General features: G+C 44.3%; 1 protein-coding gene across 2 annotated transcripts; it reads right to left on the bottom strand.

The window, feature by feature from the left end:
* Positions 1-75,115: 75,115 nt before the first annotated feature.
* LOC106605073 (zinc finger protein 516) lies at positions 75,116-141,720 on the bottom strand. 2 transcript variants are annotated; one of them, XM_014200347.2, is made up of 7 exons: positions 140,991-141,720; positions 125,740-125,835; positions 95,599-97,976; positions 84,673-86,022; positions 81,267-81,371; positions 80,082-80,149; positions 75,116-78,593 (listed from the first exon to the last, which is right to left on the bottom strand). In XM_014200347.2, exons 3-7 carry the CDS (start codon positions 97,406-97,408, stop codon positions 78,534-78,536), a joined length of 3,393 nt encoding a protein of 1,130 aa, XP_014055822.2. In that variant the 5' UTR covers positions 97,409-97,976; positions 125,740-125,835; positions 140,991-141,720; the 3' UTR covers positions 75,116-78,533. The 2 variants fall into 2 exon arrangements, with proteins under 2 accessions (XP_014055822.2, XP_014055824.2); XM_014200349.2 differs by lacking the exon at positions 125,740-125,835.
* Between the last annotated feature and the right edge of the window lie 2,459 nt (positions 141,721-144,179).

The following is a 144,179-nucleotide window of genomic DNA, read 5'->3' as shown; positions in this document are numbered from 1 at the left end:
CCAGTACTTTTCCTTCAGGCCCCGCATTGTCCGTTCCACCCCAGGATGACCCGAGGAGGGTAGAGTGTGGGACCATCGGATCAGGCGATCGCGAACACCAAGCGGAACGAACCTCAGACCCGCGGGACATTGAGGTGGAGTAGGTTCTGACTGACCCGCCCGCTCAAACAGAAAAGGTTATCCAAAAATGATAACGCACGGGGCGCAGCCCGGCAATAAAAATATAGAATGCACCACGCTGAAAACACAAAACAGCGTACACAAATTCACTGCCCGTCGACATACAAATAATCCCGCACGAATACAGAACACAAAGGAACAAACTAAATACCCCCCCCCACACTACTGACAGACAAGAAACAGGTGCGGACCTAGACAGACAAAAACCAAAGAACACAGAAACATAGATCGGTGGCAGCTAGTAGACCGGCGACGACGACCGCCGAGCGCCGCCCGACCGAGTAGGGGCGCCATCTTCTGTGGATACTGTGACAGCATTCCTCCTCCTCCAAACACGGCGAGTTGAGTTGATGTCAAAGAGCTCCATTTTGGTCTCATCTGACCACAACACTTTCACCAATATGTCCTCTGAGTCATTCAGATGTTCATTGGCAAACTTCAGATGGGCATGTATATGTATTCTTGAGCAGGGGGACCTTGCGGGCGCTGCAGGATTTCAGTCCTTCACGGCGTAGTGTGTTGCCAATTGTTTTCTTGGTGACTATGGTCCCAGCTGCCTTGAGATCATTGACAAGATCCTCCCGTGTAGTTCTGGGCTGATTCCTCACCGTTCTCATGATCATTGCAACTCCACGAGGTGAGATCTTGCATGGAGCCCCAGGCCGAGGGATATTGACAGTTCTTTTGTGTTTCTTCCATTTACGAATAATCGCACCAAATGTTGTCACCTTCTCACCAAGCTGCTTGGTGATGGTCTTGTAGTCGATTCCAGCCTTGTGTAGGTCTACAATCTTGTCCCTGACATCATTGGAGAGCTCTTTGGTCTTGACCATGGTGGAGAGTTTGTAATCTGATTGATTGATTGGTTCTGTGGACAGGTGTCTTTTTTACAGGTAACAAGCTGCGGTTAGGAGCACTCCCTTTAAGAGTGTGCTCCTAATCTCAGCTCGTTACCTGTATAAAAGACACCTGTGAGCCAGAAATCTTTCTGATTGAGAGGGGGTCAAATACTTATTTCCCTCATTAAAATGCAAATCAATTTATAACATTTCTGACATGCGTTTTTCTGGATATTTATGTTGTTATTCTGTCTCTCACTGTTCAAATAAACCTACCATTAAAATTATAGACTGATCCTTTCTTTGTCAGTGGGCAAACGTACAAACTCAGCAGGGGATCAAATACTTTTTTTCCCCCACTGTAGTTTTTTCATGATTAGTTTCAGTTGTAGTTTACTTAACCTTGCTGACGACACACACGCACGCTTACACGCGTCATGCACACGCACACGTACACACGCGCGCACATACACAGTGCCCCCAAACTGACCTATTTGTGAGCGTGTGTGACCTGCGATTGCCCATCAGTGCACATTTGTAAGGCGATGAAGCGTGCAGGAGATGCCTGTCAAAGAAGTTAGGAGATTACACACCCCACAGTAGAAAAAGGGGGGGGCTGGGGGGAATAGGGGAACGGGAGGGGGAGTGGAGACTGTTCATTTCTGATTGTTTATTTCACTTTTGTTGATTTCATTCATTCTAATAACATGTTTCCCATACCGATAAAGCCCTTTGAAGTGAATTGAATTGAGAGAGCAGGAGCGAGAGAGCGAGAGAGAGAGAGAGAGAGAGAGAGAGAGAGAGAGAGAGAGAGAGAGAGAGAACTGTAGGGAGGGAGGAAAGGAGAGCGGGACATTGGTAGAGCTCTGCCATGGAAGGTAAACCTCACCAGAGAGTGTGATTTAACGTTGTATGCCTGCTTACTAAACTCAGAGATGTAAAAAGGGACCTCTATTAAACAATGCATGTTTTTATTCCTCCTTCACTCTCACTTCTCCCTCATTTCACACAAGCTGCTGGAGATGCCTTAATTGTGCAGCCTTTCACTTGCTCTTGATAAGTCTTTGATATTTCGTGCTTCACTAATTGTAGTCGCTGCAGTACATCTATCTTTTTTCAATTTCCTGATAATTAGCCTCTAACTCTTTCATCTGTCTTTTCAAGTGCACTAAATCTCGTTCTTTAATGAAAGTTACACTGCACCCAACAAGGTTGAAGGGTGGGGAAAAAACATGCTGCAGCTATCGCCGTGGGCTTCCTGGCCGTGTCCTTGGGTTTTTGAACGTGAAAATATTCAACCACAAGAACACAGGAGCCGTTTAATAAGAGCATGCTTCAGAACGACTCCTGGTTAATAGATGGGGAAAATGCGAGGCGAGTTAGTGATGAAGCTTGAACCTGCAGCTATGTACTAAAAAGATCAAAACCTCATATGTCTTCCAGCTACTGTACTGCAACTGTAACAACCCCAACAGACTGCAGTCATAGCAGATGTGGGTTAGATTTAAACATTACGGAGAACGATGATTATTGAGAACTACGACAGCATCATCTATATGTGGAGGCTTATTCTTTACCTCTGCTGACATTGAGATATTTTGCACAAACTAGGTATTCTGAAGGTAGAACAAGCCCTGGTAAAAGATAATTGGGTAACACTTCCAATGAGTTAACTCCTATGCTGTACATGCATAGATAATAAGCTATTATATCTAGTATGGTATTCTTTGTTACCGATAATTGTTGTTGAGAAGCCCTATGAGATGTAACACTATGAGATGTTACTGTACAATGGTGTCATGTTATAGATGTGCATTTTTTTTCACTATACTTCCTCTGAGGGAGAAGGGGGGGGACACACGTTACCCAGAAGGAAAAAAACAACATGAAAAAACACAGACAGTGAGAGGAGAAAAGGGAGAAAAGCGGGAGTCACATCTTAATGACCTCATTGCTCTTGCAGTGATGTGAGTTATTTCACACTAGGACATTTTCAAGTGAATGGGAGTGGGTGAGGTAGGGGGTAGTGGAACTGCTAACTGGGGTTTAAAGCGGTGAGATTGGGGGGGGGCATGGTTAACGGGGTCATTTAGATTGGATGGGAGATCGATACGGAGAGGTGGAGAGGAGCTGTGATGTGTGATTGTTCTGCAGATTACGTAGGGAGAGAGAGAGAGAGAGAGAGAGAGAGATAAACAGACAGACAGACAGCCGAGGGTGGAGCATAGTGGCACATACCCCAGAGTTCAAGCAAATTCCAAGTAAGTATTTAAGATTTTTAAACTCTGCCACGTTTCGGCATCATAGCCTTTGCTGTGGATTACAATGTATTTCATGTTTGTATTCCTGTGAAAGTGGAAGCAAAGCAAAGTACACTACATGACCAACAGTATGTGGACACCTGCTCGTCGAACATTTCATTCCAAAATCATGGGCGTTAATATGGAGTTGATCCCCCTTTGCTGCTACATCAGACTCCACTCATTTGGGAAGGCTTTGCACTAGATGTTGGAACATTGCTGCGGGGGACTTGCTTCCATTCAGCCACAAGAGCAGTAGTACCCAGAGGAGGACGGAAAATAGCTGTCCTCCGGCTACACCATGGTCCTACCCTAGAGAGTGCTGTTGAGGCTACTGTAGACCTTTATTGCATTGCAAGACAGTGTGCTTATGATATGTATATATATGTAGTATAGTTGAATCTAAAAAGGATAACTTTTTGAACGTTTCACTATGAAATTAACTGAGTAAGATGGTTCTCCCTTCGTCCTCTGCGGAGCCTCCACTTGTGGATGATAGTGTGTGTGTGTGTGTGTGTGTGTGTGTGTGTGTGTGTGTGTGTGTGTGTGTGTGTGTGTGTGTGTGTGTGTGTGTGTGTGTGTGTGTGTGTGTGTGTGTGTGAACTTGGGGGTGTATTTGGGGCTGTTTTTGAGGCAGTTTCTAAGTCCAGGATGACTTCAGCTTTCTATTAGACACACCAGGCCTGCCAGTCAAGCTGCTCACGTAACGTGACTAAAATCATGTCATGGCAAAAATTTATACTTAGAAAATAGCATTGCTTAACCATTTTGAATCAAGTTATAGAACATGTAGTTAGTATCCTAGTTAAGCTGAGTAAGTCAATGGCAGTCGCTAGAATCTCAACTGAAGCAGTTACAAAACAAAGTAACTACCAGTAGGAACAGGGCTATTATTCTCAGTATCAATCTTCGGAACAGACTGTACAGTAGAATATACTGTACTTCCCATTAGTTGTTTTTGTCCCTCAGCCCCTCATCTCTCTCTGGTGGAGCGGCTGGGGCAGTACATTTAGAAGGGGGAGTGAGCAGAGGGATTTGATTCTCATCCTTGCTCTCCCCCTCTCTCTCTCTCTGTGTGTGTGTGTGTGTGTGTGTGTGTGTGTGTGTGTGTGGGGGGGGTGGGGGGGGGGTGCGTGTGGGTGCGTGTGCAGGCCCAGTCTTAGCCGATATGCCGCTCTAGTAGGGCCCCACAAAAAATGCTGCCCTCCACCTGTCCCTGTGTGTTTGTTATTGTGCGTGTGCGTGTGTGTATTTATGCATGTTTGGGTGTGTGCACGCCTGTCTGCAAATGTCTGTGCTTGTGCACTCGTACATGCTTGTGTGTGTGTGACATACTGTATTTAGTTTTTCGTTGTCCTTATGGCTGTGCTGGGATGTGGGAGGCATATCAGATAGCGGGCCTTTTGGGCTGTGGCCAGCGCCACTTGTTCATCACGTCTCCGGGGCATCTGGGAAGGCAGGCTGGGGAGGACAGGTGTTACTCCTCTGAGCAAATCAAACGCCAATCAGCTGCTCAGATCTAAAGCCAATCGGAGTCCTCAGTGATCCAAAATTGCTTATTGCTACTCATAAGCCAATCACAGAGTCTGTAGTTGTCTGCATTTCTTTCAGTCATCCATTTTTTTGCGAACCGTGGTGTTTTGTTTTGTTACTTTGTTGTCACATATTTTGTTTTTACACTGAACAAAAATATGAACCCAACATGCAACAAAGTTACAGTTCATGTAAGAAAATCTGTCAAATTTTTAAAATTAATTAGGCCCTAACCTATGGATTTCACATGACTGGGAATACAGATACAGTGGCTTGCGAAAGTATTCACCACCCTTGGCATTTTTTCTATTTTATTGCCTTACAACCTGGAATTAAAAAATATTTTTTGGGGGGGTTTGTATCATTTGATTTACACAACATGCCTACCACTTTGAAGATGCTAATTTTTTAATTTATTGTGACACAAACAAGAAATAACACAAAAAAACCTGAAAACTTGAGCGATAACTATTCACCCCCCCAAAGTCAATACTTTGTAGAGCCACCTTTTGCAGAAATTACAGCTGCAAGTCTCTTGGGGTATGTCTCTATAAGCTTGACAAATCTAGCCACTGAGGTTTTTGCCCATTCTTCATTTTCCTTGATGGCCAAAAAGCTCCAATTTAGTCTCATCTGACCAGAGTACCTTCCATATGTTTGGAGAGTCTCCCACTTGGCTCTTGGCGAACACCAAACGTGTTTGCTTATTTTGTCTTTAAGCAATGGCTTTTTTCTGGCCACTCTTCCGTAAAGCCCAGCTCTGTGAAGTGCACGGCTGTGGAGTGTACGGCCTATGGACAGATACTCCAATCACCACTGTGGAGCTTTGCAGCTCCTTCAGGGTTATCTTTGGTCTCTTTGTGGCCTTTGATTAATGCCCTCCTTGCCTGGTCCGTGAGTTTTGGTGGGCGGCCCTCTCTTGGCAGGTTTGTTGTGGTGCCATATTCTTTCCATTTTTTAATAATGGATTTAATGGTGCTCTGTGGGATGTTCAAAGTTTTGGATATTTTTTTATAACCCAACCCTGATCTGTACTTCTCCATAACTTTGTCGCTGACTTGTTGGGAGAGCTCCTTGGTCTTCATGGTGCCGCTTGCTTGGTGGTGCCCCTTGCTTAGTGGTGTTGCAGACTTTGGGGCATTTCAGAACAGGCGTATATATACTGAGATCATGTGACAGATCATGTGACAGTTAGATTGCACACAGGTGGACTTTATTTAACTAATTACGTGACTTCTGAAGGTAATTGGTTGCACCAGATCTAATTTAGGGACTTCATAGCAAAGGGGGTGAATACATATGCACGCACAACTTTTCAGATTTTTTTTTCATTTCACTTCACCAATTTGGACTATTTTCTGTATGTCCATTACATGAAATCCAAATAAAAATCCATTTAAATTACAGGTTTTAATGCAACAAAATAGGAAAAACGGTAAGGGGGATGAATACTTATGCATGGCACTATGCATGGATCAGAAATCAGAAATGTGACCACCATTTGCCTCATGCAGCGCGACACATCTCTTTCACATAGAGTTGATCAGGCTGTTGATTGTGGTCTGTGGAATGGTGTTCCATTCCTCTTCAATGGCTGTGCGAAGTTGCTGGATATTGGCGGGAACTGAAACACGCTGTCGTGCATGTCGATCCAGAGCATCCCAAGCGTGCTCAATGAGTGACATGTCTGATGAGTATCCAGGCCATGGAAGAGCTGGGACATTTTCAGCTTTCAGGAATTGTGTACCCGATCCTTGCGACATGGGTCCGTGCATTATCATGGTGAAATATGAAGTGATGGCGGTGGATGAATGGCACGACAATGGACCTCAGGATCTCTTCACGGTATCTCTGTGCATTCAAATTGCCATCGATAAAAGTTAGTTGTGTTCACTGTCCGTAACTTATGCCTGCCCATACCATAACTCCTCCGCCACCATGGGGCCCTCTGTTCACAACGTTGACATCAGCAAACCGCTCGCCCACTCGACGCCATACATGCTGTCTGCCATCTGCCCGGTACAGTTGAAACCGGGATTCAGCCATGAAGAGCATAATTCTCCAGCATGCCAGTGGCCATATGAGCATTTGCCCTCTGAAGTCGGTTACGACAACAAACTACAGTCAGGTCAAGACCCTGGTGAGGACGATGAGCACACAGATGAGCTTCCCTGAGACGGTTTCTGACAGAAAACCCAGTTTCATCAGCTGTCTGGGTGGCTGGTCTCAGACGATCCCCCAAGTGAAGAAGCCGGATGTGGAGGTCCTGGGCTGGCGTGGTTATACGGTTGTGTTGTGTGACAGAGCTGCACATTTTAGAGTAGCCTTTTATTGTCCCCAGCACAAGGTGCAGCTGTGTAATGATCATGCTGTTTAATCAGTTTCTTGATATGCCACACCTGTCAGGTGGATGGATTATCTTGGCAAAGGAGAAAGGCTCACTAAGAAGGATGTAAACAAATTGTGCACAAAATTTGAGAGAAATAAGCTTTTTGTGCTTCTTTTATTTCAGCTCATGAAACATGGGATCAACACTTTACATGTTACGTTTATATTTTTGTTCCGTGTACATACCTTGTCTTAGGCATACAGTTGATGTCAAAAGTTCTGCTGCCATAATGTTTACATACCAGTCCATTGCCGTCAGATTTTCTCTGTCAGCCTTAGGATTCACACCGGCGACGACACTTGAGGCTTCCTTGACGAAAACCATAAAAATGACCACACTGCTAAGATTAGGCCTAACTGGCAATAGCAGATGATAGTGATGATGGATTTGACAACCAGGAATATATTGTGACTTCCTTGTCGCTCAGTGGCAGTCTTCCCACAGGTGAACAGTACCGGGAAAGCTACGATTAATGAAATGTCAGGATGTTTTCTCCCAGTGACATATTTATAGTATTTTAAAAACTCTTTGACCATTTAGAAACATGACATGGAGCACAACAAAGATATGTGAGGGCAGCCTTCTACAACTACATTGCTCATGTGACAATGTGTGCTGCTTTGCTTTTCACAATACACAATTACTTGCTTTTATTGATTAGACATTGAAGTAATATGTCCTTACTGGTGACATATAACCTGTATGTCAGTTAAGGTGGCATGTAACTACAACAGGTTAAATATCACTAATTTGACATATTCTAATGAGACCGTGTTGTTTTTCAATTAACGCTGTATTAGAGACCAGTCCTCAGCGAAATATTAGACGACACATTGTATAACAGTAGTTTATTTTCACCGTAGTTTATTTACAATATGATTTCAACGGACATGGAAATTAATGGGACATGAATGTCTTATTCTAAGATCAATGGAATGCCACTAATCAGAGGTCGTAGAGTAGTGAATCAGCCACCAACTTTGTCCCTCAGCATCCCCCAGCAGGCAAGGCAAAACTAATCACAGTCACCGACCATTACCCTGCCCACCTGGAAGCAAACAATCATTTATATATACAGTATACTAGATGACTAATAGGGGCCGCTGTGTTGAAGCCACTGTGCCGCCATTTTGGCACTCCCCCACCAAAATATGTTGGAAGCTATAGAAATGCATTTATTAATGTCTACATTCATTTTTGCCACTTGTATTCTATTACAGACACCTTAATGCATACTTTAAATTATATTATGTGAGCTAAATATAAAAAAAGTTAATATATATGAATGTTTTCCTTAAAGTATATATTTTTTGATGACTAACGTTACTTTCCCCACTACATACATGTAATTAAATAGATTTTGTCATTGAAATACTGTAGAATTCCATTCATTCCAATGAAATTGCACTTTTACAGATACAGAGAACAATAGTTTGTAGTTACACATGGCAATACATATTGTAGCATCAGCAATCCAGGGTTTATATACATCATTGGAAGCAACTCATTCAGTCAGAGAATGAAATGTTGCAATTTTGTGCCAAAATGAGACAGGGTTGTATTAACAAAGTAAGTCGCAAAAGTAATTACATTTTTCTTTGTATCATCTTTATATCAGTAGGCCTATATCATACTGTTCTTCATCTTTAAGTATGTCGTGAAATGTGAAGGGTGTTGATTAGGATCGGTGTGTGTTGAAAGTCTGCAGGCATCTCAAAGACGTGAACAGAACAGGGCAGAAATATTGAAACTGGCCACCAGTTATACGTCTAAACTACGGAATTGTGTTATCTATTTCCTCTGTAATTGCAACCTAACTTGCATGTCCATCTTCTTAATAGCATTAACTTCCTTATGGTCTGAGAGTCTGCGTCTCTACCTACCATGGGTCACATGTCTACTTGAACTGTAAAACAAGAAATACTGCCCTTGCGTTGGTCTTTTTCCATATTAAACAGTCTAAGTTGGGCTAATTCATTTTCTCTCTCAAGGGGAGAAAATATCTGCCTCCTCAAAGTTTCACAGTATGTAATTTGGTGTAAAACAGTACCACTTTAGGCGTTCTCCATGAGTTAAATTAAATCGAACCCTGCGGGGTTGTGTTGTAAGGGTATTAAGTAATGTTTATTGATGTTTATTCTCAGAGGAAGCTGCGTAAAAAAAAAAAAAAATGCTTTTCAACTTTGATACATTTTCCCTTGGTCCATGTGAAAGATGAAACTGTTGTGAAGTTGCTGCCTTTCTTAGGATGGAGGGAGTGCCTCTGGTTAACTCCAATGTAACTTGAATGTGATAAATGGACGTTGGGCAATGGAGACGTAATAATTAATGATGGTGGAAGTGGACAACACAGATTGATCAGTCATGCATTCGAATCGGTCTGCACTCTCCCTCTACTTGGATATCATATCTGATCATTTCCATTTTTTTTTAAAGGCATTTGAACCAGGGTTGAAATGTAAAGGCAATCAATTCAGGAGGAACTGAAATTCCAATTCAGTCATTTTAAAAATGACATTTATTTTCAATGAATTCTCAATAAACGGAGAATTAGAAGTTATTTATTTCAAATGCTTTTCCATTGTTGAATTCAAAGCACTTCGTAAATTGACTGCCTTCAATTCGCATTGACCACAACCCTGATTTTAACATTGCAAATAAAGGATTCAAAATGTAATTGAACCAATAATCTTTTGTTGTTTTACAACGGTTGCTTGAATAATAAACCCAAAATATATCTGAAGTCTCGCCTCACCAGTTTTCAGTGTCATTCAGTGTCATTCAGCACCACTATCTACATTCTAGCTTTTCTTTGCTCCCAGTTTCAGTAAAAAAAAGCTATATGTCTGCACTAAACTGCAATACTGCTCCTATTTGAATCACCTTCTCTTAGTGTTTCTCTTTGTTTCCGCTCTAGTGGTTGGTAGACTGACACAGCTCCCTAGTTCCAGGGATGTGTAGTTATAATCCTGACTTGCCCCTCTGCCAACCTGTCACCATCTCTCACCTGTCTGTAGCTAACTCTCACAACTCCCCACACATCACCCAGAGGTGCACACGCACACGTGTGCACGCACAAACACTGCAGCCTTTACTTAATTAGAAGAGCAAAACATCAACCAAAAGAAGTCCTTGTTGCGACGACAACTACAGGACAATTATCTTCCATTTTCCTACTCTTCCATCTCTTTACCTTCTCCATCCTTTCCCCTCTTCATTTAATTTCTCTCGTTCTCGTCCTCCTGTTTCTTTCCTCTGTCTGTGTAGAGGGAATGGACTGGTTGAGAACTATGGCCTCCCTGGTAATAGGAAACACAGTGGCTCTCCCTTTGGGCTTGTTATCAGAGGCGAGTCAACCAGTCAACCACGCTGCACCACCATGACCATAAGGGCTCGCTGCGTTGAGACACTCTCGTTCACAACTCTCTCTCTGTGTCGTGACAGAATGGGCTTTAGGAACAATATGGTTTGTGTCGAATCCCTTTTACCTGGTTATTGTATTGTGTGTACAGTATACCCGTTAATACCAGTTCATTCTGAATTGTAGCTATTCATTTAGTTAAATGCTGCTCAGTACAACTGATATCAATCTATTAATTCTATTTCTATGAATATTGCATTTTAAGGGTTGAGAAATGCAGCACTAGTCTGGGTTGCACAGGGGCCCATGGTTCAGTGAAATTCCACCTAACCTCCAATAGACTAAACTAAACCTTATGATATAGAAACCCCTTGGAAAGGGCTTATGCTAATAGACAGCTGTGGTTGTGTGGGGTAAATCTCCTAATGACCTGGAGTTACATTAATTAGAGCGCCTCGTCAACATCTGTGCAGGTAGTCATGGTGACGGGGCTGCTGTTGCCTGTCGTTGACACCTGACAGCTCAGTGCACCTGTGCCGGATGTCTAAGCACAGAATCGTCTTCACACCTGACACACGTACATACACACAGCCTGGAGACAGACAGACGTGTGTGTCAGAAAACACACAGACACAAACGCATGCATGCACACACACACACACACACACACACACACACACACACACACACACACACACACACACACACACACACACACACACACACACACACACACACACACACACACACACGCACACACACGCACACACACACACACACGGCCTGGAGACAGACAGACGTGTCAAAAAAAAAACACAGAATTGCACGCTCATACACACATACATAGCCTGGAGACAGAGAGAAGTGTGTGTATGTCACACTACACAAACAGCACAAGAAAACACACCGACACATTCTCTAATACAACATACACAGCCACATTCAACAATGCACTTCATCATGCACCACTTAGGGAGAGTTTTCTGGTATATTTCATACCATTTCATAGAGTTCACTGTGAAACAAAGTGCTGAGTGAGCCATACTATTTATACCAGGAGAGTGTTGCATCATTTGCCACACCGCCATTAGACCTAGTCAGTCATCTCAGCTTTGACTGAACTGTGGGATCCATGTTGCCTCTCACACACACATACACACACACATTTCTCCTGTCACACACCCCGGTCGCTCATCAGTGCATTGCATTCTGGGAGAAAGGCCTACTGTTGAGTACACTGCCTCCTCTTCATTGTCTGATGGCTTGAGCAGCATCAGGCTTTTCAGCTCTGTACTGTTGCTAGTCTATTCTTTCTTTCTCTCTCCCTGCCTTAAAAGAATGACAGCCCTATGAAAGGCTGAGCTGTCACGATCCCTCAATAGCAGCCGGCTAATTGCTGACCCTAACAGGACCAATTAGCATTTACAAGCTCTGCGCAGAGGCCCATGGGAGTCCTCCACGCAGACATGTGGACCAGACATGGCTGCAGCTCGCTCTCCGTCTCCCTCTCGCATACAAGCAGCACAAAGACTGTTCATGGCTGCTTTCTTTCTTTCTGTCTTCTGCCTCTTCTTACTTTATTACACTATCCACTCTTCCCTTTCTGTCTGAGGCATGAGTGTCTTTGCTCTGGACCCCAGAGCCCTCCTCTGAGACTCCTTGTGAAGTGTACGGAGGGAGGGAGTCCGTGTTGGGGATGCAAACCTCAGAGAGAGAGAGAGAGAGAGAGAGAGAGAGAGAGAGAGAGAGAGAGAGAGAGAGAGAGAGAGAGAGAGAGAGAGAGAGAGAGAGAGAGCGAGAGGGAGAGGGAGGGAGAGAGAGAGAGGGAGAGGGAGAGAGAGAGAGGGAGAGGAAGGGAGAGAGAGAGAGGGAGGGAGAGAGAGAGAGAGAGAGAGAGCGTGAGAGAGCGAGAGAGAGCGAGAGAGAGAGAGAGAGCGAGAGAGTGAGAGCGAGCGAGAGAGAGAGAGCGAGAGAGAGAGAGCGAGAGAGAGAGCGAGAGAGAGAGAGAGCGAGAGAGCGAGAGAGAGAGAGCGAGAGAGAGAGCGAGAGAGAGAGAGAGAGAGAGAGAGAGAGAGAGAGAGGCTCCAATGATATGCTGGAGCCTGGTATCAACGACAGCAACAAGCGTGAAATCAGCCCGCTTTAAAGTGTCTCCTCAAAGAGCAACGAGGCTAATGCTGGCAACTTAGACTGATATTTTGATAAAGCCCCACATTTAGCTAGGCAAATATATCGGGCTGTCTTTTCTCTTTTGAGTGTGAAATGCGATAACGACACATATCTGGGGCTGATAAGGAAACGCGGGGAGGAGCTGGAGTGGTTGTACCATCACCACACAATAGAGGTCTGTCAAGACATTGGGTCGGTCTTGATTTTTTTTACACGCCATAATTCAAACAGAAAAAAAATCCAAGATGGAAGGTGATTAACGTCCGTTCTTCCTTCTCTTCCTTCATTTATTTGGTTATCTTCATTATTTTGGAGACTTTAAAAGAGGAAATGGCTGGGGAGGAAGGAGAGGAGAGGGGAGGAAGGAGAGGAGAGGGGAGGAAGGAGGTGGAGGCAGGTCTGTGTGGTGGGGATACTAATTACTGTGTCCACTCATAGCGCCTCAAGTAAACCAGGCCAGTGCCTCTTGCCTGATGAGAACATGCATCAAGCAGCTTAATTGAGAGTCAAATGAGGCAGGCGTGCAACAGGACCTGTTAATCAACATTGATGAATGAAAGTATAATTAGGAATGTGGAAATCCCCCAAAAAATGACAGAAAAAGGAAAAAAAACAATTGGTTAACCTAAAGTTCAAGATGCTGTGGTTAACTAAGACGTTGGATAGCGGTGATATAGCGTGTCTCAGAATTTGAATATTTTTTTGAAGCTGGCTTTTTCAAATAGGAAACAATAATGATAATCTACGCTGGTCTTGTATACGACTGTATGTATATGCTGATTTTATCTACTCACAGATAGAGTAGGCATGAGTGTGATTGCATAGGTTCTCCCGGAATCACAGCACGTGCATCACGGGAAAAGTACACACTGCACCTGCTCTGTCTCTCTCTTTATTCAAATCAACTCCGTCTTTAATCATTGACAATTCTTCTCTGTTTTCGTCTTACATGCTGATCAGACTGGACATGTCGCGTGCGCGAGCGTTGCAAAATAAATGTACACATACATGTTATTCAATCATTGGATTGAAAGAGGAACTGAGGTCCACACTCCACAGCTTTTAAAGTTGGTGGCAACCGCCATATTATGTACAAAGAAGAAGAAGACACCTGAAGGAGGAGAGATTACTAGAAAATAAATGTTTACCCTTTTATCTGTGGATTCATTGTCAGAGTAGAGGACCTTGTGCATTTCAGGAAAAAATAACAATCCAATGTTCATATCCCATGAAAAATGACCTAGCAACAGCAAGCTAGCTATCTAAATTGGCATAAATGTTTAATGCTTTTCGACCTGTCCCCAAATTAATATAATTGGTTCAGAATTCGTTTTGATATTTCAACTTGCATGTCCTGATCGCATCTGGTGTGGGGGGACAAAATCAATGACGCACGCTCCTGTGCGGTCCGGTTCAGCATTTTAGCCTGGGCACACTGTCATCATTGTTTTGACGGTTTACTCACTGTAAATGGGTTGTACCAGGCTTTGGAATAGGACCTGGATTGTAATTCTCATTGATAAAAACCCCAGTGTACCATACAAAGTCTTCCTGATAGTGCCACTATATACTACAGTACATGTACCGGAGGAGGCCTCGGATATACCTGGCAACAGCCTCACATTTTCAGCACGACCACGTCAGCAGTTATTTGATGTCGTGAGAGAGGATTCAGTAGAACACCATATCCAAGTCTGAATGTAGTTTCATTGTTCCTCTTACTTATCTTTCATTGCAGCGTGTTCCTTCCCTGGTATTGACATTCAGAACAGGTACAACACAGGCCCATGAGCTATGTTAATAAATAAGTCAAACACAACACAACACCCTTGAAATGCCATAATCCCTTTTGTTTTGATGGAGGTTGCTTTCTCTCTATGTATGCAAGAAGGAAAGCCTCTCTCTTCCTCACACACACACACACACACACACGCACACACACACGCACACGCACACACACACGCGCACACACACACGCACACACACACGACGCACACACACACGCACACACACACACACACACACACACACACACACACACACACACACACACACACACACACACACACACACACACACACACACACACACACACACACACACACACACACACACACACACACACACACCTCTCACTTTCCCCTTTCATAAGCTCTTATCTATTTATAGACTTTGATATGTACACCTATGAAATCTTACCTCAGGCGAGACAATCAGGGCTGTTCTTCTTCAATCCGGTGAAATCAAAAGACAGTGGAGAGAACAAAAAACAGAGGAGCAAAACCGAAAGACAAAAGAGACCCAATGTAAGGAGAAAGAGACGTGGTTTTCTTACACAGCTGATAATTAGAGGGAAAGACAAGGCAGATTAGGTCTGCATTCTAACCAAATGGTTCCTGAAGACAGGAGTGACAGTGGAAGAGATTTGTTTTATTTTTGAACCAAACGCTCACATTGCTTCCCATCGCCTTGCATTAAGGGGAATCCAGCAGAGTTAGCTGCTGGTGGATAGAGAAGGGGCTGCTGGTGATGTGTCATGGGACGGTGCACCCGGATTCTAAGACGCCTCGTAATGAAGTGGACGTTGGGGGAATAATCCGTGGCAGATTGACTCTGATTTGGTGCGGTGCATCTCTAACGCACTGTAGCAGCTCAGGGCATGGGAGGTCAGCTCCATTTTCTCCCACTTCCCCTGACATCATCTAAAATGGCCCGGATGAAATTAGCCTAACCCCCGGAATGACATATCTCTCTGAGTAAGCCGTGTGGACGTGGCGAGCGGCTGAACGTGAAATCCAAATCAACACATTGTTTTTGCCATGTCAGAAGCAGCCACGGAATGACCATCACTCGCTTGCTCGGGGATATTTTTTGTCAAAACGGAAGCTCTGCAAACTGTTTGAAATAATCCAATCCAGCGCATCTTGACTCGTTAGGGTCATTATGTAGGCTTGACCTTGTTCTGCTCCCATGGATTCCACCACTGTAGAGGAGAGGGGAGGAGGAGGACGAGGCTTGTCTGGTGAAACACGTGGAACTACTTCCCCCGTCGATAAGTTGTGTAAAGCGTGAGAGGGTCGTGCGAGGGCTCAGGGACGGGTGGTTAAAGTAGCACGACACCCGTTGACTTCAGCGCCCTTTACGCCCACGGCGCTAAGCAAGGCGAAGCCCGTACAGACACTTTGAGGGACGCAAGAAAGGAAGAACAATATTGTGTGGCCTCAGAATAGTGTGCTGTGGTTGTATGCAATGGAAAATAAAACAGTGGAGAGGGAACATCTATGTTGCCACAAATAATCTGTCCATTATACTATATGTCTACACCTCTAAAGTTATCCAATTATATGTTGAATCCAATTATATGAAATCCATTCACTTGGATGATGTGAAAAACATGAATGTCGTTCTTACATACCTTTGCATTCTAAAGACAACATCGATACTGAACAGCGAAGAATTGCTCAGGCATTAGAGTGCATCCGTGTGCATAAGGGTGTAAGTGTTTGTGCATCAGTGTGCATAAGGGTGTAAGTGTCTGTGCATCAGTGTGCATAAGGGTGTAAGTGTTTGTTTTGATTGACTCTATCCATATTGACACATCATTCAGGATCTCTCTTTGGAATCTGTTCCAACCTGAATCAGTAACCTTCTCTCACCTCCCCTACATCGCTCACTTGAGCTCCCATATCCATACAGGTTCAAGGAAGTAGCAATCCTCTTTGCTGTCGTCTTCTGTTTCACAAACAATAAATATACTTTTTAATGGCCGACTTTATGTTGCTTTTGCACCAGTGCTGTCGGTTGGGCAGTAACACTTAAGATGTAATCACCCGCCACGCCAGCCGGAAGATGGGACAGGTGGACAGGTGCGATAAGGAGGTTTTGTGAGACTCCGTCCGACCTGGATTTGTGTGGATGTCCACTGCAGGACGCTTAATAGCTGATGGCAATACCTGATTGGATGACCATTTTAAATCTCTCCTCCATTTTACCTTGACCTTTATTTCCTCTTCCTCTCTCTTTCGTCATGTGTTTTTACCTCCCCCTCTCATTGGGTTATTAGTGCCTTTGTTTCTTCCCCTTGATCACCTGAATCTCACCCAGATGCATCTAACGGTGTGAAATGTTTATAAAAATACTCCTGCTTAGGAAAAGGTGATGGAGGTGAATTGGTTGACTTGGGTTTCTAATAAAACTCCTCTCTCTACATCTACCTGAAGCTGACCAGAATGTTTATTTGAGGTTGTTTTAGGGTTGACCACAGTATTTTCTCATCCCCCTGTGTGCGACGAGATAGCACCATTACGATAGAGACTGGTCACGGCAGTATGAGGTTGTATTTTATCATGCCAGACGTTCAATAATGTCATGCTGAAGACTACTAGGCCTCTACTCTATGTGGGTTGTTTAAGGGCTGTCCAGCCTGGTATCAGCTTATATGCGTCACATTTTGAGGTTTAAGCAATCGATGGCATCACCATTGTTGATGCCTAAGTCAATACATTGCGTTCAATGTACAAAATCTGTCAGTGTTTTTAATATTGTAGACATCGCCAATGCATTTATCAATAGTGATGTCACATATATACGTTTTATGAAGATATTAAGATTGGTAACTGGTAGGGAAACCTACTATAGTAATGTAAAAGTAAACTTAACTGATTACTTTGTTCTATATGCTTTCAAACTCACTCATTGTTTAACCTTGTGTGAAATGATCGATGCTATCTTGCCCACACTCCAATAGGAGACTCACTTCTATTACACAATACTGTTGGTAGATTGGAGCGAGTTTTGATGGATGTGGGTGGACTTTTTCACATGTGGGTGTGTTATTTTCTGTTGTGTGAAACAAAAGTAGAGGAGTTGATGAGAAACCAGTGTGATTTTGTCAGAAGTCCAAAACGTTTCATTTGCACAACTTTGAAGTGTGAGATCATAGCTGTTGAGAGACAGAAATAGACTGATCTGATAACAAGGTACTAATATCCAATAAAAGGGTCTGGTAACACTTTATAAAAACATCTTAATGAGTAAGCAATAACTGTTATGCACTTAAAATATTATCTATAACAACTTTCATATATAAGAATTCATTAAATACTATTATAAACTGGGTGGTTCGAGCCCTGAGTGCTGATTGGCTGACAGCTGTGGTATATCAGACCGTATACCACGGGTAGGACAAAACATTTATTTTTACTGCTCTAATTACGTTGGTAACCAGTTTATAATAGCAATAAGGCACCTCGGGGGTTTGTGGTATATGACCAATATACCACGGCTAAGGGCTGTATCCAGGCACTCTGCATTGTGTTGTGCGTAAGAACAGCCCTTAGTCATGGTATATTGGCCTTATACCACATCTCCTTGTGCCTTATTGCTTAAATAAACTAGTAATAAATAAGTATGTAATTGTTTGTAAACATTTATAAGTATTTATAATGTTTATTCATGAAAGTTATTATAAAGTGTTACCCAGGGTATTATTATATTATTGTTATTATTATTCCCTAATGTGTGTCCTTACATGTCCTCGCATTGGTAAATAAATAAATGACTGAAAAGCTTTCATTGAACAGAATTCTGTCCATTTGATTGAATAAATTCATATTTCGCCATTATCTCCATCGCTATTTTACCTTATTACAGAACATAACATGATCTCATTATAATCAGAACATATGCAACCACTGTATTTACACCTCAGATAATGAGATCATTTCTCCATAGATTGAGAGATAAAAAAGTAACCTAATTAAGGAATATTGTTGTTTTGCTTGGTTCCACATCTGTGTAACAGTCTCAGGGAGGGAGGGAAGGCTTGTCGTCTGGAGCTGTTGCTGCTGCTGTATGCTGATGTGTGTTGCTCCCTGAGGTAGAGGTTGGTGGTCTGTGCTCTAGGGCCGCAGGCTCTCGGTGACTCACTGTGGGGAGTCAGACACAGCCTCCCAAACTGGGGAACCCACAGGGAGGACACACACATGCGCACGCATGCGCACACACACCACACACCACACACACACACACACACACACACACACACACACACACACACACACACACACACACACACACACGCTTTACCGGCACTTAATCCCCAACAGAGGTCAGGTCTCTTCTCTGCTCCTGGAGAAAATCCATTCTCCCTGGTGGAGGAGGAACACCTGCGCTTGATTTACTACAGAGAGCCAATGTTCTTAAAGAGGCCCCAGGTGAACCCCCCAAAACATGTGGAGAAACTGTTTGTTTACTGTCTTTATGTGTATACATAATATGAATGCTGAGCCGTGTGTGTGTGTGTGTGTGTGTGTGTGTGTGTGTGTGTGTGTGTGTGTGTGTGTGTGTGTGTGTGTGTGTGTGTGTGTGTGTGTGTGTGAGTGAGTGAGTGAGTGAGTGAGTGAGTGAGTGAGTGAGTGCGTGCGAATGTCAATGAAAGACAATTAAATAAATCATGTTTAGTTAGGAGGAATGCTGTGGGTACAGTATGTTTCATGAGATACTAGTTAACATTGCCATGGTCTAGACTATATTGTATATCATCTGTACCTGTTCTGTTAGTCTAAATCCTCCCTTCTCTTTTATGTCAGGCTGCATTACTCTGCTACGGTAAGTCAGAGAAAAGAGCAAATAATGCTCAGTACAAGCTAGTACTAAGCTAGTTCTCCTCTCCAGTTATGGCACCTGTTTAATGATGGATGTACCTGAAGGTATGGCCCCATTTGACAATCCACTGTCAGCACTGGCAATCTGAAATGAGTGAAGGATAGTTCCGATATGTTGTCAGCGCCTGGTGGGCTTCCACTGGCCCTGGAGTCCCTGAAACCAGGTAGGGTGTGTGTGCGAGACCACCCTACCCTGACACATGCCCACACTCCCGCCCCTACACACACACACACACACACACACACACACACAGACTCCCACTTCCATTTACATGTACAAAACATTAAGAACACTTTCCTAATGTTGAGTTGCACCTCCTGTTCCCCTCAGAACAGCCTCAATGAATCAGGGCATGGACTCTACAAGGTGTTGAAAGCGTTCCACAGGGATGCTGGCCCATGTTGACTCCAGTGTTTCCCACAGTTGTGTCAAGTTGGCTGGATGTCCTTTGGGTGGTGGACCATTCTTGATACATACGTTGTTGAGCAGTTCTTGATACAAACTGGTGCGCCACTACCATACCCCGTTCAAAGGCACTTCAATATTTTGTTTAGCCCATTCACCCTCTGAATGGCGCACACAATCCATGTCTCAAATGTCTGAAGGCTTAAAAATCCTTGTTTAACCTGTCTCCTCCCTTCCGCTACACTGATTGAAGTGGATTTAACAGGTGACATCAATAAGGGATCGTAGCTTTCTTGATGTGTTCTTAATGTTTTGTACACTCAGCGTATATTCTCACAAGAACACACACAGGCACAGACAAACATGTGCACATTCTCACAAACACACACACTCCACTTTACACACTGCAGGTGTAAAGTTACAGTGCGCCAATCGCTAATTAACGCCACAGTGCCAGCATCCTCTGCTCTGGCTCCAAATTACACGGCTCAACCACAAAAAGGGCGACGTGCCCGGCAGTCATTTGTCAGACTAATTATTTGTCTTGGGCTTGTAATTGCAGTGCGAACAGGTACTCAGGTAATTGTCTGGTGAGCTGCAATGTTAAGTGATGCTTTCCCTCCATTTGCAGGCAAGATGAAAGGAGAAGAGAGCGAGTGCTGAAGTGCGTGTGGTTCAATTCGGCCTCGCAATCAGTTGTGTTGTAGATTCTCAATGTAGCGCAGTGGGACTGAAACGTTTGGAGGTACGGTGATAAGAGAAGTGCAACTTGATGTTGATATTATCGCCGGTAAAGGCTCTTCATAACGTAATCTCGGCTTCCCGAGATGCTGCGAGTAATCAAGTCTCGGGATTATAAGAGACTTTAAGTTCATTAATCACAAGACACAGTCAAATGAGCGGAAAATGTATTAGATGTAAAGGGAACTAGTTAGTGTCAGGGAAGATTTATGTCTCTGGGAAATATTTATTGTGCTTTAAAGGAGCACTTTTTACTTCCCGCAGTATTTTGCTGCTGTATACAAATATAAACACACAGGCCACTGTCATTTGCAATGACGTCTGGCTCGCTACCACTGTCACCTATCATCATAATTACGGATGCGGCCTCTCTTCTTGTTATTTTTAAACGTGTATCCCATGATTCCTCACTTGGGTTACGCAAGGCCGACTGGACATGATGTCAGGTTGAATATTATAATGAGCAAAAAATAACTCATCGAGAAATAGAAACAGAATTGTGTGTATTTGCCCTGAATCCAATAGCTAGACCCCTGCTGTCTCAAAGAGTTGTCTGATCTCCACGATGGTCACTGTGGATTTCTACACGTCTCTTCCTGAAGATCAAATCAGTCTCACCGCGGGATCGTCTCCGGCCATCTTGGTAATGTTGTGCTGTGCAGAATAGCTAGCCCCTGGCTATTCTTGTTCTTCATGGTGGAAAACACGCAAGCTTTTGAAAAGGATCCATAACTACCCAAGACAGGGAGGGCCAGAGCAGGCTGGCCTTACAGAGAGAGGCCAGTTAGACATGAAAAGGTAGAGGCAGAATATAATCCTTTCACCTCCCTGTACTCCTACCGTGGCCCCTCTTTTTGATGGGCTTGAGCAAAAGAATGTCGGGCATGCCACTAAATCATCAAATACACATTACAGGCATTTCTGTCCTCTCTCTCTCTCTCTCTCTCTCTCTCTCTCTCTCAAGCGTGGAATTGAATTGACTTTCCATCAATATTTTCTTGTCACTTTTTCTCCTGCTATTCTCCTGCCTTACATGAGTGAGGTTCGTCATTCCAGACACCTTTCCACTCAACACACTACAGTGCATGTCATGTAATGTACGCTCCCTTCGTGAGTGAGCGTGCATGCCGGAGGATGAGAATGTTGGAGTAGGCGTGTTTTTCTTTCTCTCTGTCTCCTCGCAGAGACACACGGTGCCATCTGCTTTGCATTGGTTCAGCAAAGATGTATTGTGCTGTGGCACACTAATCCAAAACACACATCACGCCTTCTCCTCCTCATCAGAGACCAGGGCTAAGTGAGGGATTGTGGGATTGGAAAAAGAACACTTGGCTCTACTCTCCTGCTTTTGTCAAACTCTCACTTGACAGAGGAGAGGAAAGCTCGCTGGCACACAGAGGTGAGGAATGCCAATTCCGTACCCTCCTCTGCCTCCACAGAAAAATACTGATTTAGAGTTACAATTATAAACGTGTCATGGACGTCGTGTGTACCGAGAGGCAAACGGAAATGTACAGGGCTTTGGGAAAATAGAAGAAGGAAATCAGAGGTACAAATTGCTTCGCTGTAGTTCTTCTAAAGACAAGGTCATTCATTTTTAAATGTGGCGCGGTGGGTCGTTAAATGCGCACATTAAAACGTCAAACATGTTACTGGATGTAGGGATTTCTTGCTTTCAGTGAAAAGAGGTCAAAGAAGCTCTCAGGAACAGTGTTTTTCATGTCAATTTGGGGAACATGAGCATGTAGCCTAGCCTGTTCACTCTTCTGTCCTGTCCAGCCACACTCTGCTTTCTGGTGACTCCAGGTGCCCCCCTTTGTCACACACATGCCAGGTAAAAGAGAGGTGTCCCTTGGGGGCAGAAGAGAGGGGCCCCTCATGGCCTTTCTACTAGTGGAGGCCACTCCAGAGGGTTGGTAAGGCCCCTCTGATACGACAGTGGGGTGAGAGGGCCTCTGGGATATGGCAGTAGGGTCAGTGTGTTGAGCCTCTCCTGAAACACTCGTCTCCATGTTTCTCCACTGTTAGGGAGGGGTGGTGGAGGTCTCCATCTGCCAACAGGCATTAGTACCGTGTTCGTCATTTGAGCACTAAACAAACACACACAGAAGTGTGCAAACACACACAGAAGCACATAAACATATACACACACACACACAGACACTCACAGGCATGCACACTCTGCAAATCAGGATGTACCCTAGAACTCCAGTGCCAGTGTAGAGTGGGGGCCCTCCAACCCTGGGGTGAGGCCCCTGCCAATTGAGCTGCCATGTCTGGACAAGGAGAGAGCCCCCAAGCCCAGCCAGGGCCGCCCTTACACTTACGTACTCAGCGTGGCAGGTCAAGGAGGCTTCACCCGCGCTTCCATTTCCTCTCTGCCAAACATAGCCTCCTGTCGCCACATAGCCCCTGCCTGCCTCTCAACAACCCACCCCTCTACCCCACACAGTCTGCCAGCCCTAGCCTTCTCACCATACAGGAAGTACACTTCAGTGGTGGATTGTACCATAGAGATCCTATAATACACCATAGAGATCTATATGTCATTCCATAGATTGTTCATACTCTCCTTTACCCCCATTCCCCTACCTTTTACATGGTATTGTGTTGACTTTTCTAGTCTTGTGTCATAATCTGCAAGGATAGCTCATGTGAAGACATCTTCCTGTTCCCATTCAACCTCTAGCTGTGATAAAGCGGTGCAGTTTGGTCAGATTGAGATGGCTTCCGACACTTCTCTCTCGGTGTGGCTTGACAAACTCACAAGGATCTGTATAAGCTTTTCAATCTGCCGTCTGCTTGCAGCTACTGTCTGCCACAGACATACAGGGGGGCCCTATCATACCTACAGTACATCTCACTTGTCATCCATCTCACCTGTACCCTTCCTCCCATACCCACATCTAATTAAAACAACAGCAGAATGGCACCAAAGAGTGGAGGTCCAATGGGAGGAAAATGCTGAGTTTTATTGTCTTGTTGCTGTCCCTTCCTCTTGTTTTCCAATGGTCTCTCTCTCTCGTTCTAAGTTGTTCAAAATACGTACTGTTCTTCTTGTTAATTTTTTAGGGTCCTTGCAATGGATTGTCCACTCCCTCTGTTTAAGTCTTTATCATTACATTGTTCTTTGATCTATTAAAGGAACAGTTCAGCGAAATTACATATTTGTTTCAGGGGTTGGAACCGAAAACCGGAAAATAACAAAACATTTAGAGGAACAGAATCAGAACCGGGAACGAAAGTGATCTATACTGTTCCAGAACAGTAAAGAAAGCATGTGAACTAGCAATAACGTTCTTTTATATTCCAGGCATATTTTTCCAGTCCCACAAAAAACTCAACAAAGCAAATATGCAAAGCCCTCACTCTGTCACTCAGAGTTCCAGTGTCTGCCTGCCTGCCTGCCAGCTGAAGATCTTTGCCAATGTGTGCGTGTAAGCTACCTGCCCCTCCCCCTCCAAAGCATAGTCTACTGTATCCTACTGACATTACAAGCGTGATTCAGAAATTACAGAGAGATATTTTTAATGGATTAACTTTTTCAATGCTAGTTAAGGATGTTATAGTTATGAATGTATTAACTACAAAAAGGTAAGATGTGTTTTTATTTGTATGCACATACAAGTTAGTTAGCTAGCTAGCAAGCTCCGGTCCAACGTTAAACCAACTCTCTGAAGTTCAAAGACATTCAATGTTCCTTCATAGATGCCGCTCCTCCTAAGTATAATTCTGTGGGCACTTCAAACCAAGCCTCCTCCTCCACCCTCTCTCGCTCTCTCCCCACTCGTAAAATTTCAGTAGTATCTTGCGCCCTACACTTGCCTGTCCAATGTACGTAAATAGCTTGCCTGCTCCATAGGAAGTTGCTCTATTGCACTGATTGGTGAAGTAAATTAATGTCAGGCAAAATGTAACAAAAATGCAGATTTCCGAGGTTTAAAAAGGAACAGAAAGGAACGATATAAACCGTTACTTTTTGGGGTTTGAAGCGGCTCAGAACTTTATTTTGCTGGTCGGAAGAGTGGAACGGAACGCAGAAGATTATGGAACGAATCAATAGAAAAATTCATTTGTTTCCAAATACTGATTTGTTTCCTTAACCTTGAAAGGAGTCTATGGACAAGGAGTGACTACTTTCAAGGTTTCAGGATACAAATATCTATGCATGTCATTTAGCTGAACTATCCCTTTAATAGGCTTGCTATAGTTTGACACCATTGAGAAAAAAATATCAATCAACATAGTATGACGTGACTGAACCATACAAATTATACAGTCTTGAAATACAGTTACTTAATAATTTCATAGATTCATATTCATTGAATTGTTTAGTTGACTTGTAACAATAAAGCACAAACAATTTACATGGGGGTGGGGATGGCTATATACGTACAGCGTTGTGTCCCTCAAAGTGTATCAAATTCCAATCTCAGATTGCCTTCTAGGATAATGTGGGAATATTAGAAAGGCCTTGATCTAAAATGGAGCATGGAAATGGAGAGGGGGAGAGAGAGAGAGGGAGAGAGAGAGAGAGAGAGAGAGAGAGAGAGAGAGAGAGAGAGAGAGAGAGAGAGAGAGAGAGAGAGAGAGAGAGAGAGAGAGCCCTGAGGACAGCCAGCCGACTGATCCCTTCGTCAGGCAAACATACCTTTGGGAGGGACCGCAGTCAGCCTCTCCTCTCTCTACTATGGAAATGGCCCATTCCCCACATTAGTCATACTACCTTAGTGTATGCTAAATTCTGCCTCGCCCATCAAACGGCCTGCCTTTTTCCCCCAAGACCCTTCGGATGTGCTGGTGATAAAGACCCAAGAGACCCCCAACCCCCTCGGGCCCTAAAGTGTATAGGCACACCAGTGCTTGACTGGTTGGACACCGCAGGTAAATGGTGAGGTTTTAAAATTCATTTTATGCTGATATGGTGGTTGACAGCTCTGTCTTGAAACTGGGAAATGCCAATAAAGACATGGATTTGTTTGAATATTGTTACAATGAGATGAAGCAACTAAATACCAAAATATCAAAATATTCTATGATTACTTGAAAAGGAACATGATTTGTCTTTCACATACAGTAGGAGGTAGTTTGATTTATTGTACCCATGTAAAAGAGCCAGGATTTCAATCAAGTCAAATTGTCTTTACTTTTCACCGATCAATGCCTATGTATGGATCTTTGTATGGGCTCATCTTTTATTTTTAGATCTCTGTGTATTGTTGTGAATTGTTAGATATTATTGCACTAATGGAGCTAGGAACAAAAGCATTTCGCTACACCCACAATAACATCTGCTAAATATGTGTATGCGACCAATACCATTTGATTTGAAGGACCCTCCAGCCACGTACAGTACTTACAGTACATTGCCCATGTCACACCATCCGCCCCCAGATCTGAGCCGCTATTTCCATTGTTGAGTGTTCAGGTCCTGACTATGTTCGCAAATTTATTCCACGATTAATTGGTCTCTTGCTGTACGCCTGATTAAAACCTGTAAATCGGTTACATGGGAAATAAAATGAGAAAAGGGGCTGGGGATACTGCTGCTAGTGGAATGACTCAATTAGATGTTCCATGTCCAGTGAGGTTACACTGCTTCCATGTTGCATAGATTTTAGTAGAGAACAGATTAGTAGAGAACAGTTTAGTAGAGAACAGTTTAGAGTATCAGTCATAATGGATTTGTAAGTATTTCTGTTACATATTTACAGCTGGTGCACGATATCTAAGGAAGTCTCAAGGTTTTGCTCGCCTGAGATAGAGTATCTCATGATAAGCTGTAGACCACACTATCTACCTGGAGAGTTTTCATCTGTATTTTTCGAAGATGTCTACATACCACCACAGACCGATGCTGGCACTAAACCCGCACTCAATGATCTGTATACCGCCATAAGCAAACAGGAAACCGCTCATCCAGAGGCGGCGCTCCTAGTGGCCGGGGACGTTAATGCAGGGAAACTTAAATCAGTTTTACCTAATTTCTATCAGCTTGTTAAATGTGCAACCAGAGGGAAAAAACTCTAGACCACCTTTACTCCACACACAGAGACGCGTACAAAGCTCTCCCTCGCCCTCCATTTGGCAAATCTGATCATAATTCTATCCTTCTGATTACTGCTAACAAGGAAAAATGAAAGCAGGAAGCACCAGGGACTCGGTCTATAAAAAAAGTGGTCAGATGAAGCAGATGCTAAGCTGCGGGACTGTTTTACTTACACAGATTTGAATATGTTCTGGGATTCTTCCGAAGGCATTGAGCAGTACATCAGTCATGGCTACATCAATAAGTGCATCAATGACGTCTTCCCCACAGTGACTGTACGTACATACCCCAACCAGAAGCCATGGATTACAGGCAACATTCGCACTGAGCTAAATGGTAGAGCTGCTGCTTTCAAGGAGCGGGACTTTAACCCGGAAGCATATAAGAAATCCCGCTATGCCCTCCGACGAACCATCAAACAGGCAAAGCATCAATACAGGACTAAGATCGAATCGTACTACACCGGTTTCGACGCACGTAGGTGTGGCAGGGCTTGCAAACTATTACAGACTACAAAGGGAAGCACAGCCGAGAGCTGCCCAGTGACACAAGCATACCAGATGAGCTAAACTACTTCTATGCTCGCTTCGAGGCAAGTAACACTGAAACATGGATGAGAGCATCAGCTGTTTAGGGCGACTGTGTGATCACACTCTCCGCAGCCGATGTAAGACCTGTAAACAGGTCAAAATTCACAAGGCCGCAGGGCCAGATGGATTACCAGGACGTGTACTCCGAGCATGCGCTGACCAACTGGCAAGTGTCTTCACTGACATTTTCAACCTCTCCCTGTCTGAGTCTGTAATACCAAGCAGACCACCATTGGCCCTGTGCCCAAGAACACTAAGGTAACCTGCCTAAATGACTACCGACCCGTAGCACTCAAGTCGGTAGCCATGAAATGCTTTGATAGGCTGGTCATGGCTCACATCGACACCATTATCCCAGAAACCCTAGACCCACTCCAATTTGCATACCACCCCAACAGATCCACAGATGATGCAATCTCTATTGCACTCAACAATGTCCTTTCACACCTGGACAAAAGGAATACCTATGAGAGAATGCTATTCATTGACTACAGCTCAGCGTTCAACACCATAGTGCCCTCAAAGCTCATCATTAAGCTAAGGACCCTGGGACTAAACACATCCCTCTGCAACTGAATCCTAGACCTCCTGATGGGCTGCCCCCAGGTGGTAAGGGTACAACACATCCGCCACGCTGATCCTCAACACGGGGACCCCTCATGGGTGCATGCTCAGTCCCCTCCTGTACTCCCTGTTCACTCAAGACTGCACGGCCAGGCATGACTCGAACACCATCATTAAGTTTGCTGTTTACACAATAGTGGTAGGCCTGATCACCGACAACGATGAGACAGTCTATAGGGAGGAGGTCAGAGACCTGATCGTGTGGTGCAAGGACAACAACCTCTCCCTCAACGTGATCAAGACAAAGGAGATGATTGTGGACTACAGGAAAAGGAGGACCGACCATGCTCCCATTCTCATCGACGGGGCTGTAGTGGAGCAGGTTGAGAGCTTCAAGTTCCTTGGCATCCATATCACCAACAAACTAAAATGGTCCAAGCACACCAAGACAGTCGTGAAAAGGGCACGACAAAACCTATTCCCCCTCAGGAGATTGAAAAGATTTGGTATGGGTCCTCAGATCCTCAAAAGGTTTTACTGCTGCCCCATCGAGAGCATCCTGACGGGTTGCATCACGGCCTGGTATGGCAACTGCTCGGCCTCCGACCGCGTGGCACTACAGAGGGTAATGCAGACGGCCCAGTACATCACCGGGCCTAGCTTCCAGCCATCCAGGACCTCTATCCAGGCGGTGTCAGAGGAAGGCACTAAAAATTGTCAAAGACTCCAGCCAACCTAGTCATAGACTGTTCTCTCTGCTACTGCATGGCAAGCAGTACCGGAGCTCCAAGTCTAGGTCCAAGAGGCTTCTAAACAGCTTCTACCCCCAAGCCATAAGACTCCTGAACATCTAATCAAATTGCTACCCAGACTTTTTGCATTGCCCCCCCCCCCCTTCTATGCTGCTGCTGCTGCTACTCCCTGTTATTATCTATGCATAGTCACTTTAATAACTCTACCTACATGTACATATTACCTCAATTACCTTGACACTGGTGGCCCCGCACATTGACTCTGTACCGGTACCCTCTGTATATAGCCCTGCTATTGTTATTTACTGCTGCTCTTTCATTATTTGTTATTCTTATCTCTTACTTTTTTTTAGGTATTTTCTTAAAACTGCATTGTATGTTAAGGGCTTGTAAGTAAACATTTCACCGTAAGGTCTACACCTGTTGTATTCGACGCATGTGACAAATAGAAATACAGTAGCATCCTGCTGTGGGGATGTTTTTCAGCAGCAGGGGCTGGGAGACTAGTCAGGATCAAGGGAAAGATGAACGGAGCAAAGTACAGAGAGATCTTTGATGAAAACCTGCTCCAGAGTGCTCAGGACCTCAGACTGGGATAATGGTTTACCTTTCAACAGGACAACGACCCTAAACACACAGCCAAGACAACACAGGAGTGGCTTGGGGACAAGTCTCTGAATGTCCTTGAGTGGCCCAAGCAGAGCTTGGACTTGAGCCCAATCTAACATCTCTGGAGAGACCTGAAAATAGCTGTGCAGCTACGCTCCCCATCCAACCTGACAGAGTTTGAGAGGATCTGCAGAGAAGAATAGAAGAAACTCCCCAAATACAATAGTGCCAAGAAGACTCGAGGCTGTAATCGCTTTCAAAAGTACTGAGTAAAGAGCCTGAATACTTATGGAAATGTTATATTTCAGTAAAACAAATATTGTTTCTAAAAACCTGCTTTTGCTTTGTCATTATGGGGTATTGTGTGTAGATTGATGAGGGAGAAAAACGATTTAATCCATTTTAGAACAAGTCAAGGGGTCTGAATACAGTACGAATTACCTGTATAGTGTACCAAAAGTGGTAATTGGACCAAGTGGAAAGCAGTAACCTTGTAGATGTGGGCCAGATTTGGGCCATAATATTTTTACTGAGTAGCTATGTAGATTTCTATGGTCTGATCACCCAACCTGCTGAGGGTGTTATGACCAGAACATAGTAGGTATGTACATGCTAAAGATGCTAAAGATATTTCACTCTTTTCAAGTATACCCACAGATAAGCGCCCCAGACATTTTCACTACACATGAATTGGATAAGATTGCCTGTTCTCTGCAGGCAGTAGTTATTTGACGTACATTATATCTCGAAAGTGCAGTTTTGCACCAATTCTCCCATATTTTTTTAATTGGCAGTGTACCGGTCGTATTGGACAGAATCAACCAGATAATCGCTATTCTCATCATGCTCTTTAAAACTGGACTCCTGGCTCCAAAACCTGCAACCAAGCAAATGTCATTAAATAAATAATGAATGATATGTATTATCTATCACTCCATCCAACTCAGGATTACCTATGTATTATGCATTATCTGGTCTAATTGATTCATTAGAGAAAACTGAAGTCTTGTTAGCCTCATTTTCCAGACCCGATTTTTGCTTCCGCTGAATACAGAGACAAACTTTTTATCTGCTTTGTGTTTGGGAACTGTGAAAAGGTGTACCTGACACGAGTAGATAGTGTATCGTTTTGTCACGTACAATGTGTTTGTGTAAGAACATCTCCCCCACTCTCGTTCGTTCCCACACTCACGCTCGGGAATATGTAAACATCAATAAAAGAACATCACGGGTTAATCTTCAAGCAAAGGAAACAGGCACATTTTATCTAGAGCGGCATGGGTTGATTTGCTGTAAGTCACAAGTGATATTAGCATTCACATTAGTGCTTCTCTTCTCCCCATGTATGATATCCTTCATTGCGGTTCGAAGCACACAAAACACTTCTCAGCATACTTATCTCACTAGTCATAAATTACAGGATGAATCCCTTCTCCCCAAAACATCATTAAAGGATGGAGTCATTGTGTGGTGTGCTGTTTTGACACCGTAATGATACGTTTTACAATCACCCCTTCTCCTTTTCATTCTGAGGAGTGGACCTGTCCACTCTAGCCCGAGAAATTAGCTTCTCAGAAATGACCACCGCATGCCAGGGGAGACATAAATGAGAGAGTGACATTGAGGAGACCAAATGTCCAGTGGGCAGCCCGGTCACATACACTAGACGTACTTTAGTATGATATGTTCAGTTTGGTGGGTTACAGAAGACACAAGTTTACTTAAGGCAAAAATGAAAGTAGGGTGGTTGATCGGGGTGGATGGGTGGGCGTATAACATGCTCCTGTTGCGTGTTCGAATCTCATCCTGGACAACTTTAGCATTTTAGCTAATTAGCCACTACTTACTACTTTTAAACTAATTTGCACCTACTTAGCATGTTAGCTAATCCTTCCATTAACCCTAACCTTAACCCCTAACCCCTAGCCGAGCTAATATTAGCCACCTAGCTAACATTAGCTACAACAAATTGGAATTCGTAACATATTATATATTTTGCAAATTTGTAATATATTGCACAAATTGCAATTCGTAACATATCATACGAATTGTAATTCGTAACATATCATACGAAATGGATGATCGACATCCAGAAATTAATATATACCATATGAAAGGTAACAAATCATACAAATTGGAGTAGCCTGGGTTTACATTTACTGTGTTTTATGTCTGGTTGAGCGGGTGGAGAAAAAAGGAAAAGGTAGCTAGGAGCTGGAGTGTATATTGATGCAGAGAAGGGGAAAAAGTGTTTGTTCTTAATTGCGAAATGGGGCTGCTGCACAAGCAAGAGGGGTACATCATTACTTACCTGAAAAAGTGCCACAATCACAACTCCTGCTAATAAATACACAGCGAATACAAATAAAGTGAAGGTCTGTGGGAGGTGTGATCTAGTCCAGGTAGATATATCCTCACCACAGCAACCCATCTCTCTCTCATTACCGAGGAAGCCATGCTGAGCTGCTTAGGGGAACATGATGAGCCTTGGGAGAAATATCTACTGGGAGAGAGAGAGAGAGAGAGGGAGAGATTTTAATAAAAATCTACTGACTTGTCTTCAAAGAAGAAAAAAATAATTGAAATAGGTGGTGGGAGATTGAGTGCCTCCATGTTTGAGTTTTCCATTAAGTGAAGAAGAGTGTTGAAAAACTGTGTGGTCCTAGACTGAAACCAAACTGACACACACACACACAGATTGACAGAGGAAATGGCGAGAGAGTGAGATATGAAAGGATGGAAAATTGCATTGAAAACAATGAAATTGTCAGAGAATAATGTGATAACTGAAACTGTGGGAGAGCGAGAAACAGAAAGGGGCAGAGAGAGAGAGAGGAGGAGGAATAGAGAGAGCGAGAGGGAGGAAGAAGAGAGAAAAAGAGAGTTCAAAGTGTGCACAGACTGAGTCCTGTCCTCGTGGTGTCCTTCCTGGAGCCCCGAGTCACGCATTGCTCATCTTGTCACATTGAACTCCAGATGCTCCTACGCTGGAGAACGCACTGACGGTGGCCATTTTTCTTCATTCTCGCTAACAATTTGGTAATGAAATATTGATTTTTAGTTAGATTCATATTGATGCTATTAGGTTTGCATTGATAAATCGCGTTTGCCTGCTTCTCCGTGTGGCAGAGAGAGCCGCGGCAGGGCCGGAAAAGATTACAATCAAAGCCACTGACGTGTTCATTTGATGGATATTTCCCGGCCCTTTCTCTATGTTTCACTGCGTTTCATAACATTGTTATTTTTTATTACAAAGCACCTTGTGAGGATTTTATGTCCATTCTTCCAACGAATAGTCTTTCAGACTCCTGCCCATGGACCATGGATACAGGAGAGCAGAGAATAGATATATTCTCTCCATACAGTAGGCCAATACACATTACAAAATAGCAAGGCCATTTTCAGACCTGTTGAGGTAATAGAGGATGTATGATAGAACAGGACATGTCTCAGGTGTTATGTTGCCAAGTAGCTAGATTCTGCGGGAAATTGGGGGAAATCATATATTGTTCTCATCGCTGAATGACAAAACCTCCTAACATGCATTTTCAGAGAGAGGGAGTCAGTCTAAACTCTCTAAATGCTACAGCTATCATCTTGTAGATTAGGGAGGTTTTAAATGAGTCTCCTGCTGCTGTCGACGCTGCTGCTGCTACACCTTACAGCTGCAATATGTGTCTGCACACAGTCCATCCTAATAAAAGGAAATGATGGCGTTCTCTTTAATGATGTCGAGTTCAAGGATTGCTATTTGTTCCAGAAAATAGCCATCTTTTCATGCTAATATGAGTCTGTTTTTTCATACTGCAATTTCATTTGAGAAACAGACAAAGAAGGTTAAATGTGCTAAATATGGAAAGGAAATCTGGATGTGAAACAGATATATTGATAACATCCTCTCTTGAAGATCGCATCATTTTGATAAAGCGCTGTCCTTATTCTTCCGATTTTTTATCTTTATGGTGATTATGCAAAACAGAGCGTAATCATAATTATCACAGACGCATGGACCATCCTTTTTGTTTCACTTCAATTCAGAAACTCTTCTACCACAACCATCAACTCAACCACTCCCTTTAAAAACGCCCTACACTCATCTCTAGAACGTCTCAACCATGAAAAAGAATTCAACCACTGACAATCCAATTTACAGCATGTTTACTGCGCATGTCACAAAGGGGTTCCTAGTTTACATTTCCCTGCTAATTTACTGCACAGCATGGAGCGAATCCCCAACATGCTCGTTCTCTAAATATTTTGGTCCAAATGTGATTTTGTTTGATAGAATGACAAAAGCTGGTATTATGAGGAGGCCGTTGAGTCCCAGACGTCTGGGGTGCACTGACATTTACTCCAAACATAATTAACCCAGAAAGTTATGGCTGCTATGTTTTCCATAGTTTCGCTTTGAATCCCATAGTGCCCCCTTCTGTCATAGATTATAGGGCCATTCTGGCTCCTTTGAAAAGGCACTGCCCATGACGTAACCATACATACAGATCCAAATGGAGCGGAATAGGAACATACAAGTGGGAGAATCTCAATTCCATTTCCCAGACTCCTCACATCGTCTCTCCTCGCTTCCTTCTCAAAAACCATTGGATAAAAAAAGTTAGAGGTCCCTCCCCTCTGACCTTCTCCTCCAATGAGTTTTGAGAAGGAGGTGAGGAGAGTGGACGCAAGGAGTCAAGGAAATGAAATTGAGATTCTCCCAGGGATGTCTTGCTTACTACGTCAAATACAGTGCATTCGGAAAGTATTTAGACTTTTGTTACGTTACAGCCTTATTCTAAAATTGATGAACTTGTTATTTTCCCTCATCAATCTACACAATATACCCCATAATGTCAAAGCAAAAACAGGTTAAGAAATGTTTGCAAATGTAAACAAAAATACAGAAATATTACATTTACATAAGTATTCAGACCTTTTACTCAGTACTTTGTTGAAGCACCTTTGGCAGTGATTACAGCCTCGAATCATCTTGGGTATGACGCTACAAGCTTGGCACACCTGTATTTGGGGAGTTTCTCCTGTTCGTCTCTGCAGATTCTCTCAAGCTCTGTCAGGTTGCATGGGGAGTGTTGCTACACAGCTTTTTTCACGTCTCTCCAGAGATTTTTGATCGCTTCAAGTCCGGGCTCTGGCTGGGCCACTCAAGGACATTCAGAGACTTGTTCCGAAGCCATTCCTGCATTGTCTTGGCTGTGTGCTTAGGGTCGTTGTCCTGTTGGAAGGTGAACCTTCGACCCAGTCTGAGTTCCTGAGTTCTCAGGAGCAGGTTTTCCTCAAGGATCTCTCTGTGCTCCATTCATCTTTTCCTCGATCCTGACTAGACTCCGTGTCTCTGCTGCTGAACAACATCCCCACAGCATGATGCTGCCACCACCATGCTCCACCGTAGAGATGGTGCCAGGATTCCTCCAGACGTGATGCTTGGCATTCAGGCCAAAGAGTTCAATCTTGTTTTCATCAGACCTGAGAATCTTGTCTCTCATGGTCTGAGAGTCATTTAGGAGCCTTTTGGCAAACTCTAAGCGGGCTATCATGTGCCTTTTACTGAGGAGTGGCTTTCGTCTGACCACTCTAACATAAAGGCCTGCTTGGTGGAGTTCTGCAGAGATGGTTGTCCTTCTGAAAGGTTCTCCCATCTCCACAGAGGAACTCTGGAGCTCTGTCAGAGTAGCCATCAGGTTCTTGGTCACCTCCCTGACCAAGGCCCTTCTCCCCCGATTGCCAAGATCTGTGCCTCGACACAATCCAGTCTCGGTGCTCTTCGGACAATTCCTTTGACCTCATGGCTTGGTCTTTGCTCTGACATGCACTGTCTACTGTGGGACATTATATAGACAGGTGTGTGCTTTTCCAAATCATGTCCAATCAATTGAATTTACCACAGGTGGACTCCAATCATGTTGTAGAAACATCTCAAGGATGATCAACGGAAACAGGATGCACCTGAGCTCAATTTCGAGTCTCATAGCAAATGGTCTGAATTATGTAAATATGGTATTTCTGTTTTATTGTTCAACTAGCAAACATTTCTAAAAAACAGTTGTCACTTTGTTATTATGGGGTATCGTGTGTAAATTGTTGAGGATTTTATTTTATTTAATCCATTTTAGAATAAGGCTGTAACGTTTCAAAATGAAGGAAAAAGGAAGGGGGTGTGAATCCTTTCCAAATGTACTCTATGTGCACAAGTAATTGCTCTCTCGCTTGCTCTGCTGTGTGTGCATCTTACTAGCTATCACAAATGGCAAGGGGCTGAACCCTAGTCAAAATAAAATAAAACCAAATGTTATTTTTCACATGCGCGGAATACAAAAGGTGTAGACCTTACCGTGAAATACTTACTTACAAGCCCTTAACCAACAATGCAGTTCAAGAAATAGAGTTAAGAAAATATTTACTAAATAACTAATGTAAAAAAAAAAAAAGAACACAAGAAAATTACATAACAATAACGAGGCTTTATACAGGGGGTACCGGTACTGAGTCAATGTGCAGGGGTACAGGTAAGTTGAGGTAATTTGTACATATAGGTAGGGGTAAAGTGACTATGAACAGATAATAAACAGTGCGGGGGGGCCAATGTAAATAGTCCTGGTGGCCATTTGATTAATTGTTCAGCAGTCTTATACCATGGGGTTGAAGTTGTTAAGGAGCCTTTTGGACGTAGACTTGGTGCTTTGGTAACGCGTGCCGTGCTGTAGCAGAGAAGACTGGAGTCTTCAACAATTTTTTGGGCCTTCCTCTGACACTGCCTAGTATATAGGTCCTGGTTGACAGGAAGCTTGGCCACAGGAGACTGAAAAGATTTGGCATGTGTCCCCAGATCCTCAAACAGTTCTACAGCTGCACCATCGAGAGCATCCTGACCGGTTGCATCACCGTCTGGTATGGCAACTATTTGGCATCCAACCTTAAGGTCCTACAGAGGGTAATGCGTACGGCCCAATATATCACTGAGGGAAAGGTGTTTTCGTGAAACTCTCGACCCGCTGTTCGGCCCTGCTTTTCCTGTAGTCCACGATCATCTCCTTTGTATTGCTCACATTGAGGGAGAGTTTGTTGTCCTGGCACCACACTGCCAATTCTCTGACCTCCTCCCTATAGGTTTTCTCATTGTTGTCGGTGGTCAGGCCTATCACTGTTGTGTCGTCAGCAAACTTAATGTTGGTGTTGAAGTCGTGCTTGGCCATGCAGTCGAGGGTGAACAGGGAGTACAGGAGGGGACTAATCACGCACCCCTGAGGGGCCCCAGTGTTGACGATCAGCGTGGCAGATGTGTTGTTGCCTACCCTTACCACCTGGGGCTGGCCCATCAGGAAGTCCAGGATCCAGTTGCAGATGGAGGTGTTTAGTCCCAGGGTCCTTAGCTTAGTGATAAGCTTTGTGGGCTCTATGGTGTTGAATGCTGAGCTGTAGTCAATGAACAGCATTCTCACATAGGTGTTCCTTTTGTCCGGGTGGGAAAGGGCAGTGTGGAGTGCGATTGAGATTGGTTACATTTAGGCAGGTTACCTTTGCATTCTTAGGCACAGGGACAGTGGTGGTCTGCTTGAAACATGTAGATATTACGCACTCAGTCACAAAGAGGTTAAAAATGTCAGTGAAGACACTTGCCAGTTGGTCAGCACTCATGATCACATGCTCCCTGGTAATCCGTCTGTCCCTGCGGCCTTGTGAATGTTGATCTGTTTAATCGCCTTACTCACATCGGCTGCGGAGAGCTTGATCACACAGTCTTCTAGAACAGCTGGTGCTCTCATGCATGTTTCAGTGTTATTTGCTTCGAAGCGAGTATAGAATTAGTTTAGCTCATCAGCTCTTGACTGTGCTTCCCCTTGTAGACCGTAATAGTTTGCCATCGGAGGAATCCCGGAACATATTCCAGTCTGTGCTAGTAAAACAGTCCTGTGGCTTAGCATCTGCTTCATCTGAGCACAATTGTATTGATCTAGTCACTGTTGCTTCCTGCTTTAATTTTTGGCTTGTAAGCAGGAATTAGGAGGATATAATTATGGTCAGATTTGCCAAATGGATGGTGAGGGAGAGCTTTGTATGTGTCTCTGTGTGTGGAGTAAAGGTTGTCCATAGTTTTTTTTCCCTCTGGTTGCACCTTTAACATGCTGATAGAAATTTGGTAAAACGGATTTAAGTTAAAGTCCCCGACTACTAGGAGTGCCGCCTCTAGGGGTGGGCGTTTTCTTGTTTGCTTATGGCGGATTACAGCTCATTCAATGCTGTGTTAGTGCCAGCCTCTGACTGTGGTGGTATGTGAACAGCTACAAAAAAATACAGATGAAAACTCTCTAGGTAGGTAGTGTGGTCTACAGTTTATCATAAGATACTCTACCTCAGGCGAGCAATAGCTCGAGACTTCCTTAGATATCGTGCACCAGCTGTTGTTTACAAAAATACATTGTCCGCCGCCCCTTGTCTTACCAGACACCGCTGTTCTATCCTGCCGGTGCAGCGTATAACCAGCCAGCTGTATGTTGATAGTGTCGTCGTTCAGCCTAGTCTCCGTGAAGCATAAGATATTACAGTTTTGAATGTCCCATTTGTAGTTTAATATTCCGTGTAGGTCATCTATTTTATTGTCCAAAGATTGCATGTTTGCTAGTGGAATGGAAGGAAGTGGGGGTTTATTCGATGGCCTACAAAGTCTCAGAAGGCAGCCCGCCCTCCGGCCCCTTTTTCTCCGCCTCCTCTTCATGCAAATCATGGTGATCTGGGCCTGTTCCCGAGAAAGGAGTATATTGTTCGCGTCAATCTTGTCAGACTCGTTAAAGGAAAAAAAAGGATTCTGCCAGTCCGTGGTGAGCAATCGCAGTCCTGATGTACAGAAGTTCTTTTCAGTCATAATAGATGGTAGCAGCAACATTATGTACGAAATAACGCAAATAAATGAACAAAAAACACATTCAGTTGGGGGCACGTAAAATGTCTGCCTTCTTCTCCGGTGCCATTTTACCATGTTATCAGACTTTGGAACCAGTCCTGCTGGACTCTATGGGTTTCTAACTTATAGGATTGTATCCTATAGGATCCTGTAGGATTCCAATACAAGAATCACCCCCCCCAAAAAAAAAAGTTTTGGGAACCACTCATATAGATCAAAATCCTATAGGATAGGTCTTATAGGAGACAATCATATAGGATAGGTTCCAAGAGTTTCTAATAGGATCGTTCTTATCACAATCCTATAGGATTATTTTGACTAGGGACATCTCAAAAACCACATGGAAACTGGAAATATTGTTACATCACTCATTAGAGGACAACCAGCTACATTTTGGAGTGATGCATTTTTATTTGGAGGTCGCCAAAAATGGAAAAAGAAACGCGTTGGACTCCTATGGGATTCCAATACAAGAATCCAAAAGAAAAACAATATCTGATTTTGGAACCAGTCCTATTGGAGTCCTGTAGGGAAGCTAATTGCCTGGAACTGGAATTGCTGGAGGACTGGCCCACGTGAGGGAAAATGTAGGGAAAATGGCACTTCACAGCTTCCAGTAAACATTCACTTTCAAACTAGGGATTTTGTGGCTAATTGAGGTAACACAATCATTCTTCTCATAGATAATACATGTATGAACTAATCATTGACACATCCATCCCAAAGCGGGAGGTTTTAAAAATACTTACTATTTGCCAAAGTTCCGGAGTACGTCTTTAATAGAGGCTGAAAAAAACGATGACTCATTCCACAGTATGTGATGACCCATGTAGAGTAGGCTACAGTGACACCCGTGTACATTTGTTTTATGTTTGTTTATTCCATATTTAAGTTATTGTCTACACTCGAACTTACTCCAGTTGGTGTATAGCACCGGCCTGAGTCATATCTCATACCAGTCCAAACTTCCATCAAGTCCAAGGGATGTGTGTCTGTACTCCCCATTGATTGGTTAAGACCATACCCTCTACTCCCCTCCTATCTGTAGAAATATCCACCAGCTCAAGAGGATTTACTATTGATCTCCACTTCCTCTGGCTTGATACATTCAGCTACACATACACACTGGGGCTTTGCAGTCAAGGTGTGCAGCCCAGATATACTGTAAAATGAAACTGGACAGACACAGAGTTGTTTTCTGAGACACACTTCATAAAAGGTGACCAAAGGTTCAATCTTGGGTGAAAAATAATATATGCAACATTCCACAATCTTGGAACTACACATGGTAAAAAAAGAAATACCGAGCTCACTTGATCGGTTATATGCCAAATGGTCATTGAATCTGTCTTGTAAGGTGACACATATTTTTGTCCTACAATATGCCCTGACATGTCTCTCTGTTGTGTGTCATCCTGAGGTCATTGTCAGGGACCAAGGCCCTCTCAGGAGTTCTGATTGGCAGGGCCTACATTGATCAGCAGTGGCATGGCAGCTGTTTGGCAGGGGAGGGCGGGGCATTGTTAGCATTGTTAACATTGTTAGCCAGGCAGTGGAATCAATATCTGTCCCCCAGGCAGTGCCATGCTCCCCTAACCACGGAGAGAGGGCCACGTAGCTCCAGCATAGCTCACACATAGGGAACCACAGCAGCTAAATGAGAACGGGGCAAGCGAGGAGGAGCACAGAGAGCGAGAGAGAGAGAGAAAGAGGGAGTGGTGAGGCAGAGGGGTCTGAGAAGAAGACAGAGCAGTCAAACATTTCAGGCACGCCATTCCAGAGTAATGAAGCATAACAAGAGAATATACCTGTACAACATTTGATAAAGATGGGCTGACACACCAGTCCAAATAGGTTCTTCTGCATGCCAGCACATGTCTATCCATCACCGCTCTGGGCTACAGACAGGAAGAAAGAGAGGGAGGGAGGGTACACACAGACAGAGAAACAGAGATGAAATTGAGTGACAGGCAGAAAGTGAGTGTGAGGGAGAGTAAGGGCGGGAGAGAGAGAGAGAGAGAGTGAACGACTGGTGTGTATCCATGGCAGCTGGTGAATCCTATCAAGGCTGAGTGGTTTGTGAACGAGGCCCTGGCGGCCCAGGTGTCCTTGTACTCCACCCGTTTGTTTTCACTCCTTCCCTCTCTTCCTCCCTCCTTCCTTCCTTCCTTCCTTCCTTCCTTCCTTCCTTCCTTCCTTCCTTCCTTCCTTCCTTCCTTCCTTCCTTCCTTCCTTCCTTCCTTCCTTCCTTCCTTCCTTCCTTCCTTCCTTCCTTCCTTCCTTCCCTTTTTCTCCCAGGGCGAAAGACAATAATGAAAAGAATGAGTAAATGTTACACATTTTACCTCCTTATCATCCCCTCCTTTCTGTCTCTTTTCATCTGTCACTCCATCATGCCACGACAGAGAAGGACAGATAGAAAGGGGGTGAGAGAGAGAACGAGAGGAGAAGACAACGACAACAAAAAGCATATGGTTGGTCTGCAAATGGTCTGTAAGGCTTATGTATACCCAGAGCTTGGTGCAAGGCCTGCTAGCTAGGACCAGGTATGCTGCTTCTCAGTAGTCTTTTGCGTGATTAATGAAATCTTAACGCCATGCCGGACACAAATATTCATCACCTCGCTGCCCCTATTGTACTGCGTCTGGAGTAGCGGGAGCGTGACAGAGAGAAGAGAGGAAAGAGAGAAAAGGAAAGAGCAAAGGAACAAAACACAACGCGAGGCAATGGGATTACTACCAGGCCCGCTGAAACACACTGCTTTTTTGTTCTCAAACAAAATGGAGGTGATTTGATTTATGGACAGCCAGCATCTGTTTAGTGCAGAGAGACACAGATTCATGTCTGCTATTATCAGCTGTATGTGTTATAAGGGTTGAAATGGGTAGTGGGGCCATTTAGAGCAAGACCCTAATGGAAAAGTACAGGGTGTGAATTACTTTGTGTGCTGTTATTGTATAGGATGTCAGGGTGTGTGTCTCAGATATTGTGTTGTATTGTACTGTATATCACAAATAGACATGACAAGAGCAACTAAAGGATGTTTTTGAAATAGTGTTTGAAAGTGATTGTGTGTGTGTGTGTGTGTGTGTGTGTGTGTGTGTGTGTGTGTGTGTGTGTGTGTGTGTGTGTGTGTGTGTGTGTGTGTGTGTGTGTGTGTGTGTGTGTGTGTGTGTGCGTGTGTATGTTAAGTATATGATGTGTATTTGTGTATGTGTAACAACACCCTAGAGTGCTCGCTGTTTATGATTGGCTGAGAGAGCGATTGTAGGATCATCCAAGAGAGTGAGCGAGAGAGAGACATGCTAGTAGGTGGATACCAGGCCCACCCACTGGGCACAGATGCCAATTCAATGTAATTCTGTTGATTTGACGTGGAAACAACGTTGATTCAACCAGTATGTACCCAGTGGGCAGACACTAGGGAGGAACTGTGTTTGATCTACCATGAACATGTGATGGAGGATATAGGGTGCCTTTTTCCAAATGTTGTTGTTTTACAGCCTGAATATAAAATGTATTAAATTGGGATGCTGTTTCACTGGCCAACACACAATACCTCATAATGTCAAAGTGGAATTTTATTTTGTCAAATTAATACAAATTAAAAGCTTAAGTCAATAAGTTTTCAACCCCTTTGTTATGACAAGCCTAAATTATGTTCAGGAGTAACAATTTGCTAAACAAGTCACATAATAAGTTGCATGGACTCAGTCACTGCAAAGATATACAGGTGTCCTTCCTTACTCAGTTGCCAGAGAGGAAGGAAACTGCTCAGGGATTTCACGACGAGGCCAATGGTGACTTTAAAACAGTTACTGTGCAGAGTTTAATGGCTGTGATAAGAGAAAACTGAGGATGGATGAACAATGTTGTAGTTACTCCACAATATTAACTTAAATGACAGAGTGAAAAGAAGAAAGCCTGTACAGAATAAAAATATTCCAAAACATGCATCCTGTTTGCAGTAAGGCACTATAGCGATACTGCAAAAATTGTGGCAAAACAATTAACTTTTTGTCCTGAATACAAAGTGTTATGTTCGGGGCAAATCCAATCCAATACATTACTGAGTACTACTCTCCATATTTTCAAGCATAGTGGTGGCTGCATCATGTTATGGGTGTGGTTGTATCTGGAGTCAAAAAGAAACGCACACCTGTTTAGATGAGGTGCTAGCTAGCGGAGTACAACACTTAAAAAAGAAAAGGAGAGCCACACACTCAAGGAGCTCAGATGCAATAATTTGATAACCAACGTTTCGACAGACAAGCTTTCTTCATCAGGGTATAATGACAAGCAGTGCGGGTCACTAGTTTATATAGTTTCAAAGGACACACAGGTGTCTGTAATCATGGCCGGGTGTGGCTTGATATCATAGGTTAATTTACAGATTAAGGACTGGGGAGTTTTTCAGGATAAACAATTTATGGAATAGGGCTAAAATTGGAATGGAGCAAAACCGTAGAGGAAAACCTGGTTCAGTCTTTTTTCCACCAGACACTGGGAGATGAATTCACCTTTCAGCAGAACAACAACCTAAAACACAAGGCCAAATCTATACTGGAGTTGCTTACCAAAAATATATATTTAATCAATTTTGAGTTCACAACAAAATGTGGAATAAGTCATGGGGTACGGATGCTTTCTGAATTCACTGTATGATGGGTGAGGTTTAAGGTGTTCTCACTGGTTTGTATTAACATCACATGATCTACATAAATAGCAAGTTGCTTGTTTAATTGTATAAGGTGTGTCTGCTTTCTATGGCTGTGTGTGTGTGTGTGTGTGTGTATGTGTGAGTGTGTGTATGTTTACGATGCACATGTGTGTGTACGTTTATGCACACGTGTGTAAGTTGTGTGTGTGTGTGTGTGTGTGTGTGTGTGTGTGTCTGTGCATGCGTGTGTGTTTGCGCATATGTGTGTCCACTGTAGCATTGACTTTTGCATGCTCCCAGTGATAGATAGTGGTTAGGGAGCACAGTGGCAGGTCTCACACTGTCAATGGCATGGCTGTGGATGGGGAGGAGGGCTGAAAGGTTTCCCACACATCACTGATCCCTGTCAACATACACACTAACACACATGGCATCACCCAGGAATGTCTGAAATGTGTGGAACCCTGCGTGTGTGTGTGTGTGTGTGTGTGTGTGTGTGTGTGCATACGCGTGCATGTGTGTGTGCACATGCATGTTTGTGTGTCTATGCGTGCATTGTGTGCATGTCGGTGTGTGTATGTATGTATGTGTTTGTGTGTATGTTTGTGTTTGTGCGTATCTATGTGAACTCAGATTCATTCCACCTCTGTTTGAGGTTTAAGAAGCCTGTTTTCAGAGAGTATGCTTTTCACAGGCAAATAGACCATTCTTTTGTATGTTCTAGCATCTTGTCTCGTCTATTTTTTCAGCCATATTTAACATCCCTGAATCAAAAGCTTTAGAAAACAATTATACCAGCCCAGTTTTGTTTTGTTAGGATCTTTTCCTCCAGGCAGCAACAGAGAAAAAAGGCGTTCATTGTTCTATTGTTCACATTGTGTCATTCTTTGCCTCCGAACAGCGATTGTTTGCTGCATAGTTAGGAACACAATGGTGTTCACATAAAAAGCAGCCACTTAGCTCACACACTAAATTAGTGCAGCCGAGGAGTCAGACTTTCCAAATTCGCTTATTCACATTTTCCTCTCCTTATTCCCTCATAAAACCGAGGTTGTTGCTGAGGTGGACAGAAACGGTGACAGCTCAAGTGAAAGCAGTATCGTTTTCAGCATGTTATGATAATGTCTCAAATGATAACATCCTTATACTAATCAGAATAATTATGATCATTATGATTGGTATCACCACCATCCTCATCGTTTTCATTATCCTCTCCTTCATCATTGCATATGTCATTGTTATCATAATCTTCCTCCTCCTCTTCCTCCTCCTGCTCCTGCTCCTCCACATCATCGTCATCACCCGCATCATCATCATCATCATCCTCTGATTAAGAGTATTGGTAGGGTAAGTTTGGGTAGGGTAAGTTGATGTTCGGACATGTTAACAAATTATTAGGTTTATAGTTAGGGATTAAGGACCTGTGCGTTGTTGACACTTCAATAATGGTTAGAATTATTTTGGTAAAAGTACGACAGTACCAGCCAATCCAACATCCCGTAAACCATCACTCTCTGCGGCCCATACTACTTTGATAATGACATGGGTAGCATGATGCTCTGCTGTAGCTTTAAATCAGAAAGGTGGCCATGAGGTAGGTGACGTGCGACTGAAAAGTATTGTGTCATCTGCGCACCCACACAAAATATTGAAGTACAGGAGAAATCGATTTTTCCAGGCACCGTTAAAAAATAGTTTTGCTTCGGTGCCTTTGCACTTCCCGTTAGTAAAACATGTCTCTAAACCCTCCTACTGCTGTGACCAAGAATGAAGTACTCTCCAGAGCCAGACAAAATCAATTTCTCACTTTTGCAAATTTCCTCCAACCATCTTTTTCTGTTTGGCTATTTGCTTTTAATGCTGGCATAGACTTATTGGTTCAGGAAGGTCGTAACGCGGAACTGCATAAACTCAACCTCTGACAAACACTCCAAATTCTATTTAACTTTCATTCATTTCACTGTGTCAGCCGTAACTTTTGGAGGCATTGTCACGAAGAGGTACCGGTATGAATTCCTACATTGCTCAGGAATGGCAGCCGGAGATATATTTGAAGAATTCTGCTCACAGATCCATCTCTGTCTGTGGAAAAACAATATTTGTCATTGAGATCAGTCTATCTGAATGACCTGTTAGAGGACAATACGGAACCAGAAGCATAGCAGGCAGGACCGCCCCACAGGGAAATCTGAGGCAGTGACACTACATCCAGCACTATCATCCCACTTGCAGCCTGTATCCCCCCCTAACCGCAACAACACATCAGCTAATTCACCTGATGGGAACATGGAGTGACAGTAAGGGTCTCAAGTGTTCCATATTTCTGCCTATACTAAATATATACTGAATATATATTTAGTAAACATATGCTTTAGCGGATACTTTTATCCAAAAGCACTTACAGCACAGTGAAATATGCATTTGCACTTACAGTAAATGATAACTGTTTTGTGTAAGCATGTGATCCCTGCAGGAATCAAACCCACAGCCTTCACGTTGCTGGCCCCACGTGCTAACTATCTGAGCCACAAAGGACCACAGCATGATACCAGTATATGAGCCTGTGACTCATTTTCTCTGCTTTTCTAATTCTATAGTGTTGGCTCCATGAATGGCATACGATTAGTAACTGAGCCAAACCACGTAATTTGCTCACGCTCTGAATGTGACATTAATATACGGAACGATCAGAATTGTCTCTCTAATCTATAAGCTATAGATTGAAAATACATTGTAACGCATTTGCAGGGGAGGAGCCCATTGTGCTCACAGAACTTCTTTTTTGAATAACATAAAAATCCCCTTGTGAGCAATCAGGCTCCCCAGTATTTGCCAGAGATGGGTTTCACACGGTTGTGAACCCCCCCCTCTCTCTCTCCCTCCCTTCTCTCTCTCTCTCGACAGGGTTGATTTCCATGAGAATCACCGTGGTGATTAATCACTAGCGTTCCTCCATTCACAGATGTCATTCAGCGCCTTTTAAAGCCATCACCCCTCATGATGTTTATGGGAGGAGAAAGACATGGTGCTCCACGGCCCCCCCCCACCCCCAACCCTTTCCGCCCCTCCCTCAGGGACCTCCACACAGTCAAGAACTGAACTGTCCCGGACCATCTAGGATCCATCCACCCTTCCCTTCCCTCGCCGCCAGCTGCCTCTTGTCCCCACAGCACTTACAGAATCTCTCAGAAAACCTTCCCCCACTTCTCAAGACGCTGACCGGAGCCCTCCACTCTATTTTTGGGATGAGGCTGCTGCAGCTTTTGATGTCACAAAAAAAAAAGCTGTTTATTTTTTTTAAATGTTTTCCTCACAGAAATGTTTGGTGAACCTCTTTCTAGATACATTTTTTCAAAAAGGGTAAGCGAGACAGGTCTTTTAAATAGTGCACAGTGACATTTGCCTTTACGTTAGCCGTTTAAATTTGCTGGTGTCAGCTGAGTTATCACCACTGAACAAAAGAAAACAAAAAGAAAGGGAAGAAGCGGGGGGGAAGGTGAAGTTTCCAATATTCTGCAGGTCTATGCTGATAACAGTACAAGCGTCAACTGTGTGAGTGAGGATGGTGGGTATCTGGGTGGAGCGGGTAGCACCAGCAGCTTTAGCTTAAAGGCCCTGGTGAAGTCAACGACATGTTAATAAACACTTATGGAGGAGTTTGGGGGGTGGGGGGTGGGGGTGGGGGGGGGCACGAGGGGCTTGTGTGAGGGGTGAGAAAGGGTGAGGAGGGGGGGTCAGGCTCATGCTAGTCAACCCGCTGTTTCCTCCTGGGCAGGAGAAAGGAGTTAATGACACCCTAGAGCTTCACGTCCTTCCGCTCCTCCCTCTCCTTTATGGGCCTGTGAGCGACACCACACAGCCCTGCTGAGGTGTGGAGGCGACGGAGACAGCCCTCCCATCCTACCAGCCTGCGAGTGGGAGACTCAAACAAAAAAAAAGGGAGAGGAGTGGGGGGAGCCGGGCCACAGATAGCTGTGATTATTATGACTAAATATAATATAAACCGCTAGCGAGGGGGCGAGAGAACGATCCACCCTCCCACCCCCGCAGGGCCCCTATTGAAACCTCAACGCAAGGGCGCTGGATGAGGACAGGTTTAAAGACAGTGCCTTTTCAATGCCAGTGAGAGGAGGGTTGAGGGTGGGGAGTTAATGAAGGGCTTGGTGAAGAGAGTGTTCAGCGGGGCCAGGATGAGGGGAGGTGAGGCTGCCACGCTGTCCATCTCATCCCAGGGAAGAGGTGGGGATTCCAGAGAAGATTCCCGGGGACGAGGAGGGGGGCGGTGGAGGCGGCAGTGCAAGTCAAGGTCAAGGAGGGACTAAGCACCCTTAGAGGGCGACGGTCCAGTGCTCATGCGCCACAGCTCTCCACAGGTCTGGACAGAGGCCAATAACTCTGGGAGAGTCCAACTATGACTCCCAGGCCAATAAATCCCTCGTCTCCCAATCCAAAATTCATTAATGGCTACACAAAGAGAACAAGAGAGGAGAGAGGGGGAGGCAGTGTAGTAGTGTGATGCTTCAGCGTATGCGGATGCCAAGCTGGTGGGGGATTATACTGGTATTTCCATTGTAGTGTGAAATTATAACGCTTTACCTGCTTTAATTTTCCAAATACAAATTAAATCCTCAGTAAGTTGACTGTAAATCGATAGTTTCATTTAGGGGCCAGCATGATTTAACAAAAATGAAAACTAGCTGGTCTGGTCAATGGAAGCGGGTCATAAATCACAGAGCTTTGGGAGGCAAAAAGCCGATTTGACTTGTATATGGAGTGGCCCCTGGCCAGGGGGAGAGCAGGGTAGAAATGAACTCCTGGTTTATTAGAGGCCCTATTGACCAGAATCTGTTCTACCTCGTCCCCTCTGTATCACAACACACACACACACACACACACACACACACACACACACACACACACACACACACACACACACACACACACACACACACACACACACACACACGCACAGACTGCATCACAACGTCACACACCAACATCTTATTGAAAACCAAGAGGTTTTCCAATGGAAAACATTTATTACAAAAAAGTTATTCACCCCAAATGATTAATATTTTTTAAACAATTCAATTTGGGCAAATATATGATTAAAAACAATGCAAACTTTCAAAGAACGGAAGGGAAAACTCGACTAGATTCTCGAAACAACAGAAAAAACAACAAACGCTGTGTAAAAAAAAGCTGTCTGGTCTCTCTGGTAGGGTTTGTATTTGTACATCAGACCGACACACCTACATCAAACATCTAATGTCATGGCTCTTCAGAGACGCAGACGAAAGGGATAGAGATGCAAGCCTCACATTGTCATCAAACAATCAAACAAACAGTCATCCGCTTCTCCAAACGCCTTGGAGCTGAGCAGCTGAGCTGCAACTAGACAGCAAGCCAGATTACAACAAACGTCCCCCTTAATGTAACACTAAGCAGTTAGCACTACATGCTAACACCATGTCACACAAACTGTGACAATACTCTTGTCTAAGTTGAAGTAGGGGTTTGAGTTCAGGGCCCATATTCACAGAGCATCTCAAAGTAGTGCTGATCTAGGATCAGGTTCCCCCTATCCATATAATCCTAATCAATATGATCTAAAATGCAAAACTGATCCTACAACAGCAATACTCTGAGAATCTTTGTGAATATATACCGGCTTCGGGAGCAGAAGAACAATTATTGGAGTAAAGGGCTTATGCCCCAAACACAGGTTAATATGACTGTTGTCATATCTCTGAGACCTAAACACAGACTATATCACATGCCAACCTGATCACTTCCTTCCCCTTAGGCCGGGATTCGATCCTGTTGCTCCTTTTCGGGTAATTCTCCATTTAAAGGCAATGCAACCGTATGGTTCTTCCGTCGTCTGGATTGAATCCTGGCCTCAGTCATGTAAGTCATGTATAAATCACAGACTATCAGCATGATGGAATATACTGTAGGTCTACTCATCTCAAAGCAGAGCATTATGGAAGGTGGCTGTGGATATTATCGCTGATTGTTAATGAATGGTTGTGAACGCCACAGTAAATCCATTACGAAGCTGTTATGTCCTACTTAAATTCTTCTCCAAAGTGTTTCTCATATATCTTTGCATTGGTTCATTACGGCCTTGGACAGGTAAAGCTTTCTGAGTTCTGCCCAGGTTGACCCCCACATGCTGCCTTTGTGTTTCCACTTAAAAATAATGGACATCCCTTGTCCTACACCCATCAATCAGCCACTTCAAATTCTCCAGGAAATAGTTTAGGGGTTACGCATTACAGTTCTAAGGGTTTTCTGACTCGGAATAGATTAGCGGGGCATTAACAATGTTTCATTAACCTTGCGTTAAGTGAAATCCTCCCGTGATTAATGGACATTATTAACAAAAGGGAGATTGTGATTCCTAAAATGAACCTTTTTGTGAAATGTCTGCTGCAATGTTAATAGATTTGTTTATTAATCAAATCTCTTCAACAGATAGATAGAAGAACTCCCCCCTCTTGGCGCTTTGACTGACGGACGGACGGATGGACAGACAGACAGACAGACTTTGCCCTGAGAGAGAGAGAGAGAGAGAGAGAGAGAGAGAGAGAGAGAGCATCTGGGATGGGATATGTATGCTGAGGGAAGACTGAAACCTGTCACGTTGATTTTCAGCAGTCTCATGTTTGTGTGTGTGTGTGTGTGCGTGCGTGTGTGCGTGCATGGAGGTGTACTGGGGACAGAATAGCTGTAGTCAGGCTGTGGGAAACAATCAGTGTACCCATCTCAAACCCATTGCTTAGATACACTGTGGCAGCATTCAAAAACACAAAATAAGAGAGTCTTCATTTACGAAGGTTTATAAAGGATAGTACTGTATATTTATAGTTAATTCTAAAAATGAAGGTTCATTCAAATTATGAAATTAGATTGAATTATAGGAATATAATAAAAATGAGATGTTTTGCATTGGTTTTATTGCTAACTGATGTGTTAAGAAGATAGCACCACTGTTGTAAATCTTTACAGTGGACGTACCGACATAGCAAAAGGAGCTCACGTTCCACAGATTATATTTCTGTCAGTGATAATGTAATGATTCCCAGAGAGAGAGAGAGAGAGAGAGAGAGAGAGAGAGAGAGAGAGAGGGACATCGTAGGGTCACACTTCTCTTCTTGAGTTCCCAGTGGAGATTCTCTGTCCATCACCTTCAGTCCGCCAGGCCCTTCAGAGGCTGGCTGCTCTGCGTGTAAGAGGCAGGCATGGGGTGAGGGTACAGGAGGTGTTGGTATCCAGGTCTCCTGTCCCCCTGTCTCAGATATCTGCAGGGCCACGTGGGACCTCACCTTGCTGAGTGCTGTCTGAAAGGCTGACAAACCAGGTTGCCATCACATTTGGTGTGTGCACGTGTGTGTGTGTGCGTGCGCATGTGTGTGTTTGTGCATGTGTGTGTCATACTCTCTACTCCTCTGGGCCAACATATTGCACACGCTCTCCATCTGAGCTTCAGAAATAAATAAACATACAATGAAATAAAAATGAGCGTCTACCCATCAAACTTGACGGGACAAGCACCTCAATCAGCCTCAATCTGTAAAAGTCCCCACCCCTAACACACACACACACGCACAAACACACACACGCACACACGCACGTGCGCCCGCACACACGCACACACGCGCACACGCGCACACACACACACACACACACACACACACACACACACACACACACACAATCACAGCAGTAAGGACTCGACGCACATACACACACACACACACACACACACACTCACGCATACAAATAAATATGTACACACACAGTTACAGTACCAGTCAAAAGTGTGGACACAGCTAGTCATTCAAGGGTTTTTCTATATTTTTTATATTTTTCTACATTGTAGAATAATAGTGAAGACATCAAAACTATGAAATAACACATATGGAATCATGTAGTAACCAAAAAAAGTGTTAAACATATTTAAATATATTATACATTTGAGATTCTTCAAAGTAGCCACCCTTTGCTTTGATGACAGCTTTGCACACTCTTGGCATTCTTTCAACCAGCTTCATGAGGTAGTCACCTGGAATGCATTTCAATTAACAGGTATGCCTTAATGCTTTTGAGCCAATCAGTTGTGTTGTGACAAGGTCGGGGTGGTATAAAGAAGATAGCCCTATTTGGTGAAATACCAACTCCATATTATGGCAAGATCTGCTTAAATAAGCAAAGGGAAACAACAGTCCATCATTACTTTAAGACATGAAGGTCAGTCAATACGGAACACTTCAAGAGCTTTGAAAGTTTGTTCAAGTGCAGTCGCAAAAACCATCAAGCGCTATGATGAAACTGGCTCTCATGAGGACCGCCACAGGAATGGAAGACCCAGAGTTGCCACTGCTGCAGAGGTTAAGTTCATTAGAGTTAACTGCACCTCAGATTACAGCCCAAATACATGCTTCACAGAGTTCAAGTAACAGACACATCTCGATATCAACTGTTCAGAGGAGACTGCGTGAATCAGGCCTTCATGATCGAATTGCTACAAAGAAACCATTACTGAAGGACACCAATAAGAAGAAGAGACTTGCTTGGGCCAAGAAACATGAGCAATGGACATTAGACTGGTGGAAATCTGTCCTTTGGTCTGATGAGTCCAAATTTGAGATTTTTGGTTCCAACCGCCGTGTCGTTGTGAAATGCAGAGTAGGTGAACAGATGATCTCCGCATGTGTGTTCCCCACCGTGAAGCATGGAGGAGGAGGTGTGATGGTGTGGGGGTGCTTTGCTGGTGACACTGTCAGTGATTTATGTAGAATTCAAGGCACACTTAACCAGCATGGCTACCACAGAATTCTGCAGCGATACGCCATCCCATCAATTTTACACTTAGTGGGACTATCATTTGTTATTCAACAGGACAATGACCCAAAACACCTCCACGCTGTGTAAGGGATATTTTACAAAGAAGGAGAGTGATGGAGTGCTGCATCAGATGACCTGGCCTCCACAATCACCTGACCTCAACCCAATTGAGATGGTTTGGGATGAGTTGGACCGCAGAGTGAAGGAAAAGCTGCCAACAAGTGCTCAGCATATGTGGGAACTCCTTCAAGTCTGTTGGAAAAGTATTCCAGGTGAAGCTGGTTGAGAGAATGCCAAGAGTGTGCAAAGCTGTCATCAAGGTAAAGGGTGGCTACTCTGATTTGTTTAACATTTTTGGGTTACTACATGATTCCATATGTGTTATTTCATAGTTTCGATGTCTCCACTTTTATTTTACAGTGTAAAAAATAGTACAAATAATAAAAACTTTTGACTAGTACTGCACACGCACACACACACACACACACACAGTCCATGTAACTAGTGGAGGGCTCTCAGCTCCCTGTCTCTCTGTCTCTGTACTGCTTGTGGGTACACACTGGGTTCTCTGAGCAGATGACTGACACTGTCAGAATGCCTGGCAGTCAAACAGGCCTGGCCCTGACGCTTTCTGGCAAACGCGATGTGACACAGCGAGCAGTATCTGGTTTCTCCTGCACAGAGTACATTTCATATGGCTCATAGGGGCTTAGAACGACCAGGGGGAGTGTGTGTGTGTGTCCCTGTGTGTGTGTTTATACGTGTGCATTTGTGTTTGTGTATGTGCGCATGCATGCGTGTATGTGTGTGTGAGTGTGCGTGTACGCTTGTGTGTTTCAGTGCATGTGCATGTGTGGAGGGGGGAGGCAATGGATCAGATGTCAGAAGAGAATCTGGGAGATGCTGAGGGAAGACTGAAACCTGTCACATTGATTTTCAGCAGTCTCATGTTTGTGTGTGTGTGTGAGTGCGTGCTTGCGTGTGTGTCAGTCTGGAAAGGAGAGCTGTGTATTTGAGTAGAGTAAGTTAAGGCAGGGACCTGAGCTATGGAGGTGTACTGGGGACAGAATAGCTGTAGTCTGGCTGTGGGAAACAATCAGTGTACCCATCTCAAACCCATTGCTTAGATACACTGTGGCAGCATTCAAAAACACAAAATAAGAGAGTCTTCATTTACGAAGGTTTATAAAGGATAGTACTGTATATTTATAGCCAACATCGGTTAATTCTAAAAACGAAGGTTCATTCAAATTATGAAATTAGATTGAATTATAGGAATATAATAAAAATGAGATGTTTTTGCATTGGTTTTATTGCTAACTGATGTGTTAAGAAGATAGCACCACTGTTGTAAATCTTTACAGTGGACGTACCGACACAGCAAAAGGAGCTCACGTTCCACAGATTATATTTCTGTCAGTGATAATGTAATGATTCCCAAATCCCAAGTCCGTATGCAATTAACCCAACTTAATGGGGAAATTCCAATCATCCCTATCTGCAAATACAAGTGGCTGTCTAAAAAGGAAAAAAGAATCAACTGCAATCAACAGAAGCCGTGCTTAGACAACAAAATAAATTGGACAATGGAAGAAAAACCCATTTAAAAGGAGAATGTGCTTTTTGATACATGTATAATAATAAAACAATGTTATTTATCATGTGATACGAACAGTACATCAGAATTACAAGATACTAGCACTGTACAATATTACCTTAAATGAAAGAATTACATTTTCTTCTGTTTGGGGTTGATAAGAATAACTCAATTAGAGACACTGACAATTCACTTCAATGAATGATGAATAAGACAGTGACATTTGGGGCGGCAGCGTAGCCTAGTGGTTAGAGCGTTGGACTAGTAACCGAAAGGTTGCAAGTTCGGAATCCCTGAGCTGACAAGGTACAAATCTGTCATTCTGCCCATGAACAAGGCAGTTAACCCACTGTTAATAGGCCATCATTGAAAATAAGAATTTGTTCTTAACTGACTTGCCTAGTTAAATAAAGGTAAAAAATTTGAATGTTTATACTCCCCTAACATGACACTATATTATCTCTAGATGAAATGTGCCAGTGTCTAGATGAAGAGTACCCTAAATGCCATGGTAGTATATCCTCCAGTCCATCACTGTGTAAACGGCCAAGCTTGTTAAACAACAGGGGCAAGGATATTACATGTACACATTACATCTATTCACATCAAGTGCTTCTCTTGCTCTTCCTCTATGAAACCTAACCAGCGGTGTGTTCAAAAAGGTGAAACGTTCAGAAAGTTTCAGATAGAATCGGAACGAATAGAACTGACATGTCCCCCTATTCTACATGGCAGACAATCGGTTTTGTTCAACACAATACACGTCCATCCGAAAGTTCTGTCAGAATGTTGCAGATAGAAGTGGAATGAATAGAGCTAACATGGCAGACAATCGGGTTGGTTCTACGTAATACATTTCTATCTGAACGTGCTGTAGTGTTGCACCGTTCTGAACAGACCCCAGTAATCTCCCAGTAGAGGAAACAGAGAAGGTTTTTTCCAGTCCCTCTGTTGTAACTATAGAGCGGTAACAGCAACAGTAGCACATGGCTCAGTCCTACCAGTAGTATACTGTAGGCTACAGGCTACTCGCTTACCATAGTGTGCCATCTTTTGGTCATCTGAGGAACTGCACCTTGTTGAGCTCATCTGTCTCATACCTGGAAAATGAATGGAGCTAAAATGACTGAACACCAGTGAAATGGGTGTCATCGTCTTGGGATATGTGTTGGACTAATGGGAATGGTAAGTTGAAAGAAATAGAAGCATCTTCTGCAACTTGTAGCTTGAATGGCAGTGCTGTGCCAACAGTGCAGCCTGATCACCAGCAATACACTTCGATTTCAGACGTTTGAAAAGATATATTCTCTCGGCTCTCACAAAAAAAAGAAAAACCATCACCCAGCACTGGGGGCGAACTCGTGATGCTCAGCACCAGAACGTGCTGCTTAGAACACTGCGCCACCACATTTTACAGTGCTCTAGCAAGCCGTCAGAATACTTGATGATACTTGATGGTAATAGCGTATCATTTTTTATTATTTTATTTTTAGCCTTCCCCAAACTATAACCTTAACCACTCGGAATGAATGCCTAAATGGTAAACCTTTGAGTTGTTTAGGTTTTAACCCTGCAACCACGTGGAATTAATGCAGCAGAAATAGACGTTCTTTCATAACACGTTGAGTTTCAAAGGGAAACTATGAGATCTTGTTGGCTGATGATGATGAAGGTGGCATATTTTTGAAATACAGTACCACAATTTATTTTGGAGTAGTTTGTAATGTTTCTCTTTTCTGTTTTCTCACAGAATGGATATTTAACAGATAGGCCTTCAATGAACCTTACAGTCATTGACACAGTCCGGGGGAAAAAAACATGTGAATATGACATACACAGTTTTGTTGCCGACCACATACATATAAAATATGCACACTAGCAAAGTATCATTTTCAGTGCAGAGATAGATCTATGTATACAGCGTGTGTGTGTCTGTGTGCACGCGCGTGTGTGTGTGTCTGTGTGCACGCGTGTGTGTGTGTGTGTGTGTATGTGTGAGCATAAGCATCAGATACATATAAAATATGCACACTAGCAAAGTATCATTTTCAGTGCAGAGATAGATCTATGTATACAGCGTGTGTGTGTCTGTGTGCACGTGTGTGTGTGTGTGTGTGTGTGTGTGTGTGTGTGTGTGTGTGTGTGTGTGTGTGTGTGTGTGTGTGTGTGTGTGTGTGTGTGAGCATAAGCGCGTGTGTGTGTGTGTGTGTGTGTGTGTGTGTGTGTGTGAGAGAGAGATTCACACCTTCGTCGGGTCACTCCTCCCTTCCTCTTCCTTGGCTCATTAAAAACAGGCCCATTAGCAACACTCCTTCAGTGCCTAGCTTTAGATATGCGTGTGTATGTCGTCTCCACATCTCTGCCGTTTTGGAGGCCTCTCGGCAGCCTAGGAATACATTAAAAACCAAAGAGCCCCTTCTCCCTGACTGACTCCTGCTGGGAGTACTTAGCATTTCTGGGGTGAAACTTTCCAGCAAGGTTGTCAAATGCTATACAAATTACAATAGACCTAAATTGCTCTTGTTTATTTATATATTTATTTACCTCTGTGGTTTGTTTATCTTAGCCCTGACAAAGCCTACTCCCCTGGCGCAAAGCAGCACACTGTGGGCAATGTCATAGGAATGGGGCAAAGAGAGAGAGTGGGGGGGAGAAAGATAAATCTGTTTAGTTTCAAACGTCTATAGAACCACAACTCCCAATAGACCTGCCTTATAGTTGATGATATGCCATTCAAAATGTATTTTAGCCTTTGATAAGACTCTGTAAATAATGATGTCATATTGTCTCTATTGCCAGGCAATCATTGGTGGGAGTGTATTTGATCTTTCACTAATCACTAACCCAGGGACAGTTCTATTCCTAGTCCCTACACAGCAGGCAACATGGATGTAAATTGGATTTCAGGTTATGAAGACATCTTGTAACCAGATTATAACCAATTGGTATCTGTTAAGCAGATAAAGACAACTCATAGGGAAGACATTGCATTTTGTCAAATCACCGGTGAAGCCAAGCCAGTAAAAAAGCCATATTACAACTTATGTTGCTCTATAACCCATTCGTTCATACGCCACCGTGATATACAGTGCCTTGCAAAAGTATTCATCCCACTTGGCGTTTTTCCTATTTTGTTGCATTACAACCTGTAATTTAAATGTATTTTTATTTGGATTTCATGTAATGGACATACACAAAATAGTCCAAATTGGTGAAGTGAAATGAAAAAAATAACTAGTTTCAAAAAATAAAAATAAAATGGAAAAGTGGTGCGTGCATATGTATTCACCCCCTTTGCTTTGAAGTCCCTGAATAAGATCTGGTGCAACCAATTACCTTCAGAAGTCACATAATTTGTTAAATAAAGTCCACCTGTGTGCAATCTAAGTGTCACATGATCTCACATATGATCTCAGTATATATACACCCTGCCCCAGAGTCTGCAACACCACTAAGCAAGGGGCACCACCAAGCAAGCAGCACCATGAAGACCAAGGAGCTCTCCAAACAGGTCAGGGACAAAGTTGTGGAGAAGTACAGATCAGGGTTGGGTTATACATTTTTTTTGTTGACATTTTGAACAGCCATTAAATCCATTATACATTTTTTTAAAGAATATGGCACCACAACAAACCTGCCAAGAGAGGGAAGCCCACCAAAACTCACGGACCAGGCAAGGAGGATATTAATCAGAGAGGCAACAAAGAGACCAAAGATAACCTTGAAGGAGCTGCAAACCTCCACAGCTTGGAGTATCTGTCCATAGGACCACTTTAAGCTGTGCACTCCACAGAGTTGGGCTTTACGTCGGAGTGGCCAGAAAAAAAAACATTGCTTAAAGAAAAAAATTGTCACGAATTCCACCGAAGTCGGCTCCTCTCTTTGTTAGGGCGGCGTTCGGCGATCGACGTCACCGGCTTTCTAGCCATCGCTGCTCCATTTCTCATATTCCATTGGTTTTGTCTTGTTCCATTACACACCTGGTTTTCATTCCATAATTACTGCATGTACAGTGCCTTGCGAAAGTATTCGGCCCCCTTGAACTTTTCGACCTTTTGCCACATTTCAGGCTTCAAACATAAAGATATAAAACTGTAATTTTTTGTGAAGAATCAACAACAACTGGGACACAATCATGAAGTGGAACGAAATTTATTGGATATTTCAAACTTTTTTAACAAATAAAAAACTGAAAAATTGGGCGTGCAAAATTATTCAGCCCCCTTAAGTTAATACTTTGTTACGCCACCTTTTGCTGCGATTACAGCTGTAAGTCGCTTGGGGTATGTCTCTATCAGTTTTGCACATCGAGAGACTGACATTTTTGCCCATTCCTCCTTGCAAAACAGCTCGAGCTCAGTGAGGTTGGATGGAGAGCGTTTGTGAACAGCAGTTTTCAGTTCTTTCCACAGATTCTCGATTGGATTCAGGTCTGGACTTTGACTTGGCCATTCTAACACCTGGATATGTTTCTTTGTGAACCATTCCATTGTAGATTTTGCTTTATGTTTTGGATCATTGTCTTGTTGGAAGACAAATCTCCGTCCCAGTCTCAGGTCCTTTGCAGACTCCATCAGGTTTTCTTCCAGAATGGTCCTGTATTTGGCTCCATCCATCTTCCCATCATTTTTAACCATCTTCCCTGCCCCTGCTGAAGAAAAGCAGGCCCAAACCATGATGCTGCCACCACCATGTTTGACAGTGGGGATGGTGTGTTCAGGGTGATGAGCTGTGTTGCTTTTACGCCAAACATAACGTTTTGCATTGTTGCCAAAAAGTTCGATTTTGGTTTCATCTGACCAGAGCACCTTCTTCCACATGTTTGGTGTGTCTCCCAGGTGGCTAGTGGCAAACTTTAAACGACACTTTTTATGGATATCTTTAAGAAATGGCTTTCTTCTTGCCACTCTTCCATAAAGGCCAGATTTGTGCAGTATACGACTGATTGTTGTCCTATGGACAGAGTCTCCCACCTCAGCTGTAGATCTCTGCAGTTCATCCAGAGTGATCATGGGCCTCTTGGCTGCATCTCTGATCAGTCTTCTCCTTGTATGAGCTGAAAGTTTAGAGGGACGGCCGGGTCTTCGTAGATTTGCAGTGGTCTGATACTCCTTCCATTTCAATATTATCGCTTGCACAGTGCTCCTTGGGATGTTTAAAGCTTGGGAAATCTTTTTGTATCCAAATCCGGCTTTAAACTTCTCCACAACAGTATCTCGGACCTGCCTGGTGTGTTCCTTGTTCTTCATGATGCTCTCTGCGCTTTAAACGGACCTCTGAGACTATCACAGAGCAGGTGCATTTATACGGAGACTTGATTACACACAGGTGGATTCTATTTATCATCATTAGTCATTTAGGTCAACATTGGATCATTCAGAGATCCTCACTGAACTTCTGGAGAGAGTTTGCTGCACTGAAAGTAAAGGGGCTGAATAATTTTGCACAGACAATTTTTCAGTTTTTTATTTGATTTTATTTATTTAACGGATTTAAAGTGCGCCTGTTCACTACACTCTGCTCTCCTGCACCTGACTTCGCCTCCTGTACACACCCTTGACAGAATTACACACCAAACTATGGAGTCAGCAGGAGCAGGGACCCCGGTTAGAGGAGTCGAGGAGCGCGTCCAGGAACATTCTGCTATGTTACATCATCTTGGTACCATGACGGATCGCGTTGTCCAGACTATGGACCGCTGGGAGAGACAGGAAGTCTCCTCAGTGCCTCGACCAGCGCAACCGGGGTTACCTCTACCTGTCCCGTCCGGACCCAGTCCCAGTGGGATACATTTCTCCCTTCCCAGGGAATATGATGGGACGGCAGCACAGTGCCAGGGATTCCTGTTACAACTGGACCTCTACCTAGCCACTGTGCACCCAGCTCCCTCGGAAAGGGAGAGAGTGTCTGCCCTCGTCTCATGCCTCTCGGGGAGAGCTCTGGGGTGGCCCAACGCCGTGTGGGGAGAAGAAGACACGGCATTGGACCACTTCGGGGAGTTCACCCGTCGCTTCCGGGCCGTCTTCGACCATCCACCCGAAGGTAGAGCGGCGGAGGAACGGCTCTTTCATTTGAGGCAGGGGATGAGGAGCGCCATGGAATTCGCCCTGGAATTCCGGACCTTGGCCGCCGGAGCAGGCTGGAACGACAGGGCCCTCATCGACCACTATTGGTGCAGCCTACGCGAGGACGTCCGACGTGAGCTGGCCTGCAGGGATGCCACCAACTCCTTTGACCAACTGGTGGATTTGTCCATCCGGTTGGATAACTTGCTGGTCACCCGCGGATGTCCAGAGGGGGCTCTGTCGGTGCCATCTTCCAGCACCCCCGCTCCGGTGCCCATGGAGTTGGGAGGGGCTGCGCGTAGGGAAACTGGAGGAGGAGCCATCACGTGCACCATCTGTGGCCGCAGAAGGCACACTGCTGGTCGGTGCCGTGTCGGTTCCTCTGGGAGTAGAGGCAACAGGCAGGGCACTCTGGTGTCACCCCAGGTGAGTCTGCACCACACTCATCCAGAGTCCTCTGTTGACCACCTGTTTGTACCTGTTTGTTTTCCTGATTTTTCCCCGCATTCCCAGCATAAGGCGCTCGTCGATTCAGGCACAGCTGGGAATTTTATCAACAGAGCGTTAGCCCTTAGTTTAGGGATCCCCATTATTCCTGTAGTTAGACCTTTCCCGGTTCACGCTCTAGATAGTCGACCATTAGGGTCCGGGCTAATCAGGGAAGTCACAATCTCCTTGGGCATGGAGACGCAGGGGGGTCACGAGGAGAGAATCAGTCTCTTCCTCATTGACTCTCCTGCGTTTCCCGTGGTACTAGGCCTTCCCTGGTTAGCTCAGCATAACCCCACTATCTCCTGGCAACAGAGGGCTCTCACGGGGTGGTCGCGAGAGTGCTCGGGGAGGTGTGTAGGGGTTTCCGTTGGTGCTACCACGGTGGAAAGTCTAGACCAGGCTACACCGTGCGCATCCCCCCAGAATATGCCGATTTGGCTCTCGCCTTCTGTAAAAAGAAGGCGACTCAATTACCACCTCATCGACGGGGGGATTGTGCGATAAATCTCCTGGTAGACGCTGCGCTTCTCAGGAGTCACGTGTACCCCCTGTCGCAAGCGGAGACGGTGGCCTATGGAGACATATGTCTCTGAATCCCTGCGTCAGGGGTACATTCGGTCATCCACTTCACCCGCCTCCTCGAGTTTCTTATTTGTGAAGAAGAAGGATGGAGGTCTACGCCCGTGCATTGATTATAGAGGTCTAAATCAAATCACAGTGAGGTACAGTTACCCGCTACCTCTTATCGCCACGGTCGATTGAATCAATGATTGGGGCGCGCTTCTTCACGAAACTGGATCTCAGGAGTGCGTATAACCTGGTGCGTATCCGGGAGGGGGATGAGTGGAAGACAGCGTTTAGTACCACCTCAGGGCATTATGAGTACTTAGTCATGCTGTACGGGTTGATGAATGCTCCATCAGTTTTCCAATCCTTTGTAGATGAGATTTTCAGGGACCTGCACGGGCAGGGTGTAGTGGTGTATATCGATGACATTCTGATATACTCCGCTACACGCGCCGAGCATATGTCCTTGGTACGCAAGGTACTTGGACGACTGTTGGAGCATGACCTGTACGTCAAGGCCGAGAAATGCCTGTTCTTTCAGCAGGTTGTCTCCTTCCTAGGGTATCGTATTTCCACATCATGGGTGGAGATGGAGAGTGACCGCATTGTAGCCGTGTGTAATTGGCCGACTCCCACCATGGTAAAGGAGGTGCAGGGATTTTTAGGTTTTGCCAATTACTAACGGAGATTTATCTGGGGTTTTGGCCAGGTGGCTGCTCCCATTACCTCACTGCTGAAGGGGGGTCCCGTACGGTTGCAGTGGTCGAGGGTCCCCAATTCACATCGAGCGTTTGGAAGGCGTTCATGGAACGTCTGGGTGTCTCGATCAGCCTAACCTCGGGTTTTCACCCCGAGAGTAACGGGCAGGTAGAGAGAGTCAACCAGGATGTGGGCAGGTTTCTGCGGTCCTATTGCCAGGACCCTGGCCGGGGGAGTGGGCGGCGTTCGTGCCCTGGGCCGAGATGGCACAGAACTCGCTTTGCCACTCCTCTACTAACCTCTCCCCCTTTCAGTGCATATTGGGGTACCAGCCGGTTCTGGCGCCATGGCATCAGGGTCAGACCGAGGCTCTTGCGGTTGACGACTGATTCGGGCGCGCGGAGGAGACATGGGAGGCCGCCCATGTTCACCTCCAGCGAGCTACGCTTCGCCAGAAGAACAGCGCGGACCGTCACCGCAGTGAGACCCCAGTGTTCGCACCGAGGGACCGGGTCTGGCTCTCGACCCGAAGCCTGCCCCTCCGCCTGCTCTGCCGGAAGCTGGGTCCGCGGTTTGTGGGGCCATTCAAAATCCTGAGGAGGGTGAACGAGGTGTGTTACAGATTACAGCTTCCCTCTGATTACCGTATTAACCCCTCGTTCCATGTGTCTCTCCTCAGGCCTGTAGTGGCTGGTCCGCTCCAGGAATCTGAGGTGCGGGATTTCCCTCCGCCCCCTCTGGACATCGAGGGGGCCCCGGTGTACTCCGTTCATTCCATCCTGGATTTGAGGCGTCGGGCAGGGGGCCGTCAGTACCTCGTGGAGTGGGAGGGGTACGGTCCGGAGGATGTCTTGGACCCCGAACTGCTGCGGGAGTTTCACCGTCGCCGGCCGGATCGCCCTGCGCCTCGCCCTCCGGGTCGTACCCGAGGCCGGTGTCGGCGCTCCGCTGGAGCCGCGCGTCAAGGGCACTGTCACGACTTCCACCAAAGTCGGCTCCTCTCCTTGTTCGGGCGGCGTTCGGCGATCGACGTCACACGCTTTCTAGCCATCGCCGCTCCATTTCTCATATTCCATTGGTTTTGTCTTGTTCCATTACACACCTGGATTTCATTCCATAATTACTGCATGTATATAGTCCTCTGTTCCCCTCCATGTCTTTCTATGTAATTGTTTGTTTGTGATGTGGATTATTGTCGGGCACTTTACTTTTGCCATGCTCTGTGTTTTTGGCACGTTATTGTTTTTATGTGCTGTATTTTGTGGAACAGAATTAAAGTGCGCCTGTTCACTACACTCTGCTTTCCTGCACCTGACTTCGCCTCCCGTACACACCCTTGACAAAAATAAGCAAACACATTTTGTGTTTGCAAAAAGGCCTGTGGTAGACTCTCCAAACATATGGAAGAAGGTACTCTGGTCAGATGAGACTAAAATTGAGCTTTTTGGCCATCAAGGAAAACACTATGTCTGGCACAAACCCAACACCTCTCATCACCCCGAGAACACCATTCCCACAGTGAAGCATGGTGGTGGTAGCATCATGCTATGGGGATGTCTTTCATCGACAGGGACTGGGAAACTGGTCAGAATTGAAGGAATGATGGATGGCGCTAAATACAGGGATATTCTTGAGGGAAACCTGTTTCAGTCTTCCAGAGATTTTAGACTGGGATGGAGGTTCACCTTCCAGCAGGACAATGACCCTAAGCATACTGCTAAAGCAACACTCGAGTGGTTTAAGGGGAAACATTTAAATGTCTTGGAGTGGCCTAGTCAATGCCCAGACCTCAATCCAATTGAGAATCTGTTGTATGACTTAAAGATTGCTGTACACCAGCAGAACCCATCCAACTTGAAGGAGCTGGAGCAGTTTTGCCTTGAAGAATGGGCAAAAATCCCAGTGGCTAGATGTGCCAAGCTTATAGAGGCATACCCCAAGAGACTTGCAGCTGTAATTTCTGCAAAAGGTGGCTCTACAAAGTATTGACTTTGGGGGGGTGAATAGTTATACACGCTCAAGTTTTCTGTATTTTTTGTCTTATTTCTTGTTTGTTTCACAATAAAACATAGTTTGCATCTTCAAAGTGGTAGGCATGTTGTGTAAATGAAATGATACAAACCTCCCAAAAATATATTTTAATTCCAGGTTGTAAGGCAACAAAATAGTAAAAATGCCAAGGGGGGTGAATATTTTTGCAAGCCACTGTACAATAAGGCCGTGACAACAAAGAGATTCAACCGCACGTACATTCGTTTCATCTCAAAACCGGAGAGCAAAGTCCACAAAGCAAATATTCCAAGTAACAAACAGTTATATGACCTGCAGCAGGGTCAAGGAGTTAATGTTTTCGACAGTTTACTAAACAACTACTGATTTAGAACCATGTAGTAACCGCAAGTCAGCACAAAGACATCAGGAGTAATCCTCAGAAATTCCAGCACCATTTCAGTTTAAACATTTGAACATCATCAAATCAACAAGGCTATACAGTATGCTTAGTTTAATACATTGAATTTAAAAATACCAAAAACAATTTAGTCCAATCAATGTTGCAAAGTAGCATGTGGCTGTCCATGGTACTGATTTCTCTCTCTCTGTATGTGTGTGGGTGTGTGTCTTTGTCTATCTGTGTGTGTGTTTGCCACATGCCAGCAAGTGTGTGCGTGCTTGTGAAAGTAAAACAATTGTTTTGACTACATCTAGGCAACATCTAGGCTACATATTGAACTTCAATCGTCTCAGGCCAGTGGCACAACATATGAATTTATGGTTAAATCAGAATCGCAGTCATAATCATTGGCCTGTACAGAGAACTAAGTCAAAACCACAAATCCAAATGCACATCTCCATCCATGGCTTAGGCAAGGGCTGATTTAGCAAGCTAGATACTGCAGGACATCAACACAAGCAGACCAGAAACAGACAAGTTTATCTGACAGTGATGAAGTTTAGCTTAGGATGTGATGATAGTATACAACTTGGCCATAACGTCATAAAAGACACCAAATTGATGCTTTGCAACCAGTTTTGCCTACTTGATATTGGTAATATACTGAACAAAAATATAAACGCAACATGCAACAATTTCAAAGATTTGACTGAGTTACAGTTCATATAAGGAAATTAGTCAACTGAAGTGAATTCATTAGGCCCTAATCTATGGATCTCACAAAAAGGTAGGGGTGTGGATCAGAAAACCAGTCAGTATCTGGTGTGAACACCGTTTGCCTCATGCAGCGCAACACATATCATTCACATAGAGTTAATCAGGCTGTTGATTGTGGCCTGTGGAATGTTGTCCATTCCTCTTCAAATGGCTGTGCGAAGTTTCTGGATATTGTCGGGAACTGGAGCGCGCTGTCGTACACATCGATCCAGAGCATCCCAAACATACTCAATGGGTGACATGTCTGGTGAGTATGCAGGCCATGGATGAACTGGGACATTTCAGCCTCCAGGAATTGTGTACAGATCCTTGCAACCCGGGGCCATGCTTTATCATGCTGAAACATGAGGTCATGGCAGATGAATGGCACGACAATGGGTATCTCACTGTATCTCTGCATTGAAATTGCCATCGATAAAATGCAATTGTGTTCAGTGTCCGTAGCTTATGCCCACCCATTCCATAACCCCACTGCCACAATGGGGCACTCTGTTCACAACGTTGACATCAGCAAACTGCTCACCCACACGACACCATACACGTGCTCTGTGGTTGTGAGGTCGGTTGGACGTATTGCCAAATTCTGTAAAATGATGTTGGAGGTGGCTTTTGGTAAAGAAATTAACATTCAATTCTCTGGCAACAGCTCTGATGGATATTTCTGCAGTCAGCATGCTAATTGCACACTCCCTCAAAATTTGAGACATCTGTGGCGTTGTGTTGTTTGAAAAAAATGCACATTTTAGAGTGGCCTTTTATTGTCCACAGCACAAGGTGCACCTGTGTAATGATCAGGCTGTTTAATCAGCTTCTTGGCAAAGGAGAAATATCCACTAACAGAGATGTAAACAAATTTGTGCACACCATTTGAGAGAAATAAGCATTTTGTGCTTATGGAACATTTCTGGGATCTTACATTTTAGCTCACTTTACATTTTTCGTTGATATTTTTGTTCAGTGTTGAGAGGAGACAGTTGGTTCCAGAGAGTCAAGAAGAAACAGGGGGTTGTCCAGTCCGGATCTCCTCTGTTTCTCCCATGGTTTCCTCCATTAGATCTCTCCTGTTGGTGTAATGAAGGATGCTGGGTAGAGTCAGTGATTGTCTCATTGGGACGTGCAGACAGAGAGTGGTTGGGGGGTGAAATCGTGAGCTGCTCCCCTGCTCCCCACCACCATGCAGTCATCCATTAAAGCTGAACCTGGACTCAAATACTTAACCCGTCACAGGTGCCAATAACGAGGGGCCCATGGAAAATTACAGGGGAATTTAAGTCTGCTGGCTAATGGCATTGGCACGGACAGTTTGCCAATATGCATTTAGCACTGTAGCCGTTCGGCCGGCCTGGGGTGCCTAAGGAGAGTGACACGTCTCTCTTGAGCCTGTCCAGGCGGGAGATTGGGCTGTCCATCAGCGCCAGTGCCCCTGCCATTACCCATGAGCACCCACCACCATCTCTCCCCCGTCCCCCCGTATCACCCCTCCACCTCTCCTCTTCTCCCTCCCCCAGGGGAGAGTGACCAGTTAGAGCGATTAGATGGAACAAGAGGAGATGAGCTCAGCTGCTGTCCTCGCTGTCTCCTTCTCTGACACTCAGTCACCGAGCCAATGCTGATGTGTTCATCTGCACGTTTGGTTTACACACAAAGAACACATGGGACTGCCAAGCCACAGGAAGGGACTGGCTGTTCAGTGCTCAATGTCCATGTTTTTCTTCTTTCTGTGCAGTCCTAAGAATGAGTAGGAACACATGGTAGCATTCCTCCTCTGATATTATATCCACGTTGTCCTTTCTGTGATTTGGCGTTGAGAGGAAGACTATAGGCATGCCACAGGGTTGGAGTTTGAAGATGAAGGGTATCGGACAGCATTTGTTTAAAGAGGGGGAGTGGGAGCTAAAATTAGAGATGTGCCCAGAAGAGACAAGAGAAAGCCCCCCCCCCTTAATCTCTGGTGATGCTGATGTCAATTGGTAAAGAGTTTGTGACCTATAGAATAGATTCTAAACTTAAAGGGGTTTACTACAATCCACAATCTCTCGCTTTAAGTCTTTCTCTTCTCCTTTCTTGTTGTTACTCCTCAAAAGAAGCAGGGTGGCTGTTATGGAGAGAGAGAGAGAAAAAGTAAAAGCGACTGAAGGATTTCTGCCAAAAGTGTTCCATTAAATTTAAGCTGTAAGAAGAAGCAGCCACAAGCATTAGCTGGTTAAGTATCAGCAGAATAGGGGGACATGAATGTGGAGGGGAAGACATATGAAATGTCATTAATGTTAATTCTAATCACTTTTTTGGCTATTAAGCACAAATTAGTGAAGGAGATGTTAAATGCCATGGTCTGTCCAGGGAATCATACAGAGGGTGGTGGGGGAGCACAGAATAGGTTCTCATTTGCATACTTAAGATCCAACTTAATTCTTGCAAGGAGTGATATAAAACGAACCAGAGCGGTAAACCGTTGATGTTGACACGTAGTGTTAAAAAACACATACGTTTTTTTGGCGGCTGATTGCTCATTGTTCGCTGGCTCAAGGTTATTTTCTTGAGCGTGTCATCACGAGAATATCATTCCCTTAAATAATTCCACTCAGGCTTCTCTTCCTTTTTGGCTTTAAGGTTCCAGGGGTATTTAAGACCAATCACGTCAACGTAAAAAAGAATTAATCCCACCTAAGAGGAAATTACATGACTGGAATGTATGTATTTCCTGATTCTGTCTCAGAATTTAGTACCCTGCAGAGTTTTACGGCAGGGCCGTATATAGTTGTTGCTTATATATGGCTTTGGTTTGGGGTAAAACTATTAAACAGACTGATATACCTTTAAGAAATAATTAATTATCATCTCTATTCACAATTCCATATTTGTGTGCTTGATGAATGAACCCTTAAACATCCATCCATGAAAAATAAAACAACAAACATGACATGTTATTTTAAATGAGTGACAGATGACCTCCACTCAAAGCGAAGTCCACACAGTCCTCCTATGCATTGTGCACAGAGGGCTCTGCAGCCCTCTCTCTCTCTATTTCTTTCCCTTTCTTCGTGTGGTTCATATACAGCCCCTTTCTATTCATTACTGTCAGTGTTGGTGGAGTGCAGGAGGCGCGGTGAGGCACAGGAGGCAGAGGTCACCATGTGAAGGTCCTCCTCAGGCAGGAGGAGTGCCTGTGGAAGCTGTCACTCCGACACCCTCTCCTTCTCGACCTCCCCCCAACCCGCCTTCACTCTCCTATTACCACAGGCTCCAGGTCATAACCTTTTCTGTGGCATTTGGCGATTCCGGAACCCTTTGATTAACGCAATATTTACATATTTCTCGGCGGAGAGGGCATTCTCGTGTCGCTGACACTTGAAGTGTTGTAAATGTGTTTGGCCTTTTGCCTGGATTTGCCGAGCAGAGTTCTACTGTTCTGTGTACGCGAGTGTGTGTGTGTGTGTTTTTTAAAGTTTATTTCGACCCCCTCCCCCACTCACACACCCCCACACGGTACAAGTGCCATTTGGTCAGGGTTGGTGTTTGATGTGGCCCTTGTCCTCCCGAAGATGGTAGTTTAGTGACTATTAGAGCAGAATGCTGCACTCTGGTGGCAGGCTCAGATCATGCCCCCTGACACAGACACAACAGAGGGCCGTACAGAGACAAGAGACACATAGGAGAGCTAGTCTGAGGAGGCGATAGATACAGACATGTTTACGCAGTAGAACAACAGCAAAGAGCACTGGAGATGTGTCCTGTGGCTGTGAGTGTGAGCTGTGAGGTATACTATAATACAGTAATACTACCACGAAGGTCTGAGCTGTGTATTGTAAAGGGACGCTTGATATTTTGTGTCTCTCTGTGGGGTGAAAGCAGATGTATGATCACAAACATTTATAAAATATAGGCCTAATGAGTTTTATCCACAGGTGGTTTTATTTGGCCCCTCAAGTTTTTATTTCTTTTTCATGGTTGGACATAAAAGACCTTACATTTTTAACACATAATATAGACACGTGATCGCAAACAATGTAAGCAAGGTTTGAAATGATTATGTTTTTGTCAAATATTATATGTTTGGGCTTCTTGAGATCAATTTTCAATCTACTAATTATTTGTAATGATGTTTCGGCCCCCCGACTATCCACTCAGGAGAAAATCTCCCAGCGGCTGAATCTAGTTGATGATCCCTGGAGTACTCTAAACTGCAAAAACTGCATTTCACAAGTTTATTCAAGTTCAAATGGATAAATCTATTCAGAAGGCACATATCATATCCGTCATCAAAATGGAGTCTGCTGCCTGAAGGTTGATCCTCTTTCCTCTCTCTCTCTCCCGTCAGTAAGACAGAAAGCAGAGATGTCAGGGAACAGGTTTCTCAGTGAGTGCTGCCTGCATGGCCGTCATGTTGGGCGGCCGCTCTCAGTGACTGATGAGGGGGAGAGTGACAGGCAGCTGCTGTCTCTCTGTCTTTCCACCGGCCTGCAGGCCTCGCTGGCATTAACGTCATGTGCCATGTTCTCCGGGAAAACCTGTCACTCACCACTCAGCCAGTCAGTCCTTCAGTCAGTCAGGTCTCAAAGCACACAGTCACAGGCTAGTACATGAAAAGGACTGGTAAAGTGAGCAGCAGTACTGTCAAGTCCTAGGCAGTCATTGTGTCTCTGCAATATGTGGGTGGGAGACTGGGAGTCCATTTTTGAACATTGCCTCAAGTGGCCTTTGCCTTAACTAGGCAGAACATCAGAAATAGAAACAAGCTCAAGCAATTTTTCCACATTAAAAGGCCAAATGTAGCCATTTTTTTATCAAATAATTTCTGGGTATTAAGTACCTCTACTGTATTCGTTTTTGATTAAAATGGACAAAAATAGCTTTTTAGCAAAAAACTATTCTGGGAGTGGTCTGAGTGGGCAGGGGAAAACTAGCTGTTACTGGCAGAGAAGTTTGAAACACCAATTTACCACCTGGTGATGTCCCCAGGCAAGCTGAAACTTCCACCCAAGCAAACCTGCTGATTAGAAGATCCTGAGTAGATTGTATTTTCAAACAGCAACTATCAGGAAATAACACTGATCAACATTTTTCACACTTTTAGTTAGTTTCATCAGCTGTTATACAATACGATACAAAACACAGGGAAATGAATTTTGACTGGACTGGGCCTTTAAAAAAAAACAGCCAAGATGGCGTAGCAGTCAGACGTCTTTGTCCTTCGTCTTGTCGTGTCCCATGTATATATTTACATCTTTTCTTCGCATATCTTGTTATATATTTTTTTCTAAAAACTCAACCTCAAAACACTCTCCTGCAACCCGCCTCACCAATAAAAAAAAAAAAGTATTATTTACCTCAAATCTGAAACCTACAATAGAAGCTAGCCAGAGGTTGGCCAGTTCACTGGCTAACGTTGGAGTTCAGCTAGCCACGGTTGGCGGTCATCAGCTATCCCTTAGCTCGAAAAGCTATCGCCAGTTTTGTACAGCGCGACTCAGACCAGAGCATACCGGACCTATTTTCTCTCCATATCCCCGGATTTCTACCGCAGGCTCTGGACATTTACACCGGGATCTTGCAGCTAGCTAGCTGCTACCCGAGTGACTATTGGCTCACGTCGGTCCCGGAGCTAACATCAATTATTCCAGAGCTAGCCAGCTGAAGAGTTCCATCAGCCACTCCTGGGCAACAATCACCTATCGGGACCCGTTTTATTGCCGATGCGGAGCCCCATCGGGCCTTCACGACTGGACTACCGACGTTATCTGCCCGAGGGAGTTATCCAACTGGCCCCTCCGTCGCGACGTAACCTGAACACCCATCTACGGCTGCTTATCGTTAGCTGTCTTATCGGCTGCTATCTGAATAGGTCTATCGAACAATTTTCTTGGGCCACTATAACTATAACTATTTTGCCAATTGGACTGGTCCCCCCACCACACGGAACCCCACTAATCTACAGATGGAAACGCACGAGGTGGCTAAAAACAGACCTTCCTCCATCTTCTGCCAGCTTGCTACCTATGGCCCGGCTAGCTGTCTGAATCCCATGGGACCCTTATGATCACTCGGCTAAGCATGCCTCTCCTTAATGTCAATATGCCTTGTCCATTGCTGTTCTGGTTAGTGTTTATTGGCTTATTTCACTGTAGAGCCTCTAGCCCTGCTCATTATACCTTATCCAACCTTTCAGTTCCACCACCCACACATGCTATGACATCTTCTGGTTTCAATGATGTTTCTAGAGACAATATCTCTCTCATCATCACTCAATGCCTAGGTTTACCTCCACTGTATTCACATCCTACCATACCTTTGTCTGTACATTATAACCTGAAGCTATTTTATCGCCCCCAGAAACCTTCTCCTTTTACTCTCTATTCTGGGCATCATAGACGACCAATTCTCATAGCTTTTAGCCATACCCTTATCCTACTCCTCCTCTGTTCCTCTGGTGATGTAGAGGTGAATCCAGGCCCTGCAGTGCCTAGCTCCACTCCTATTCCCCAGGCGCTCTCTTTTGATGACTTCTGTAACCGTAATAGCCTTGGTTTCATGCATGTTAACATTAGAAGCATTCTCCCTAAGTTTGTTTTATTCACTGCTTTAGCACACTCTGCCAACCCGGATGTCCTAGCCGTGTCTGAATCCTGGCTTAGGAAGTCCACCAAAAACTCTGAAATCCTCATCCCTAACTACAACATTTTCAGACAAGATAGAACTGCCAAAGGGGGCGGTGTTGCAATCTACTGCAGAGTTCTGTCCTACTATCCAGGTATGTACCCAAACAATTCGAACTTCTACTTTTAAAAATCCATCTCTCTAAAAACAAGTCTCTCACCGTTGCCGCCTGCTAAAGACCACCCTCTGCCCCCAGCTGTGCTCTGGACACCATATGTGAACTGATTGCCCCCCAATTATCTTCAGAGCTCGTGCTGCTAGGTGACCTAAACTGGGACATGCTTAACACCCCAGCCATCCTACAATCTAAGCTTGATGCCCTCAATCTCACACAAATTATCAATGAACCTACCAGGTACCACCCCAAAGCCGTAAACACGGGCACCCTCATAGATGTCATCCTAACCAACTTGCCCTCTAAATACACCTCTGCTGTTTTCAACCAAGATCTCAGCGATCACTGCCTCATTGCCTGCATCCGTAATGGGTCAGCGGTCAAACGACCTCCACTCATCACTGTCAAACGCTCTCTGAAACATTTCAGCGAGCAAGCCTTTCTAATCGACCAGGCCCGGGTATCCTGGAAGGATATTAACCTCATCCCATCAGTAGAGGATGCCTGGTTATTTTTATTTATTTTTTATTTATTATTTTATTATTATTTATTTTTTAAATGCCTTCCTCACCATCTTAAATAAGCATGCCCCATTCAAGAAATTTAGAACCAGGAACAGATATAGCCCTTGGTTCTCTCCAGACCTGACTGTCCTTAACCAACACAAAAACATCCTGTGGCGCTCTGCATTAGCGTCGAACAGCCCCCGTGAAATGCAACTTTTTAGGGAAGTTAGAAACCAATATACACAGGCAGTTAGAAAAGCCAAGGCTAGCTTTTCCAAGCAGAAATTTGCTTCCTGCAACACAAACTCAAAAAAGTTCTGGGACACTGTAAAGTCCATGGAGAATAAGAACACCTCCCAGCTACACACTGCGCTGAGGATAGGAAACTCTTGTCACCTCTGATAAATCCACTATAATTGAGAATTCAATAAGCATTTTTCTACAGCTGGCCATGCTTTCCACCTGGCTACCCCTATCGCAGTCAACAGCACTGCACCCCCCACAGCAACTCGCCCAAGCCTTCCCCATTTCTCCTTCTCCCAAATCCAGTTAGCTGATGTTCTGAAAGAGCTGCTAAATCTGGACCCCTACAAATCAGCCGGGCTAGATAATCTGGACCCTTTCTTTCTAAAATTATCTGCCGAAATTGTTGCAACCCCTATTACTAGCCTGTTCAACCTCTCTTTCGTGTGGTCTGAGATTCCAAAAGATTGGAAAGCAGCTGCTGTCATCCCACTCTTCAAAGGAGGGGACACTCTTGACCCAAACTGCTACAGACCTGTATCTATCCTACCCTGCCTTTCTAAGGTCTTTCGAAAGCCAAGTCAACAAACAGATTACCGACCATTTCGAATCCCACCACACCTTCTCCGCTATGCAATCTGGTTTCAGAGCTGGTCATGGGTGCACCTCAGCCACGCTCAAGGTCCTAAACGATATCGTAACCGCCATCGATAAGAAACAATACTGTGCTGCCGTATTCATTGACCTGGCCAAGGCTTTCGACTCTGTCAATCACCACATCCTCATCGGCAGACTCAATAGCCTTGGTTTCTCAAATGATTGCCTCGCCTGGTTCACCAACTACTTCTCTGATAGAGTTCAATGTGTCAAATCGGATGGCCTGTTGTCCGGGCCTCTGGTAGTCTCTATGGGGGTGCCACAGGGTTAAATTCTTGGGCCAACTCTTTTCTCTGTATACATCAATGATGTCGCTCTTGCTGCTGGTGTGTCTCTGATCCACCTCTACGCAGACGACACCATTCTGAATACTTCTGGCCCTTCTTTGGACACTGTGTTAACAACCCTCCAGACGAGCTTCAATGCCATACAACTCTCCTTCCGTAGCCTCCAACTGCTCTTAAATACAAGTAAAACTAAATGCATTCTCTTCAACCGATTGCTGCCCGTACCTGCACACCCGTCCAGCATCACTACTCTGGACGGTTCTTACTTAGAATATGTGGAAACTACAAATACCTAGGTGTCTGATTTGACTGTAAGCTCTCCTTCCAGACTCAAATCAAACATCTCCAATCCAAAGTTAAATCTAGAATTGGCTTCCTATTTCGCAACAAAGCATCCTTCCTTCACTCATGCTGCCAAACATACCCTCGTAAAACTGACCATCCTACCGATCCTCGACTTCGGCGATGTCATTTACAAAATAGCCTCCAATACCCTACTCAATAAACTGGATGCAGTCTATCACAGTGCCATCTGTTTTGTCACCAAAGCCCCATATACTACCCACCACTGCGACCTGTACGCTCTCGTTGGCTGGCCCTCGCTTCATACTCGTCGCCAAACCCACTGGCTCCAGGTCATCTACAAGACCCTGCTAGGTAAAGTCCCCCCTTATCTCAGCTCACTGGTCACCATAGCAGCACCCACCTGTAGCACGCGCTCCAGCAGGTATATCTCTCTGGTCACCCCCAAAGCCAATTCCTCCTTTGGCCATCTCTCCTTCCAGTTCTCTGCTGCCAATGACTGGAACGAACTACAAAAAATTCTGAAACTGGAAACACTTATCTCCCTCACTAGCTTTAAGCACCAGCTGTCAGAGCAGCTCAAAGATCACTGCACCTGTACATAGCCCATCTATAATTTAGCCCAAACAACTACCTCTTCCACTACTGTATTTATTTATTTATTTAGCTCCTTTGCACCCCATTATTTCTATTTCTACTTTGCACTTTCTTCCACTACAAATCTACCATTCCAGTGTTTTACTTGCTATATTGTATTTACTTTGCCACCATGGCCTTTTTTGCTGTTACCTCCCTTAAATCACATCATTTGCTCACATTGTATATAGACTTATTTTTCTACTGTATTATTGACTGTATGTTTGTTTTACTCCATGTGTAACTCTGTGTTGTAACTCTGTGTATGTGTCGAACTGCTTTGCTTTATCTTGGCCAGGTCGCAATTGTAAATGAGAACTTGTTCTCAACTTGCCTACCTGGTTAAATAAATGTAAAATAAAATAAATAAGTAAAAATAATCATAGGTGTCAGTAAGCATCTAATTTCAAGTGTCACATGTGGTTCATAAAAAAATTATGGTCAACCCCTAAAAATGTATTTTTGTCCCTCCTGGTCTACCATACTTGCATCTGAAAATGGTTAATGCCTAATGAAAATAGCATGTTACTACAAGTTGAAAGTCAGTTCTCTGAATTATAAGAATAGTAGAATAGTGTAGAACAAGGTCGTGTTCATTAAGGCACTAAACAACAACAACAAAAAACATTTTAGAACCTTATGTAACAGTAAACACAAACAAGTGTTTGTTATTGGACAAGTTCAGGCTGTCCTTCCCTATTTTCTTCCATTTGGTGCCAAATGAACATGACCCAGTACTTCTCTGGACCTGTAGGGAGAGGGATAAATTGAGCTAAAGGGGTAAGTTGAGTAGCCCTTGTTTCGAAGAAACCATACACAAAATGTATGATTTGACCAACCATTTTGGTTAGAGGTAATCATTTCATGGAATTGGTAAAGGAAGCAACCACATGGAAAAAGTGATAAGCAAGTTAGGTCCAAAAAAACTATTTTCACCAAGTCAAATTAATTTATTGTGTTAGAAGTTTCATGATGCTTGTATCTAAACCAAAGTAGATCTGTTTTATATTGTTTAATACATCCGTTGGAGTCTCTAAAAGCTTCAAAATGAGGTCCTAAATCTAGCATGAAAGTGCATCCCTGTAGCTGTGTGGGCTAATATAGTCAAAATGTTTTTATTTCTTAACCTTTATTTAACTAGGCAAGTCAGTTAAGAACAAATTCTTATTTACAATGACGGCCTAGGAACAGTGGGTAAACTGCTTTGTTCAGGGGCGGAATGAAAGATTCTTACCTTGTCAGCTCTGGGATTCAATCTAGCAACCTTTCGGTTACTGGCCCAACGCTCTAATCACTAGGCTACATGCCGCCCCAAAATGTTTGCCTTGGGGTAAGTTGAGCCAATGGCCATTGGCTAAGTTGAGCCAATGGCAAGTTGAGCAAATGTAAGTGTTTTTTTCCCCAGGTGTAATGCAAGGCTTTATCGCTGGAACGATGTTCAAAGTGTTTAAAAAAAGTGTTTGTTAGGTGTTAAGCCTGTGTTAAAATATGCTTAAAATGATTAAAAGACAAAAAAGTGAATGAATTGAATTTGGGAAATAAACATAGACATGGTTTAAGGTAGTGGGAATATTTAATTCAGTCAAAAAAAATGTATAGGTACCTTAATTTAAGTAAACTGTGCCAAGAGACCACTTTATTGTTCAAGCTATGTTTTCAAAACTGTAACGGTAACATGAATTCTGATTATTTCCAGAGATACACAACATCCTGAAATATATGTAGATATTTTTGTTAGAAAGAATACTATATTTCCTTTGACGGAGTGATCCTGAATGTAAAAAAAAAAATTGCACAACTTACCCCACTCTCCCCTACTGCATCAGGAGCCTAGAGTATTTCATCTGCAGATCCAAACAGGATGCTGCTCATTCTATCACATGCAAGCAAGGGAGACTGATGAAACCGGTTGAACGGTGCCATATTTGTGTATTTAATGTGGACATGATGACTTTACATTTTCTGCAACGATGTACAAAACTTTAACAGAACTGAGAAGGTCTCAGACGAGGTAGAGCTTTCACATCGGGGACAGTGAAAACCAAGTATAAAAACAACTCCTGTCTGCTTCTGCTCTGATCATTGTAACTAATAAATACAGATGTCAACCAAATACATTCCAAATAATGTCATCTACGGAAAAATTACAATGTAGTTAATTACAAATAAAAAGCCAACACACACACACACACACACACACACACACACAACTTGGAGGCATTGTTAAAACCCCAACCAAATAGAAATAATGACTTCCACCACGTTCTTTGGGATGGTAACCATGGCTATCAACTGAAGAAGTCCTACTTTTTAGCAAAGAGAGAGAGACTAAAAACACACTCTTTATGAAAAAGATTTATGCGCCTATCATTTTCCATTCGAAAACTGAACTAAGCAGTGTAATACAAACCAAACGCCTAAAAAAAAAAACACATAGCAAATGATATTAAATAAATCATGGATATCTATAATAATAGAAAAATAATGATTAAAAACCAGAGGTGACATTGAACTGGACCACCTTTACCAATCAAAGACTGAATGAAATGAAGACAGTTAAACGGGTTAAAGCAGTAACCTAGTCTAAGTGCACCGGAAATGCCATTTGGTATCTAACGCTGTAACGGGTTTGGTAAGATTAAAAATACACACACACACACCTACATACACACACGCTCAAATACTCACTCTCTCACTCCCGCGTGGTCTGTTCATATCTGCTTAGTCACACTTAGGAGTACAAATGTGTATTTTAGGAGTTCATCTTAAAGGGTACAAATGTGTATTTTAGGAGTTCATCTTAAAGGGTCATTCTGTACAACAGTATTTAAGGGCACTAATTTATTAAGGACACTACTTGATAGGCTATATTATCCGTTTCAAGTATTTGACTATCCTCATGTTTAATATACACATACAGTATGTGTAGGTATACGCAAACACACTGTTGTATACGTATTCAACCAACCATACAAAGTAACTGACACAGAAATCGTTTCATCTTGTGTTCATGTAAAAACTACTACCGAGGTCTCAAAGTAGACAGTATTATATCCCATGACAATAATTCCATATCTTTGAATCCCCCCCCAATTTTTTTTGTTTTAAATCTAAACAGCTGATAATTATTCACTTCTATCTGTCTCACACTTTGACATTTGCGGTGTCTTGTACAGTGCATGTGGCCTTGCGTGTATACAACGTTTGCTCAAAAAGACTGTCTGACCAATAGTCTGCTTGTCTGAACGAACGTGTTGACATCCATGCACCAAAACAAGAACTGCTAACTTATTAGAGCTTCACCTCACCTGGGTTGTGTTCATTAGGCACCCAACGGAAGAAAGTGGACTGAAACAGTGGATTTGTCCAATCGGAAATGCTCATTTTTGTTTTCCGTTGCAAAATGTTTTTTTGGTGTCTGCCCTAACGAACAGGTAATCCAATAGTCATAGGCATGGCTATGAATCCAGGAGGCGTTTTATGAGGGTGAATGCAACTTTGAGAAAAACATTACACATATGGTTACAGTGAAGCCTCTACTTATATCGTATATACAGTATACAAGCATGGCTTTGGTCCTCACTTCATACCTGGCCGTACAAAAACCAAAACAAGCTTTTATTGCAAAGGAGGTAGTATGCAAAGCGTCTAAAGGGAGTCTAATACGCAGAGGTAACCAAGGAGGGGCAAAACACACACACGCACACACACACACACACACACACAAGCAGCACACGCACGCCAACCCTGCGACGGCTCCGCAGCCATCAGAAACAAAACACTGTCTCTAGTCGCCTGACCTCTCAACCTCCCCCCCCCCAAAAAAGCCACTGTTGAGAGGACTAGCTTTTAGGAGGGTACTCTTATTCAAGTAGAAAAGAGAGTAAGGGCAACTTGAACCAAACAGTCCGACCACTTTATTCCTGCTAAGAGGTTTCAGTAAGTGGGTCTAATTTGAGGTTGGAGGTGTGGGTGTGGGAGGAGGACTACGCTCGGATCAGAGGGATCAGAAAATGGCCTCTTCTTCTCCTCCCAATAATTGAATGACCGTTAAAACCGCACGCTCGTTTATACCCCCCATTAAAAGCGCAGACTCTTTTTAATGAGCAGTAAAGCAGGCACCTCCTCTCACACTGTCATTAGCCCTCTCTCACTCTCTCTCTCTCTCTCTCTCGTTCTCTCTCTTTAATGACCGGCCAAACAGCCTCGGAGTCAGATCGTGTAGTGGTCACCTCACTACAACCACTCATACTGGACTCATCATTGTGGTGCTCGAGAGGATAGAACACACACACACACACACACACACACACACACACACACACACACACACCGTCTTAAGCTTGTCAAGTTAGCTGCAATCAAAGGGTTAGCTAAGTGAGTTCAGTTCAGCATGGCTGCTCCATTCTGCCGTGTGTTATTAAGGGATCAGTGTCCTGAGGAATGCACAAAACCATTTCATCACAATCTAAATCAAATGGGGAAAAATAGGAAAACAGAAAGCTATAGGGATGTCGCTATGCCACCATGCCATCCTTGCCCATGGGTCCACAGAGGAAAAAAACAGCATTTGGTTGCACAGTGTCCAATTTTTCTTCTCTTTCCAAGAAATCCTTTTATTTCTTGTTTTTAAACACATTTCAAATAGTCCTGGTAATATTTCATCTAAAAGGGCAATAGGGGTGAGCTCATTCTGATGTCACTCTGTCAGGTGGTGTCTCTGACACATCTCTCAGGTCTCTCTGCTGTCTTTGGGGAGGGGCTGGGAATATGGATGGAGTCTCTATCTCTATCTTAGGCCCTGGGGATGTCACGTTGGTGGGTCTGTTATTAGGTCGGGGTGGGTTGGTGGTGGTGGGTGAGAACCAGTCCCCCTGCTCCTCCTCCTGCTCACGGCCCAGTCCCGGTGGTCTGTAATCAGGGTACTGGGCGTTGTCGAAATGCACGTGGTGGACACTCTGAACATGGGTCTTTAGGTTCCCTTTCTGAGAGGCTCGGTACGGGCAGAGGCGGCACCGGAACGGTCTCTCCCCTTTGGGACACACACAACAACACACACAGAGGTCACACATAGAGTTCAAAGGTCACGCAGAGGGCAGACATGGCATAACCTTTCAGAGAGTACAGGCGGCGGCAGAAATCTCCCCTGGAACGGTTTCATATGCGAGGGATCTAATACGAGGAACAATACATAAAATGACGTAAACCATGCTGCGACTGACTGTAGTTAAACAGTACAATGAATAAGACATGAATACATACACACAGTTATAACACAAAACAGGCACAAAAACAAATTTAACCCCAAATCATGAAACCTCATGGCAACAGACCACCATTAAAATATACTGCACCTGATTCCAAAAACCACAAGTTCACTTTCCTCTTTTCTAACCGACATGAACCTGCCCTCGTCTCCTGTGAGAGAAGCCTGACGTGTGCGTAAAAGGGCCACACAACCCTGATGTCAGTGAAGTCCTACTTCACTTCTCTCTCTCTCTTTCCCTCAATCAGCCGGCCCCACCCACTCGCTTTGCTAATTAGACTGACCTACAACGGCTCTGACGCCATCACATAAACAAGCAACAGCACACCATAACTAAACAAATGACAGTGCCATTTAATTGCGCCTAATTATCATTATGATAAATGGAAGAATATAAATGGGGGGGGGAAACAAATGACTCCTTCTGCCCTCAACCTCTCTTCCCTCTCTCTTACCTGAAGAAGAAACAGAAAAATATGTGTTATCATACATCATTATATTGCGGTGGGGGAAATAAAACCACAAAAATACACAATTAATCACGCGGAATCTAAAAGCAGAGCCAGGCGATCAGGCGGGCAGGTTGAGACGTGAGCGGAAAGCGAGCACCTCTAGGACACCGTCGTCCTGTTAGGAAGAGAGGCGGGGAGGGAGGCTGGATGGGAGTGGTGCACTAAATTACACTAAAGGTTATCGTCACTGTAAAGCACCGCCAACACTACATCTAATTGGACCCCGACGCTGTTTCTGCTCCCATCATTCATAGCGTTGCGATAAATTTGCGGATGGGTGATTCATTAAGATGGAGGTGCGGCTTGCAGACCTGGCTCTTTCCGAATGTCAAAGCAGAGGAGATTTACCTCGCCTAACCCACAATCTCTCTCTCCCCCGCTCGCTCTCTCTCTCTCAGAAAACTTTCATCTGATGCAGAGAGAAAAGATACATTTTGTGTGTTCTCAGGGCCAATCCTTCATACAGGGACAGACTGCCGGAACTCTATTGTTGCTGTCTATGGTTCTAGTCGCTTGGTGACATAGTGACAACAAGAAATATGTTACGTCTGAAAGTGGATGATTCCAGAAGGACACATAACTCATAGGTGAAAAAGACAGAATGAATATAAAACAATAAGGACATGAGCACCGGCAAACATGCATGCACGCAAACATACACAGACAAACACATGCACACAAAACTAACGGGCATAAGCAATGGGAAGCAGCAACCCAACGTGAATCGATGGGAACAACATACTTGTTTGGGAGCTTCCGAGGGGTTGGTTTGAGCGTCAGCACCTCGGAGTCCGTTATAATCAAACACGACTGTGGGGAAGAAGGAGGGTGGGGGGTGGTGGGGGGGGGGTACTTGTTAAAAAAACCTCATAGTCTCCATTCACCAGCATCACCACAGCAACAACCAGTTAGTTAGAGAGAGACAACACAACAACAGCAGAGCGGAGTGGAGCTAGATGATGATGATGATGATGATGATGATGAGACCTGGTGGAGTGAAGCCAGTGATTTAATATGACACAGACATGCTAATGGGAGGCCTCGGGGTGACTGGCCTTTCGCGTGAGGATGACGTCCATGCTGAATAAAACCATCGGTGACAACATTAATTACAGCTCACTCTCTGTGTGTGTGTGTGTGTGTGTGTGTGTGTGTGTGTGTGTGTGTGTGTGTGTGTGTGTGTGTTTACAGTGGATGCTGGGGGGTAAGAGGACTCCCTCTGCATCACTTACCGTTTGGCTCCTGTCACTTAGCATCACTGGCTGTGCCACAAATCATTCACACTCTCCATAAAGAAGTTACTTATCTCACTGTCTACCACTATTACAGCCGGCCCCCACTGATGGACATGACCAGAGAGGAGAAAGAGGACAAAGGAGAGGAGGAGCAGAGGAGAGGAAAAGATAAGAAAGGAGGCACAATAACTGGTTTGGCTGCTGAATAAGGATGAGTGATAATGGAGGCATATGTCGGTATGATGGATAAATTCTATGGTTCACTAGCATGCACAATTCCTTCTCTCTAACTGACAGGTGATTAATAATGTATAATATTCGTCACAGGTCAGCAAATCATATTAGTTTAAAACCTACAGACAGCTATTCTGGTCGAGGCCAAAGAATGGACCCACAGGGCCGAGGAGCGCAAATTAACAAATAATCTAGTTGAATGTTACTGATGTTCAATATTGGATATGTGTGTGTGTGTGTGTGTGTGTGTGTGTGTGTGTGTGTGTGTGTGTGTGTGTGTGTGTGTGTGTGTGTGTGTGTGTGTGTGTGTGTGTGTGTGTGTGTGTGTGTGTGTGTGTGTGTGTGTGTGTGTGTGTGTCTGTGTGTGTGTGTGTGTGTGTGTGTGTGTGTGTGTGTGTGTGTGTGTGTGTGTGTGTGTGTGTGTGTGTGTGTGTGTGTGTGAGTTAATCCCCATTTACCTGTGTGGGATCTCATGTGTGTGCGGAGGTGACTGGGCTGACTGAAGCTCTTCCCACACTCTTGGCAGCCGTATTCCCCTTGTCGAACCAGAGACCTCAGCATCCCTACAACACAGAGAGAGAGGAACATGGGTTAAAACGTCATCTTAAAACACACATCCTCTGTGACGACACAGAGAGAGGGATATGGGAAGAGAGAAAGAGAGGTAACAGGGAACGGGTGATAAAGGAAGCGTAAGGGGAATGGGGAATTGAGACAAATAAATTAAAATCCACACAAAAGACCTGATGACCAAAATGAAGATGTAGAGATGGATGGGAGGATGGAAAGGAAAAAAGGAGAGATAGAAGGGAAGGACTAAATGAAGGGCACACGGGTCGCACCTGCTGCCTCGACCTCTGGATGCTCGGCTATGAAAAGCCAACTGGCATTTACTCCTGAGGTGCTGACCTGTTGCACCCTCTACAACCACTGTGATTATTATTATTTGACCTGGCTGGTCATCTATGACTGTTTGAACATCTTGAAGAACGATCTGGCCTTAATGGCCTTGTACTCTTATAATATCCACCGGCACAGGTCAAGGCAGAGACGGCATGACCTTCCAGAGAGGGCAGGTGGTGGCAGAACTCTCCCCTTGAGCGATTTCATTTGGGAGGGATTTAATATGACAAACAATATATAAAATGACGTAAACTATGTACACTTATATGTACCCCCCCAGAGCCTGGTTCCTCTCTAGGTTTCTTCCGGGCCTTTCTAAGGAGTTTTTCTTAGCAACCATGCTTTCTACATCTACATGGCTTGCTGTTTGGGGTTTTAGGCTGGGTTTCTGTATAAGCACTTTGTGACATCTAGCTGATGTAAAAAAGGACTTTATAATCACATGTAATTGATTGATTGGAAGTGTATGAATGGAACACAGGGCCATGAAGGAGCAGACACCGACAGACATGGTCAGACTAGTCTCCAGTCTCTGGCTGGAGAGAGCTAGCCTCAACTCTAGTAGAGAAGAGTAGAGTGTAGAGAGGGAAGCATCATTAGTATGTCTAATGTGTCATTATGGGAGGCTAGCTCCAGGGGCTGGACTGCAGCTGTCACACAGCATCATCTCAGGCTCTGACAGGCAGACACACACAGCCACACGGCCGCCGCATAAATTACAGCCAATTAAAACGCCCCGGCTGTGATGTGCCCGCTCCGCTGCCCAGCCCGCGTGTCACATGTCAGGTGTGTGTGTGTTTGAGAGAGAGAGAGAGAGAGAGAGAGAAAGAGAGAGAGAGAGAGTGTGTGTTCTGTTTATTTGTACGTGTGTGTACATGTGCAGAAGGGGAATATAAAAGATCGCCGGCGTGTCACCCCGGTGATGCAGGATGCAGGGAGGCAGCAGGAAGACGAGAAAGACCAACTTGGTCCATCCATCGTCACATATCCCCTGTCCTCCCCACCACCGCCACTACCAACCCCTCCGATGACCTCTTCCCCTGCCAGCCAAAAAGCCCTTGGGGTGTGTGCAATGAGTGAGGGGGTGAGTTCCCAGCCCTGCCTTGGCATGTACCTGCGCTCGTGGTACCCGCTGGTGGTATGGGTGTCAGGGGAGGGGAGGTGACTGAGAGTGTCTCTGGCAGATCTGACCCTGCCTGGCCCCAGGAAACATCCGGCCAGACCCACAAGCCTCTCTCTCTACCTCTGAGGCACCAATGAAAGACAAGTGAGCTGGACTAAACACACTAATGCACACATATACACACACACACACACACACACACACACACACACACACACACACACACACACACACACACACACACACACACACACACACACACACACACACACAACCCACCCCCCTGCCACACACACACACAAACAACACACATCCTGGCTTTCTCAAAAAAGGTCACTTTATAGCATCTGACTCAAAGGGCTAAGGCGGAGCGTGACGGTATCTGCCTGGACGGGTGACAGCGATGTCATACGTCTGCCTCCCAGGCTGTTTCCTCTCTCTGGAACATGGGGAGGAATAGAAGCCTGCCAGCTGGGTGTCTTAAGCAGAGGCCCACTTGACCTTAGGAAAGCAGCAGCAGAATATGGGGGGAAATTCAGGATGTTTTGGTAATCACCATTTCTAAAGCAGCTGCTGCTGGGTTAATTATTATGTCTCTACCCCCTCCGTCTGTGGGAGCATCATCAGACGGAGCCCTGAACCAAACAGTCGGCGGCAGGTCACCGGGAGAGCGGAGATATGCCTCGCAGAACAGAGACCCACGAAGGTCCTGCCACATCTTTCACTGTTATAACATCACTCGCTACCAGTGGAGGCTGGTGGGAGGAGTTATAGGAGGACGGGATCATCGTAACGGCTGGAATGGAGTCAATGGAACCGATTGAAATGTGCGGTTCCCATATGTTTGACGTGTTTCATACCATTCCATGTATCCCATTGCCGCCGTTACAATGAGCCCGTCCTCCTGTAGCTCCACCAGCCGCCATTGCTCCCTACATATAGAACACACAGTGCCCCAGATACAGACTTTTTACAATATACAGTACCTTGTGTGCTCCTACACACAAACACACACACACACACACACACACACACACACACACACACACACACACACACACACACACACACACACACACACACACATGTATTCTGACACGGTCAGCACACGCACACACACACAGCTACTTTAATGCATCTCCCTTTCATTATTTATGCTCCTGTCAGACTGGCCAGTCGGCCTGTCTATCAATCATCTTCTGCCAGATGGTGTGTGTGTGTAGGCGTGCGTGTGTGTTTGTGTGCGTGCGTGCGTGCGTGGTGTGTGGGCATGCCTGCATACATGTATGCGTGTACACAACTGAGCCTATGTGTTTGTGTTGACCACCTCAGGGGCCAGTCCAGCTGGCAGATCCAGTCCAGTGAAGCTCCCCGCCACATGTGACATGAGCTGTCAATCAGCGAGCCAAAAAAGGTCTGCTCAACATCTCCTGACGTTTGGCCTTTCCTCTAAACACATGATCCTAAGGCGTGTTTATCATCATCCCTACTACCCTTCTCAATGTCTCCCCTTCTCATCACGGCACTGACAGGCTGCTCACATAATATAGATGAAAAACATGTCTGAGGATCTGAGTATTAGAGTAGGCCTAAATGTAGAAAAAAAATGGCATTTTTTTTCACTGTTTGTGAGAAGGGTGACTTTTGTGCCAGAGGGTGCCAGAGGGTGACTTTACCGTCATTAAAGATATCTTGTGAGAGTGGCAAACAATGAGTGGACGTTCCCTCTATTTTCTTGATGTTATTTTGTATCCACGTCATGTGCCAAGTTCGCTAAACATATTTTCCTATCGATTTAAGGACCTACGGTTGTTTCATAGCTCTGCCCTGGCTCTTACCTGTGGGGTCCAGTAGGGGGTTGGCGGCACCCCAGCGGTGGTATAGTGTCGCCAGGTCATTGGAGTTGCAGTTCTTCAGGAAGCTCAAGATGTCCATGGGCAGCTCTGGTGTCTCCACCCCCCGTGCCTCCTCCTGTTTCACCTCCGCATGCTGGGCTGAGGAGGAGTAGGAGGAAGAGGTGGAAGATCCCTGGACGGCGCTCCCAAGTGTCTGGGAGTGGGAAGCTCCATAGCCCTGGCCTGCCGTGGTGGTGTTGTGGGCTGGGCGCTCTGCCCGGGGTCTGCCCTGGGACTGGGGGTGAGACTGGGTGTGGGACTGGGAGCTGCTGGACTTGGGCTGGGGCGAGCTCCTGGCTCTGCTGTACTCTGCCAGGCCATGTTTGCTGGACAGCATGAATCCAAGGCCTTCCTGAGGCAACATGTACCTATCCACCAGCCTGGTGGTTCCTCCAACACTAGGGCTAGGGGCTGAGGGTCGCTGGGGAGCCCCGGCCGCAGTGCTCTTCTCCAGGGAGCTGGTCGAGGAGCCTCCCCGTGGGTAGATTTCCACCCTGGGCCTGGAGTTGGAGCGAGAGAGCTGGCCCTGATCCGGTACAGCCTCGCCTCTCTGTCTGCTGCCTGCCCTGGGAGGCCGCATACTCTGGGAGCCTGAGGCAGAGGAGGAGGACCCTTGTGTGGAGGAGGAAGAGGTGCTGGGTTGAGTGGCTGCCCTGTCACTGCCGTCTTTCTTCTGGCCCAAATCCAACGATGGGGGGCGTGTGCGGTGGGTGCGCACCACAGGGGGCAACGGGGGACACTCCCTCCCATCCAGAGCGGGAGGAGGGCCCGTGCGTCTCCTGGAGGACGAGCCCTCTCGGGGGCCCTTGAAGCCATTCTTCAGGAGGGCCCATTTGGGGGCCAGGGCGCTGCTGTTGATGCGATGGGCGACAGTCTGGTGCATCCACAGCACCTCCAGGTAGTGGGTGGAGTGGGAGCAGTAGGAGCACTTATGACTGGGCAGGCCCTTCTGCTGAAGGGCTGAGGAGGCTGGGCCCCTGTGGCCCTCGGCTCTCACACACAGGTCCAGAGGAGCAACATGGTGAGGGTCAGTGGGTGAACTGCTCTCGGCGGTGCATTTGTCTCTAGACGGCCGGGCAGAGAGGTAAGGGTGGGGGGCAGAGGATTGAGCAAGCCCGTCGAGGAGGGCTCTCTTCAGCTTGGGGAAGCTACTGGGGGTGCCTCTCTCAGAGCTGGAGCTGGGGTTGGGAATGGTTCGGCCGTCACAAGTGTGCTGGAGACGTAGGTGGGACAGGAAGGCAGAGGACTCTGTGCTGACAAAGTCACACAGGCTGCAGACGTAAGGCTTCTCATCTGTGGAAGGCAAAACAGAACAGAGATGGTTTGGTCACTTCTCTGAAACATTCGACCAGCGGTGGGAAAAGTACTCAATTGTCATACTTGAGTAAAAGTAATTAATACACAATGACTCAAGTAAAAGTGAAAGTCACCCAGTAAAATACTACTTGAGTAAAAGTCTAAAAGTATCTGGTGGGAAAAGTACAACATTTTCATACTCGAGTAAAAAGTAATTACATCAAATTCTTTATATTATATTAAGCAAACCAGGTGGCACAAATATATTTCATTTGTATTTTTTTATGGACAGCCAAGGGCACACTCCAACACTCAGACATTATTACAAACAGTAGCAAATAGAGCCATGACTACATGGAAGTCTCTTTCACATCAGGTAGCTCAAGCTAGCATTCAAATCTGATTTTTAAAAACAGATAAAACAACACCTCATGGCACAAAGAGACACAAACTAGTACATTGTAAATTTGTGATTGTGGAGCAGTGTACATTTTTATAGCGCACAATGTCTTGTGTGATGTATTGTTTTATTAATGATGTAGACAATGTTTTTGTTGCGATCTGTTGTTTTATTCCTGCTTGGACCCCAGGAAGAGTAGAGGCTGCCTTGGCAGCAGCCAATGGCAATCCTAATAAAATACAAAATACAAATCCAGTATTTGTGATTAGTGAGTCCGCCAGATCAGAGGTAGTAGGGATGACAACACGTTATATAGATAGGTGCGTGAATTGGACCATATCGCTCTCCTGCCTGAGCATTCAAAATGTAACAAGCACTTTTGGATGTCAGGGAAAATGTATGGTATGAGTAGAAAGTACATATTTTCTTTAGGAATGTAGTGGAGTAAAAGTAAAAGTTGTCAAAAAAATAAGTAGGAAAGTAAAGTACCGATACCCAAAAAACAAATAGAGAAGCCAGTTCAGAAACAGAACCTGAGTCCCTGCCACAGCTGACGCATCAGCTGAGATTTCACCAATTAGATGCTAGTAACAATCACACCTGCCTTATTTGGTAGTCTATTTAAGTGACCGGTTCTGCTCACATATCCTGCTACCACTTGCTGCTACTGCTACTATGCTTTTGCTTCTTTTGCCTCCACCTGTTAGGTTCTGTTTTCCTGCTGGGGGATATTTATAGCTTACCGCGCTCACTGCTCATTTTATATTTTGGGCAGTGAGCAACCCTGAAGGAGCAGAGCCTATATCGGCAAGACTGGCATTATCCATTCTTTAATAAATGGTTAAACATATTTCTACTTGGTGTTTCCTTTCTGAACTTTCTGTATTTTTACTTTGTTAATTTACACCACTGCATTCTACAAACATTATATGAACATTCTGTCTTACTAACGTCTATGAAACATTCTAAAAAACATTGATCTGCCTAGAGATATGCTTGAAATAGTAGCTGACAAGTTTAATTGAGTCATGTTCCATGAAAAAGGGGGTGTTGTGCTTCCTCATGACCACTTGGTGACAGTGTTGGCCTAAATACCAAACCACTGGTGGAGAGAATCTGAATTGATACCTCATGTCCCTTCTCCTCGCCTCCTTCCCAAAACCAATAGGAGCATAAGGTCACAGGGGTGGGAATTCTGATTTTCTTATACAATGGGTTTTGAGAAGGAGGCCAGGAGAGAGGACAAGAGTCAAGGAAATGCAATTGAGATTCTCCCATAGGCTAAAATGTATGGCATTCGCATCTGATTCAGTGCATCTGTACATGTCACAAAAGAGTGTCATTCCAGATTATTCCGACATATGAGAGTAAACAGTGTCTTTTATCAGGAAATTAACAACATGTAGAAATTGTAGGCCTAATGATGAGTATGATCATGGTTTCTGATATCACGATAAGAATAACTGAAGGGAAAATAGTCGTCCTGCCTTTTGATACCCTGATTAATGTATTTAATTGGCTGCATTACTACACTGAACAAAAATACAAACATATGTCAAGTGTTTGTCCCATGTTTCATGAACTGAAATAAAAGATCACCAAAATGTTCCATATTCACAAAATGCTTAACTCTCTTAAATGTTGTGCACAAATTTGTTTAGATCCCTGTTAGTGAGCATTTCTCCTTTGCCAAGATAATCCATCCACCTGACAGGTGTGGCATAACAAGAAGCTGATTAAAAAGCATGATCATTACACAGGTGCACCTTGTGCTGGAGGCAAAATCCCACTCTAAAATGTGTAGTTTTCTCACACAACACATTGCCACAGATGTCTCACATTTTAAGGGCGCATGCAATTGGCATGTTGACTGCAGGAATGTCCACCAGAGCTGTTGGCAGAAAATTGAATGTTCATTTCTCTACCAAAAGCCGCCTCCAAAGTTGTTTTAAAGAATTTGGCAATACATCCAACCGGCCTCACAAGCGCAGACCACGTGTAACCACACCAGCCCAGGACATCTGCATCTGGCTTCTTCACCTGCGGAATCATCTGAGACCAGCCACTCGGACAGCTGATGAAACTGAGGGTTTGCACAACCGAAGAATTTCTTCACAAACTGCCAGAAACCATCTCAGGGAAGCTCATCTGTGTGCTCGTCATCCTCACCAGGGTCTTGACCTGACTGCAGTTCGGCGTCGTAACCGACTTCAGTGGACAAATGCTCACCTTCGATGGCTCTGGCACGCTGAAGAGGTCGCGCTGCATGAGGCAAATGGTGGCCACACCAGATACCGACTGGTTTTCTGATCCACGCCCCTCCTTTTTTTTAAGGTATTTGTGATCAACAGATGCGTGTCTGTATTCTCAGTCATGTAAAATACATAGATCAGGGCCTAATGAATTGATTTCAATTGACTGACTTCCTTATCTGAACTGTAACTCAGTCAAATCTTTGAAATTGTTGCATGTTGCGTTTATATTTTTGTTCAGTGTATATTTCTACTGGTTGTAGAGTGCAGTTGTCAATGTTTGCCACATGGTGGCATATATACTGAGTTCCCCCCTGCACACACATATAAACAGAACCCCACGCAATCTATCACACATAAACATGAATACAAAAACACTCACACACCCACACTACTCCAGAGCATTGATCACCCACCTCTCACTCTCTCTCCCTCATACAGGAAGAAACACAAAACACACACAAATGTCCAGTAACACTTCTTGAGGCCCCTTAAGGCGGCAATCAGCAGTTGAAACAATAGCAAAGCATGCTCCTCGCCCCTGGAGATGGGACTGGCGATACGCAACCACTCTCAAATTCATAGACAGAGCAATGGATGTTTACTTTGTTTACAAACATCAGGGTCAAACAAGCTGGGGCACCGGAGTTGAACTAAGCTCATGAGGCATTTCTAAGTTATATTCTTCAAGAATCAAATAGGTACATATCCTTCATTTATCATTACAAAAATGGATGTAGCAACTCCAGATTGCCCCTTTAATTAAGAAGGACATGTGTCCACACACTCAGAGCCTTGTGATATACAAGACCTCCCTTGCCCACTGAAACAAATGGACACACACACACCACACACACACACACACACACACACACACACACACACACACACACACACACACACACACACACACACACACACACACACACACACACACAACTGTGTTTCCACTTCTCAATTAGAACATGCCACTGCCATCTGCTTTTCATTTTGGCTTCCCTATTATCCACATACTGCAATGGCTAACACCCAGCCAGGGTTGAGCTGGAGGCTAATCTGTGTGTGTGTGTGTGTGTGTGTGTGTGTGTGTGTGTGTGTGTGTGTGTGTGTGTGTGTGTGTGTGTGTGTGTGTGTGTGTGTGTGTGTGTGTGTGTGTGTGTGTGTGTGTGTGCGCGCGCGCGAGTGTGTTTTACATTTGACATTTTAGTCATTTAGCTCTTATCCAGAGCTACTTATGGTTAATGCATTCATCTTAAGATAGCTAGGTGATACGACCACATCTCTCAGTCATACATAGCTACTTTATTGAGTCAAAATGTACTATCAGAAAAGTCAGTGCTAGTAGGCGGTGCATGCCTGCATGTCTGTGTTTGAGGAGGGGAAAGCCCTGGTTCCCATAGAGCTGTCAGTGCCATAACCTGCCTTGCTGCCAAGGGGAAACCACGAGGGGGGGGAATAACATCCTTCTGACATAAACAAACACTGGGTGGGATGTCCGCCATTAACTGCAGCCCTCCCTCGCTCCCTCCCTCCTTCGCTTGCTCCCTCCCTCCCTCGCCTCTCCCACTCAGCACTCTGTGGGAGTCAAGGCAATCGAGACTGACACCGTGGCGACGCTCTTCTCCTCCACGTGTAGTGCAGACATGCAGGTAATCCTGGAACCCAGAACCAGATCTTGCCTTGTGCTCGCCATTTCCAGTGCCTACAGTAACCATACAAACGTTCTAAACGTACATTACTCAGCCATTTAGAAAGCCTATCCACACTTCATAAGTAATGGCCTGAAAATGATCATGTTCTCCTGTACAGTATGTACTGTAAATAGTAAATAGGTTTTAAAAAAAGGACTTTAAATACTGTCTCTGTCTGGGGATGATAAGAGTGGACAGGGTGGCAACCTGCCAAGTCCTCAGCAGTGTATCACCTCACCTCCATAGACCTGGTCACCTGATAGGATATCACCTGAGCAGCACACTCCTGCAGCCATCCAGTCATGTTCATTGGCATTTCCAAACTATAAACAACATTGCCAACAGCGCAAACCTTGAATGATCCCCTGATTTGAATGACTTGGGGACCGATTCGATCAAATCCGCTTTAACCAACATCCGCACGCTGATGTTTTGACGTGTCGGAGGTGGAACTGCATTAGAGCTGTCAAATCCACAAGAGGCTCACGGTATACCTAAAGCAGACATTACCATTGGCTGCACGGAGTCGCATTAAGAGAAATCTTGCAGCCATGCAGCCTTGTTTACTGGAACGCGAGATGCAATCTACAACCTGATTAGGCTGATATAAATCCTTATTATTTTGTTTAATGATTTTAATTTGGAGTATCGTTATTTTTATATAGCCTAGACTTTCTCTCTCTGAACTTCTAACGCGAGTGGGAGCGGTGTGGCTTCGTGACAACGATCACATTTGACAGCTCCAACGCAGTTCCACCTCCGACACCGCCAGAACATCAGCTATGCGGTTGCCGGCTATCGCCGTTCAACGCTTGATCTGATTGAATCTAGGCCTTAGTCTGCCCACCTGCCAACCTCACTCACGCTCGAGTGAAGTCTGGGAGTGAGTATGTGTGTGTGTGTGTTTGTGTGTATAACTGAGTGTGCGCATGCATTCATTTGTATTTTACCCTTATTTTACCAGGTATGTTGACTCACAATACATTCTCATTTACAGCAACGACCTGGGGAATAGTTACAGAGGAGAGGAATGGGATGAATGAGCCAATATTAGAAACTGGGGAAGATTAGGTGGCCATGATGGTATGAGGGCCAGATTGGGAATTTAGCCAGGACACCGGGGTTAACACCCCTACTCTTATAATAAGTGCCATGGAATCTTTAGTGACCACAGAGAGTCAGGGCACCCGTTTAATGTCCCATCTGAAAGACGGCACCCTACACAGGGCAATGTCCCCAATCACTGCCCTGGGGCATTGGGATCTTTTTTTAGACCACAGGAAAGAGTGCCTCCTACTGGCCCACCAACACCACTTCCAGCAGCATCTGGTCTCCCACCCAGGACCAACCCTGTTTAGCTTCAGAGGCAAGCCAGCAGTGGGACACAGGGAGGTATGCAGCTGGTGCATGCTAGGTGTGTGTGTGTCCTCTGAGAGTATGTGTGTCCATTAGGAGTGTCTCTATAAATAACAAATCCCTGAGACGTGGGGAGCAGGAGAGGGATCAGGGTGACTGGATGGCGTCAGCGGGGATTAGGTAACCAGCCAGTGGAACAGAGGGTATAGGTAGGGCAGAGGACGCCCTACCAGGCCCTGTTACCTGACTGTCTGACAGGGGATCTGAGATGGCTCTTTCCACCTTCTCCTCCCTACTTAATCTTCCACCCTCTCTGCCTCCCTCCTCCCTCTCTGCAGACGACTTTGTCAACCACTTTGAAAAGAAGGCTGACGACATCTGCTTCTCATTCGCTCAGCCTATTGAGTCCCGTGGTCCCACAGAACTACCCTACACCTTGACCGCTTCCTCCCCTCTCTCTCCAGATGAAATCCTGCGGCTAGTGAGGCCCGGCTGCCCAACAACCTGCCCGCTCGACCCCATCCCCTCCTCCCTTCTCTAGACCATCTCTGGAGGCCTTCTCCCATTCCTCACGACCCTCATCAACTCATCCCTGACCACTGGCTGTGTCCCCTCTGACTTCATAATGGCCCGAAGTCACTCCCCTCCTCAAGAAACCAACACTCAACTCCTCTGACGTCAAAAACTACAGACCTGTATCCCTTCTTTTCTTTCCAAAACGCTTGAGCGTGCTGTCTCTGATCAACTCTCTCACTATCTATCTCAGAACGATCTCCTTGACACCAACCAGTCAGGCTTCACGACGGTTCACTCAACCGAGACCGCTCTTCTCTGTGTCACAGAGGCTCTCCGCATTGCCAAAGCTGACTCTCTCCTCTGTTCTCATCCTCCTAGATCTATCCGCTGCCTTCGACACCGTGAACCATCAGATCCTCCTCTTCACCCTCTCAGGGCTGGGCGTCTCAGGCTCTGCACACTCTTGGATTGCATCTTACCTGGCAAGCCGCACCTACCAGGTGACGTGCAGAGGATCTGTATCTGCACCACGTACTCTCTCTACTGGTGTACCCCAGGGATCAGTTCTAGGCCCTCTCCTCTTCTCTCAATACACCAAGTCACTCGGCTCCAAAATAACCTCACATGATTTTTCCTATCATTGCTATGCGGATGACACTCAACTACTTTTATCATTCCCCCCTTCTGATGCCCAGGTGGCAAAACGCATCTCTGTGTGCCTGGCAGATATCTTAACTTAGAAGTTGGCCCACCACCTCAAGCTCAACATCGACAAGACGCAGCTGCTCTTCCTCCCGGGGAAGGCCTTCCCACTCCAAGACCTCTCCATCACAGTTGACAACTCCACGGTGTCCCACTACGAGAGTGCAAAGAACCTTGACGAGACCCTGGACAACACCCTGTCGTTCTCTGCAGACGTCAAAGTAGTGACTCTTGCTCCTGCAGGTTCATACTCTACAACATCTGTAGAGTATGACCCTACCCCAAACAGGAAGTGGCACAGGTCCTAATCCAGGCACTTGTCATCTCCTGTCTGCACTACGCTGTTGGCTGGGACCCCGCTTGTGCCATCAAACCCCTGCAACTTATCCATAATGTTGCAGCCCGCCTGGTGTTCAACCTTCCCAAGTTTTCCCATGTCACTCCGCTCCTCTGCACACTCCACTGGTTTCCAGTCGAAGCTTGGATCCACGACAAGACCATGGTACTTGCCTACAGAGCAGCAAGAGGAACTGCCCCTCCCTACCTTCAGGCTGTACTCAAACCCTACACCCGCAACCCGAGCACTCCATTCTGCTACCTCTGGTCTCTTGACCCTCCCACGAGGACAGCAGAGTCCCTGCCCATCTTCCGTAAACATCTGAAACTCTACCTCTACAAAGAGTATCTTAAGTAATCCCACGGCACCCCCCCCCAGAAAAGGTTTTGTGAACTAACACACACTTCACTTTTTTCGCCGCCTTACTAGCTCTGACTTTACTAATAGCTACTTTATTGAGGGAAAATGTACTTGCTATGACTGTGATATGTGTTTGTCCAACCTAGCTTTCTTAAGATGAATGCACTAACTGTAAGTCGCGTCTGATAAATTACTAAAATGTAAATGTAAAATGTGGCCATCACTGCCACGGCCTGCGTCCTGTTCATTTGGCATCAAATGGGGGGAAAAAATGAAAAGCAATGAAAAACCTGTCCTTGTCCAATAAGAAATTAATATTTTCATTTTCAGTTGTAGAACATTTAAAAATGTATTTCATTGTGTAACCTAATGGACATGACCCTGAGTTATGTTTTAAACCGACTGCCATGAGGAAAAAAAACAATGCTCACTCCTCACTCAGAATCCATTGCTGTGATCTTAAAATCTCCTCAATCTCTCATTAGCCTGGTCCCAGATCTGTTTGGACGGACTCCTATGGTCATTGTGATGACAAACATGTTGAGTTGTCTATACTGCACTAACAGTTCTGGAATCAGGCTACTCACTCATGGCTCTGACTGCACGAGTTAATATTCTTAATGTTCTCATACTTAGGCTACTGCACATAACATCCTAAGGGATATCATAAGTAAGATCCATTCTCTGCATACTAACTGAATAAATACATGTTTCTGTCTGAGGATTTAGTACATGAATGACAAAACAGGAAGTTCACAACAGACATGAAAAAGTGTTTTCTTTTTTTCTTGTGTGTGACACTATGTCGACTAAAAAAGCAACAAGTGTTCTTTTCTTTCTTTAGTCTACTGAACTTTTATGGCTGGGTGTTCTCATGCTATTTCTCTATTTCTCTCTGCTCAATTTTCAAACCTTCTCATGTTGAAAGCTGAGGGGGAGAAAAAAATACAGATTTTTCACTGTAAATAATAAAAAAAAGGAGAACAAAAACATATTCACACAGATAAAAGGGGGGGGGGTTTCCTGAGACAGGAAAAGCTGAAATAGCACACTGCTCGAGCCCGAAGAAAAGCTACTTCTATTTCTGACATTCTAAACTGCCAGGGAAGAGACTGAAAGACTAAGCTCTGATTCTTAACTGTGTATGAAAACATGATAAGCAGAGACATATTTTCAACAAGTCAGTGCTAACACTGACACCCACTCAAATACCTGTCTGTAGCCTACTGAAGAACAAAACATACATACCAAGCAATCTTGAATGTTAAATCAACCCAGATGTATATGTTTATCATGATTTTTCCCCCAGTGTTTATAGCTCAAGATTTTTGTTCACAGTGTTTATTGCTCAAAGGAGTGAAGAAATGATAGGCATTCCAAAAATTCCAACTCCATTGTAATGCCACTTTCAAAGCATAAGCTTTCATCAAACCACCCATTGACTTTTCATCTTGGTCTGCTTTTGTCAACAGTCTTGTTGTTTTCAACAGTGGCTTGAACACAAAAGAGAATATAATGACCTGACATGATGCAGTCTATCATGTTGTTTTTGTGAAGCTCACTCAAAAACAGATCCCGAGCAGTTCCGACTATCGCCACAGGGTGGCTCATGTCCCCACTCCATATGGGGCTGAGTTGATGAGATGGAATCACAAAGATAGGGATCTCACCAACAGATGTTTGCTAGTGAGAGTGTCAAGATCAGGGGCCTTGAAAGAGCTTGAAAAGGAATGAGCTCCTACAGCATGCTTAACATATTCCTTACATTGAAGCTTATCTCTTGGCTGCGCGTTGAGGACAGAGCTAATTAACTTGCTGTTGTCAGAGAAAGGGTTTTTTGTTTACATTCTATTTCCTCTCAAATGTTGCCCAATTCCCCCCTCACTAGTCCAACTAAGGTCACCCGACAGAAGGCTTATATTAGGGTCAGGGACTAACAGTCGAGGTATGTTCACTAACCTGCCAGTTGGACTGCATTGGCGGTGCCCATCTCAGGGGCGTCCTCTCCCGGGGTGGAGGCTGGTGGTGAGTTCCCGTACCCTGGGGTGCTGGGCCTGCTGGGGGAGCCTGATTCGGGGTCACTGGTGGATCCCCAGCGGTCCACTCCTTGCCCTGCCCTGTTGTCCCCTCCGGACCCGGAACCCCTGCCCCCGTCTCGCCTCTGGTGGACCCGCTGGTGCACAATCATCTGGTGGTGGCTGCGGAACACCTTTCCGCACTCAAAGCACTCGGTGGACTTGGCCTGGCTCTGCTGGAAGGACGAGGGACGTCGGCCCTGGCGGGAGGAGGGACGGTACTCCGAGTCGCTCAGGCTCTCGGGGGTGTGCTCCCCTGGGGAGGTGTAGTGGCTACTACCCCCTCCCCCGCTGGTGCTGCTGCGTCTCCCTGAGCGTCTCTCCCTCTGCTGGCCCTCCAGGATGTAGCGGCTGCTCTCCTTCTCGTACACCACGGTCCCTCCAGCCAGGACCTCATCCCCTTCTCCACCTGCCGTAGCCTTTATACTGTATGCCTCCACAGGCTCCAGAACCCTTCCCCGAGTAGCCAGCTGCCAGGCCTGGTAGCTACAAACTGGGTCCAGCTCGGGGATTCTCTGGCCCAAGCGCCTCTTCTCTTCCTGGGGCTTTTCTTCGGCAGCTGGGTGGAGGCTGAGGTAGTCCAGGAGGCGCCTTTTGGCACTGGGAGAGTCCCCGTCATCACTAGGTCGTCTCTGGCCCTGTGTCGGCTGCTTAGCCTGGTTGTGGACCTTCTCGTGGGCCCTCAGGCTCTCTCTGTCATGGAACAGGTTGCCACACTTGGAGCAAACCTGGTAAAGGCTTGTGGAGGTCACATTGGTCTCTGGGTCTTGGGCCACGTCATTGATGGTGGCTGCGGCCTCTTGGGAGTCTGCCTTGAGTTTCCCCCGGCCGGAGGCCTTGGAGCCAGTGTGGGTCTTCATGTGGCTCTTGAGGAACCAGGCTTCCCTGAAGCGGCGGCCGCACACCCGACAACAGTGCTCAAGGAGGCCTGCGTGTTTCTTCATGTGGGACTTTAGGAACCAGGCCTGTGTGAACACCTGGCCACACGTCTCACAGGGGAAGGCCCCATCAGTGACCTGAGTCCCTGCTTCTCCCTCCGTTGCCACTGCCTCCTGACTCACTGGGTTAGTCTCGTCCTCCATGTCGGCTGTGATGTGGACCTTCTCTATGTGACTGAGGAGTTGGTCCTCGCGCTGGGTCTGGTACCCGCACAGACGGCAGCAATATGGCCGCTGCTCAGAGCTCGACTTCTCCCTTTTGACGCTCCTCACCGCCGTCTTCCCTATGCCCTCTTCTGTGTTAGCGTCTCCGTTGACGACCCTGTTACAGGCCGAGCTGCTCTTTGTCGGACTGGTTCCACCGTCCAGGCCCTCTGACACACCCACTTCACCTGACCCCTCCTCTTCCTCCTCTGGCCCCTCCTCCTCCTCCTCGGGGTGGTGGCTAGTGAGTGTGCGCAGCTTGTGGCTGCGGATGTGGACCTTGAGGTTGCCCTTCTGGGAGGCGCGGTGGTCGCAGTAGGGACACTTGTAGGGGCGTGCGCCTGTGTGGCGCCGCATGTGCTGCGACAGAGAGCTCTGGAAGGGGAAGCTGCGGCCACACACGTTGCAGTCGTAGGCTGAGGCCTTGTCTTCTTCCCCCTCTTCTCCATCTCCTCCATGGCTGGCCTTGCCACCCTCCTCCCCCAACGCCAGCCCTCCCGCCTGGGTCTCCATGGCCTCCACTCCTCCTCCTCCGCTCTCTCTGGGGTTCATGGTGCTATGCCTCCCACTCCAACTCCCTGCCTGCGCTAGCTCGCTAACAGTGGATCTACACTGCTATCTGCAGTAGCTCATCTAGCTCTAGCGTTCTCCGTCTGTATCAGCCAATCCCAATGCTATCTGTCCGTGCTCATCCACTGCCAACTGTAAGGGTGCATCCAGTGCTATTTAGGCCGCGTTCATCTAACACTCTTTTCTTAATGAATCCAATGCCATCTATCAGTCTTCATCCATGCACTGACAGTCAGTGAATCCAACACTGTCGATGTCTCTGCACCTGCTATAGGGCCCTTTGTGAAATAGCTTACACAGCGCTATCTGGAATCGTACATCTCTGGGTACCTTACACTGTGTCAGACAGAATCCGTCATGGTATATGGCAACACATTAACAAGCTCTATCTGTCTGCGGCTGTGTATAGTCAGACACTGTTACTCCATGTCCCCTCTCCTGTTCAGTTCACTGGCTGGCTTTTCTTTGGCTTTATTTTTCAGCACATCAGCAGCTTCCAGGTTGCATCACTCTCTGTGAGCTCTCTGCACAGCCTGTGCTGGTCCTCACCCTGAGAGAGAGAGAGAGAGAGATCAAATGAAATCGAGTAACTCACTAATTCTGATAAATGTTTCTTAATGTCTTTTATATCTTATTGAATTGTTCAACATCCTTATTTTGGCAATACAGAAATGGAAAGAGAGAGAGAGAGAGAGAGAGAGAGAGAGAGAGAGAGAGAGAGAGAGAGAAAAAACGGAGACAGAACAAAGAGACAGCGTTAGCATAGCCAAAGCATGCCACTTCACCTACAGTGATCCGTTACACATTTGCATATCATATCTCCAGGTATGTGTCAGAGCATGCAGCATGTGTGTACGTTTCTATGTAAGTTAGCACCTCGGCGTGTGTATGGGGTGATATCATATGTAAGTCTGTTGAAATGTCAGACAGAAAGGGCCACTGTGTGTGATTGTGCATGGCGCTGCCACTGACGCCACTCCAGCTGAGTTGACACTTTGAACACAATCGCACCGCAGAGCAACGTTCATTCACATCAGCAAGATCAGCACCAGCAGCCTGAGCCTAGCCACCATATTCCCCACGCCCGCTTCAACTGACACTATCACATGGCAGGGATCTTAAGCACACAACAGGAAGTGGCTCTTTTTACTCTTCCAGAGTAAAGAGAGAGAGAGAGAGAGAGAGAGAGAGAGAGAGAGAGAGAGAGAGAGAGAGAGAGATCATTTATGAGTTGCTTTACACTCTCTCTCATGTCTCAATCTCACTGTTGCAAGTTCCACAATTCTGAATGTGGGCTCAACAAAAGCCCAATTGAAGTGCAGGACACATACCAACAAAGGACAAAGGCACCAACTAATGTGAACTTTTTACCTCGAAAAGCCCCTGACTGTATTCAGATTCATTTTAATTTGACAAGATACCAGAAGAGACTAAAAGGAATAATAAATATATAGAAAGGGAGAATAATAGAGCAGTGAGTTGGAGTTATGAGGAAGGATGATTGACAGCACAATTACAGGTTATTACATAACTCACAGCTCATAGCTCACCAGGCTGAGTGACTGACTATCGTTATAAGTGGATAATTGACCTTGATCATAAGAGGATGAGGTGGGAAATGAGGGGCTATCAAAACACACACAAGCGCGCAGATACACACACACACACACACTGCCATCACAGTGAGTAAATGGTGTTGCTTTTACATGGGGGGAGAGTATAGCACTATATGTAAGTTTAACCGTGACTATGTAAGTTATCACAAAGCAGTAATCATCTGCTATACATGGACATCATATGGATTGAGCAATATGTCAATAGCAAGTCAGGCATAAACGCAATAGGTATTGCGCCATGCCTACATTTGTGGGAGCATGACACTGCCTAATGCCTACGACAGAAGCCCATTGTACTGTATCAGAGAGAGTGAATATCTCAGACGTTAAGATTTCACTGGTCCACATGTTACAATCTAAGCCGCTTAAAGTTAAAACCAGTTGGAACACTTTGGTTTCGCCTCTATTCTACATCCTCCCCAAAAGAACTAAGCGCTAGCCACAACCTAAATGCTAAACAGTCACCGTTAAATAAGTGAGACAGTACAGGTGCATCAAAGTACTCTACCCTGCACCTTAAGAGACTGCTGACCTATGTACATAAAGTCACTGAACACTGGTCACTTTAATAACATTTACATACTGTTTTTACTAACTTTATATGTATATACTGTATTCTAGTCATGGCTTATCCTATATAACTAGTGCTGTACACAACTTTTCTATTCTTATACTGTCCACACTGTCTATACACACCATTTATATACACTGAGTGTACAATATATTAGGAACACATTCCTAATATTGTGTTGCACCCCTTTTGCCCACAGAACACCCTAAATTCGTTGGAGCGTGAACTCTACAAGGTGTCGGAAGCGTTCCACAGGGATGCTGGCCCATGTTGACTCCAGTGTTTCCCACAGTTGTGTCAAGTTGGCTGGATGTCCTTTGGGTAGGTGGACCATTCTTGATGCACACGGGAAACTGTTGAGCGTGAAAAACCCAGCAGCGTTGCAGTTCTTGACACACTCAAACCGATGCGACTGGCACCTTCTACCAGACCCTGTTCAAAGGTACTTAAATATGTTGTCTTGCCTATTCACCCTCTGAATGGCACACATACACAACCCATGTCTCAATTGTCTCAAGTCTTAACAATCCTTATTTAATCTTCATCTACACTGATTGAAGTGGATTTAACAAATGACATCAATAAGGGATCATAGCTTTCACCTGAATTCACCTGGTCAGCCTATGTTATGGAAAGAGCAGGTGTTCCTAATGTTTTGTATTCCGGTCTCTGACATAGCTCGTTCTGATATTTCTTAACTTCTTGTTATTATTTTTCTACTTTTTGGATTATGTGTGGATTGTTATTGTATTGCTAGATATTAGTGCACTGCTGGAGCTAGAAACATAAGAATTTCGCTGCACCTGCGATAAGATCTACAAATCCATGATTTGATTTGATCAAAGTAAAGTCTAAGAATGATTTTACTGGCAGAGCATTGAGCCTCAAAGAACAGATATTAGTAATCACAAAAAAAACTAAAAGAGACTAAACTTCATTGAATCACACTAAAACAAGCCCTAAGCAAATTACATATGGGCATTTCCATGTAAAAGGACCTATCAGAAAAAGTCTTAAAAGGTATCAAAAATACATCAAACACAATAATGTTGACGTACAGACCCTGCCAACTAATATCAACACTTATATTTAATTTTTGGAGAAATTGTTGACCTTCTGTAGGTTTAAGCAATATGGCCTTATGCCTTGTAATTCCGTAACCAAAAACCCACATATCTTTAAGATATTTTCAAATGTCTCTCCCTCATCAGGAAGGAGGATAATGAAAGTTCACAGAAGTAACAAGTAAAGGTAGACCCATCAATTAGCTATAGTTATTTTACTTATATCAATTTGGTTTATGAATTATTAAGTGATTCAAACTCATAATTCCATTACCAAATTGGTAACGAAATTACCCCAAAATCAGTAACGGAATTACTGCAACTGAATTGGCCACAATGGGAAATCAGAGTAGTCACAAACCACAGTTGGGTCATCTGCTGCTGTCCTCCCTTCCACTGGCACTGTCACGTCCTGGCCAGTATAAGGGTTAATTATTATTGTAGTTTGGTCAGGACGTGGCAGAGGGTATTTGTTTTATGTGGCTCGGGGTGGTGTTTTTCTAAAAAGGGCATGTGATTTAGTATTCCGGGGTTTTTGGGCACTGTTCCTTATCTACGTATTTCTATGTTGATCTAGTTGGTTGTATGTCTATGTTTGGTTAATTGGGGTGGACTTCCAATTGAAGGCAGCTGTGTGGTGTTGCCTTTGATTGGAAGTCCTATATTAGTTGGGTGTGTCTGTCTGTGTATTTGTGGGAGATTGTTTCTTGTTTTGCATGTGTGAGCATGACAAGACTGTTTTGTTGTTCGTGAGTTCTTCGTTTTTGTTATTTTGGTGTTCACTTGATTTTAAAATAAATACAAGATGAGCATCCACATTCCTGCTGCGTTTTGGTCCTCCATTCCCGACGACAACCGTTACAGGCACACTGTTATGTTCAGTTGATAACTGTTTCCTTTGTCTTTCTTTTGTGGTCAAACCAAGAGTGTTACAGTCTGAGTCTAGACAACCCCTCCCTCTATCTCTCTCCCTCTCCAGGTCACCTCTCCCAGCTCTTACAGACACCTACCCATAAGCACCCTCTCTTTCCATTTACTGTAACCAGCATTTTCACCCACTAAGCACTGGACGTCCATGGACGTTGAAAAGTAGTTGAAATTTGGTCAGTCCACACTGGCGTTGATGTTAAAGTCCACAGACAGGCTGGACTGGGACAAATCTGAACCTATCATAGACGTATGATTCACAAGTTTGGATAGTACAGTACAGTAGAGATTTTTTTTTTACTGTACTGAACTATACTCTACTTTACTGTAATGTACTGAACTCTACTGTGCTCTACTGCACTGTACTCCACCCTGCATTACTCAGCCCTACTCTATTCTACTCTGCCCTGTCCTGCTGTGCTGTGCTGTTTTGTACTGCACTGTACTCTGCTGTGCTGTGATGTTCAAACTTGTGAAACATGAGGAGAATTAGATTCAGATCCATAATTATGCATTTCTGTGTAGTACAGATCATGTAATTCCGATACCGTAATTCCGTTACCGGGTGTAAATCCACTTCAGTTACTGTAGTTCAATAACCAAGAGATTTTTTTCAAATTCAAGGTACCATGTCATAGCTGACACCCCATTCTTCTGCAGACATCTTTGAATCATAATTCGGAGTATATATTTAACAGAGCTTTTGGAAAACGTGGTCGCATAAAAACCTGAGGGAGATTTTACCATAACTCTGTGAACAAAGTTTGCATCTGCACAGTTCTTCAAATAAATTCGTTTTTGTAAACTTTTCTGTAGAAATTGTTAAAAACTATTCCTTGTGCATAGAGTTGTAATTTGAAATCAATGGTTTTTGTTTGGCATCCATTTTAAAGTCAAAGCTTAAATACCTTGGAATCGCCCATAAGGAATTCACATTGCTGGAAAGGACTGACAAGTAAACACCTAGATCTTCATTCTCCCCCTTTTTCTTCCTTAATATCCCTCCCATCTGTCTCTTACCTCATTTAGTCTGAGAGTGGTTACAATTCTCCAGCCCCATTCCTCAGCTGTTTATCAAATCAGTGGCGGGGAGTTCACTTCGTTATTGTTCGAACTGCAGACTGCCCCTTTAATAAATACTTCCTGGTTTATTTCTTCCTGTTTAAGCGTAAAAAAGAGGATAATGATCTTATTTGTTATTAAATGGGGTTTGCTGATTGGATAAGTATTCAGCGAGCATTAAGCCTGTCATCCACCAGACGATCACATGTCCAAATTAAACTGTAATGAGATTAGCCTAGCTAAAGGAGAAACAATGTGTTCCCCTCTCAACACAAAGTAAGAAAAAAAGGACAAATTGGCTAATAGTGTATGTGTGTCTCTGTGGATGTGTTTAACTATTCTTGTGGGGACCAGAAGTCCCCACAAGAATAGTAAACAAACAAAAATTTGACCAACTGAGGTAATTTTGTTCATCCCCCACAAGGTCAAATGCTATTTCTAGGGGGTTTACAGTTAAGATTAGAATTAGTGTTAGGGTTAGTATTAGGTTTAGGGCCAGGGTTAGGAGCTAGGGTTAGTTTTAGGGTTAAGGTTAGGGTTAAGGTTAGGTAAGAGTACGGGTTAGGTTTAGGGGTTAGGGAAAATAGGATTTTGAATGGGACTAAATTGTGTGTCTCCACAAGGTTAGCTGTACAATACTTTTTGTGTGTGTGTGTGTGTGTGTGTGTGTGTGTGTGTGTGTGTGTGTGTGTGTGTGTGTGTGTGTGTGTGTGTGTGTGTGTGTGTGTGTGTGTGTGTGTGTGTGTCCAGAGGGACAACGTTACCATTCATTATTAGGACTTCTGTGATGAGCGCTACACAAATGCAAAAACTACACCCACCAAGGGTTTCTTCTCAAAGACTTGATTTCAACATGTCCACCCCCATTCTCCCCACCCCACTGATCCAAAAACCTCCTCATATACTATGATAAGCCCAACCTTGAAATGACTGCCTTGGCTGTCATGTAGCCCACTCCATCTTGCTAGCGTTGATCCCAACCCTGATGCAGATGCATGGTTTGAGAAGGGCTAAGTCTATTATACTGTAGCTCTATAAATGTATCGTATCATGAGTTTAAAACCCAAATAACCCTTATCAGCTGAGATAAGGGGGGTGTTAGTGGAGAGGAAGACAAAAACACACTTCCCCCCACAAAATGTTGAACTCAGGCAGCTGAAGGTCTAGCTGCTGTGTGAAACGAGGAAATCCGCTCTTATTTTTCCCATCGGTCCAGAACCCTTCAAAGAAGGGGGCCTATTTCCATCTCAGATCTCAAGGAGGTTCTTGGGACATCTGGAGCTGGTCTTGCAGCACATTCATCTGTGTGTTAGGCAGGGAGAGAGACAAGGAAGGAGGGCAAGAGGGTGAGGAGAGCGGAGAGCCATAGCTTTACTCTCATCGCTGTGATGGACGACACTGTCAGCCAGAGGGAGGGCTCTCAATCACAACAAACAGCGCAAAGAGAGACGGAGATGCAGCACACATCTCCAAACACAGAGGAGGGGGGTGGAGTGATTTGGCCTTCAAAAACACACTCTTTCTCTCCTTCTCACTCACTATACGCTTTATTAAAGCAAATGGCTCAGGGCCATTTCAGTGTGGGGTATCGTCAGCCCTGCTGTCTGTTGTAGCCTCATTGGTTACAGAGAGCACAGCATTGTATGCTCTCGTTGGCTGGCCCTCAATACATATCCGTCGCCAAACTCACTGGCTCCAGGTCATCTATAAGTCTTTGCTAGGTAAAGCCCCGCCTTATCTCAGCTCACTTGTCACCATAGCAACACCCACCCGTAGCACGCGCTCCAGTAGGTATATTGCACTGGTCATCTCCAAAGCCAACACTTCCTTTGGCCGCCTTTCCTTCCAGTTCTCTGCTGCCAATGACTGGAATGAATTGCAAAAATCTCTGAAGCTGGAGTCTTATATCTCCCTCTCTGTCTGAGCAGCTTACCGATCACTGTACCTGTACACAGCCAATCTGTAAATAGCACACCCGACTTCCTCATCCCCATATTATTACTTACCCTCTTGCTCTTTTGCACCAAAGTATCTCTATTTACACATCATCATCTGCACATCTATCACTCCAGTATTAACGCTAAATTGTAATTATTTTTGCCTCTAGGCCCTTTTTATTGCCTACCTTGTTTATGTGTAACTCTGCGTTGTTGTTTTTGTCACACTGCTTTGCTTTATCTTGGCCAGGTCGCAGTTGTAAATGAGAACTTGTTCTCAACTGGCCTATCTGGTTAAATAAAGGTGAAATAAAATTTTTAAGAGGAACCTATACGGATAGAAAATGAAAAGTGGACTGCTTATTCCCACACACATGCTTGAACAAATGCACAAACACGCACATACACACACCTGCACACTCACACAGAAACGCGCACACAGAAAATAAATTGCCAAACAGAGGGGTGCTTTACAAAATTATCCACCCAGATTTCGATGAGGTCCACACACACTGTGAGCTTCTAACACTGCTCCTTACAGAGAGAGAGAGAGAGAGAGAGAGAGTAAGCTTTGAAAGTGACTGGTACATACTGAGAGCTGCAGTCAGTCACATGTGTGCTTTGGGCATTAGACACAGAGAACACACACACACACACACACACACACACACACACACACACACACACACACACACACACACACACACACACACACACACACACACACACACACACACACACACACACACACACACACAGTATAGCGACAGGGGCTCATAAAGTGGACATTCAGTGCTCAGAGCGGGACAGCAGTGGTGTGGACAGAGCCCCCGTCCCCTCGTCTCTCCCTCCATCAACCCCAAGCCAGCGGATTCTCAGACCAATCAATAATCCATTATGAACAAACTGTGCTTCGCCTCCCCACTCCCGGCAGGCAGACAAAGAGCCCTGCTGTAAACCGTGTGATGGAGAGAACCAGAGAACGAGAAGAAGAGAGGGATAAACAACGACAGGAGGACAGGGCAATAGACGACCCATGGCATGCCCAGTTTGGAAAAGCATAGGCTACTACTTCTGCATACAACTTTTTAGACACTGTGGAGTTATGTTATCTAATGACTTTTGTACGTATGTAATGCATGTTAATGTACATGTACGTATCACCAATTGGTGTCGCCTGTAGCATACAAATAAAAATCAAATCAATTTGATTCTCTGTAGCTTACTTTGTTGTTTAACTCTTCTTGTCATGCTCCCTGTTCATATAGCTGAATGTATTAGCTTCAATGACAATAATGAGGCTTTGCGTTCTAGTGTAGTCCCAGTCCTGCTGTGTGTGTGTGTGTGTGTGTGTGTGTGTGTGTGTGTGTGTGTGTGTGTGTGTGTGTGTGTGTGTGTGTGTGTGTGTGTGTGTGTGTGTGTGTGTGTGTGTGTGTGTGTGTGTGTGTGTGTGTGTGTGTGTGTGTGTGCGTATGCATGCATTTGTGCATGAGCACTGTGGTGTGTGCGTGGGACAGGCTCATGTAGTGTTTGGGTGGAGGGCAGCAGAGTCCCATAGCCCAGCACCCTGTGGACTGCCTGGGCCAAGGTCTGGGTCTGGGACTGTCAAAGCAGGTCAAGCTCACAGACAGGGAGACCAGCGGGGGGGCTCACGGCGTCCATTGTCTCCCCCCACCCCCCCATTCTCCGTCCCCTATACCCATACCAATCATACCCCCCACCCAACCCCAGCCACAACCGCAACAGAAACCCTCCATTAATGTGTCGGCATAGACAAAACAATGGAGGGATCCTCTCTCTCCCTCTCTCTCTTTCTGTCTCTGGTTGTCTCCAGACCTTTGATAAGTGGGATGGGAGGAGGGTGGTGGGTGGTGGGTGGAAGAGGAGGGTGGGGGTCTCTCTATTTACGTGAGAAGGGTCTTACAAATGAAAAGCACCCACTGGGTCCCTGCTTGGGTGTATATAGCAGGGCTGTAGGAGGGAACAGGGGCCAGAGCAGGTGTTTGGGTCAACAATGTCATGTTAGATTTCAGAGAGTGGGCCGTGCTGCTGGATTTACTGCATGGTCAAGGAAAGGAGGGAGGGGTTTTCAACAACAAAAAACTGTTGTTCTGCAGCACCCGGCCTCCCACCACTAGAATCTGAAGTCAAATGTCTACTGTTTGCTGATGATCTGGTGCTTCTGTCCCCAACCATGAAGGGCCTACAGCAGCACCTAGATCTTCTGCACAGATTCTGTCAGACCTGGGCCCTGACAGTAAATCTCAGTAAGACAAAAATAATTGTGTTGCAAAAAAGGTCCAGTTCCCAGGACCACGAATACAAATTCCATCTAGACACCGTTGCCCTAGAGCACACAAAAAACAATACATACCTCGACCTAAACATCAGTGCCACAGGTAACTTCCACAAAGCTGTGAACGATCTAAGAGACAAGGCAAGAAGGGCCTTCTATGCCATCAAAAGGAATATAAAATTCGACATACCAGTTAGGATCTGGCTAAAAAATACTTGAATCCGTTATAGAACCCATTGCCCTTTATGGTTGTGAGGTCTGGGGTCCGCTCACCAACCAAGAATCCACAAAATGGGGCAAACACCAAATTGAGACTCTGCATGCAGAACTCTGCAAAAATATCCTGTGTACAACATAAAACACCAAATAAGGCATGCAGAGCAGAATTAGGCCGATACCCGCTAATTATCAAAATCAACATTTACATTTTACATTTTAGTCATTTAGCAGACGCTCTTTTCCAGAGCGACTTACTTTGACTGTCCCAGTCAAGAAAAGAGATGTTCAATTCTACAACCACCTAAAAGGAAGCAATTCCCAAACCTTCCATACCAAATCCATCACCTACAGAGAAATAAACCTGGAGAAGACCCCCCTAAGAAAGCTGGTCCTGGGGCTCTGTTAACAAACACAAACAGACCCCACAGAGCCCCAGGACAGCAACACAATTAGACCCAACCAAATCATGAGAAAAATATATATAATTACTTGACACATTGGAAAGAATTTACAAAAAAACTGAGCAAACTATAATGCTATTTGGCCCTAACAGAGAGTACACAGTGGCAGAATACCTGACCACTGTGACTGACCCAAAATTAAGGACATCTTTGACTATGCACAGACTCAGTGAGCATAGCCTTGCTATTGAGAAAGGCCGCCAAAGACAGACCTGGCTATCAAAAGACAGGCTATGTGCACACTGCCCACACAATGAGGTGGAAACTGAGCTGCACTTCCTAACCTCCTGCCAAATGTATGACCATATTAGAGACACATATTTCCCTCAGATTACAGAGACCCACAAAGGGATTGAAAATAAATCTAATTTGATAAACTCCAATATCTATTGGGTGAAATACCAGTGTGCAATCACAGCAGCAAGATGTGTGACCTGTTGCCACAAGAAAAGGGCAACCAGTGAAGAACAAACACCATTGTAAATACAACCTACATTTAAGTTTATTTATTTTCCCTTTTGTACTTTAACTATTTGCACATCATTGCAACACTGTATATAGACATAATATGACATTTGAAATGTATTTATTATTTTGGAACTTTTGTGAGTAATGTTTGCATTCACTTTTGTTTATTATCTATTTCACTTGCTTTGGCAATGCAAACAAATGTTTCCCATGCCAATAAAGCCCCTTAAATTGAATTGAATTGTTCTGGACACTTTGGAATCGGTTTGATTTCTTCTCACATTGTCGACTTTGCTAATTGATAAAAAAATATCCTTAATTCTTTATTCTATGTGCCTTACTGGCAGCATCTTACTCAATTCTTGTAAGAAACCATACCAATTACCAAACAAACCAACTTAAAACAACTGTACCTTTATTTCTAAGAGTGTACTATCTAGAACCTAAAGGAGAACCCTTTGAAGAACCCTTTTTGGTTCCAGGTAGAACTCTTTTGGGTTTGATGTAGAACCCTTTCCACAGAAGGTTCTACATGGAACCCCAAAGGGTTCTACCTGGAACCAAAAAGGGTTCTACCTGGAACGTAAAAGGGTTCTCCTATGGGGACAGCTGAATAACCCTTTTTTTCCATAGAGTGTAGTGTAGTGTATACTTGTTGCCTGTATGTTGCGCTGTCTAATCCAAATGTGAGAAACATCTGAAAAAAAGGGAAACACACTGAGGCTGTCCCCCAACTGGCCCTCACATCTGCAGGGTTAACTCCAGAGGGCCGTTTGTGTGTATGCTTCAGTCTCCCTCCCCCCACCACCCCGGTCTGTTTTTCTCACACCACTCGTTAACCCTTAGCTGCTCCCACAGGAACGCCCTGTTTGCATGAATCTGAATGACCTCTTCTACTCATAATAGCATTCCACACAAAGATGCAGAGTTGGCCACTCAACTTAACCAGTGACTAACTTCTACTGAGCTAAACCACCCAGAGAGATTGAGAGATACACCAGTGGCTTTACATTGAAAGTAGTGATTAGGGATGGCACAATTAACATATAACTGCGTAACTGACGGTTATGGATGAAAATAAAATTGACCCCTTTTTTTTTTTTGCTATTCAAATTTCCAGGGTTAGAGGTTCCAAGTCTGTTGTAATAATTATATTTGAATGTATGCTGCTGCATTGTGGGGGGCATTGCCTAGGCAACTGAAGACTAGTTTGCTCCAACACCTTGCTTGTTGTAAAAAGGATCAGCAAAGTTTTATCACGTGAAGAGTCCGCATAAACTACCTAAATCACATGAACACCCGGCCGTCCCTTCTTCAGTCAGCTGTTAGATAAAAAACAACATATACATTCTCCTTAAAATGCAAATCATTTTATAACATTTTTCACATGCGTTTTTCTGGATTTTTTTGTTGTTATTCTGTCTCTCACTGTTCAAATAAACCTACCATTAAAATTATAGACTGATCATTTCTTTGTAAGTGGGCAAACGTACAAAATCAGCAGGGGATCAAATACTTTTTTCTCCCACTGTAATGAAGCAACATCTCAAGACATCAGTCAGGAAGTTAAAGCTTGGTCGCAAATGGGTCTTCCAAGTGGACAATGACCCCAAGCATACTTCCAAAGTTGTGGCAAAATGGCTTAAGGACAACAAAGTCAAGGTATTGGAGTGGCCATCACAAAGCCCTGACCTCAATCCTATAGACAATTTGTGGGCAGAACTGAAAAAGTGTGTGCGAGCAAGGAGGCCTACAAACCTGACTCACTTACAGCTCTGTCAGGAGGAAAGGCCCAAAATTCACCCAAGTTATTGTAGGAAGCTTGTGGAAGGCTACCTGTAACATTTGACCCAAGTTAAACAATTTAAAGGCAATGCTACCAAATACTAATTAAGTGTATGTAAACTTTAATCCCACTGGGAATGTGATGAAAAAAATAAAAGCTGAAATAAAACATTCTCTCTGCTATTATTCTGACATTTCACATTCTTAAAATAAAGTGGTGATCCTAACTGACCTAAGACAGGGGATTTTTTCTAGGATTAAATGTCAGGAATTGTGAAAAACTGAGTTTAAATGTATTTGGCTCAGGTGTATGTAAATTTCCGACTTCAACTGTATATATATATATATATATTTATTTATTTATTATTTTATTTTTTGTGAGAGCATCTCGGGGTTAACGAGTGGTGTGAGAAAAACAGACAGGGGTGGTGGGGGGAGGGAGAGAGGGAGGGAGGGAGAGGAAAGCACACACAGACACACAAACAAGGCCCTCTGGAGTTAACCCTGCAGATGTGAGGGCCAGTTAAGAGTGTCTTTCATAAGCGGACAGCCTTAGTATGCTTCCCTTTTTTTTCAGATCCTTCTCACATTTGGATTCGACAGACCAACATACAGACAACAAGTATACACTACTGTTGTTTTAAGTTTATTTGTTTGGTACTTGGTATGGCCACATCAGTTCACAGCCTTTGAATGAAACTTCTACATTACCATGGAAATTAGTGCATCAACTAACAGCTGACTGAAGAAAGGACGGCGGGGCAATTTAGTCAGTTTTTGCAGTAACATGGACTCTTAGCAATGTGATAAAACTTAGTTGTTCCTTGCTGAAACAAGCAAGGCGCTGGAGCAAACAAGTCTTCGGTTGCCTAGGCAACGGCATCCACAATGCAGCAGCAGCACACATAGAATTAGAATAAATAGAACAGACTTGGAACCCATAACTGTGGACATTTTAATGGTAAAACCATAGGTACAGTCACTATAGCTGTCTGGTATCATGATGCAATAATTTCCATGGTAATCTAGAATGGTAAACCCATGGGTACACTTGCAATAGCTGCCTGGTATTGTGGTGCAATAATTTAGAATGTTCATTCAAATGATGTAGGGTGCGTTCTCTCTCTCACTCTCTCTCACTCTGGAGTACCAGAGTGCGCTCTGGGTGTTTGTAAATTCAGAGTTGTCAGATCTCAGAGCGTTAAGAGTGCACACTGGACACTCTGGCCGAGGAGTAGGGTTGATCAGAGTGTTCTGACCTCACAATGGTAGTCAAGCACCCCAGCTTACTGGCTAACATTGGCTAGCTTGCTAGCTACTTCCAGACACAAATGAGAGAACACCTCACTCAGATGAGAGTGCTCTGAAATCGGAGTAGATAGCCAGAGCAAATTTCCGAATGCGGTTCACGCAAATATACGAATGTGGTTCACACAATGGAATGTATTTTTTGTAATGTCAGTTGAGTTGAATCAACAAATCACAGCAAATATTGATGGGTACACTTCCTGCTTTTATTTCCTGCTTTGCCCCTATGGATACACTCACAATTACGCCATCATGGACTTGAATGGCAGCACATGCAGTCAGGAGTGGAGGAGAACATTTGTATCTATATATATGTTTTTTGCTAATCGCATGGTTAGTACGGAGACTGCGGCCATTTTTTTGTTTTTGCTATTGTTAGCTGGTGCTAGTCGACTGCACTTGCGCCAAACTCTGATCCATCCTACAGCTTGTTCTCCATCTTCCTTATAAATAGTGAGCCAACATGTTTTCAGCACTTCTATTTCCCTGATTGATCAAAACTAGTTCTCATTCTATCTCGTCTCTATGCAGCAGATATAGTGAACAATATGTTCGCAACATCGAATCGCAATAAAATCACAATATCGAGTCGCAATCGTGAGAATAGCAATACATATCATATCAGCACCTATGTATCGTGATAATATCGTATTGTGAGGTCCCTGGCAATTCCCAGCCCTAAATGAGAGACCGCTAAAGAGCTAGTGTGAATGTAGGATTTGTCTTACTAATAAAACAAGAAATCCGGTTTAAGCTCCCAAGACAAGACATCTGGTTTCACAGAAAAATTAAAACAAAAATAGTGGATGTTGGAACTATAAACACACTTGGACAGTGATAAGATGCATTTGTTTGTTTTGGTCATTTCATGTTGAGTTCTTTACCAAACCAGTTCTAACAGGTTTCTTATGGACTTGCTGTGACTGAGGCGAGGGAGAGAGTAGTAGGCTGCGATGAGACTCCCATATGGAACCTCCATCCCAGGGTCTGTCCCAGGGTCTTCTCTCGCTAAGCCCACCTGTGTAGGCAGCCCAGAATAACCCCTGGAACAGCAACGTAAAGGAGCCTCTCTGGAATGCAATTAGGCCACTGAACTCCCCGTGCATTCCCCCTCTGCAGCGCAGGCCCACGAGAGACACTTCCAGCCAGCCCCACAGCAACACACACACGTGGCCACAAACAAATCAGGAACAAAAATAATGGATGGAAAGAAGGACATTATCTATGTATAGCTGTACCAGGGTTTCTCCTCTGTCTTTTCTTTTGTGTCTATTCCATTCTAATCATTTTTAATCTTGCTGTCTAACTTGAGGTATACACTAATGATAACATAGCACGTGTACATTATAGAAAATGAAGTGCATAGGAGGATGAGATGAAGAGATACGACAAACAGGGATGGAGAGAATGGAGGAATTGATACAGAGAAAATATCTCTCTCTCCCTGTCTCTCGCTCTCAAGGATATGTGTTTTCACAGAGAACTCCTCAGCTCAATGGAGACTGTGGATGCTCAAACACTAACTTGGCTCAAACCGTTCAAAACAAATACAATAACACAAAGGTGCAACCTAAATAAAATAACCAGTGGGTGAAATCCAATTTCTTCGCCACAAACACTTTGTTATTGTGTCACGGAGTCCACTTCACTATTGGACTGGGAACAGAAAGAAACATCTGCTCGAGGCCTCGGAGCCAACAACAATAAGTCAGAACCAGCACACAGGAAAACCACTACTTTAGGTGTTTTATATTTCACAGTTTCACACAGGACTTTACAAGGAGTTCACAAGCAGGCCTGGGTTCAAATAGTACTTGAAAACTTTCAAATACCATGAGAGTTTGCTCTAGCCAGCCAGGAGTGCCAGAATGGCAAGGTTTGGTGTTTTGGAACTATTATATTGGTTTATTGAGCCAGGCAAGATCAATCAAGCTCAGATGAAGTATTTGACATGATTTAAAATAGTATTTGAACCCAGGTCTGTTTACAAGGAAGCTACATGTAAAATAGTTCCTTCAAACTGCCTCCGAGACGTTACAATGAGCATAATGATGTGATTGATAGCAGAACCATGGACATCTGGGTCATGTCTTTACAGGGCTGACTGATTCCCGCTGGTGAACATCAGCCTTGCTTGTTATCTCACCAAGTGGAAAGTATAAAGTAGTGAAAGCTCCCTCTGAAAAGAGCATGGTGGAGAGAGAGGGGTGGAGGGTTGAGAGATACAGAGAGAGAGAGAGAGAGAGAGAGAGTATGAGAAAGCAAGATAAAGAGAAAACAAAAGAGATTGTGTGAATGATTGAGAGAGAGATACAGAGAGAGAGAGGGTAAACCGCAGGCACAAACCACAGCAAGGAAATGCTACATGCTCTCCAATCTCCAAACACTCCTAGCCAAGAAAGCTCCTATGGGGGAGAATCTGATAGGATTAGTATTTCAGAGGCTTCCTCTTTCTGTCAGTTTATGGCTTATGGATGCTACATCCATGTTGAAGACAGGAGTCTCTTTCTGCATCCCAAAGGCAACACAGTATAACACCACAGTCACTGTGTGTTAGCATAGCATCATGACTCGACATAGTTTCATACTGCATCTACCGAAATGTTTCCTCATGTTGCATGGGATTTGTTAATACAGATACATTCAAATGGTCTGATTTAGAGTCCCCTTCCATTTGAAATGCTACAAGGTCAAAGTTCAGATACATGAGGTTAAAAACAAGTAGTAGTAAGGACGTAGTGATGTCTGTCACAGGTGGTTTCAATGGACGTGTCTTATCCAGAAGGACCAGCACAATACGTTGGTCTGCCTCAAGTTCCTCGAGGTCTCCACTCTGCTTTGTTCTCTGAGAGAGAGAGGAACCTGGGCTGGTCTGTTTATTAGTTACTGTTGATCAGGATTGACTTGAGTCGGGAGCCACAACCTGCCAGCGTCAGAGAACACTACAGCCATAGCGTCTCCTACAATGACTACCAGTGCCTCTGAAATACTGTCGCCCAATCCAAAATTGACCCCTAGACCCTATGTCCTATGCCCTATGCACTTGTATTTTTTTAATTCTTTTTTATTTTGTAAAATGTGTGAAATTGTAAAATGTTGGGCTCCCTTGTGAAAAAGACCTTGGACTCAATGGGACTCCCTGTAGAATTAAAGGTACAATTAACTGTGACGATCGGAGAGAATTTGATTGACGTGAGTGATATGGTTCTAAATCTATCTTGCCCTTTGATAAGCTAGGTGAAACGTTCACTACATTGCTTAGACATTTTCCCAAACTGTCCTGGGGACCCCAAGAGAAGCACGTTTTGTTTTTTTGCTCTAGCACTATTCAAATAATCCAAGCTTGATGATTAGTTAATTAAAGGAATCGGCTGCGTAGTGCTAGGGCAAAAAATTAAACGTGTACCCCTTGGGGACCCCAGGACCGAGTTTGGGAAACGCTGACGTAGGTGCAAGGGGTCGATTTGAGATAAGGCACATGGCTGTAAATCTATGGACGGTGTTTGAATGTAAACCTAATGTAAGTGTTATAATACACTGAATGTATTTAAAAAACAGAATGGAAGTACTCTGAAACACAGAAATATTCATGTTTTTAAGAGAGTCTTTTGAAAACCATTGTTGGTGTTTCAGTGCATGTAAAAGGCAACATCAAAACACAAAACGCTGATTTTGGCAAACTGTGCCTCTCATACAATCAAATGGTTTTGAAATGCCAATGCTTTGTAGTGTACATATTGATTAACATTTTACAGAAGACAGTGGGAATTGAATACTTTCCTAGGGTAGGCAATGGCACTAATTACAGGCTACAGTTGCCAAGCCCATTGTGAGATTATAAATTATGTTACAATCAAAATATTTAGGGCTATGTAAGTTATAGCAGCAGAGGTAAAATGAGGTAACAGAACAAATACATTTGCAAAGAAAAGAAAGCATTTGAAGCTTCAAAATCATGTCTTGGAAAAATACATTTTGTGCTCATGAATTATTATCCTGGACAAACGTATTCATTTGTACTTTCACAAAACGATATTTTCTTTTACCCTTTGTTTGAGCATAATACTGTATATTTGACATTTGGGAATGACCAATGAGGCGTTTATCAGCACACCATATAAGAGCAAGGAATATACAACACGAGGAGGGACTCCCATTTACAGTAGTATTTGGAAACTCCAGAAGAAGGGATCTTTTTTTGCACTAGACAGAGTTCGACACACCATAACAGTGTTTAGGAGCTTAAGAGAGAGGAAACAGCACCAAAAAATAAGAGGTCAAATTCTGCACTAGACAGGACTCGAAATGCCATAATAGCGTACACAACCTTTTCCGGGTTAGCACTCCCAGTCTCTTGCAAGGTGTTGCCCAACTCTTGATTAAGTGGTGTTACAACAAACTATTTCATGTTACAGAACACCTCAGGATGAATGTTTCAGTACACCTTCAATCTGTATCATAACCCCTTACACCCATGTGTTTTAAAACTCGAGGAAAGTTAAGGTTTCGTCTCCTTAACGATGGTGGCAGCTTAGTTGCTACTAGTTTTAGTGTTACAAAACACTTAATTTTAACAGTGTACCAGTCACCTATAACAGAATGTTAGTGTCCTGGTGGTGTATATTAACCTGGGGTGAGATAATGAGATTTCTGCACTGGTTTTAGATAGTACGGTAATGTGTGGTAAACGACGAGTAAGGTAAGGTAACCTAGACAATGATGTCATCAGAGGGTTGAGCGGACTAATATGCACAGCTAAGCTGAACACACACAGATGAACATAACCATACTGTAAACAGTAGGGATTACAGCATGTCTACAGGTCTCTGGAGAACTCAGGACAGTCAGTGACGGAGCTCAATGATTCCAACGGGATTCACCTGCCGGGCGGGCCGCCAGGTTGCCGTGACGACAGAGACCTGGACTGTGCGCGTCTCTCTCTGTCTGCCCAAGCGATGCTAAACCCTCAGCCCTGTTACACAACAAATAAGCAAAGGATTACTACTCTTTTTTTTCTTCACATCAGGCCGAGCTACTGCCCTTCCTTACACAACACACTTTGTCTGTGTGTATATGTGTGTGTGAGTGTGCTTTTGCAGCATTTAGGCTAGATGGTTTCTTGTATATACTGTAGCTGTGTGAGGATGCATTACTGATGGAAACATCAACAAGACCTGTACAGGTGTACGTTCTTAATTTGATACCCCGGTTGTTGCAGGAAATACAACCATGTAGTGCAGGGGTATTCAACTCTTACCCTATGAGGTCCGGAGAATTCTGGTTTTCTGTTGTATCTGATAATTAATTGCATCCACCTGGTGTCCCAGGTCTAAATCAATCCCTGATTACAATGGAATAATGAAAAATTGCAATGGCACTGGCTTCGACGCCCATATTTGCATTTGAGGGGTGTAGGTTTATGCAAGGTTTAAAAAAGTTTCTAAAGTTTGTAATTTCCACAACCGGCCGTGACCGGGAGTCCCATAGGGCGGTGCACAATTGGCCCTGCGTCATCCGGGTTAGGGGAGGGTTTGGCCAGGGTAGCTTTACTTGGCAACTCCTTGTTGCTAGAGCACGGTATGGCGGCATGGAGGACGTATGACTCGACCTGCGCCTCTCCTGAGCCCGTTGGGGAGTTGCAGTCATGAGACAAGATTGTAATTGGATCGCAATTGGATATCATGAATTGGGGAGAAAAAAAGGGTGTAAGATACAGAAATATATATATATACAAAAGAAAATATATATAATGTCAGACTTGATTTCCCCTAACAAAAAATGTATTAACCCCTACAAAAATGGCAATTTATTATAATCCACACAATAATTCACATTGCCTGTTGCTGCAGGATTATTGGTCAAATTAAGATACGACATCTGTATGTCTGTGTGTTTGTCTTATGTACACGTGCGTGTCTATAAGCACAGAGAAGGGCGTCATGACTGTAGAGAGCAGCATATAATAGCAGACATAGGTATGGGTGTGTATTCTGTGTAAATCAGCAGCATGGAACAGCACAGTGGAACACAAACACACACAGCAGCTCAGTGCTACAGCGCCCTGCACAGAGAAATACACTAGCCTACATAGGACTCATGTCAGTGATGTCTGCACTGCACAGAATGAGTGATTTAGACTAGAATAGACGAGCACCGAGGAGAGGAGAGAATAACATATTGGCACAGCTGAAGACAGTTGAAGACATACAGTATAAGGTAGTGATGATACACTGACTGTAACGATCCACAGAGACAAAGGACCACTGTAACATAGCAGCACAACGGAACAGGCTGCAGACAACACAAGTGTTCACTTCACAATTGTCCGCTAGCATTATCTGGGCCAATGACACCTGCCTGCAGCCCCCTGTAAACTGACTCCCTTTCTGCCTTAATAGCAAGGGTCGTGTTCATTAGGCACCAAACAGGAGAAAACAGACTGAACCAGGGAGGGACTACCTCGACTTGCCCAATAAGGAACAGACATTTTTGTTTTCTGTTACTAAATGTTTTAAAACATTGTATGTGTCATGCTCAAATGAATACGGCCCTCCTGTATATTCCATTGGTTACAGCGGCGAACAGAATTTTCCACCCATGGCCATGGGGCACGAATTGGGTGATTTTGTGGTAGTCGGCCAGGTATAATCTAATGAGATTAGTTTGCTCTTTAAATAGAGTTCTGTGGCCAGAGATTAGATTATCACGGCCAGGAGCCTCAAGATCAAAAGAGCCTCTGTCTCGTTGACTTTGTTATGGGAATACCATGACAACAATCATTCCGAGCAAGATAATGGTATTCGAGAGAGTCTCTGTGTGTGTGTCACCTCTAATCAATAATATTCTGACAATGAGTTCTGAATCTCCGAGGTCTATTCGATTACCATTCATATGTGGGCTCAGCAAAAACAAGTGTCGTTTTTTTTATGGCAATGTTTTCCTATGGTGACACAGGTCAAACTTGAAGCAATGCTAGAGACCAAACATTTTAGTCAAACAACTGAATTTCCACAATTCTCATGGAAATATTTTGCGCACCTGTCTATTTACCACCACAAACCAATGCTGGCACTAAGACCGCACTCAACGAGCTGTATAGGGCCATAAGCAAACAAGAAAATCCTCACCCAGAGGCGCTGCTCCTAGTGGCCGGTGACTTTAATGCAGGAAAACTTAAATCTGTTTTACCTCATTTTCACCAGCACGTGACCTGTGCAACTACAGGCGAATAAACTCTAGATCACCTTTACTGTACACACAAAGACACACACAAGCTCTCCCTCGCCCTCCCTTTTAGCAAATATGATCATAACTCTATCCTCCTGATTCCTGCTTACAAGCAAAAGCGTGTAAGGAAGTACCAGTGACCCGCTCAATACGGAAGTGGTCTGATGAAGCGGATGCTAAACTACAGGACTGTTTCGCTAGCACAGACTGGAACATGTTCTGGGATTCATCCGATAGCATTAAGGAGTTTACCACATCAGTCACCGACTTCATTAATAACTGCATCGACGACGTTGTCCCCACAGTGACCGTAGATATAGAACATATCCCAACCAGAAGCCATGGATTACAGGCAACATCCGCACTGAGCTAAAGGCTAGAGCTGCCGCTTTCAATGAGGGCGACACTAATCCGGACACTTAGAAGAAATCCCGCTACGCCCTCCAACAAACCATCAAAAAGGCAAAGTGTCAATACAGGACAAAGATTGAGTCATACTACACCGACTCCAACACTCGTCGGATGTGACAGGGCTTGCAAACTATTCTTATAATTAAGATCGCAGAAGACACAACGGTGGTAGGCCTGATCACCAACTATGAGGAGACACTCTACAGGGCGGACGTCAGATACCCGGCAGTGTGGTGCCAGGACAACAACCTCTCTTTCAACATCAGTAAGACAAAGGAGCCAAGTTATCGTTACTTATTGTATTTATTCCTTGTGTTATTATACTTCTATTTATACCTCGTTTATAAAATATATTTTTTAAACATTATATTCTTTTATTGTTTTTATTCTTTTTTGCATTGTTGGGAATGGTTGTAAGTAAGCATTTCACTGTTAGTCTACACTTGCTGTTTACAAGGCATGTGACAAATAAAATGTTATTTGAAATTAGTTAAGTTACAGTGAATCACGGAAACAAAACAAGATCACGACAAAGAGTTTATTGTGATTCCTAAAGTGTTATAACCCAGTAGAGCTAAGAGAAGCTAGTTTAGATATCTCCAGGGCCTTGTTTGAAAACGTAAAAAAAGATACCCTTTCTACCATCCTTGAAGTTATCAGTGTTCTGACATTAATTGTGACAGCAAGAGTTCCATTCACCTATTGTCATGCCAGATAAGTGATTGCTTCAATGAAGGGAGGAAGGAAGCATGCTTTTTAAAGAAAAATAGTAGTCGTATGTACAGGATACACATTTATGTGGAAATACATGTAAATTGAAAGAGTTGTAAGAGGGCATGGTAGTCAGTTCATCATGATGAATTCTGACTTCCTTTCTCTCAGTAGTAGGGTAAACAGAGTCTAGTGAATGAGTGTGTTCAACAGCAGCTTCAGATAATCTGAGTCTGGGCCTGGCTACTGGGGGGCCCCTCCCTCACACACACACATACATATACAGGACACACACACACACACACACACATCTGGATATAATGTGGGAACGGGACACCGAGGTCAGCGGGGTAGGGGAGGGTACGGGGGAGTGTAAGGAGATCTAGGTCTTTAAAAAATACCAATGGACCAATGAGGAGGGGCGAGTGGGGGGTCGGGGGTCATTGCTAAGAGCTCTCTGACTTTGGTTTCCCCTCTCTGAACCGCTACTACACCACCAAGCCACAGAGCGAGAGGTACAGAGGCAGCTGGGAAACGTGCGACCCCAGTGGAAAACACTGGTCGTTGGCAGCAGTAGCCCATGGAAGACAGAAGGTAGAAGACAGAATCTGGACTAGAGGAAGGTGGAAAACATAGAGAGTCGGGTTCCCAGACTCAGATTAAGCCTAGTGCGGTAGGTAGCAGCAGGGGCGGCAGGTAGCCTAGTGGTTAGAGCGTTGGGCCAGTAACTAAGGTTGCTGGATTGAATCCCCGAGCTGACGAGGTAACAATCTGTTGTTCTGCCCCTGAACAAGGCAGTTAACCCACTGTTCCCCGGTAGGCCATCATTGTAAATAAGAATTTGTTCTTAACTGACTTGCCTAGTTACATTTTTTTTTATGTATTTAAATTAAATTAAAAATAGTGGAGCCTTTCAGCAAAGAGAGAGGATGGGGGGAGGCAAAGAGAGAGGATGGGGGGTGGGTGGAAGAAAGAAATGCCACTCAGGAAGCAGTGATGTTTCATTGCCTTGGCTGATGTAGCGGAGAGAGGCCAGGATAGTCAGTGGATAATGTGGTAGCTACCTCTGTCCAGCTTTACATTCAGCTCCACACGTGGCTATGGGGCAAGTTCATTAGCCCCTGGCAGTCATCATCCTCACCCCCATCCTCAGTGACCTCAAAGCCAGTCTGCCGCTGTCTCCCTTTTCCACAGCTCGCTCTCTCTCTCTCTCTCTCTCTCTCTGAATTTCAATTTAAGGGGCTTTATTGGCATGGGAAACATATGTTCAAATGTCATATTATGTCTATATACAGTGTTGTAACGATGTAGAAAAAGTTCAAAGTACAACCTAAGTTAACATAAATATGGATTCTCTCTCTCCCTCTCTCACTCCCACTCCCTCCTTCTCCCTTTCTCTGTCTCAATCTCTCTCCCTCATTCTGAGAATGCAGACACAGCTACTGACAGAAACAGAGAAATCAAATAACAATCCTAGACTATCTCTCCCTCCGTCTGGCTTTCCACATGAGTAGCTTTGTGAGAGAGATGCTAACTAAGAGAGAACACAACCACAATAAACATTTCAGTCTTTTTTGTGGGGGGGGGGGATACTATAATGTGCATGAAAGCACTTTATTACAGGACAAGTAAAAGCAGAACTACTGTTCTGTACTACTGGGACACACATGTACGTGGCACACACTCACACACAGAAACACATTTCTAGTGAAGTAGTGTGTTTAACAACAGCTGGGCCTGGCTACTGGGGGGGCCCCTCCCTCCTCCCTCACACGCCCACACACGCACCCACATGCAAGCACGAATGCACACACACACACACGCGCATTTACATACACACAACCCAATACGCACCCATACAAATAGGAACAGAAATATCCCCCTCCATCATGGCAAGGTTAGGTTTGCATCAGTGGCTAACGATCAGTTCCTCTGTGGTGAATGATTAGCTCTAGCCCAGAGACATTTCCAGCTTGTTTCCCTAAGTCATTCAGACATCTAACATCACCAGGCTTCAAAGAGCACAATAACTAGGCCTACATCCATCCTGTTCCACTCTCAAAGCCCACATTTACTCAGTGTCCTTATCTAGAAACTAGATCATCGTCATAGAATTCAAGTTAAGTGGAAAGCAGAAACATAACTTCTGTTCTGTTTTGTTTTCGAGTTATTCTACAAAGTTTCTCCCTGCAGGCAGTCCACTGAGTCCGAGGTGCTAAAGGAGCTCCTTAAACTTGACCCCCAAAAAACATCTGGGTCAGATGGTTTAGACCCTTTCTTCTTTAAGGTTGCTGCCCCCTATCATCGCCAAGCCTATCTCCAACTGTTTTAACCTGTCTCTCCTTTCTGGGGAGGTTCCCATTGCTTGGAAGGCAGCCACGGTCCATCCTTTATTTAAAGGGGGAGATCAAGCTGATCCTGTTATAGGCCTATTTCTATTTTGCCCTGTTTATCAAAAGTGTTGGAAAAACTTAGCAATAATCAACTGACTGGCTTTCTTGATGTCTGTAATATTCTCTCTGGTATGCAATCTGGTTTCCGCTCAAGTTATGGATGTGTCACTGCAACCTTAAAGGTCCTCAATGATGTCACCATTGCCCTTGATTCTAAGCAATGTTGTTGTGCTGCTATTTTTATTGACTTGGCCAAAGCTTTTGATATGGTAGACAATTCCATTCTTGTGGGCCGGCTAAGGAGTATTGGTGTCTCTGAGGGGTCTTTGACCTGGTTTGCTAATTACCTCTCTCAAAGAGTGCAGTGTATAAAGTCAGAAAATCTGCTCTCAGCCACTGTCTGTCACCAAGGGAGTACCCCAAGGCTCGATCCTATCCTCTTCTCAATGCACATCAACAACATAGATCAGGCAGTAGGAAGCTCTCTCATCCATTTAGATGCAGATGATACAGTCTTATACTCAGCTGGCCCCTCCCCGGATTTTGTGTTAAATGCTCTACAACAAAGCTTTTTTGTGTCCAACAAGCTTTCTCTGCCCTTAACCTTGTTCTGAACACCTCCAAATCAAAGGTCATGTGGTTTGGTAAGAAGAATGCCCCTCTTACCACAGGTGTTATTACAGGTAGTCACCTCATACAAGTACTTGGGAGTATGGCTAGACGGTGCACTGTCCTTCTCTCAGCACATATCAAAGCTGCAGGCTAAAGTTACATCTAGACGTGGTTTCCTCTATCGTAATCGCTCCTCTTTCACCACAGCTGCCAAACTAACACTGATTCAGATGACCATCCTACCCATGCTAGATTACGGAGACATCATTTATAGACCGGCAGGTAAGGGTGCTCTCGAACGGCTAGATGTTCTTTACCAATCGGCCATCAGATTTGCCACCAATGCTCCCTATAGGACACATCACTGCACTCTATACTCCTCTGTAAACTGGTAATCTCTGTATACCCGTCGCAAGACCCACTGGTTGATGCTTATTTATAAAACCTTCTTAGGCCTCACTCCCCCCTATCTGAGATGTACTGCAGCCCTCATCCTCCACATACAACACTCGTTCTGCCAGTCACATTCTGTTAAAGGTCCCCAAAGCACACACATCCCTGGGTCGCTCCTCTTTTCAGTTCGCTGCAGCTAGCGACTGGAACGAGCTGCAACAAAACACACAAACTGGTCAGTTTTATCTCAATCTCTTAATTGAAAGACTCAATCATAGACACTCTTACTGACATTTGTGGCTGCTTTGTGTGATGTATTGTTGTCTCTACCTTCTTGCTCTTTGTGCTGTTGTCTGTGGCCAATAATGTTTGTACCATGTTTTGTGCTTCTACCATGTTGTGTTGCTACCATGTTGTTGTTGTGTTGTGTTTCTACCATGCTGTATTGCCATGTGTTGCTGCCTTGCTATGTTGTTGTCATAGGTATCTCTTTATGTAGTGTTGTCTCTCTTGTGGTGATGTGTGTTTTGTCCTATATTTATATTGTATTTATTTTTTATTTTTAATCCCAGGCCCCCGTCCCCGCAGGAGGCCTTTTGCTTTTTGGTAGGCCGTCATTGTAAATAAGAATTTGTTCTTAACTGACTTGCCTAGTTAAATAAAATTAAAATTAAAATAAATGAAATACATTTGTCATCCACAAATATTAGGGATGACAAGCAGATCCTTTGTTTTGGGTAAACAATATATGTTTTGGCTCACGGGTGTGGAAATATATGCCCCTTTCTTTCCAATTAGGTATTTTCTTGACAATATTTCAGTCTAATTTATGGGACCCCTTTTGGCTCAAGAGCAACCCAGAGGCAAAAGTTCTGTATAGCCACTTAAAATGTGCTTCAATGAGTCTGCTGTGCTATTTGTATGTATGACTGTGACTGTTGGGTGTGGTCTTTGTGTGAGCCTGTCCAGCCTACGATGTTGTGCTAATCTCATCTAATAAGAACATTCACTAACCACCATGAAGCAGCCTCACTCACAGCAGGACCACATCTCCTGTTGTTCATTTCATGGACCAGTAAAAATAACATGCCAGCTAGTTGTCCCACTGTACATAAATCTCAGCTAAATGACGTGTTTGTTTACAAGTATAAGAGCTCTGTATCCGCCTGGGATTCAAAGGAATTCGAAGCACCACTTTCGTGGCAGAAAAACAGTAGTATGTATTTTTAAACCAGCGTTGTCATTAAAAATGTGGTCACCTCTCGAGATTTGAATGAGATATAGGCCAAAGCCATGGACAGAGGAGTCTCCTTTGAGAATCGTTGCCACAACCCCCACCCCACTTTGTTGCTCTTTAGAACACAGAGTTTGGATTAAGTTTGTAAGTGTCGTCATCTCTCCACCCCTTCACCCCTATCCCTCCACCTCTCTACCCCTTTACCCCTGCACTCCTCCCACCCTCCACCTCACCTCTCTTCAGGCCTTACGGTGGGTGTTTAGAGCTCGCTGGGGCTTAGCGACTCGCGGTGGCTCATCAAATATGAACAAGGTCGTGAGGAAGGCCACAGCCTCAGTCACACAGCAGAGACAGACACAGAGGCATGGCCAGTGGAAGGCACAGTGTTGAGGGGAATAGTGTTAGGGCACCAGTAGTGTTAGGTAGGGATGGGCACGGTTATTCGAATATCCGAACGGATGTTAGTGTTTCAATACTTGCGAAACCTACCACAGGTTTCACGCGTTTGTTGCTATCATTGGCAAATCAAAGTGGCACTGTCAGTGGCTCCATGTGTAACAACCAACGTGAGAGATCTCTAATCAATGCAAAACGGAGTTAAAATGACAGAATTAAGTTAGTTAAATGAGAAGGAGTAGGCTTCAATGAGCAACCATCAGGTAGGCTGTTGTTTATCTGAATGGAGCCGTCGTGGACAAGGATGGAAAGCGCAACAGAATAGCTTCAAGTCCCACTTATTATTGATTTAATGATTATCATTTGATCGACTGGTACATTTCACCAAAAGGTTTCCTTTGTTTATGGAAAAGTCACGTTCAAAAGCGAAAGGCCTAATTTGAATCAATTTAATTTGATGACCTTTGTCATTTGAATAAAAAGGCAACAGAAGAAGGTAACTGATCAAAAGGCAAAATATGATTCTATTAGCGAGCGTTTTACCAGTCATTTTTACTGTATCATGTTGGTCTTATTCAACACACTGTCTGCTTATAATGTCATTATTCTATTGAGCAGTGGGTCTATAAAAAGGGGATCAATAATACCAGTGAGCTAGTCGCTAGTGACATCTGGGCTGGACAATGAGCTCGCCCCAGAGCGCGCGAGCGCACACACACACACACACACACACACACACACACACACACACACACACACACACACACACACACACACACACACACACACACACACACACACACACACACAGAGTCTCTTTCCAATCCCTGATTGCATCCACGTGGCTCAGGGCTACTTCTCCCTAATCTTATTTCTCTTCTTTAATCCCTTAGCAATCAGAGCAACAATGCCACCATTGGCTCAGCAGGCAAAAATCTATCAGATATATGTTATTTTGTTATAGCATACCACAACCGACGGGGATTCAAATAATTACTGTAAGTATTAATCAAAGTAGTGTTTTGAGAATGTATTTGTGATCTGCTGTGGGGGTAAGATATTGACTCACCAGGAGTGGGACAGATGCATCATCAACATGGTGTTGTCCAATCATTCTCTCTCGCTCTCTCGTGTGAGATGAATGGCCAATAATAGGCATGATGTGTTAATGGGAAAGGAAGCATTTATATGTGTAAAAAAATAATAATCGAACACTCACCAGGCAGTCTCGAAATCCCCCAATCAAATCTTCCATTGAAACTCCTCATTCAATCTCAGATTCAGCATTCCAAAATCAGTCTCACTACAACAGTCCCTGAAAAACAACAGTAACACTTTTTTTTAATAATGCTTCTAATGTTCACAAATAATGACATTTTTATTTGTAATGCTTATTCATGAATGTGTGTTATCAAGTGTTACCAATACACCATATTAAATGTGCCCCCATCACAACAGCACAGCCTCTTCACTACCTAACCATGCAGTCTCAAATGTGCCATGTTAAATCCCTCGGCCACAGCCTCCCCCCAACCTCATTCCAACCCCTCTCCTCTAACCCCTAATCCCCCGATGTCTAAATCATTTTCTTCGGGTCTAATTTGGCCAGATATCTTGCTAGATAGCTTACTATCAAGCCCATGCTTACGTAGCATGGCATTTTATTGATCCAGCCATGGGGTTACAGGTGTGACCCAAATATGGGGATTACACACCCAGCTGTTACCCCTTGCTCAGAATGTGGAGAAAACACACGTGTGTGTGTGTGTGTGTGTGTTTGTGTGTGTGTGCCTGTGTGTGTTTTTGTGTGGAGTGATGATGAGAGGAGATACAGCAGTGCCTTAAAGGGACTGCAGTCAGTCTTTTGCCAAATACATTCCTTTTGATTATACTGAGGACATAAGCAATGAGTTTCCTATGGAGGGGCTCATTTATAATTTAATCCAGGAGCCACAGTCTTTCCGAGCTGGCAGAGAGAGACTGCCCTTTCACAGGAGGAGTCCCACTGTGCAGCTGAAATCAATGCCATGGCCACAAACTAACACAGCCCGGTACCACTTCCTGTCAGTCTGACGATAAACTAATTATGGGATTGTCTGTAGATAGCCATCAGGTAGAGATTCCATTATAGTAAATTCATTTCATAAAAACAAATAGCTGTTTTAGCTGTTTTACCCAAGCCAAGTAAGCCACAAAGAAATGAGTCAACACTGTGTGTATGGATAAAAGACTATAGGAAGTATTTTCTACTCTGGATACAGGTTATGCAACAACATTAGGTATCTTATATATCCTAGACTGTAGTAGAGGTGTGGTGTGTTAACCACATCAGACTAGCCCATAAAGGTGTCGCCATGCTAGACACAAATTGAGGAAACAAAAGACACACAACTGTGTGTCTTTTATCCGGACAAAGAGACTGGATACACAGGAAATTAAGATGCATAACCAGTATCTCCGAATAGGGTTCTATGGATTTTCCATAATGACATGATATAAGATATATTAAGACGTGTATGGTTCCTGTGTGTGTGTGTGTGTGTGTGTGTGTGTGTGTGTGTGTGTGTGTGTGTGTGTGTGTGTGTGTGTGTGTGTGTGTGTGTGTGTGTGTGTGTGTGTGTGTGTGTGTGTGTGGTGTGTGTGTGTGTGTGTGTTGTTCAAAAAGCCCAACAGAGTAATCAGTAATGAAAACAGCAGAGGGAGTTACTGGTGCCATTCAGCTAGGGCCTGCTGCTGTGGAATGTGAGGCACCATTCACATGAGTTAAAAATGCATTGCAGCCACCACAAAGGCCTCCCTTGTCCTCATTGTTTCACATAGGCCGATAAAACACGTTCGGGTCAACAAAAAAATGAAATCACTAATTTGACTCCTACAGATAGAGAAAGGGAGGGGGAACTATGACAAAACGTCTTTGAAAGACATTTCATGGTACAGTGTGTAAAGTTTAAGTGTGATAAGCCAAGAGATGGAAAGTAAAGTTGTACAGAAAAACGAATGTTTCAATTTATTTATTTTATTCATCATTCATTTGGAGTCAAAAAATGCATGATGGTAAAAGGCAGGTAGCCTGGTGGTTAAAAGCATTGGGCCAGTAACTGAACGGTCGCTGGTTGGAATCTCTGAGCCAGCAAGGTGGAAATATTGGCCATTCCGCCCTTGAGCAAGGCAATTGACCCCAAACAACAACTGCTCCCTGGGTGCCGATGACTTGGATGTTTATTAAGGCAGCCCCCCGCATATCTCTGATTCAGAGGGGTTGGGTTAAACGCGGAAGACAAATTTTGGTTGAATGCATTCAGTTGAGCAACTGACTAGGCATCCCCCTTTCCCAATCAAATAAAATCTCTGTTCGGTCATGTACTGTATGAGCCACTGTGTGAATTCATGAATATAAAACATTGCAACAGGCTTTTCCACCAGTGGCATTCTTTTGTGAAGCTCTGCATTTTTGGAGCTCCAACAGGGTCAGCTGTGGATCGTGGTATGTTGCTACAAAGTTGATCCTTAAATGGATTTGGCTTTCCAAGATGACGTAGCAGTCAGACGTCTTTGTCTTCGTCTTGTCGTGTCCCGTGTATATATATTTTTTATATTTCTCTTAACCTCAACTTCAACATACTCTCCCGCAATCCGCCTAACCCAATGTGGTATGGATCTGCTATTTTCTTTACTTTAGAACCGGAACCCCAAACAGAACCGAGCCAGCTAACTAGCTACTAGCTAGTAGTCAGCTAGCCACAGCTAGCGGTCATCAGCTAACCTTTAGCCCGGAAAACTCTTGCCAGTCTGCACAGCGCGATTCCAACCAGAGCATATCGGACGTATTTTTCTCCATATCTCTGGATTCCTATCGCAAGCTCTGAACCTTTTCACCTGGATCATCGCTGCTAGCTAGCTGCTATCCGAGTGGCCACTCCTGGCTAACGTCTCTGTCCTGAAGCAAGCACCAATTAGCCTGGAGCTAGCCTACGCTAGGCCCATCCCCCGGCTAGCTGAAGAGGTCCATCCTTGGGCTACAATACCTATTTTGCCAATTGGCTTTGACCCCTTTTACTGCCGATACGGAGCCCCGACAATCCATCATGACTGGACTACCGACGTAATCTGCCCAAGGGGGTTTTTCAACAGACTCCTCCGTCATGACATCCCCTGAATGCCCATCTGTTAGCCTGCTAGCCGCGGCCCGCTAGCTGTCTAGAGCATATCGGACTGTTAGCTGAAGAGGCCCATCGGCCAATTTCTTGGGCCAGTGAGTAGCGATTTAGACAGCTAGCGGGCCGGGGAAAGCAAGCTAGCAGAAGGGCCTTAGGGGGACGTCGCAACGGAATAAATCTGTTGTAGCCCCCTCGTGTGGTTACGTCGGCAGACCAGTCGTTATGGATCAGCAGGACTCTGTGTAGTAAAAGGGTCCAGGCCAATTGGCAAAATAGGTATAGTATGATCACTCGGCTACGCATGCCTCTCCCTAATGTCAATATGCCTTGTCCAATGCTGTTTTGGTTAGTGATTATTGCCTTATTTCACTGTAGAGCCTCTAGCCCTGCTCAATATGTCTTAGCTAACCCTTTAGATCCACCTCCCACACATGCGGTGACCTCACCTGTTTAAAATGATGTTTCTAGAGACAATATCTCTCTCATCGTCACTCAATGCATAGGTTAACCTCCACTGTATTCACATCCTATCATACCTTTGTCTGTACATTATGCCTTGAATCTATTCTACTGTGCCCAGAAACCTGCTCCTTTTACTCTCTGTTCCGAACGTACTAGACGACCAGTTCTTATAGCCTTTAGCCGCACCCTTATCCTACTCCTCCTCTGTTCCTCTGGTGATGTAGAGGTTAATCCAGGCCCTACAGTGCCTAGCTCCACTCCCATTCCCCAGGCGCTTTCATTTGTTGACTTCTGTAACCGTAAAAGCCTTGGTTTCATGCATGTTAACATTAGAAGCCTCCTCCCTAAGTTTGTTTTATTCACTGCTTTAGCACACTCTGCCAACCTGGATGTCCTAGCCGTGTCTGAATCCTGGCTTAGGAAGACCACCAAAAACCCTGAAATATCCATCCCTAACTATAACATTGTCCGACAAGATAGAACTGCCAAAGGGGGCGGAGTTGCAATCTACAGCAGAGATAGCCTGCAGAGTTCTGTCTTACTATCCAGGTCTGTGCCCAAACAATGACCTTCTACTTTTAAAAATCCACCTTTCCAGAAACAACTCTTTCACCATTGCCGCTTCCTATAGACCACCTTCTGCCCCCAGCTGTGCCCTGGACGCCATATGTGAATTGATTGCCCCACATCTATCTTCAGAGCTTGTGCTGTTAGGTGACCTAAACTGGGACATGCTTAACAACTCGGCCATCCTACAATCTAAGCTTGATGCCCTCAATCTCACACAAATGATCAATGAACCTACCAGGTACAACCCCAAATCCGTAAACACGGGCACCCTCATAGATATCATCCTAACCAACCTGCCCTCCAAATATACCTCTGCTGTCTTCAACCAGGATCTCAGCGATCACTGCCTCATTGCCTGCGTCTGTAATGGGTCTGCGGTCAAACAACCACCCCTCATCACTGTCAAATGCTCCCTAAAACACTTCAGTGAGCAGGCATTTCTAATCGACCTGGGAGGATATTGACCTCATTCCGTGAGTAGAGGATGCCTGGTTATTCTTTAAAAGTGCTTTCCTCACCATCTTAAATAAGCATGCCCCATTCAAAAAATGTAGAACCAGGAACAGATATAGCCCTTGGTTCACTCCAGACCTGACTGCCCGTGACCAGCACAAAAACATCCTGTGGCATACTGCATTAGCATCGAATAGCCCAAGCATTATGCAACTTATTCTGGGAAGTTAGGAACGAATATACACAGGCAGTTAGGAAAGCAAAGACTAGCCTTTTCAAACAGAAATTTGCATCCTGTAGCACAAACTCCAAAAAGTTCTGGAACACTGTAAAGTCCATGGAGAATAACAGCACCTCCTCCCAGCTGCCCACTGCACTGAGGCTAGGAAATACTGTCACCACCGATAAATCCACGATAATTGAGAATTTCAATAAGCATTTTTCTATGGCTGGCCATGCTTTCCACCTGGCTACCCCAACCCCGATCAACAGCCCTGCACCTCCCACAGCAACTTGCCCATGCCTCCCCCATTTCTCCTTCACCCAAATCCAGATAGCTGATGTTCTGAAAGAGCAGCAAAATCTGGACCCCTACAAATTAGCCGGGCTAGACAATCTGGACCCTCTCTTCCTAAAATGATCTGCCGAAATTGTTGCAACCCCTATTACTAGCATGTTCAACCTCTCTTTCGTATCATCTGAGATCCCCAAAGATTGGAAAGCTGCCACAGTCATCCATCTCTTCAAAGGGGGAGACACTCTAGACCCAAACTGCTACAGACCAATATCTATCCTACCATGCCTTTCTAAGGTCTTTGAAAGCCAAGTTAACAAACAGATCACCATTTCAAATCCCACCGTACCTTCTCTGCTATGCAATCTGGTTTCCAAGCTGGTCATGGGTGCACCTCAGCCACGCTCAAGGTCCTAAACGATATCATAACCGCCATCAATAAGAGACAATACTGCGCAGCTGTATTCATCAACCTGGCCAAGGCTTTCGACTCAGTCAACACTCTTCGACACCACATTCTTATCGGCAGACTCAACAGCCTTGGTTTCCAAATGACTGCCTCGCCTGGTTCACCAACTACTTCTCAGACAGAGTTCAGTGTGTCAAATCGGAGGGCCTGTTATCCGGACCTCTGGCAGTCTCTATGGGGGTGCCACATGGTTTAATTCTCGGGCCGACTCTTTTCTCTGTATACATCAATGATGTCGCTCCTGCTGCTGGTGATTCTCTGATCCACCTCTACGCAGACGACACCATTCTGTATACTTCTGGACCTTCTTTGGACACTGTGTTAACTAACCTCCAGATGAGTTTCAATGCTATACAACTCTCCTTACGTGGCCTCCAACACTCTTCATTTACAAAATAGCCTCCAACACTCTACTCAGCAAATTGGATGCAGTCTATCACAGTGCCATCCGTTTTGTCACCAAAGCCCCATATACTACCCACCACTGCGACCTGTGTGCTCTCGTTGGCTGGCCCTCGCTTCATAGTCGTCACCAAACCCACTGGCTCCAGGTCAAGCATAAGTCTTTGCTAGGTAAAGCCCCGCCTTATCTCAGCTCACTGGTCACCATAGCAGCACCCACCCGTAGCACGCACTCCAACAGTATATTTCACTCGTTACCCCCAAAGACAATTCCTCCTTTGGCCGCCTTTCCTTCCAGTTCTCTGCTGCCAATGACTGGAACGAACTCCAAAAATCACTGAAGTTGGAGACTCATAGCTCCCTCACTAACTTTAAGCACCAGCTGTCAGAGCAGCTCACAGATCACTGCATCTGTACATAGCCCATCTGTAAATAGCCCATCCAACTACCTCATCCCCATACTGTTATATATTTTATTTATTTTGCTCCTTTGTACCCCAGTATCTCTACTTGCACACTCATCTTCTGCACATCTATCACTCCAGTGTTTAATTGCTATATGGTAACTATTTCACCACTATAGCCTATAGCCTTACCTCTTTTATCCTACCTCATTTGCACACACTGTCTATAGACTTTTTTCTATTGTATTATTGACTGTATGTTTGTTTATTCCATGTGGAACTCTGTGTTGTTGTTTGTGTCACACTGCTTTGCTTTATCTTGGCCAGGTCGCAGTTTTAAATGAGAACTTGTTCTCAACTAGCCTACGTGGTTAAATAAAGGTGAAATAAAAAAACTAATTAAAGCGCAAATCAGATGGGATGGCATATCGCTGCAGAATGCTGTGGTAGCCATGCTGGTTAAGTGTGCCTTGAATTCTAAATAAATCACAGACAGTGTCACCAGCAAACCACCATCACCATCACGTGTTATTTCATAGTTTTGATGTTTTCACTAATATTCTACAATGTAGAAAATAGTAAAAATGAAGAAAAACCCTTGAATGAGTAGGTGTGTCCAAACTTCTGACTGGTACTGTACTTTAGCTTTAGACTATTAAGATAATAATATTTCAATACATGTCAGACTTTAATTCAACTGAAACAACAACAATAACATCCCCTACTCTTGTAAAATTGTAAACTTACAGAAAGACTAGTAAATGTGCCTGTCAAGTGTCATTCTCACAAAGCCATACAAATCTATCGCATTGAGTCACAAGCTCGATTTCCATTCAATTGGCGACAGATTTTCATGTGAATATTCTAAATTCCACATAAAGAACACCATTGACGTGTTTCTACCAAACGGACTTGTTGCAGAAAATAGTCAGTCAATGATGACATAGTGCACACAAAATTTACTTTTTCACTTACGTTTTCATGTACCGAAAACAAATTGAAAGTTCAATGTGTTTCCATTGCATTTTCAACTCTACTGAGAGTTTTGTCACAAAAGCTGTTGAGTTAAATAGCAAATGTGCCTACTGTGGTCTTGGCACATGCACTTTAGCAGACAGCTCGCAGATACAATGTGGGTGGTTTGTGCGGGTAGGCTAGTCTACATGTTGAGATTATTATGGATAAGAGCGAGAATATTTGTATTTGTCAAATGGCAGTCAAGCCTCAATCATCATGTCACCAGAATAAGACCCTCGATATTTATAGGAAAGCATCAAAATCACTGTGCACTTTCACCACCCTGTGAAGTGCATAATAACTTATTTAATCTGTAGCCTAATAAACTGCATGGTTTCTCAAATCATAGTGGGAGGACCAGACACCATATCATCACGTGACTTCAAGTTTACATCGAATATGATGGTTATCATATCAAAATTTCTCATAAAGGCTTTTCCACCACCAATTTCAAACGAAAAAAGATCTGTCGACATTTAGGAAATCACAGCTGTCAATATTTTTTTTTTCATATGGTATGACTTTACTTGCATAACAACTGTGGATGGAAGCGTGGTTAGTAGCTAGGTTTCCATCCAATTCGCTACAGTTTATATTCTAAAATCTAAATATATATATATATATACACTGCTCAAAAAAATAAAGGGAACACTTAAACAACACATCCTAGATCTGAATGAAAGAAATAATCTTATTAAATACTTTTTTCTTTACATAGTTGAATGTGCTGACAACAAAATCACACAAAAATAATCAGTGGAAATCCAATTTATCAACCCATGGAGGTCTGGATTTGGAGTCACACTCAAAATTAAAGTGGAAAACCACACTACAGGCTGATCCAACTTTGATGTAATGTCCTTAAAACAAGTCAAAATGAGGATCAGTAGTGTGTGTGGCGTCCACGTGCGTGTATGACCTCCCTACAACGCCTGGGCATGCTCCTGATGAGGTGGCGGATGGTCTCCTGAGGGATCTCCTCCCAGACCTGGACTAAAGCATCCGCCAACTCCTGGACAGTCTGTGGTGCAACGTGGCGTTGGTGGATGGAGCGAGACATGATGTCCCAGATGTGCTCAATTGGATTCAGGTCTGGGGAACGGGCGGGCCAGTCCATAGCATCAATGCCTTCCTCTTGCAGGAACTGCTGACACACTCCAGCCACATGAGGTCTAGCATTGTCTTGCATTAGGAGGAACCCAGGGCCAACCGCACCAGCATATGGTCTCACAAGGGGTCTGAGGATCTCATCTCGGTACCTAATGGCAGTCAGGCTACCTCTGGCGAGCACATGGAGGGCTGTGCGGCCCCCCAAAGAAATGCCACCCCACACCATGACTGACCCACCGCCAAACCGGTCATGCTGGAGGATGTTGCAGGCAGCAGAAAGTTCTCCACGGCGTCTCCAGACTCTGTCACGTCTGTCACGTGCTCAGTGTGAACCTGCTTTCATCTGTGAAGAGCACAGGGCACCAGTGGCGAATTTGCCAATCTTGGTGTTCTCTGGCAAATGCCAAACGTCCTGCACGGTGTTGGGCTGTAAGCACAACCCCCACCTGTGGACGTCGGGCCCTCATACCACCCTCATGGAGTCTGTTTCTGACCGTTTGAGCAGACACATGCACATTTGTGGCCTGCTGGAGGTTATTTTGCAGGGCTCTGGCAGTGCTTCTCCTGCTCCTCCTTGCACAAAGGCGGAGGTAGCGGTCTTGCTGCTGGGTTGTTGCCCTCCTACGGCCTCCTCCATGTCCCCTGATGTACTGGCCAGTCTCCTGGTAGCGCCTCCATGCTCTGGACACTACGCTTGACAGACACAGCAAACCTTCTTGCCACAGCTCGCATTGATGTGCCATCCTGGATGAGCTGCACTACCTGAGCCACTTGTGTGGGTTGTAGACTCCGTCTCATGCTACCACTTGAGTGAAAGCACCGCCAGCATTCAAAAGTGACCAAAACATTAGCCAGGAAGCATAGGAACTGAGAAGTGGTCTGTGGTCCCCACATGCAGAACCACTCCTTTATTGGGGGTGTCTTGCTAATTGCCTATAATTTCCACCTGTTGTCTATTCCATTTGCACAACAGCATGTGAAATGTATTGTCAATCAGTGTTGCTTCCTAAGTGGACAGTTTGATTTCACAGAAGTGTGATTGACTTGGAGTTACATTGTGTTGTTTAAGTGTTCCCTTTATTTTTTTGAGCAGTGTATATATACATGTGCATGAGTATGTAAAGGAGTATATTTGATTGTTTAAAGACTTATTTCGTTTTTATTTATATACTAAAACTGTGTTTTTTGGTTCGTTGCCTCAGGGCAACATTGTGCAGTTAGACCACTTTTGTTTGGGCAATATCATGCTAAAGTGTGGAGATGTGCTTGAATGCATAATTATGACCATAGTCAATGTATTTACTTTACTATCTACTGATACTTACAGGAAATGGACACAAGAACATTTAATAGGCGGAAGGAACATGATCAAGCAGTTAGGGTCATTCCCTCTGACAGTGAGGACAGTGAGCTTGAGGAGAGTCAGGAAGAGTGGATCCCCGAATCAGGTTTGAGAGACAGTTAGGAGGTCAGGGGTCAGTTAGGGGTCAGTCAGCAAAGTAACGTGTGTGTGTGTGTGTGTGTGTGTGTGTGTGTGTGTGTGTGTGTGTGTGTGTGTGTGTGTGTGTGTGTGTGTGTGTGTGTGTGTGTGTGTGTGTGTGTGTGTGTGTGTGTGTGTGTGTGTGTGTGTGTGTGTGTGTGTGTGTGTGTGTGTGTGCCAGTGGATGAAGATGGGTATATGTCTGTTGACAATGAGACTGAGACTGAGGATGAAGATGTAGCAGAGGTTGATCTTCCACGCCTACCCTGGTGCAGAACACCCCATAACGCATACTTCAATGCTTACTCAGAATGGCAGGAACTGCTTTCAAGATCTGATGATATATGTACTTCAAGCAGTTTTTCTCTGAAGACATTCTGGAAGTTATTGTAGGGCAGTCAAATCTATATGTGATATAATGTAACGCAAACAAGCCCCTTAACCTCACAACAAAATAATTGGAGCAGTTCCTGGGTATTGTGGTGTACATGTCATTGTTTGGTTTACCAGGCACCCGCATGTTTTGGAACAAAGCCTGCCCAGTGTCCCAAGTAGCTGGCACCATGATACTGAATAGATAGGAGGCCATCAAAAAATCCCTGCAATTCAGTAACAATGAAGAGAGACAGGAGGAAAATGATGATCCACTCCACAAGAACCGACCACTGGTCACTCATCTAACCTCAAAACTGACGTCAATCCCAATGGGTGAGAAGCTGGCTGTTGATGAGCAGATGGTCCCATTCAAGGGAAGAAATAGATTGAAGCTACAAGATACTCATCTTGGCTGGCTCTGATGGTGTCCCACACAACTTAGAAATCTAAGGGAGAGTTGTACAACCTCGAGCTAGCAGATGTGGGAGCAAGTGGCAACATTGTCCACTGCCTGGCCCAGCCTATACCCAAGCAAGAGAACTACAAGCTCTTCTTCGACAACTGGTTTACGAGTGTCCCTCGTGCTCACACTGGCTCAGCAGGGAATTCACTGCACTGGTACTGTTCATGGCAACAGACTACCAGGCATTGACTTGATGTGCGATGCTGAGCTGAAGAGAGCAGGACGTGGATCTTTTGAACAGAAGATGGCCATGGTTGGAGAAACCACCTTGCACATTGTGAAGTGGTACGATAACCGCTCAGTGACCCTTCTGAGTGATTACACTGGAGCCCACCCAGTCACCGAGGTTGACAGGTGGGATCGCAAGCGAAAGATGATCACCAAAGTCCCCTGCCCTGCTGTGGTGAAAGAATACAACAAGAATATGGGTGGGGTGGATCTGCTTGACTCAGTGATTGCACTGTATCGGAACAAAATCAGATAAAAGAAGTGGTACCCCCGGCTGGTGTTCCACTTCCTGGATATGATCATCGTGACCACCTGGCTGCTCTACCGAAGAGATTGTGAAGGCACTGGCATGAGAAAGAAGGAACAAATTAAGCTGCATACCTTCAAGCCATACATCGCTGAAGGCCTATGCAAAAGTGGAAAGAGTCGGGAGCAAGAAAGGTCGTCGAGGTTCCACAATTGCTGGTGAGTATGGGGAGAAGAGGAGAAAAGGACCTGCTGCTCCAATTCCAGTCCCTGATGTGTGCCTGGATGCCACAGCCTACTGGATGATTATAGCTGAAAAGAAGGGGGGATGCAAGGTACCAGGGTGCACATGTACACCAAAAGCCAAGTGGCGGAAATGAGATGTCCACCTCTGTTTCACATCCACCAGCAACTGCTTCCTGAGGTTCCACACAGAATAGGAAATCAAAGTGTGCTTTGTCAAAAAGAGTAACACTGATTCAAACAATAACCCACGCATCACAGACACACTGAAACACACGCACACACTCGCACATATACCCGCACACACAGGCTAACCCCTCCACACATCACAAACACACAGTCATTTGGATGTTGGTTTATATGTTCATATGAAATGTGAGAATCATTTATACATGAGGTGTTAGTTGTAATTAGTAGTAGTTTGTTCATTTGATTGTTTGATGTTTTGACTTTAAAGCTTCTAATTGTGATTGGTTGGAACCATTTGTGGATTTATGTTTGTCAAAATAAAACTTTTTCTAATGCATATATTGCTTGTTTTCCTTATTCCACTTATATGTATTATAGAAAACCTTGGTGTTTCAGTACCCTCGTAGCACATTGTTCCCCCCCCAAAAAAAAATAAATAATAAAAATCATGCCATAGAAGGTTAAATTCCCATGTACCTAATAAAAAATGCAAATGAAAAGGGTTTCCATCGCATTTTCAACTCTACTAATGGTTTTGTCACAAAAGAAAAATGTGTTGCTTTATTTAGCTAATGTGTCCACTCCGGTATTAGCACGTGCACATGCACATGCGCTCTAGCCAACAGATTGCGTATACAGTGCAGGTATAGCCTACATGATGAGATTATTACGGACAAAAGAGCGAGATTATGTTTATTTGTTAAACTGCAGCCAAGCATTGATCATCATGTCACCGGAATAAGACGCTCAATATTTATTGAAAAGGTGGATGTTGTTGTTGTTGTTGGATGTTGCTTGCCACCTTGCACTTTCACCAACCTGTTATTTCATCTGTATCTTACTAAACTGCATGCTTTCCCGAGTCGTAGTGGGAGGACTAAATAACATCTCATTTCGTGACTCCAAATTGACTTCGATATAAAGGTTATTATATCAATATTTGCGCACAAAAGCGTTTTACGCACAAACATTTTTACCAACACAAAAAGATCCCACCTTGCCTAGAGTATTTGTTTAGTTGACATTTGGAAAGTTTACCAACAAATATGATGTTTCCATCAGGCCTGTCATGACATTTTTTTATGCGACATGTAATTTACTCTGATAAAAAGGTTGGATGGATACCTTTTTACTGTAATGAATTTGAAGATAATATGTAGTCCTATTACGTCAGGTGGCGCTCCAGTGGATGATCATTTCATTTCATTGGCTACTCAATTCTGAAGGAGAATGCAATTAGGCTACGTCATGTGTTACAATCATGTCCAAATGTCACGGAAGAGATTGTGGATATCAAAAAACTGTTTTCATCAGCGGACTTTTGAAAGGTGAATACAATTGTCCTATACGTCTGAAACCTGACTCCGCCAGAGATGACAACTGCATCCTGTAAAACAGGTGTGCAAGGCTAAGGCAACTGTCCCCAATGCTGACCACTGCACTGTTATTAGCCTGCTAAAGTCTGCTTTGTATCAAACATGTCAAGTTATTTTCCATCTTTCAAGTTTTGTCTTGTTGTAGGACTACATCATAACTTTTTTCAGCATGCAGGGTCATTCAAAACACTTAATGATTGTACACTACATTGTTGCCGAAATGTAGCCAGACAAGTACACTGCTATACTGATACATTGTTGCAATGTCCTCGAAACAAAACAGCCATGTTTTGATGTTATGACATTCTTCAAATCAGGGCACAAGCAAATAAAACTAAATAGTAGCCTAATTTAATGACCACTCCCATTCCTCATCAAGTAACACTGTATTCACAGGGGCAAGGAAATTAATGCTTTGAGTCTTTAGCCAGTCGAAGAAGTCTGTCTGAGGCTATAATACCATTCAGACCTGCAACCAGGAACAATAATATGTATTTAGCGACTTCCTTCCCAGTAAGACAGTGGACAACCGTTTTCCCTTAGGAGAGGTATGGTTATGCAATATGAGGGAATTACTCCAGATAGGCCTAGCCTAGACTACTTGGGGCACTATTTCGAGAGTGCCGGTTCCGCTATCATATTTTTTATTCTATGAATTATTAGTTCCATTGCATGAAACGTTTCTCGCGTACTTTCCTCGCGCTGCTCTCTTGTTGCCGTAGGACTGTACAGGTTCCATGCTCTCTCTCTCTCTCTCTCTCTCTCTCTCTCTGTCTGTCTGTCTGTCTGTCTCCCTGTCTGTCACCCGCTCTCTCTCTCTCTCTCTCTCTCTCTCTGTCTGTCTGTCTCCCTGTCTGTCACCCGCTCTCTCTCTCTCTCTCTCTCTCTCTCTCTCTCTCTCTCTCTCTCTCTCTCTCTCTCTCTCTCTCTCTCTCTCTCGTGTCACTTGCGCTAAGAATGTAGAGCACCCGCGGGTGACGTCCCTGCAACTAGAACCGAGGACAGGCAGCTCGATTGAAAAAAGGGAAACAGAAAAGTTGAATCAAAATTATGCATTGCATACTAACCCACAGCTGGCTTAAATTGTTGAGGCCTTCATGTTTCATTGTTAGCCTATACGGCAATAGATTTGGGTACCGTGCCTATAGCCTTTACCGAATTCTGCCAGTAAATAAAACCAGTCAAATATGTAAATCCATGTTTAAAAAAAAATATATATATATATATATATATATATATATATATATATATATATATATACAAAAAAAAATTAAACATGGATTTACATATTTGACTGGTTTTATTTACTGGCAGAATTCGGTAAAGGCTATAGGCACAGTAGGTTTGAATAGGTTTGAATAGGCTACGCGTAGCCTAATTGCCGGAAATATGTGCGCAGACTTGTGATACGTGGACACTAGTTTGTGATTGTTAAGGCACAGCCCTCCTGCTTTTCTTCCTTCCACAATGTCACACACATCTCCATGTATAGGAGATTTAGGCTTCCCCATGTAGAGCATAGGACATACGTCCACAATGGTTTATTGAAGTTTATAAAGGACAATAAAACATGAATACCATGTGGTTCAAAAGTTGTGCTGATTCCGACACCCCCACCCAGCCCGCATCTTTCGACTCCCCACCCCCGCCACATGTTAATGAGCTCCAACTAATTTTGATGGTAGGCTATTTAAGTTGTTGGGGACTTTTGGGTACGATCTCAAAATCAGCTCTTATGAACGCATGACATTTGTGCCATGTTCTTCTAACTAAATGACAGCTATGGCATGTCTATTAGGCCTAAATGTAGGACATTTGACTTCCTAATATGGATGTGCTTTCCTCTGTCTCTGCCTGTTTTAAGGAACAAACATCAAAGTATATTAAATAGCCATTTAATAATTGACTATGATTATAAAACAACAATCATGAATCTAGTCAACCAAGCTCTTCCAATATCGTTCCTCCAAACGGATTAATCCCTTGGGTTTTGATGTTGCATGATAACAGAGCAACCTTTTCAACTTCACATTTTCAAGAATATGACAAAGCAAAGGTAGCCTGTATTAGGGCAGCTCTATCAAACCCATACGATATAACCACGTACTAATGTCGTTATTGATACAGACTATTGATAATGGAACGTTTATTGTGTTTGTTTGTTTGTTTGTTTGTTTGATATAGTCTCGAGTAGGTTAATAGGTTCGTATTTGCTCATATTCCTACTCAAACTCCTCGACTCGGCTGCCATTCAAAACCCTCAGCAAACACACGGAAGCGAAACATCAATGTAATCTAATATAGTTACGTACCTGTGTGCAAGTGTGTGATCAAAAAAAATATCCTGGAAGCACTCCCAAAGAATAGGCGAAAGCAAAGGTGAAAGCATGCGCTGTATGTTGAAGTGCATATGATTGAGTGAGTCGAAACCACTGTGACATCGGGATAGTCATCGGTCTCCAAGCATTCAATGCACTATGAGCTTGATTCCTCTCGAGCAATGACGATAAGCAAAGCCTCAAATTGCTTCTTTAACTCCTAAGTATAGCCTATTTCCTGGACTGTGTTACATTATGAGCAAAACCAAGACGTTTGCGCCTCGATCGTTTCACAGAATCACCTTTCAGTGCTGTGGATGGTCTCTCCCGCATTAAATGAACTATTTACTATTGTCTCCATCAGCACAAAGTTCTTGATACTATACTAAATCAAGTCTTCGGTTGACATACACGACGACATGACATGTCGTCCTAACACTTGTATATTCGCCAAAATATTGAGTATCAATGTGTTACCATTTGGATTCAATTCAGACAGGTTCTCAAACCTGCTTACGGACGTCATAGACAACAGCCGTTTGGAATGCATGCGGTTACAGACAGATGAATCAGATAAATCCAAAACAAATAGCCTAGTTGAACTACCCTAACTTCTAATTGGCTTAGGTAATTATAAGTAATATACTGTAGCGACCCACGCTATATGAGCCAAGTTACAATTCCCATCGAGTTAACATATTGGTACGATGCGTAGGTTGTATGCCTTTCACAGAGGCCCGGGTTCGCTTCCCACGCCCCTCGTTAGCTATATCGGTGTCAGAAGTGGGATGGGGGCCGTGGGGCCATCGGATTGCATCGTGAGACTTAAGTTAGTCGAAGCATGGGGACGTACCTTCCTCCTCGGATGGGGCAGTGTAGCCCTCGTTATATGAGCCACATTACAATTCCACAAAGTGAGTTAACCCTATTGGTACGATGTATACGTGGTGTGCCTTTCCAGAGACCCAGTTCGCTTCCTGCGCCCTCCGTTCGCTACAACACCATGACATTTTATTAAAATATCATTTATTAAACATGTATTAGCTATATTAAAATCTTTACAAAGGTGAAATTACATTTTAATTCTGTAATGATTGCTAAAAGCAAAGTGTATTCATTTGTCAATTGCATTAATACAGGATATGTAACCTAATCTATTATTTTTGATACAGTGGAATTCACTTGTGGTGTTAGAGGTCAAAATAATAATATACTGTTTCAGTGAAAAAATATCTGTGTGGTAGGTTGGCCGGTTTTTGTAGACTCACTAGCATAGGAAGGCTGTATAAGCACACCGATTTGAAAGACACATTGAGGGTTATTTCTTGAACAGCCTAAATTGTCTTTAGACTATGGTAGGTTGAATTTAAAATAAGAGGCCTAGATAATATGAGAGAACTTTTAAATTGTGCCACTTTGGATTAAATGTAGATTGTGGGTAGATTCACATCTGCATTGCAGTGAGTAAGCCAATGATAGGGGTGTTTGCTTAGCATGCATAGGGAAGAAGCCTTCTTCCTAACTTCTGATGTACCAGTGATTTAAGTCACTGACACATCTTATCAGCCACAAGCCCTTGAATCGGTATGCACTGACACACCACCCTCTAGCTCACAATGGCTTCCATGGGCATGAACATATGCAGTGCCTTTGGAAAATATTCAGACCCCTTTACTTTTTCCACATTTTGTTAGGCTACAGCCTTATTCTAAAATGGATAAAATATATATTTTTTCAGCAATCTACACACAATACCCCCTAATGACAAAGCGAAAACATGTTTTGACAATTTTTGGAGATGTGTCCAGAACTTGATTGGAGTCCACCTGTGGTAAATTAAATTGAGGTCCCACAGTTGACAGTGCATGTCAGAGCAAAGACCAAGCCATGTGGTCGAAGGAATTGTCCTCAGAGCGCCGAGACAGGATTGTGTCGAGGTACAGATCTGGGGAACAGTACCAAAACATTTCTGAAGCATTGAAGGTCCCAAAGAACAGGGTGGCCTCCATCATTCTTAAATGGAAGAAGTTTGGAACCACCAAGACTTTTCCTAGACCTGGCCACCTGGCCAAACTGAGCAATCGGGCATTGGTCAGTGAGGTGACCAAGAACTCTATGGTCACTCTGACAGAGCTAAAGAGTTCCTCTGTGGAGATGGGGGAAACCTTCCAGAAGGACAACCTTCTCTGCAGCACTAAACCAATCAGGCCTTTATGGTAGAGTGGCCAGACAGAAGCCACTCCTCAGTAAAAGGCAGCCCTCTTGGAGTTTGCCAAAAGGCACCTAAAGACTCTCAGACCATGAGAAACAAGAATCTCTGGACAGAGAGATCATAAAAACCTTGAAAAAACCCTGCTCCAGAGCGCTCAGAACCTCAGACTGGGGCGAAGGTTCACCTTCAAACAGGACAATGACCCTAAGCACACAACCAAGACAATGCAGAAGTGGCTTCGGGACAAGTTTCTGAATGTCCTCAAGTAGCCCAGCCAGAGCCCGGACTTGAACCCGATCGAACATCTCTGGAGAGACCTGAAAATAGTTGTGCAGCAATGCTCCCCATCCAACCTGACAGAGCTTGAGAGGATCTGCAGAGAAGAATTGGAGAAACTGCCCAAATACAGGTGTGCCAAGCTTGTAGCATCATACCCAAAAATACCCAAAATGCTGTAATTGCTGCCAAAGGTACTTCAACAAAGTACTGAGTAAAGGGTCTGAATACTTATGTACATGTAATATATATATATATATATATATATATATATATATATATATATGTTTTTTATTATACATTTGAAAAAATTCTAAAAACCTGTTTTTGCTTCATCATTATGGGTTATTGTGTGTAGATTGATGAGGGGAAAAAACGATTTAATACATTTTAGAATAAGATGTAACGTCACAAAATGTGAAAAAAGTCAAGGGGTCTGAATATTTTCCGAAGGCACTGTATATTCACACACACACACACATGCGCACGCGCACACACACATACACAAAGACAAGCGAATAAATCATTATTTTGGGAGAGGTAGTTACCCTTTAAAAAAGGTATATGCACTGAACATGTGTACAGTACACACAATGCCATATAATAACACCATGGCTATAGAGCTCCCTTCCTCTTTAAGTTTTTCTGCAGTGACTTAGACTAGTGCTCTGAGATGCATCTTGTGACAATAGAGG

Source organism: Salmo salar, chromosome ssa05 (assembly GCF_905237065.1).
Source record: "Salmo salar chromosome ssa05, Ssal_v3.1, whole genome shotgun sequence".
NCBI lineage: Eukaryota > Metazoa > Chordata > Actinopteri > Salmoniformes > Salmonidae > Salmo > Salmo salar.
The sequence above is the reverse complement of the archived record's forward strand: the minus strand, read 5'-3'. Positions and strand labels throughout refer to the sequence as shown.

Bases quoted from the DNA above. Each gene is read 5' to 3' on its own strand.
- LOC106605073 (XM_014200347.2), bottom strand. From the start codon at position 97,408: ATGAACCCCAGAGAGAGCGGAGGAGGAGGAGTGGAGGCCATGGAGACC. The intron at 81,372-84,672 runs GTAAGAGCCAGG...TCTGTGTTGTAG, and splicing joins CCCCCTACTGGACCCCACAG to GGATGCTGAGGTCTCTGGTT. The intron at 78,594-80,081 runs GTATGTTGTTCC...TGTGTCCCAAAG, and splicing joins CCTCGGAAGCTCCCAAACAA to GGGAGAGACCGTTCCGGTGC.